Raw genomic sequence first — 144179 nt, forward strand, 5'->3', positions numbered from 1 at the left:
GTAAGGCATCATATGGAAGCTTAGCGTAGCTAAAGGACAAGTATGGCAGCTCAAGATTGGTTCAAAGAATGGATAAGTAGCTGAATGGAACTCAAACATTAAGGTCTTAGCTCAAGGCTAGCTAAAGGAGTTGAATGGAAGCTAAAGGGACTAGAGAATAGTTGACATGACTTGAGTAGTTGGAAGTGTCACTAACTATCTAGCTTGTGTTATCCTAACACACATTCACCTAGCTTCCTACTTGGCACTCACATAGGCACTAAAGCATCAAGTGTGCACCATGGCAGAATCTAACACATTTTTTAAGCGTGGAGGATCATATACATCAAGCTTAGCATGCATCCTATGTGTGGGAAGTCATGTTCTAGTATGGAGGTTGTCATGTTCATCATTCAAGCATGTACATATCATTTGAAAGAAAATAGGCGCCAACACTAAGGGGTGCACTTTATTCAGCCAAAGCAACATTTCCCCTCACCCAAAGCGCCAAAAATGAAGCATTTCCTCACTATTCGGCCAAGCACCATGCCTTCTCATTCAAACCGATCCAACACCTTCATTCAAATGCCTTTGTAATTAATTAATTATGTCTTTATGAAAGGAAATGAAGGCTTGACGAATCACTATGTTTCTATTTGATCAAACCTCTCCATTTTCTATAACTACCTTTGGCAATTCATTTTTAAAACATCATTTTTTGATCATTAATATACTTACGAGAGTCTTCTCTTTTTCCTTAGTCCTTTTGTGACTTTATCGACTTATCAAGTAGCAATACTTGTGGCATCAACCCCTCTACTTCTCCTTAGATACTTGTGGTTCCTATATTATTATATCTAGTGGGTTCAAGTCCTTGTTTACCACCCCTTAAGAAAGCAGATATAGGATGGGTCTATACTCTTTAGTATAGGTTCTTCTTTGAATCTTTCTTAAGATGTTATCATTGTTTCAAGACCACCTTCACCATCCTACATCAACCATCCAAGCCACTCTGATTTGAAGCCATTCACTTACTTGGAGTTTGTTTGCTTCCTTCCTATCCACAATCAAACATTGGTTCCCCTACATCGACAAGTATTTTGAATCATGGTATATGTTTATAACAAATACTTTAATTATTAAAGCTTTATGGCCATTTATTAGAAAATATTTTATGGTTATTTTGTGATTGCTTATATGGTATACTACTATTAATTTAAAGGAGTTATATTTCAAGCAAAAAAGAAAAGTTGTTTCAACTTTCAATTTCTTTAAAAAGGACAAGTTACTTTTAATATTACGGAATTGATTTTATTAAAGGAAAATATGTTTCTATTCCAAAAACACGTTGTATTTATGAGAGAAAGGAATTATACAACTTTATGCAAGTTGAAGTATAATCATGATAACGACTGTTTATTTTCATTAGTTGTGGTTCCGTACTGATTCTGAGTTTTAAAGATTTATCATGTTTAATATTCAAAGGTTATTCTACTACAATTATATAATGTCGGTTTGAATATTTAAACTGACAGATTTTAATATCTATCGGATAAAGATTTAACATGTTTTATAACATTGGTTTTGAATATTTACTGAAGTAATATAATATTTTCATCATGATTTAGAGCTCAAAATATAACTTCATGCTAAACCCGTGTTAATTTTCTTAATGGTCTAAATGAATGGAAATTGAAGAGATTAAAACTATTTTTAAGAGATTAATTTGGAGTTTATTTTCTTTGTTTTCTAAACATTTTAGAAAGGTTAATTTGAGAATTTTGATAGTTTGGGAAAATTTAAAACATGAAAGAAATTTTTTAAGGGACTTACGAGTAGTGTTTATAAATATCTCAGTTGTGGCCGCAAGTTTGATGATTTCATAGCCAATTTATAGTTTGAGATTAAAATGATTCTATTATTCCATGCGGAGGTTATGATTATTATTAATTATGATAAAGAATCATAATTATTAAGATTATATATTTTCTTAAATAATTGTTGGATTAAGATTTTTTTTAAAATATATAAAGACAACATGATATTTGCTATTTTGGAGAAGTAAAAGATGATGCTGACATAGAAAAACTCTCCAAATCAAATAGTTGTTGAATCCTAGTCTGATTCACGCAACCTATTCAAAATAAAGAAATGAATCCTAAAGATAGTATATTACTATCAATAAATTATTTTTAATTTTTATTATTGTTAGTAAACTATTTTTAGACTAGCCATATATAACCTCATTGAATTTAGAAGATTCAAAAGAGATGGTTCAGATGAAGTGGCTGTCACAATAGATTTTGGAGTCATTCTAGTTCAATATGATGTAAAGATTGAAGTTTAGGCATGGTGAGAATGAACCACTCTATTTGAGAATTATGATTCTACCTACGAGGTCAGATTATTTAGACTTGTTGTCTGTTAATTCGTGATTTTTAAATATGTGAATTAGTTTAATTGGGCATTTAAGTTGGTCTTTTAAACTTAGTGTGTATGTTATAGATTGCGATATACCACTAATGAAGACTAAGGTTGGAGTGAGCCAAAAAGTGCATGCTTGGTAAGATACTAATATGAGTAAAAGTATCAATCATAATTCTTTAAGAGCCTTTAAGAAAGAGAAAATTCATAAATGATTGATTGGAAATTAGTGTGATGAGTATGAAAGTGTGCCTAGTGCACCACCTCTCTTTCTTAGAAACCTACCTAGTGCATTGTTCATTGATATGCTCACTACTACAATTTATAATAATATTATGACTAGTTAAACTCTCTTTAAACTTTGTGTAGTAGTTAGAAGAGCATAGATTAATTTGGTTGGGTAGAATACTAAGTCATAGTAAATAAATATGTGATGGTCTCTTTAGGACTAATATGTTGAATAATATGAATGATAACATGATAGACATTAGTGCTACTAAAAGATTGCTTGTAGATATTAAATCTCTTCGAGTTCTTTTCCTAATCAAAGGGAAAAAAAATGTTCTATCTCAAGAGTTGTGTGGAATCTCTTGAAATAAATTTGAGATATTTTTCTTGCTGTTAGGAAAGTCAAAAACTCCTAATAAAGTTTTTCATAATATTCATAAATTCTTAAACACTTCTAATGAAGAATTATGAAAACAAAAATTCCTTTTAAATGAGAAAAATTCATGAATGACTAATAATGAGATAAAAGAAATTTTATAATCATTTGAGATTATGCATAATAATCGTAATGATTAGTAACTTCTTAAAAATTTGAGAATATAATAATGTGTAAATAAGATTTGATTTTGTTAAAATATAATTTTATGGTTAATACTCACAATAAACTTTAATCTAGTATGATTGCGTATGTGTAAGAGAATTTCTTTACGCTGTCCAAGAAACTTATGAATTTTTTCTATCCTAAAATTGTTAGAAATATGAGGTGTCTTAAACTAATTACTAAATACGAAAGGAACCTAGTTGATCCACTTACAAAAGGGTTACGTTTGGAATTGGTTTTTTTATTCGTCGAGGGGGTGAGTTTAAATCTTATTAGTTGAGGAACTCATAGTGGATACATAACTTAGTTATCTAAGTTTAATGTAGTAAAACGAAATCATGGAAAGACTCGGAGTACATTTCACCTACCTACCCTTATGACAATTAATGTACATGCATATGATAAGCTTTTTGTTCTTAATAAATTCATAAGCCATGTTTTGGGTGGTCTTAGTGAGAAAGACTTGATGAATTTATCGATTTTAAGTGAAAATCTACTATTACTTTCATAACCCAGTGTTGAGTGGATGGTCCTATCTTAAAAGACTAAACAAACATACCACTAGAGATGGTGAAATTTCTTAAACTCTTAATGAATTAAATCCCAAGAGTTTGGGTGATCCTATTTGAGAATGACATATTGAATTCACCAATTAAAGAAATTGAGTATTTATTCTTAATGAGTTCTTACCCCATAATTTGGGTGGTTCATTTAATATGAACATAGAGGAAATTCACCTTATTTATTGTAAGATTGAGTTGTTATAAAAGTTCTTAATTATTTCATAGCTCGAATTCAAGTGGTTTATGTTGAGCTAAATCTGATCAAATAACTTATTTAAGTGAGATATGAAAACCATTGGGTCGTTTTTCTAGTACACTTACTAGAATTCTAAGGAAAGATGATGTATATGTACATTAGAATATATACTTTGTAGATACATCATTGACTTGGTGTATGAAGGAATTAGTTGTGTGTTATGATTTCACCCTAATCTTAAAAATTTCAAGATTCGTTCACTTATCTAAGAGAGGAAGTACTCAACTTCACTATGTACTAGTTCAAGATATGTTCACTAGTGCTTAAGCAATTAATCTTGATATTTCTCTTCTCATGTTTTAACTTAATATTTTTTTTACAAAAAACTTTTATATTAGTGGGAGAATGTTGGTAATACAAATAATTTCACATATGGTAGGAACTACTTGACTTGATCTAATTCGGTTCGTGAGTGTTTCTTTTTAGATAAGATACTCCTAGTCAAATATTTATTATGGTTCATATTTTACCATTTATAGATGTTAAAAAATATTTAATATAGTTTATGATCATTAGAATAATTTTTATGATAATTAATTATTTTATAATTGCTATTGGATATTTTTCCATTTACCCATATGTTGAGCTTATAAATGGATGTTTACTTTTTTATTTCATAAGGCAATGCCAGAGAAATTTCTCTATTATCCCATAAGCAAATGAATTTTTTCTTGAAACACTCTTTGGTTTCTATAAACTTTTCTTTGAGTGTAATTTTCAATTAACAGAAGAGTAGTACAACCAAAATCCACTCCATCTTTTGGGTGTACGAAATTTGGAGAGTCGTGCTAACCTCGGGGGTCATTCATCAATTGTAAAAATTACACATATTGGGGAAAGTTCACTTCTAAGGTAGTCGTTACTACCACAACACACTTGTCATTTTATTTTGTTTGATATTTTTGGGTCAATGTTAATACCTCACATTACATCAATCTATTTTTCAGTACTCGTGTCTCAGTACCTAACACCATATGTTTTACTAAGTTTGAGTCTAGCCTTGTGACATACACACAACGACATTATTGAGAAATCGTGTTATTTTGATGCTACAAAATTTTTATAGCATTCAACGTAAGTGCACATGTCGTATATCAAGTAATGAAGTGGAAACAACAAGAGTTTCAATTGTCGAACCCACATAGACCAAGGAATTATTACTTAGAATTGTTGATTCTTTGCAAAAGATAATTTAATTTGGAATGAAATATGATAGGTTTATACCAAAAGTAAAAGTTTAGAATAAGAATATAGAAGAAATAGGAGAGCAATTAGACCATTGGACCAATGAAAGTTGTTGACATTTGATAGTTGACATAATGGTTAAGCTGTTATAATGAAATTATGAGTCTTGCAAAGATTAACACAATAATTTTCTCTCAATAATAAAACACATAATCAAATGGATTTAAGTCTCATCAAAGCCATCAATTAAAAAGTTAAAAAGTAAGCACAATCAGCATCATACGTCTCTATATGATTGAGTTTATTCTCATATACACCGATGCTAGAACTAGAGTAGCATGCAACCTTAATGATTTCCATCTCTAAAAATAACCAATATTAACATGCATAAGGATGAATCCATATCTAATTATATCCAATAAAAACTCAACCTATAAAAGTATTTGTTGGGATTTTACGAAAGTTCAAATCGATAATCAAAAGGGTTCGCCAAGAGGGGTCGGGTCAGTTTTTGTGTTTAGGGAGTAAAGAATTGAAAGATAGAAAATTACAAAACGATTTATAGTGGTTCGACTTCTCAGCCAAGTCTACATCCACTACCTTAGCTCCTCACCAAGGATTTTCCAACAAATTCACTAATTTGTTCTTCCTTTTACAGGACAAAGAGATAACCTTTGCAAACTCCCTAGTTTTTCTCGGGCTAAACTAGAACCTTTCCCTAGCCTTTCACGGGATCAGCTAGAACCTTTCCCCTTTACAATGAAAGGAAATGTAAACAAGAAAACCTCTCTAAGGTAGGTGTTTACAAAATTCAAGCTCACAAGAATACAATATTTACAAGAGAAAGATGAAATAAGAATGGAAAACTCTTCTCTTGTGTTTGATTACTTGGATAGGTGTTCTCTTACTTCTTCAAGTGTCCTCAGCTTGTATTTATAGCTTGAAATGTGTTTGAAGTCATATCTAGCTCTTAGGGATGTTTTGGAGCCGTTTGGGGATTATTTTCTGCAAAATAAGGCTGCCTATAACAGAGGGTATCGGTACCCCTTCATAAGGTATCGGTACACCTTCATTAAATTCAAATTAAACTAGTCGTTACAACTAGGGTGTATCGGTACACCATATGTGTATCGGAATACTAATTGCATTCGGTGTTTGAGCAATCATAGGTGTATGGATACACCTACAGGGGTATCGGTACACCAGTGTATGGATACACTGCAGGGTGTATGGATACCCTTTGATACCCTTTAGCATTTTTGCTCATATCCGAATGTAATGAAGTTTGAATTATTTTTGAAACCTTTTTAAAACTCTGAATAAATTCAATTCAAGTCCAAAAACATTTTGCCTTCAAATTTGTTATATCGAAACATAATTCAACAATCTCCCCCTTTTGATATAACAAAACATTTGAAAATTTATTTTTGGCAAAACTTCCCCTTAATAAAATGTTTAATGAAAAAGATACCAATTGTTTACAAAAGGATACCAATTGTTAAAAATATACCAATTGTTACTAATTGTTGGAAAATATATAAAAATGTTAAGCTCCCCCTTTTTCATTAACAAATTGAATTTTCAAACCATACTTCTCCCCCTTTTTGTTATATCAAACATAATTCAATCTTTAAAGTTCTAAAATAACAATGGAGAGTAAGTGATAAATTTTATATTAAAAAAGTATTTGAAAAATCAAAGCTCCCCCTCAATAAGTGCATTCCAAACAAAATTTAGCTTTAAAAACTTGACACTTAAAAAAACTGAATTTCAACAAATAATAACAAACATGTTAGTAGTACATGAAATTCAATGTATCCAAGTATAAAATACTTTATGCAATATCAATTGTTGAAATTAAATGCATATGCATAAAGCTTTAAAAAAAGTTATGCATTTGAAGAACTTGATATCAATTGTTAGAGATATATCTTTTGCATTTAAAAATATGCATAATCATTTAAATTTTGGTCAAAAATTTAAAATTTGAAAAATCAAAATATTTGAAAAGTTGATATCAATTGTTAGAGAGATATCATTTGCATTTAAAATCAATTTTGACCAAAATTCATTATGATGAACTAAAAATTATGAAAATCATTAAAATTTCAAAATGTTTATCATAACTTCCTTTTAACATACATGAGCTAGAAATTTAACACAAAATCATTTAATTTCAAAACTGATGCATGTATAAACCTAAATGAGCAACCAATTAATCAAAAACAAAAGCTTTAAGTTTAGAGGTTACCCATTCATTTTTCAAGTGTGGCTAGAGCATTTGAATATCTTCACTTTCATCACCATTGCTCCCACACACCTATAAGAGACATTTATTTCGATTTTGGTATCCGAATTGCTTTGGATCCTTGGACGTTAGTTTCAATGCCCCTTGTTCCCTTAGGAACCCATACTTGTCTAATTTTAAAACGTTTTCCTTTCTTTAAAGGACAAGTATGTTCATTATGACCATGATAATGGCAATGTGAGCATTTTGCCATTTTTAAACATAATAAGTTGTTTTTAGAAATTAATTCTTTTTCTTTTGTTAAGCTTTCAAGCTTAACTTTAAATCAAAATTTTCTTTTTCTAAATCATTTATTTTGATTTTTGAAAGCTCTAAATCATTTTTCAAAATTTCATTTTAATTTTCAAAATTAATTTTAGCTTTCAAAATCAATTTATTTTCAATTTTGAGTTTTGAAATTAATTTTGTATATTTGGAATTCATGGTATCAAATCCCAAATACAACTTATTATAAGCATCTTGTAACTCATCAAAAGAACAAGAATTTAATTCATTTGAGTTAGAAGATACCTCAGGCTCTTCACGAGCCATTAAAGATACCACATTTGTTGGTTCTTCTTTCTTGTTTCCATGGATTTCCTTGAGCTTAGTCAAAAGCTCCTTGGCACTTGAACACAAAGAAACTCCTTCATAGATTTCAGGACCAAATGCACAAAACACCATGTGCATGGCCTTGGCATTTTGTTGAGCTTTCTTCCGTTCTTGGTCACTCCACTTCTTCTTCTTCTTCTTCTTCTTTGGAGAAGAGTATCCGCTCTCGATCATCTCCCATGTATCAAGATCATTGGCTTGGATAAATAACTTCATTAATTTCTTCCAATGACGGTAGTTGGATCCATTGAAGTATGGAGGCTTGTCAGTTGGTAGGGAATCTTCCACGTTGAACGAGCTGGAGGTGGAAGCCATCTTCTCAGTTGTGTCGGGAATTGGTAGAGCGTCTTCTAGGATCGTCTCAAGGATGTTAAGCCTTCTAACGAGTTAAGATCTGATACCAATTGTTGGGATTTTACGGAAGCTTGAATTGACAACCGAAAGGGTTCGCCAAGAGGGGTCTGGTCGATTTCTGTGTTTAGGGAGTAAGGAGATTAAAAGATAGAAAATTGCATAGAGATTTATAGTGGTTCGACTTCTAAACCAAGTCTACATCCACTACCTTAGCTCCTCACCAAGGATTTTCCAACAAATTCACTTTGTTCTTCCTTTTTACATGACAAAGAGATAACCTTTACAAACTCCCTAGTTTTTCTCGGGCTAAACTAGAACCTTTCCTAGCTTTTCACGGGATCAGTTAGAACCTTTCCCCTTTACAATGAAAGGAAATGTAAACAAGAAAACCTCTCTAATGTAGGTGTTTACAAAATTTAAGCTCACAAGAACATAATATTTACAAGAGAAAGATGAAATAAGAATGGAAAACTTTTCTCTTGTGTTTGATTGCTTGGATAGGTGTTCTCTTACTTCTTCAAGTGTCGTCAGCTTGTATTTATAGCTTGGAATGTGCTTGAAGTCGTATCTAGCTGTTAGGGATGTTTTAGAGTCGTGGGGATTATTTTTCTGCAAAACAAGGCTGCCCATAATAGGGGGTATCGGTACCCCTTCATAGGGTATTGGTACATCTTTATTAAATTCAAATTAAACTGGTCATTAGTAGTCATTGCAACCAGGGTGTATCGGTACACTAATTGTATTCGGTGTTTGAGCATTCATAGGTGTATGGATACACCTACATGGGGTATCGATACACCAGTGTATGAATACATTGCAGGGTGTATGGATACCCTTTAGCATTTTTGCTCAAATCTAAATTTAATGGACTTTGAATTATTTTTGAAACCTTTTTAAAACTTTGAATAAATTCAATTCAAGTCCAAACACATTTTGCCTTAAATTTGTTATATCGAAACATAATTCAACAGTATTGTTAAAGCAAAAATCATAAGTCCAGCATTTCATCGAACACTTTATGATCAAATCCGAATATCAACAAAAAAATCATTCAAACTTAACAATGTTTCTTCGTTCTCTCAAGTAAAGGCAAAAGAGAAACCTTGAAACCCAAATGGTCACTATTGCTACGACAACATTATTACTCCAGCTACTGCTACACTTCTAGTAAATTCAAACCTCCATGGCCGCTGGAGGAAAAAAAATAAAATAGAAATGATGAAAGGTTGAAGAAAGAATGTGGAGACCTTATTTATAATCCCCAAAGGTCAAAGTATCCACCAACATGAAAAATATAATTTTTACAATATTTTCCAGCCATTTTACAGTTGTATTGGACAATTGTCCGATTCTAGAATTTTCTAAAACTGCCTACTGAGTCAGTCACCAGTAGCTATAGCATTGACATGGCAATCCATTATAGCATTAGTGAACAGTAATGTCTACAGCATCAATAATGTTACAGAATCAGCATACCAAGTTAGAAAAAATATCATAAAATAACCCAAAAGATATAAACTCACTCCCAATATACGAATGATGTAAAATATGATAAAATAAACCTAAATTGATTCTAATATGATTTTAATGATGCTAACGTTCAAGCTTAACCTAGGTAAAGTGATCTAAAAGATAACTCTTTTGGATATTTATCACATCCCCAAATCTAAGTGTTTGCTTATCCTTAAGTAAAAATATGCATGAAATGCAACAACTTCTAAACAATAATGTTGCAGAATAACGCAACCAAACCAAATCATATTTTTATTTTCCTTTTCTAAGCTCTCAATTGCTGCCACAAAAGTGATAGCATGGAATGATCTCAAATTAGGTAATACTATTCAACTTATCAAAATCAGAATCCATAGATTGCAGTAGTGTGAAGACTAGGTGTATCCAATCAATACTTAACTAAATTAGAAAAAAAATGTTCATACTCAGTTAATAATTTTCAATATTGTAGCAATCATCCTAAAGCTAATGTTGGAGAGTCCAGCTTATTCAATTTCTTAGAAATATTGTTGCAGTATTCGAACTTATTTCCTAAATGTTGGAGCTATTACCAACTTTTCGAACTTATTCAACATATTTTTTTGCATGATTTCTGTAGCATCTAATAAAGATATGATATTTAAATATAAAGAATTTCTAATATTTCTAAGTATTGAGAACATAAACCTATTGTGTAAAAGGGTTTATATGGATCATAATCCTAACAAGTGCCTAAAACATTTCCATAACATTTCACAGCCAATTGTTCATCATCGAGCATCATCAAAAATTCATAAAAAATCCATTAATCTAGAAATATTATACATGCAACATTATATATGCAATATCCTAAATGCTCAAAACAATATGAACAACAGTGCAAACAAAATGTAATATAATGCAACACCATACAAATACGACTAAACATAAAGCAACTAAATGACATAACAAAAATGGACAACACACCCCCAAACCTAAGGTGTGTATTATCCTCAATGCATGCAACAAGAAAATAATAAAAACGTGAATAAAAATAAATGAGAGAATGGAAGCAATATTCACCTAGCGAGTCTTTAATGTTGGGTGGGTCTTCTTTATTGATGCCTTCTCATTCAATTGTATTTTTTTCTTACTGGAAAATGATGTTGTAGCAATGATTATATGTAATTCTAGTTGATTTTATGAAGTAAAGGCATCATGTGTTGGTTGATGGTGTGATAATCAATGTGGAAATATGACCTAAAAAAAGAGAAAAAACTAATAAAATAACGAAATAAAAAAATAAAAAAAAATATAAACTAGTCGGGCTTGACTTCATAGAACCAAATTGAAGCAATGTGTTGTGGTATATTGCAACCATAGTGTTTAATCATGTGTCCATTACACAAGCTCCAACATTTATCCGAGTGTTCTTGTTTTTTTCCCTCTATAATGCTAACAACATGACATTCAACATTGTCAACGCATTGCAAAATAATGAATGTAATTTGCTGGTCATTTAGATGTATTATGAGTTCTCCCTTAGAGATGTTAACCAGTGTTCGTGTTGCAGTAAAGAAAGGTCTGCCAAGTATTATTGGCACATCCTTGTCATCTACACTGTTCAAGACAATGAAGTATGTTGGAAAGATGAATTTGTCCACTTTTACTAGTACATTGTCTATTTTTCCATCAGGATGAGCAATAGATAAGTCAGTAAATTGTAATGCAACAGTGGTGGGTGTTGCTTCAATCCCAAATTTCTTGAAAATAGAAAAATTCATTGGGTTAATGTTGGAACGTAAATCACACAATGCTTTAGCAATGACTTGATTGCTAATAGTGCAAGTAATAGTAAATCTAAATGGATCGTTCAACTTTAGTGGAAATCTTCTCCTGACCATGGTACTACACACTTCAGCAAGTACAACGATTTGTAACTCGACAATGCTACATTTCTTGGAAAGCACTTCTTTTATGAGTTTGGTATAGTTCGACATTTGTTCCAAGGTATCAATCAATGGAATGTTGATCTTCAATTGCATCAACACATTAAAGGACTTCTTTAATTGTTTGTCATCCTTAGTGTTTTGAAATCAATGAGGGAATAGAGGTGGTGGCCTTCCTTTAAGTTGTAGCGGCAATTATTATGGTATCACAAGTGGTAGTGTTGTTGGCATTGTTGATGGCAATGACTTAGAATTGTCGCACTATCCTGCATCCTTTGTTGTGACATCCACAGTAGGTATCTAAATTTTCACCTCCAACTTCTTTCCTTTAACTTGTTGTCCAAGACTCTCATCATCTTTCTTTATAGGCTCATCAACAGGCTTCCCAATGTAGAGACCAATTCTAGTTGTGATGGTCATGCAATACTCTTTGCATTGTGTTTTCCTTTATGGCTTTGGATTTTCAGTGTCACAAGGCAGTGTTCCTTGTTTCCTGCTACTCATAGCATTTGCTAGCTTCCCTACTTAATTCTCTAAGCTTTTAATGATGTTGATTGACTTGCCATATATTTCTTCATTAGAGATTCAAGAGATGTAGGCATGGTAGCTTGGTTAGGATGTTATCCTTGATAATTTTTGCGCTGTTGAGGCTATGTTTCTTGTTTTTGTGATTGAGGTTGAGGCATTGTCTGTTGATATGGCAACATTGGTTATTGATGCTCATATTATAGTTGCGACTGATGTTGTTTATGTGTATTCTCAAAATTTGAATGCAATACCTCATTAAAGTATGCTACATCCTGACTTCCCTATGATATATCAAAAGGATTCTTAAAGTTCAGATTATAGGTGTTCTCATAGGTGTATATTGTGATTCTAATTGTAGTTCCTCGTGAAATACATGGAATCAGGATTTTGAAGGAATTCCTCAAAATTACGATTGTCACTCCAAGACACAAGTAATAATGGATGTTGATTTCACGTCATGAATACCTTCAGGTTATTACATATTCATCACCATCTCAGTCAATGTTGTGATTCAAGAATCCATGGAATTGAAAGCATCAGTATCCATTGCTGCAACATTATGTCTGCTAAAAATGATCCTTGTGTTAGGATATTAGTAGTCACTGTTGGAGATCTTTTCAAGGATATCGTAAGCTTCGTTGGAAGGCTTGTCCAACAATGCTCCTTTGGTAGAGGCATCTATAACCAGCCTTTTTTTCATGTTAAGACCATTATAGAATATATCTATTTGTGTCCAATACTAGAAACCATGCATCAGGCATTTGCACAGTAAATCTTTAAATTGCTCCTAAACTTTATAAAAATTCTCATCCTCCAATTTCTTGAAAGATGTTAGTCATTTCGTAGCTTGGAATTCATATTAGGCATATTGAATCGCAACAAAAGTTTTTGAGCTAACTCGCTCTAGGATACTATAGTTCCAAGTGGTAGCAAGTTCAACCATGCTCCAGCTTTATTATAAAGAGAGTAGGGAAACAGTTTCAATACTTCCTCTGGTACCCCTTGCTAAACAAAAGAGCCACACACTTCCATGAATGCTCATAAGTGTGCTATGGGGTCCTCGATAATTGAACTAATATATTGCCCTATACACAACATTTTGGAATATTACTGGCTGTAATTGGATTAGCATGTTGTTTTCATCGATTTTGTAATAATTTTGTGGCATCAAGCTATTTCATAAAGGCAAAACATATTGAGCCATGTTTGGTTGTTGTTGATTTTGTTCCTTCCTCTCATAGATTGTTCACTCGATTTCGAGATCAAATGGTTCTAATTCTTCATTGTTGTTGTGTGTCATGCTTCAACAATGTTATGTTAAAAAGAAAGTAGTTGTAAACTAAAAATAAGCAAAGTTAGTGAAAACAAAGAAAACAATCACAATGTACAACCATTGCTTCTCGAAAACGGTGCCAAAAACTTAACGCTACGAAATTGTTACATCATTCAACGCAAGTTAACGTGTTGTATATCAAGTAATAAAGTGGAAACTACAAGAGTTTCAGATGTTGAACCCACAGAGACCTGGGAATTACTGCTTAGAATTGTTGATTCTTTGCAAAAGATAAGTTTGGAATGAAATAATGATAGGTTTATAGTAAAGGTAAAAATTCATAATATTAGATACAGGAAATGCATAAACAAATAGGAGAGCAAATAGACCATTGAACCAATGAATGTTGTTGACATCTGGCAGTTGACATAATTGTTATGTTGTGGCAATAAAATTATGATTTTTGCAATGATTAACACATTAGTTCTCTCTCAAGAATAAAACACTTAATCAAATGGATTTAACTCTCATAAAAGCCCTCAATGAAACAATTGACAAAACAAGCACAATCAGCATCATACATTTATAAGATTAAGTTTATTCTCATAAACACCGATGTTAAAACTAAAGTAGCATGCAACCTTAATGATTTTTATGTCTAAAAATAACCAAGATTAACATATATAATGTAATACCCTGAATATCAGGTCAGTAGTTTGGGCCAACCCGAGACCCGTAGGTCGAGCCCATTAGATCTCCTCAAGCAGTTTGGACTTTTTCAAAAGGATATTGGGCTTAAGTTTAGCCCAAGAGTTAAGGATAGTGGTGATGTTTAGTATGGGTTAAAGGTGAGGGACCAAAAGTGTAGTTTAACCCTTGCTTATTTTAGAGGATAAAAATCGCTTTATATTAAGTGTTTTCACGTGAACCAACCCACCAAAACACTCTTTTCAAGATCTGAAATAGGCAAGGGTTAAATTAAGGTTTATGGTAAGTCAAGTAGATTTTTATAGGATAAAAATCGCTATTTAACCCTTAACCCTCAAACTTTATTTCAAGCTCTAAATCTCAAGATTTTGTTAAGATTCAAAATGTGTTTTATAGGGTTTATGGGAATCAAAGATTTTAAGTTTTTTTTAGTAAATTTAAGTTGTATATAGTATTCCTAACTCAATTTCAAGCTCTGAAAAGTTAGTACATCCTAATTTTTCCTTTGATTAGCTAAGGAAGTGGGAGAAAGTTCTAAGGTAAGGAGAAAGAAAAGGTGCCTTGTAGTTGATTGAAAGAGTTTCTAGAAGGAAAGGAATCAGGTAACATACTCACAACTCCTTCATATCCTTAGTGGCTGATTAGAAATACAAGATAGCTTAAGAGTTGAGATTGAGCATGTTAAGTAGATTTTCATGGTAAGTTGCATGATTTAGAGTAATGGTATGTTTTAAAGCCTTATTTGTGACCTCGAATGCTCACATAAAACATTAATAAGACCTGGGAAACCTTTAGGTAGTAAAATTAGGGATGTTAAGATGTATTTTTCCCAAAATGACATAATTTGATACTTTAAGAAGTAGTATCGATACTATTTATATAAAAGGCATAATTTGAGAGTTTTTAAAGAACAGTATCAATCCCTAATGTAAGTGTATCGATACTGAGGGTTTGGAATTGATACTGAGGGGCTTGGTATTGAACATGGGAATCCAGGATATGAATTTGGTATCGGTACTATATGGAGTATCAATACGCAGGCTCCAAGTACTGATACTCCCACATGAGTATCGATACTTCCCCTTTTCTTCCAAGGTATTTCAACACTGGCGTATCGATACCTTAGGTAGGGGTATCGATATTGTAAGGCCAGTATCAATACCAAGGTTATGTTTTGGGTTTTAAACCAAGAACAATTATAGAGGCAAATTAGGTTTCCCAACAGTTTATAATTACTCCCAAATAAGACTACAAGTGAGAACAATCATAATGTTTAATCAAACGTATAAACGATATAAAGTAGGGTCACATAAAACTAGCCTTGTTTGAAAGCTCAGGAAATGACCAAGATACCCAATATCCTTCAGGAGTGTGCAAGGCACTTTAAGCTAACTAACTAGGGCCAAGGCCCGGCACTCGCAAGGGGTGGGTTAGTCGAGGGTGTTGACTGATGCAGAGATTCTGAGCAATCATCCTCGGTATACTAGAGAGGTTGTGAGATCCGAGATGGAGAACCCTTAGGCGCACCATGATGTTTAACACGGAGTAGAGAATGGTACAAATATACTCACCAAAGCAGTAGAATTGATAGCTTGAGTATTTTATTGGTACAATTTTAGTAGGATCTAGTTATTAGTGTGGCACTAAGCTATTTAGCTCAATGTTTGGAGTTTGTTTCCTTACACAGATTAGATGGAGTAGTTGAGGAGCCTTAGAGTGGTCGAGGTCCAAATCAGAGTATGTCTCAAGTTTTTGAAGAGCTTGTATACTTATAGACCATGTTGTAGAAATTGGTATGTATATATTTTGAATGTAAATACTTATTTGGGAGCTCCCCCAATGTAAAGTTTTAAATATATTTATGGTAAATTGTTTTATAGAAGTGTTTCATTTTATTATGAAAAGGTCTTTTTAAATTAAGAGAAATAAGAAAAATATTGGTCAGCCACTTCGGTGGTTCCATGTAGCACTCTAATCGGTTGATTGTGTGTCATACAAGTTTAGGATGTTACATTCAATGGTATCAGAGAAATATTTAGGCATTCCTATGACATGCGGGTCTGTGTAGTAAAGAGTTTATGAGTATACGTGCCTCTAAAGATTTAAGCGTACTTATGTATTTGAAATAGTAGTAGTAATTCCTTGTTTTCATCTTAATCTAAGATTCTAGATTTTGATGAGAGCCCAGGCCATAGTAGAGAGGGTAGACATGAGAGTATAGCTTCCTTGGCTGGTAATTTTGTTGATGAATTTGTCCTAGACTCAAAGTATGGAGAGCCTGGAGAGGCGGGGGTTGATGAAGCAACCTTCTTTAGAAATTTGACCTCTAACTTGAGACATATTATTAGACCTATTCCCAGGACATCTACTACCCCATCTGTCCAGCAGCTCCACCAGTTCCTCCAGTCGTATCACCTCAGAAATCCCCAATTGAGAGGCTCCGAAGGTACCGAACCACCGACTTCTTTAGGACAAGAGATGATGACCCCGTAGTGGTAAATCAATGGTTGAGAGAGACCCTTAGGACCCTTCAAAAACTGTGCCTCACCCCTGAGGGTATGTTAGAGTGTGTCATCCTCGGTTAGTCAAGGTTGTTGACCGATGAAGAGATTCTAAGCAATCATCCTCGATAGAATAGAAGGGTGTGTGAGCTCCGAGATAGAGAATCCTCAGCCACACCATGTTGTTTACCATATAGTAGAGAGTGAGTATACAAGTATACTCACTAAAGCAGTAGACTTGAAAGCTTGATTATTTTATTTGTACACTTTTAGTATGATCTAGTTTTTAGTGTAGCACTGAGCTAGTTAGCTCAGCGTTTGAATTTTTTTTCCTTACGCAGATTAGCTAGAGCAGTTGAGAAGCCTTTGAGTGATCGAGGTCTAGACCAAGAACAGGTCAGAGTACGTCTCCAATTTTTGAAGGGTATGTATAGTTATAAACCCTGATGTAACGTTGAGTCATAAATTCTATTAAAATTTGGTCAGTATAAGTTTTAAATGTAAATATTTATTTTGGAAATTTCCCCAATGTAAAGTTTTAAATGTATTTTATGGTTAATTTTATTATGAAAATGATCGTTTTAAATAATGAGAAATGAGAAAAATGTTGGTCAGCCACTTTGGTGGTTCCATGTAGCACATTAATAGGTCGATTTGGTGGTTCCATCTCTAAATACATCCAATGAAAACTCGGCCCATAAAAGTATTGTTAAAGTAAAAATTATAAGTCAATCATTTCATCGAAAACTTTATGACTGAATCCAAATAACAACATAAAAATAAATCATTCAAACCTAACAAAGTTTCTTCCCTCTCTCGACTGAACAGACAAAAGAAAGTTTGAACCCCAAATAGTCACCATTGCTACAACGACATTGCTACTCCAATTGTTGCTACACTCCCAATAAATTAAAACCTCTATGGCGGTGGAGGAAAGAAAACGAAATAGAAATGAAAAAGGTTGAAAAAAAGTGTTAAAAGTGAGAAGGGATGCCTTCTAAGAGGAAAAATATAATTTTCCTATAGTTTCCATCCATTTTACAGCTATATTGGACAACTATTCGATTCTAGAATTTTCTAAAATTGTCTGTTGAGTCACCAGTTATTGCAGCATTGGCACGACAATCCATTACAACATCAGTAACCATCAACGTCTACAACATCAATAATTTTACAACATCATCCTCCCAAGTTACAACAAAATATCATAAAATAACCCAAAAGATATAAACTCACTCCCAATGTGCAAATGGTGTAAAATATGATAAAATAAACCTAAATTGATCCTAATATGATTTTAATGATGCTAAAGTTAAAGCTTAATCTAGGTTAAAAGATCCTAAAAGATAACTCTTTTGGAGTGTGATCATATTTCATCATGAAAAAAAAAAGTAAAAGATACAAGATCAAAAACAATAGAGTATGTGTTTATTTTGTTAAAAATAACTTTTGAAAAATGATTTTATAAAAACTCATTAAATAAAAATATATATTTTATACATAATCACTCACATACCAAAAAGGTATTTAAATATTTAAAATGTAACCTATTTTCTAAAAGAAATTTTTGAATCGTTAAAATTGATAAAATTGAGAAATTTTAAAATTATTGCCCTTTGACAAGTATCAAGATCAAGAAGTTGGTTTTAGGTTGGCTTCTTATTTTTCTAAAGTTTTGATCATCGAGGTATCATCAATTTCTTTTTTCCTGCTAACATTGTGACATGCCCCTCTTTCTCGACTTAGCATGCTAATTGGATGCGGACAAAATCAAAAAATTAGCATATTCAATTGTCAGACCTTTTAGAGAACTTTTATTTTCGCTCTCTGAAATCTTTCATTTGTTCAAGCTTCATAGACTCCTTTAGTAGAAGCAGTTCATGTAGCACCCTAAATCTCGTGTTGTTGGTTTTAGTCTAACCCGAGAGGGTTTTGGATAATACCACTAGCCTTACAGGGAAGCTTGGTTCAAATAGAGTTGGATTGGTCTTGGGTTGAGCCCAATTAGAGTTTAAAAAGGGTATTTTATGTAGTGACTAAAATTGGGAGGACACATGGTGTAATTATACCATTTTAAGTTTAAAGAGTTGATTTCCTTTTAATGTTGGTGAGGTCACGACAAACCTCTTTTTCTTCCAATTTTTTTGTCATCTTCTTCTTTCTACAAGCTTTATCTCCTCTCCTTGGTGGCTTGGAAAAAGGTGGAAACCTTGTTAGCTTTCATTTCTAGTTTGGTTTTACGGTAAGAAATGAAATCGCTATAATTTGAGACCATAAAACCAATTTTTAGCCATGGTGGCCCTTAGAGGGGATTTAATGGGGCTTAGAAACCCAAGTGTAACCAGTTTATTTATTTAGATAATTATGCCTCGAGAAACTTTCTAAATCCTTTTCTAAGCTTTCAAACAATTTAGTAACTATTGTATTTGATTCCTTGCCTGGTGAGAGAGGTTGGAGAAAGCACCAAGAGCAAGGGAAATGAAAAGCTAACACTTTGTTGAGCCTTGGGTGTTTCTAGCAGCTTAGGATCCAAGGTAACACACTTGTAACTCATCTCTACCACCTATAGATCATTAGTATGTGTTGTTAGCTTGCATGAGATATGAAGCATAAAAGCATGTTCATAGTATATTTCAATATTTGATGTTTTTCAACATGTTTATTACTCTACCATAACCTGTCTTAACATACATAAAACTTAAATAACACTTGGGAACCTCATCGGGCTTTTAGGAGAAATGGAAAGTTATTTCCGTGCCCAAATAAGGTATTTTTAGGTTTGAGTATCGGTATTATTCATCAAATAACCTAAAATAAAGGATTTTTTGGCTAGGGGTATCGATATCTATTCATCAGGTATCGATACTTCTTGTTGGGTAGGGATACTAGCAAGAGGGGTATCAATACCTAATCCACTTTGTAGATTCTATTAGGCCATTTTGGTATCAATACTCGTAGGAGTATCGATATTGAGGGTAGAGTATCCATACTCTCAGTAGGGGTATCGATACTGAGTTAGTTTTTAAAACATCAAAGAAAATTTTGGTATCGATACTCTAGCTAAGCGTATCAATATTACCCATTCTTCCCAGATTCCAATAGCCAATTTCAGTATCGGTACCACGTGTGGGTATTGGTACTCAGTGGGGCAATACCAATACTGAAGAACACAATATTGGTACCACATACAATTTTGGATAAGAAACCTAAGTGATCAAGGGGTTGGAAAAAGGGTCCAATAACACCAAAATAAAACTATAAGTGAAAATAGAAATAAACACATTTATAGGTAGAAACAATAATTGTTGGGATAACATTAAAACTTACACTTGTATGATGCTCTGGAAAAAAACAAGAACACATGAGTTATTTTAATAGGTGACTATCATCTTATTTTGTTAGAAATATTTGGATATAAATAAGCTAGTAATAAGGTACTTCAGTTGCCAACTGGGCACAAATGTCCCAAGACTCGATAGAGTAAGTTGGTTGGGTGTACGTTTCCAATGTTGTTTTGGATCTTACCCCATACACCCAAGGGTATTTTAGGTAAGCTAGAGGGGTGTGTGTTCTTAGATACAGAACCCTCAACCACACCATGATGCCTACCTCAGTGTGCATGTTAGCATTTTTATATTTTCCTACCTAAGCCACTAGCATGCTCATGTAGTTAATGCACATAGTACAATACAGTTATTAGTATGGCATTGAGCTCGTAAGCTCAGTATTTGGAATGTGTTTACATGCGTAGGTTCTTAGGAGACCAATCCAGGAGTTTTATCATCACTAGTAATTTCATATCAGCCTATGCTTTATATTATGTCTTGAGTCATATTTAGAGGGATGTATTATTCATGTACCTTTCATATTCAGTCGTAACTCTGTTTGCTTTAAACGCTTTATTATTCCTGGGATGTATTTCAGGAGCTCTCCGTATTTGTAAACTTGAGTATTATTCTTTTGTTTTATAACTTTGATGGATGATTTCATATGATGTTTTATAAATTATTGTTTTTAAAGAAAAAAATTAGGTTAGCCAATTCGTTTGTTTTGTGTAATACTTAATCCCTCGATCTTCGGGTTAGACTGGGTTAAGGTGTTATAATGTGGAAACATCAATCTAAAAACAAATTCCTGAGTGCTTGTGTGAGGTTGACTATAATAGCTGTTTCTCAACTCCCGTAGTCCATCTTCACTAAAACTCCTTATTAATTCAAACCTGGAACTTTATTGATTCCTTGAATTTATTAAATTTAATTTCATTTACCTTTATTTGGCATAGCTAAAGGATTCATCTCGTCACATAGTCTTTGACTTGAGAACCACAATGGAGAAAACATTAAATTACCATGTATCCAATCAAAATCATGTTTTTGAATGTAACCTATTCATAAAGGAGGGCTTTTTAGTAACATCTATAACCAATTATTTTAGCGGAATAGCTCAACTTTATTACATTTACCTTATGATAATACCTTATTAATTTCCTGGGTATACGGATTTGATTTCTTAAGCTCATGGAGAAGAACTTATTATAGTCTGGGTGTCGTTGGAAGTCAAAAAATTTCATCTTTACATTTTAATTCCCAGGAAGTTGATATAAACTAAATTCATCTATTTCACCATACTATTTGTGAAGATTATAATCATCATTTAAAGTCTTCAACAGAAGTGTAATCTAATCAGTTTTGCAACTTCATACATAAAAGTTGCTTCACTTTGTCAGCTCCTATACATACCTCAATGTATTGTCTTTGTATTATTTGTCGTGTCAAGAGAATATTATCATCAATCCTGCAAGGAAAACGAGTGTGAGACTCAGGTGTAACCTCTAACACATGATGAAGGTTATTATTTTATAAGGGTTCAATCTTGTCACTTGTCAAAAGCTATAAGAATATTTTATTATATTTATTGAATTTCAAAAATAAATTTGTTTCATTGCTCATAACCTTATAAGGTAGCATATGTTCATTTAAACATATTTGAAACATAAAAGAAATCTGAGAAAGAAAAAAAACAAATTCAAACAAAATAAGATATTTCCATGTAAAGTGAAAATATGCTTGATGGTGGATGGAATGGCTTCTTCTTGATTTGAATCAAAATTCCCTATAGTCAATCATATTCTAGACCTTATGTCTCGGTACCCCACAATCCTTAGTAGTGTTCCTCGATAAATTTTAATGTTTTAGAGTTAATATTATTGTTTGACTATTAAGATTTAACATCTATTTATAATTTTTAAATATTTTTATATGTCGCACTCTTACCATCCTCGTATCCTATAACTTTAGAAATTGTTCTTTCTCGTCCCGTATCGTTGCAATATAGGAACTATTAATTTGTAACCCTAAACTTTAATATAAGGCTAAAAATATCAAAAAATACCCTCTAAGCTCCTCAAAACCCCGTCGACCCCTCAGCTTCTCGAGCCCAAACAACCCTAAAGACTACTCTGACGACCTTAAATGCTAACCCAAATAAAACTAGACTCACCCTCTCTCTCTCTCTCTCTTCAAATGAGTTGCTGGAAACTCCCAAAATGAAGCCTAAGCCCCTATGCAAAGATTTCGTCAATCATCTGTGGAAGATGCCTCGCCTGAGCGTCATGGAACTCCCATAGAAAGTCCGATTGTCTTAGATAAACCCACTCGACCCTTTTTTCTTTGATTCGAAAATTTTTTGCTAAAATGTATAGAAGTAGATTGAATACCTTTCCCTAAAATTTTTGTATTGCTCGATTCTTTCGAAAAGAAGGAGATCAACCCTTGTTGCCGAAATTCTCCGGCCTTTTAAAGGCGTTCTATAGTTTACAAAATGGGATATCCCATTAAAAAAAAATCAGATTTTGTACTATTTTTATAGATTTTTAAAACTCGCAATTCGTTTTTGCTTGTGTGGCCTGTGTCATGGTGATTTGGTTGCTGATCTGGTGACATTGGAGCTGCTAGAAAGTGGACCAGTACTGCGTGGTCATTCTCTTGGCCCGGGACCACTGCTCGTTACTTAGGTGGTGTTTGTTTTTACTGTGCAAACTCTTCAAACCACTTATGTCTGCGTCGCGCAGACCACGCGCTGACATTAAGCTTCGCAGACTGTTTGTTTTTTAGAAGACAGAAGCTCTTCAAACGTCTGCGCGAGCTCTTCTTGGTGCATACTTGGTTTTATGTCTTCAAACCTCTTCAAGAACAATTATAAAATATAGTTATTTATTAAAATAATTTTAAATAATTTAATAAGGTTATTTATTTTAAAATAATTTATTTTAAAATAATTTATTATAAAATAATTTACTTTAAAATAAATTATTATAAAATATGGATTGATTTATTTTAAAATAATTTATTTTAAATAATTTATTAGTATGAATTGATTTATTTTAAATAATTTATTAGTATGGATTGATTTATTTTAAAATATGGATTGATTTATTATTGTAGTTGTGTGGATTGATTTATTTTAAATAATTTATTAGTATAGATTGATTTATTTTAAAATATGGGTTGATTCATTTTAAATAATTTATTAGTATGGATTGATTTATTTTAAAATATGAATTGATTTATTTTAAAATATGGATTGATTTATTTTAAATAATTTATTAGTATGGATTGATTTATTTTAAAATATGGATTGATTTATTTTAAATAATTTATTTGTATGGATTGATTTATTTTAAAATATAGATTGATTTATTATTGTAGTTGTATGGATTGATTTATTTTAAAATATGGATTGATTTATTTTAAATAATTTATTAGTATGGATTGATTTATTTTAAAATATGAATTGATTTATTTTAAAATATGGATTGATTTATTTTAAATAATTTATTAGTATAGATTGATTTATTTTAAATAATTTATTTGTATGGATTGATTTATTTTAAAATATGGATTGATTTATTATTGTAGTTGTATGGATTGATTTATTTTAAATAATTTATTAGTATGGATTGATTTATTTTAAAATATAGATTGATTTATTATTGTAGTTATATGGATTGATTTATTTTAAATAATTTATTAGTATGGATTGATTTATTTTAAAATATGGATTGATTTATTTTAAATAATTTATTATTGTAGTTGTATGGATTATTTAAATTTCAGTATTGTAAAACTAAAATTATTTAAATCTCAGTATTGCAAAACTCTTTTAAGTTTAAAAAATCAGTTTATTTATATTTTAGTTTATTTATATTTTAGTTCATTTTAGCAGTCTGCAGACGTTAAAAAACAAACAATCTTCTTCTTGCAGACTGCAGACTTTTGGTCCACCTCTTCTGCTGCAGATGCCTGCAAATGTGGTCCGCATACTGCAGACCTTTTACTTCTGTAAAAACAAACACCACCTTAGTGATGAGGCGGAAGAGAAGACATGGAGGCTTGCTGGGAACAGGAGTCAACGCGTGGGAAACACGCATGGATGCTTCTGGAACACCTTGGCGACGGCTGAAATAGGAACACTAGCTAGGGTTTGGCTGTTTCCCAAATCAATTTGGAATGTGGTTTAGTTAACGGGTCTGATGGGTTACATTTAAATGGGCCTGTAATTATTTGTTTGGGTCATTTTTGAGTAATTGGTGATATGTTCAAACTGGGTTGTAATATCAACTCTTGGTATTTTGGACATTGAGACATTTGTAATTTTTTTAGACTTAATCACTGTTATTCGATCTATTGATCGATTAATCTAGTTCAAATACTGCGGAGACGAGGGTAACATTCCTAACCTAGTTTGTTCCATTTGCAAACGTCAAGATTCGAACTCCTGACCTTGTTTAAGAGACCTAGTAATGGAAATAAAATCATTAAGAAACAAAAGTATGGTCCATAATTGGAATTAAAATTTAAACTATCCAAACAATTAATGGCACCTGAGATTCGGATTGAAGCTTAATGACTCGAATAATTAAAGGCACCAATGGTCCACCTTCCAACGTGCAATTTTCTGCTCATTGGAAATTCACTTGTAATTATCCTGACAAAATTAGGGTATTACAAATATATTTTTCAAAATTTACTTTCAGTTAAACAATCAAATACCAACTACAATCGTATACTATCTGAAAAGAATCAAAATTATAAATTTATATTAAAAAAATATTGGGAGTTCGGCCTTTTGTACAGAAATTCTTACTTCCTAGTTAGTGGAAGCTTGTCTACCAGAGTGGTCAAAAATTTCTCCTACATAAAGGGCAAGATTTATGGCTTTTCACCCACTTTTGAAGACACGAAACGTGGAACATATGGTTACATTGCGGCAACCTATGAACAATTTCCCACTGTAAAAATTCCTGCTAAACTTGAAACCCCACCATCAAGGAAACCAATCATTGATGAATTGAAAAACAAAAGTGCGAAAAATGAAAACCTCAAGGCAAATCGAACATGGGATTCTGCTCCTCAATGAATCCCATATATTTTCTTCTGTGATTCTCAGTTTTGGAATATTTTCCATGGAATCCTTTGACAACCCTTCGTTCAAGGAGACTTGGATGAATGTAGTAGACTCATGTACGTTTATCTAAACCCAAGACCAACAAGTAAATACCCTCTTGAGACATAGATTTCCAACGCAAATAATTATAAGAAATTATTTTATTCGTACTCTTGAATATTAAAAATTATTAAATGATTCATTAATTATAATTTTTTTTTTGAATTTATAACTATTAAAAATTATAAAATTATTACTTTACAATCCTTATGTTCTAAAATAATTTTTTTTCGTTAAAAATTTTATGTTTGTCTAAGTGTAATATCAATCTATTTATTAATATATGATAAAATCATATTTTAATGATGTATAGTAATATGATTGTTACTTTAAGTATTAATTTGATGATATAATATTTCAAGTAATTACTAGATAATATAATATAAACAGAGAATCAATCTAAAAAATAAAATTCAAATGATTATATAGTCAGATTTTTATCAGATTAATATCTATTTTAGATAACTGTAAAATTTTTATCTTAACAAAATAATATTTTATAATTTGAAAATTTATATTGGACTTAATAAAAAACACTTTATAATCAATATCGTTTATGGACTTTATCCTTTAAAATAATGGCATTTGGGAATCTTACCGGCTGAAGGAGATGATACCTCGTTGCCAACGCCAAATCATTAGAGCTGCACATTATGAGTGAAATTTTCAACAACTTGATGGACAAAAAAGTACCCTTTATGGCTCCAATTGCGACTCCAGGCATAAAACCCATCTTTGTTTTTGCCCCGACAAAAGCTCCGGTGACGGCCCCCAGCGTTGCTCCAACTGTATATCAATTGCCAGGTTCGGATCAATTTTGGAACTGAAGCGAAAATGTAAAACGAAGGGGGGAAAGGGAACTGACCCACGGCAAAAATGAAGATGAAAATTGCATAAAATAGTTTAGAAATCACTGATGAGGCTGCTGAGCAGCAAAAATCCCTTGTCTCTTCAAGTGGAAAACATGGCATGATAAATGAAGAACAAGGGTGGATGATAAAGTTCATTTGGAGAGGAAGGTTTTTACTGTTTTAGCTGAATGAAAAAAGAAAGATAATGAGAAAATATGGCTACTGAGACTGGATTTAAACAACAGGTCAAGGAAGACCAAGTTTGTGGGAACGGCAATTAGCAGGAATTACGGGAAGGTGAGATTAAGTTCGGTGAATTAATAATTACTTCTCTGTCATTTTTGGCAATCAATAATTATTTAGGCCTGTCGGTGCTGAAACTCACATTGATAAGCTGAAGGGATAAAATAAAGAGAAAATAATCTCAGTGATCAAAAATTTTAGATAATATATGATTTTGATCAATTTTTTTTGGATTTGCGAAAATGATCAATAAAATCGTAATGCGATCTTTAATTCCCATTGCGATATCCACTATCGCAAATTCGCGTTGCATTTCGCGTTGCGAAAGTTGAAAATCGCGTTGCGATTTTTCATTTCGCGTTGCGATAGTCTACAATGTGGTTGCGATTTTCCAAATTCGTTACGATAGTCTACAGTTGTTGTTGCAAAAATCTACAGTTGTCGTTGCGATTTTCCAAATTCGTTGCGATAGTTAAAAAAAAGATTTTGTTTCTTAAGAATTTTCTCTAAAAAGATAGTATCCGCGCAGACGTGTCGAAGACACGTATTACCACGACCACGACCCGACCCGACCCGACCCGAGACAAACGGCGGCGGCTGCGGCGCGCGAGAGTCCCCCTTGTTCTCTATCACTCAACAAAGAAGTGGGAAAGTCAAGCCTTAAATATCATTCCCAGTAGTATTTCCAATACTATGTAGGATTTGAGCATTACCAACACTTGTTCCCAATACTATGTGGGATTGAGCCTTAAATAGTGATATTATTTTTGAATGTTTTGCTTAAAATTGCAATAATCGCGATTGATTATAGATTGACTTTTAATTATGACATATTTAATCGTATAATACTAATGCAATTGGTTGCTCATTCAGTTGTTTTAAGGTGCATGATTGTTAATTGTTTCCTGAATAATCACATTGTATTGGAAACAAGTGTTGGCAATACTCAATCCCACATAGTATTGGAAACACTATTGAGAATGGTATTTAAGGCTTGGCTTTCCCACTTCCTTGTTGAGTGATAGAGAACAAAGGGAACTCTCGCGCGCCGCCGCCGCCGTCCGTCTCGTCTCGTCTCGTCTCGTCTCGGGTCGTGGTCGTGGTCGTGGTCGTGGTAATACGTGTCTTCGATACGTTCGCGCGGATACTATCTTTTTAGAGAAAATTCTTAAGAAACAAAATCTTTTTTTTAACTATCACAACGAATTTTCGTAACGAATTTGGAAAATCGCAACGACAACTGTAGACTATCGCAACAACAACTGTAGACTATCGCAACGAATTTGGAAAAAATTTAATTCATAAAATTAGGTGACACATTTTTTATCAAAATTTCTTAAAAGTCCATAGTTTAGGACTCATCCACAGTCTGAGAGTTTAAAACCGAAAGCTTTGATACCACCAAATGTAACCCCCTAGACCCGACCTGAACGTTAGACCCAAACCTAAACAGTCACGTATCTCATTCAGAGATTATTTTTATATTAAAAATAAACTTATAAAACATTAAAGGTAATACGGAACAAAATATCCAAAACGATAGCCAAACTACATGTCACTAAATACAACTGAAAATATGTAGAGGTGTTCGTTTATACAAAAATAAAAGAAGTTGATCTTCTCTGATGCCAAATCTGCTAGATTACGGTCTGTTGTTATCTGAAAAAGGGTAAAATTTACAGAATGAGCTAAAAAGCCCAGTGTGCTCCATACAGTGTATAAAAACATACTAATAAAATATTCCAGTAAAATCAGTTTATCAAACAAGTTTTTTAAAAAAAAATATGAACACTACCCTCATCCGTCATAAACAAAATGTGTAGGTTCCCCAGAACCATACACCCTTTCACGTCCAGTAAGGCCTTGAGCACAAAGCCGAGGAGCCTGCAAGTATTATTCCTCCAGCAATATTTCCCCCCAATGACAGTAATGAACAAGTATGTATTCGAGTGAAAATGGTGATTAATCCATTAAAACATGAAAATGTTTCATGCTTCAAAATCATATACAGAAATACGGTAATCAGATGTTGGGTAACCAATATTTAGAAATCAGGTATCATGTCATAACAATATTATGAATTATCACCAATCTGAAACAATTCAAATAATATTTTTAAAATAGTAAAATAGCACTATCATGAAACACACCTGTAACAGTATGAGAAATCAGATAAGGAAGCCTACTACTGGTCTGTCGATCACGCTCTGCTGCAGCTCTAGATCCTATGAATTGGAAAATTCCATATTGGAATCCTAATATAAATAATCTTAATCTTTATTTAAATAATTTACGGAAACCTACGAGTAATTCTCGTAGTACGTAGTTTGGACTGATCTGACGAATGGACAACTCCGGACCTAACTAATCCTCGCTCAGGTGAAACACGAGTACCTATATCTTATTGAATTAATTCCCTAACCATATCTCAAATAAATAATAAAAAATGCTAAAATACTAAGCATTTTTGGGTTAACAAGCTTGATTCTGGGATTTCGGGTAAGAATTTTGCAAAACGGACTTCAGAATCAGATTTAGAACGTTGAAAAACATAAAATATGACTTTTTGAAAGTTTGACTTTTTCGTCAAAGTCAAAGTCAAAGTCAACGGGTTTAACTGACGATTTGGAGGCTTTTTGGGTTCGAATTAGGTGAAATGAACCTCAAAAACAGATTCGGGACATCAAAAAATGTCAGAATAGGTATACTCAGAAAAAGTCAATGGTCGTTTAATGGTCGGTCAATGCCGGTCAAAGTTCTGGTCAAAGGTAGTCAACGACAGTCAACGCCGGTCAACGGTAAACGCGATAAATGGTCAACGGGTCGCGTCAACGGGTCGGGTCAGCCGGTTCAGACCGGTCAAACTGGCTTAATGCCATTTCGAAGCTCCCCACGTGCAAGGGCGACGCGTGGGGGCGCGTGCGGCGTGCTCTAGTGTCCTAAAATCACGGAAAATTTTTCTAAAATTATTTTAAGCGATTTTGAGGCACTTACAAAGCTCGGTTCACAATTTTGAACGGTGGAGAGCTCGATTTCAACAAATCCAAAACTTTGACCGCTTTACCACTCTCACGCGCCGCCGCCGCCGCCGTCCGTCTCTTCTCGTCTCGTCTCGTCTCGGGTCAGGTCGGGTCGTGGTCGTGGTCGTGGTCGTGGTCGTGGTAATACGTGTCTTCGACATGTCCGCGCGGATACTATCTTTTTAGAGAAAATTCTTAAGAAACAAAATCTTTTTTTTTTTAACTATCACAACGAATTTGGAAAATCGCAACGACAACTGTAGACTATCGCAACAACAACTGTAGACTATCGCAACGACAACTGTAGACTATCGCAACGCGAACTGGAAAATCGCGAATTTACGATAGTGGAGATCGCAATGCGAATTAGAGATCGCATTGCGCTTTTGTTGGTCATTTTCGCAAATCCAAAAAAAAATTGGTCAAAATCGTATATTATCTGGGATTTTTGGTCACTGAGATTATTTTCTCTAAAATAAAATTATATCAAATGTAATCTGAATATACATCACTTACACAGTACAAAGTACAATAATTGTATTAAAGTAACTAATCTGAATTTAAAGTTATATAAAATCTATTAAAATATTATCATTTGGAATCCATACATTTTTTTCAATGTAATTGAATTATAGTAATGTAGAAGCATAATTGTAATTTAGTTTTTTTCTTAAAAATTAGGTTTTATTTTTAATTAAATTTAATTCATAACTTTTAAAAAATATCAAATTTTAACATTAATCTTTTCTAGAGTTATATTATTTTTATCTTATTATTAATATTATATCTTTTAATCAACTAATCTGAAACGATTCTGTAAAGACTTATTATGAGATATTTCTTAACTTAATTTATATCGTTTATAATATCAAAATTTTAGATGTATGACTTTACTTAAGAAATTGATTGAACAATTATTACTTAGATTAATAATTTTTCTACTAAAATTAAAACATTTTTTCTACTAAAATTAAAACATTAAACTTTTAAATTTACAAAGACGATCATTTATATGATATTGTACATTTACCATATTATTAGTAGTTTTTTTAATACTAGTATATTTTTAAAATTATATTTTACAAAATACATAATAAATAGTGTTAAAAGTAGTTATCTATAATATTAAAAATTATAAAATGATATTTTAATTATGATTAGACCTATGATTATTCTTTATAATAAAAAGGAATAAGTGATGTAAAGGCAAAGAGAGAAAGCGTGGCTCTTGGATAAAGAAATAAAAAGGTTACATATCATTGTCAAAATCGTCGGCTATGATATATTGCAACCCGATATTTTATTAATCACAAACAAAGCAAAAGACGGTTATTTCCTATTGGTGTTCCTTCCAATTCTCTAATTCATTTATCGGAAAGCAACATCTGAGAAAGGATAACATTTGTTAGGTTTATATTTTTTTGAATTAATTATTTGTATCTTATTTATAGATCGACTAATTTAGATTAGGAATTACAGATGCGATGGTGACCTCTCAACTCAGTTTGTTCCATTCGCAAACATCAGGATTCAAACTCTTGACTTTACTTAAGGGACCTAGTACCTCATCCCACTAGATCATCTGGTTGTTGATTGTTAGGTTTATATTTTAATATTTCAATTTCTTTTCTCTATTTTAAAATATATTTTTTTTAATAAATGCGAATAATACTATATGTTATCCCTCCATTAAAAAATGACATAATACTCTCCGTCCAATGACAATAAGATGCACAATTATGGATAGTCCAAGTTGGATTGAATTTTAGTCGATCAAAATTTGGTTCAAATATTTTATTTTGTTGAACATATTTTGATATATAAATATAATTAATATTTTAATAAATTTTAAAATAATATTCGACTCAATCATTTGAATATACAAAATTTTAAGGTTTAAAGCTCTTAATCATTAATCTAACTTAAAATTTTAGCATTTCGATATTAAAATTCAGCATTGAACACCTCAAATAACACATTTATACAATAATGTCCCACAATTATGAAAACTTATAAAATATCCCAATAATGTCCCATGATTCTGAAAACTTGTAAAATAGCCCCTTTTCTAATTCAAGCTTCCAAATTGATTCAAATTGATCTCCAAAACACATAGAACACTTCTAATATCAATTATAGACCATAGGAAATGTTTCGATATTTCCCCCAAATTTCTCCTTATGACCAAACCTACCTAGTACAATAGGACAAGGGTTTCATTCAATTTCAAGCATGAATTCAACCTCCTATGATCAAATTCATGCATTTTGAATCATCACAACATCAAATTGAATCAAAATCAACCAATCTCAACAAACCCTAGCCATGGTCGAATGCTATATAGGTATCTAGACTTAATTTTAACCATCACTTATGCTTGGAAATTAATCTCCAACATCAAAAACATAATAAACTTTCATCAATTCTTCAAAATCCATAAACCCTCCATAAAGCCTAATTTCCAATCTCATCATATAAGCATGTTCACCATGTAATATCTATACCAAATGATAGAGAATTTCATGTAGATTAATTCTCTATATAATAGCTTAATCCAAAAATCAAGTATGTAGCTTCAAAAATCAAAACAAAAATCCTTACCTTGTAGCAATGGAGCTCAGGGCCAAGAGAGGTTGAAGATGATAATTTCTTAATTATTCTAATAATTATCATCTATTACACTTGTATTAATACTAATTGAATTTAAAATTCAATTCATGAGAAATTCTAAAATTACCATTAATAAAACTTGATAAATACAATATGCCATTGCAATCTCTTCCATTAAAATATTCCATAGTCAAATATGAACAAATTTGGCTTTGACTTTCTACTTTATCCATGAAATTTTTAAAAATTGCATTTTAGTAACTAATTTTCCATTGTTCGGTCAAAATCTGATAAATTAACTTTAATTCTACTGATTCATGCTAAATTTCACTAATATAAAATATGTAAATAATATTTCCAACTCTTATCTAGTATCCTTCAATTTTTTGTAAAATTTCGGTTCGATCTGAATATTTGGTTTCTATACCGAACTTTATCGCTTTATAGCTTTTAATAGAAATCTCGTACAAAAAATTTGATTCCCGCAACAATTCTTGTTTTAGGCCAAACTGTTCATTTATATGCTAAAATATATAACTTTTTAAAATTACATTTTTGGTCCCTAAACCTTTACAAAGTTTATACTTTAACCACCAAATTTTCAAAACTTACATTTTAGTCACTAACCAAAAGTTGGGGTATCATACTGATACTCCTTTTGTTTTGTGAAAACAGTAAGTAAATTGGTATTGATACTCGTTCAGTATCAATATTACTTATAATAGTAGTATTGTTGAAACATTTTGATATTTCGATATAACAAATTAAGTTAAATGGATTTTAAGATTTTCCAAATGATTTTCTAAGTATATTCGATATAACTATTCGAATATCAAAACATTACTCCAAATATTTCAAAAATCATTTTTAATCCTTACTTAAGTGTAAAATTAAGTTTTAATCATAAAACAATTTCAAAATAATTTTACAAAGTATTTCGAACCAATTCAAAGCCAAAAATTACAGATTGCTCAGAGGGAACCGATTCCCCTCCATAGGAGGAACCGATTCCCCCCTGAATGGTTTGGCCCCGAGATTTCCAGAATGCTCGGAGGGAACCGATTCCCCCCATAGGAGGAACCGATTCCCCCCTAAACAGTTTTGCTCCGAGAATTCCAGTATGCTTGGAGGGAACCGATTCCCCCCAAGGGGGTACCGATTCCCCCTTGTACAACGGTCGAAATATTTGAAATTTTACACTTAGGAACCGATTCCCTTCAAGGGGGAACCGATTCCCCCCACGCTCCAAGCTGTTTTATTAAATGTTTTCACACTAAAACGGCTATAATATCTTCTCTAATCATCCCCAACGTTCAGAAGTGATCCAAGGTGTATTTAAGCAAGCTTAGAAGCCATTGATCAATAACAAGAAACATCAAGCAACTAGAATCAAGAGAGAATCAAAGAGAAAGCATCAAACCTCAAGTTTGAGCATTTCAAGCCTATTTTCATTCAATATTCATTTTGCTTTCAAGAACACTTTTTGTGCTCAATTGTATTCATCTTTGAGTGTTCTTTTCTTTGTTCTAGAATTGTGCAAACATCTTACCTTGTGAGGTTTTCTTGTAAGTTTGCAAATTTGTAATCTTCTCTTTGAGAAAAGAGTGTTCTCAAGAGTTGGGGTATACTCTTGAGGGAATTGTAAGGTTATCTCTTTGGCCTCAAAAGAAAGAACAAATTAGTGAATTTGTTGGAAAATCCTTAGTGTGGATAGCTAAGGTAGTGGACGTAGACTTTGTTTGAGAAAGTCGAACCACTGTAATCGCTATGCAATTACTTTCAATTTTCTGCAAAAGCTTCCACAAAATTTTTTATTGCCAATTCACCCCCCCTCTTGGCCAATTTCGTCATTCGATTAACTCAACAATTGGTATCAGAGCCTAACTCATTTGAAGGTTTAATCACCTCTTGAGTCGATTCGGGAAGAGTTATATCGATTATTAAAGTCATCAATGGCCTCCGCTTCGAACTTCGACTCCGGTCTCGATTCGATGCCCGTCAACAAGCCTCCTTTCTTCAATGGAGCTAACTATGCCTATTGGAAGAATAGAATGATGTACTTCATTCAAGCAAGTGACATGGGAGCATGGAATGCTGTAGAAGAAGGATACATCAAACCTCTCACTCATCCAAGGTTGTGGAGTGAAGGAGAGACAAGAATGTTCCAGCTCAACTCCAAAGCCATCCATATTATTTTTTGTGCTCTTGGACCAGATGAATACGGAAGAGTTTCATCGTGTACAACCGCCAAAGAAATATGGGACAAACTTCAAGTCACACATGAAGGTACAGATGAGGTAAAGAAATCAAAAATTAGTATTCTAACGCATAGCTATGAAAATTTCAGGATGAAACCAAATGAAGACATCAAAGCTATGACGGATAGATTTTCAACGATTGTCAATGGTCTCAAATCATATGGAGAGATCATCTCAAATGAAAAGCTTGTGAGGAAGTTAGTCTACTCCCTCCCAAAATCATGGCAATCAAAGAAGACGGCAATCATCGAGTCTAAGGACTTATCGTCCTTAACTCTTGAAGAACTTATCGGTTCACTCCTCACTCATGAGATGATGCTTGAAGATGAGGTGGACCTTGATAAAGTTGAAAAGACACCAAAGGAAAAGGAGAAGAAGAAAAATATTGGAGTTGCTCTCAAATCCACAAAATGAGAGTGATTCTAATGATGATGATGATGACGAGGAAATGGCATTGTTTGCCAAACGGTTCAGAAAAATGATGAGACCTTACCGAGGAAGAAAATTCAAACGAAACGAAGGCCTCAAAGATGAACCAAAAGAGAAGGACCCGATCATTTTCTATGAATGCAAAAAGCCAGGGCATGTCAAATATGATTGCCCACAATTGAAGAAGAAGGGTCAATCAAAGAATAAGCACAAGGCTCATGTGGCTACATGGAGCGATGAAGAAGGTTCCGATGAAGAAGAACAAGAAGTAGCAAACTTGTGCTTAATGGCATTTGGGGAAGATTCTAAGGTAACCTCTAACTCATCTGATTTTGATGATTTATCTTATGATGAGCTATTAGAGGAATATAATGGGTTGGCTTCGGATTATGAGAAATTATTTTTAAAATATAAAAATGATGTTTCAAAGTTGAAAAATGAAAATAAACTCATATCCAAAACCAACAATGATCTTGAAAGTAAAATCAAAGATTTGCAAATCAAACTAGAAGAGTTTGAAAAGAAAAATTTAGATTGCAAAATTTACTTTCAAAGGTCAATGATGATCATCAAAAGAAAATTGATGATCTTAAAACTTCTTTTGATAAAGTTGGAACAAAGCGTTTTGAAAAAGGGGAAAATTCAAAATCCAACTTTGTTAGAAAAAGTTTTAGAAACTACAATCATAGAGGTCCCCAAAGAACCTCTAATGGAAAAATCATTAGAAGTATGTGGGTTCCTAAAGAACTCATTACTACTAAAGATAAAAATATCCTACACAAATGGATACCTAAGGGGACTAGGATTTTGGAAACTAATGAATATGGACCCAAAAGAATTTGGGTACCAAAAATCAAAAATTAATCTATGTTTGTAGGGAAAGGAGCATTGCTACAAGGCACGGGAAACAAATTCAAATTCATGGTACCTTGATAGTGGATGCTCAAGACATATGACCGGAGACAAAAGCCGATTCATTGAGCTTAACGCCAAAAATGGAGGAGAAGTGACTTTTGGAGACAATTCAAAAGGTTACATTGAAGGTATTGGTACAATAGGTAATACCTCTTCCATATAAATTAAGAATGTTTTATATGTGAATGGATTAAAGCATAATCTATTGAGTATTAGTCAATTATGCGATAAAGGATTCAATGTCTTATTTGAAATTAATGGTTGTAAAGTCATTGACATTGCATCTAATCGGATTATGCTTGTTGGTCATAGAATAGGAAACATTTACATGGTGCATTTAGATTCTATTGATATGACTAATTTGTGCCTAGTTGCTAAGGATGAACATGATAGTTGGTTATGGCATAGGAGACTAGGACATGCTAGTATGAGTGTTTTGCAACGGTTAATTCAAGGAGACTTAGTAAGAGGGTTGCCTAAGCTTAAATTTGATAAAGATAAAATATGTGATGCTTGTGCTAAAGGAAAACAAAAACGAGTTTCTTTTAAATCTATTAATGATGTATCAACTAGTAGAGTATTACAATTGATCCATTTAGATCTTTTTGGGCCAACTAGAACTACTAGCTTGGGAGGAAAACAATATGCATTTGTCTTGATAGATGACTATTCTAGATACACTTGGGTTCTATTCTTAAGTACTAAAGATGAAGCATTAGAAAATTTCATCACATCTTCAAAAATAATCCAAAATGAAAAAGGTTACTCTATCACTAGTGTTAGAAGTGATCATGGAACTGAATTTGAAAATCTTGGATTTATTGAGTTTTGTAATTCTAATGGTATTAGCCACAATTTTTCAGCACCTAGAACCCCTCAACAAAATGGAGTTGTTGAGAGGAAAAATTGAACTTTAGAAGAAATGGCTAGAACCATGCTTTGTGAAAATAATTTGCCAAAATATTTTTGGGCGGAAGCCACAAATACCGCTTGTTATGTTGTAAATCGAGTAATGATTAGGCCAATTTTAAAGAAAACTCCATATGAAATTATCATAAATAAAAAGCCTAACATTAGATATTTTCATCCTTTTGGATGTAAATGTTTTGTTTTAAACAACGGTAAAGAAAATCTTGGTAAATTTGATGCTAAAAGTGATGAAGGAATTTTTCTGGGTTATTCCTTAAATTCTAAAGCTTATCGTGTATTTAATAAAAGAACTTTAGTTGTAGAAGAGTTTATACATGTTGTTTTCGATGATAATCCCCTTCCGAGGAAGGATTCTTCTGTTAATGATGATGTAGGTATTGTACAAGCAAATGACGTTAGACATGACGTTGGAGAATCATCATCAAAGGAAGAAACAAAAGATGAGGAAACTCATGATCCCCTCGAGAATCCAACCATTGAAGAAAGGGAAGTATCTTTTCCAAGAGAGTAAAACTATGTCAAAGATGGTGAAATTATAGGTGATCCATCAAAAGGGGTAACTACTCGATCTTCTCTTAGAAATATCTGTAATTATGTTGCATTTATTTCATGCATAGAGCCTAAGAACATCAAATAAGCATTAAAAGATGAACATTGGATTATGGCTATGCAAGAAGAATTAAATCAATTTGAGAGAAGTAAAGTATGGACATTAGTTGAAAGGCCTAGTAATAAATCTACTGTAGGTACTAGATGGGTTTTTAGAAATAAACTTGATGAAAGTGGTAATATAGTGAGAAACAAGGCTAGACTTGTTGCTCAAGGGTATACTCAAGAAGAGGGCATAGACTACGATGAAACATACGCTCCCGTAGCTAGGATGGAAGCAATTAGAATGTTATTAGCATTTGCATGTTTTCATGAATTTAAATTATATCAAATGGATGTTAAAAGTGCATTTTTAAATGGTTTTATAAAAGAAGAAGTGTATGTGGAACAACCTCCAGGTTTTGAAGATTCAATTTTTCCGAATTATGTTTTTAAATTGACAAAAGCTCTTTATGGTTTAAAACAAGCTCCTAGAGCTTGGTATGAAAGATTGTCAAATTTTTTAATTGGAAAAGGGTTTTCAAAAAGAAAGGTTGACACTACATTATTTTTAAAGCATAAAGGTAAAGATTTATTAGTAGTACAAATTTATGTTGATGATATAATATTTGGTTCTACTAATGATGTTCTTTGCGAAGAATTTTCTAAGCTAATGCAAAGTGAGTTCGAGATGAGCATGATGGGGGAGCTCTCATATTTCTTGGGGCTCCAAATCAAGCAAAGAAAAGATGGCATCTTCATCAGTCAAGCTAAGTACGTCAAAGATATACTCAAGAAATTTGGACTGGAAAATGGGAAACCTCATAACACTCCAATGAGCTCTTCAACAAAGCTTGACTTAGATGAAGGAGGTAAATGTGTAGATGTTAAATTATATAGGTCAATGATTGGCTCTTTGCTTTATCTAACTGCAAGTAGACCGGACATTATGTTTAGTGTTTGCTTATGTGCTAGATTTCAATCATGTCCTAAGGAATCACATTTACTAGCTGTTAAGAGAATCTTTATATACCTTAAGGACACTCCTAGTTTAGGACTTTGGTATCCTAGAGACTCTAGCTTTAGCTTGCATGCTTTTTCTGATGCGGATTATGGAGGATGCAAATTAGATAGGAAAAGCACCTCCGGTACTTGCCAATTCCTTGGAAATATGCTGATTTCTTGGTTTTCAAAGAAACAAAATTGTGTTGCATTATCTACCACTGAAGCCGAATACATTTCAGCTGGTAGTTGCTGTGCACAAGTTTTATGGATGAAACAACAACTTTTTGATTATGGAATTGAAGTAGGTACTATTCCTATCAAGTGTGACAATACTAGTGCTATTTGTCTCACTAAAAATCCCATCCAACACTCTAGAACTAAACACATTGAAATAAGACATCACTTCATTAGAGACCATGTCACTAAGGAAGATGTAGTTCTAGAATTTGTTGATACTTTGCACCAATTAGCGGATATCTTTACAAAACCCTTAGACAAGGAAAGATTTTGGACACTTAGGAGAGAATTAGGTTTGACCAACCTATCTTCACTTAGTGTTTAAAATAATTTTAGCACTTCTAATAAATACTGAAAAATGCTTACTATAATAATTTTTGATTGCATTCTTGCTATTAGTTAGGGGGAGTTTGTGATTCTTAGTGAAAATTAATTTTATGTTCAAAAATCGATTAAAGATTAATTTAATTGTTTGAACATAATTAATTTTTGATATATGAGTTGCCAATACCACTAGAAAAGATTAGTTTAGCATTATGTGCTTAAAAAATCGGATTTTAGCATTTTGGTGCAGAGGGAATCGATCCCCCCTTGAGGGAACCGATTCCCCCTTTGAAGGGGAACCGATTCCCCCCCACAGGGGAATCGATACCCCCTGGGGTTCTGTTAAAATCGGGCAGAACACCCCCAAAACCCCAAAACCCTTCTCTCCCTCTCTTCCGCCGTTCTTCATCTCCTACACCCTCAAATCTCCATTCTTGCCTCAAATCATCGATATTAATCGGAATTCAAATCAAATATCATCTTCTAAACCTGTTGAAATCATTAAAGTCGTGCAAACAACATCTAAATCTCCTCAATCTTCATCTTTCAAGGTAATTTTTCTAAACTATCTATTTCATTATTTTTGAACATAGGATTAGTTGTAATTAGTTCTAGGTTGAAATAGTGATCGGGCATTGATTGTTTAGTGAATAGAAACTAGATGTTACAACTAATTTCATCAAAAACACAAGAATTTTCAAAAACTTTTAAATTTTCGAAATTAATAAAAAAATGTTTTTCAAATTATTGTGTTTTGATTAAATTATGTTGTTATTATAAAAACTATACATATATTGTTTCTCAAAACCATATTTTTCAAAAGTTTCTCAAAAACTTTGCACATTAGGATTGATTTAGAGAACCTTGAAATATTGAGGACTCAATTGAGTTTTGGGATTAATTGAATTGCATACATTTGTTTTAAAATTGCAGGTTATTCTATCTATTCCGATTTCCTTCACCATGTCAAATCCTAAACGTCCTAGGTCTTCATCTAGTCGTTCTAGTCGTCAACCAAATCCTCCTCCAAATCCTCCTTCTATTCCAATTTCTAATCCCAATCCCACTGATCCTAACTTGACTATCCAAAATTCGTGTTTCAATCATCCTGGGTCTAGAAATCACCGATATTGGTATTATCAATATTTCGATTCTTACAAAATCCGGGAAGAACATATTCCTTCTCGTCAAGCTATGTTAGCTATCGATTTTAAATATCTTCCCATTTTACAAGAATGGAAATTTGATAAACTATTTGATCTTGAACCCATCGTTTACCATCAACTTGTTCGTATATTCTACTCTTATGCCGTTTGTGTTAAAAATCAAGATGAAACCGAAACCATAGGATTCGTTCCTACCTTCTAGGACAATTCTTATATATTGACCCGGCATATATAGCCAATACATTTGGATTAGATAATGATGGTATTTCGAATGAAAAACAAATTTTAGGTTCTCGTTATAAAAGAAGAGATAGTGCGAGTGTCTTAGACCTACATGAGCGTTTTCTTCATCTAATGATTTCTTGGTGGTTTCGACCATCCGGAGGTCGTTATTCTACTCTTAGAGCTTTGGATCTTTGGTGGTTACATTGTTTCGAAAACCATATTAAAATTAACCTACCTCAGATTATTTTTGCTGAAATTGTTGAAACCGTAAATCTTGTTCCTAACAAGAAACTCTGTTCATCTCTAGTTTACGGTTGCTTTTTGAGTAATCTGTTTTCCAAAGCTGGGCTTAGAGTCGGTCTAGATGCCGTTTTTCCTCTTAAGAAACAAATCAATCTTCTTTCCTTAACGAGAGCGGGATGGGTAAAGAACAAAGAAACCGGTGAATGGGTTCGATCTTCTACTCCGGGAGCTAGTTCTTCACAAGCTCCACCCGAAGCTGACGAAGATCCCGAGCTTGAGCAATTAATGCAAGATATCGATGAAGCCGAAGATGAGCCTGATCAGCCCGAAGAGCAGCCCGAGGAGCAAGCACAACAAACGCATCAAATGCCTCCAAATTTTCAATCCTTTATGGAGACATTCGATTTCCGATACGCTACCATGGACTTGCGCTTTTCCTCTATAGAGTCTCATTTATCCACAATGGGAGCTCAACAATTAGAGATTCTTCGGGAGATGCGTGCAAACAATGAATCAACCAACGCTCGTATCAATGAACTCACACACGAGATGGCCGCTATGCGAGCCCGTTTTCCTCCTACCGATCCGGATGCTTGATTATGTGCTTAGTTTTAAAAACTTTGAACAAAAAGAATATTGTTTCAACTTTTTGAATATTTTGGATTGTTTGATTTTGTGGATTGTTGGATTTTGGATTTATTAATGGTGTGAACTTATATGTTAGGTGTTTTATTCATTTTTGCATCATTTACATCATCATTAGCAAATATGACCAATTTTGCCATATCACATTATTTATGAATATTGATTTATGAAACTAATGGCTAACCTCTCTTTTAATTGTGATCTTAGCAGCTTAAGCTTATAATTAATAAATCAATTGGCTAAATGATTTCAAAACCTTGTTTTGCAATGTCTTTTTGATTTAACAAAAAGGGGGAGAAGAATAGGTTGTGTTAAATGTTTTACATAATAAATTGAAGAAGTGTTAAAGTAAGGGGGAATAATTTCAAAACTTGATTTCAAAATCTTAAAATTACTAAAATGTTTTGTTATATCAAAAAGGGGGAGATTGTTGAAACATTTTGATATTTCGATATAACAAATTAAGTTAAATGGATTTTAAGATTTTCCAAATGATTTTCTAAGTATATTCGATATAACTATTCGAATATCAAAACATTACTCCAAATATTTCAAAAATCATTTTTAATCCTTACTTAAGTGTAAAATTAAGTTTTAATCATAAAACAATTTCAAAATAATTTTACAAAAGTATTTCGAACCAATTCAAAGCCAAAAATTACAGATTGCTCAGAGGGAACCGATTCCCCTCCATAGGAGGAACCGATTCCCCCCCTGAATGGTTTGGCCCCGAGATTTCCAGAATGCTCGGAGGGAACTGATTCCCCCCATAGGAGGAACCGATTCCCCCCTAAACAGTTTTGCTCCGAGAATTCCAGTATGCTCGGAGGGAACCGATTCCCCCCAAGGGGGTACCGATTCCCCCCTTGTACAACGGTCGAAATATTTGAAATTTTACACTTAGGAACCGATTCCCTTCAAGGGGGAACCGATTCCCCCCACGCTCCAAGCTGTTTTATTAAATGTTTTCACACTAAAACGGCTATAATATCTTCTCTAATCATCCCCAACGTTCAGAAGTGATCCAAGGTGTATTTAAGCAAGCTTAGAAGCCATTGATCAATAACAAGAAACATCAAGCAACTAGAATCAAGAGAGAATCAAAGAGAAAGCATCAAACCTCAAGTTTGAGCATTTCAAGCCTATTTTCATTCAATATTTTTTGCTTTCAAGAACACTTTTGTGCTCAATTGTATTCATCTTGAGTGTTCTTTTCTTTGTTCTAGAATTGTGCAAACATCTTACCTTGTGAGGTTTTCTTGTAAGTTTGCAAATTGTAATCTCTCTTTGAGAAAAGAGTGTTCTCAAGAGTTGGGGTATACTCTTGAGGGAATTGTAAGGTTATCTCTTTGGCCTCAAAAGAAAGAACAAATTAGTGAATTTGTTGGAAAATCCTTAGTGTGGATAGCTAAGGTAGTGGACGTAGACTTTGTTTGAGAAAGTCGAACCATTGTAAATCGCTGTGCAATTACTTTCAATTTTCTGCAAAAGCTTCCACAAAATTTTTTATTGCCAATTCACCCCCCTCTTGGCCAATTTCGTCATTCGATTAACTCAACAAGTATAGATACCCCACTTGGTAGTACTGATACCACCCTTATGGTTTTGAAATATGACAAATTCTAATAAGCTATTTTGGTATTGATACTCATCCAATATTGATACTACGTATACCAATATTACTGATAATCCTTTAATCAACACTTATACTTGTCTTTCCCCAACGATTATATTTTTTAAATTAATGCATGTAGTATTGATACTCCAAGCCCGAGTATCGTTACTTCAATCGTCTGTATATCATTTATTTGTGGGAAAAATTCATCCCAATGACTCTATTAACTCTCACAACAATCCAACTACTGGAATTAAATGAGGGAGTATAAAAGCAAGAATTTAAGTCATATGTAAAGTAAAGAGATCACAAAGAAAATCAAAGCAATCAAATAAAGTCAATATTCTCAAACATTCATTTTTCTTTCAAAGAACACTATTGTACTTCTTTTTTATTTATTTCTCAAGTGTGTTCTTCTATTTTATTTATTTCTCAAGTGTTTTTATTTGCTCTAGAATTGTGCAAACATTTTCCATGTGATGTTTTTCTAAGTTTGCAATTTGTACTTTTCTCTTTGAGAGAGTGTCTCAAGAATTTAAGGTATAATTTTTGAGATAGTTGTAAGGTTACAACTTATCCTTAAAGGTTACTAGAAGTTAGTGAATTTGTGAAAATCCTTAGTGTGGATTCTTAAGAAAGTGAACGTAGAGTTTGGTTGAGAAAGTCAAACCACTCCAAATTCTTATGTTCAATCTTTTTATCTTTCTATTTGCTTCCACCAAATTTTTAATTTTTCCAATTCATTCCCTCTTGGCTATTGTATTCATTCGATTGACTCAAAAATTAGTATTAGAGCTTAACTCATTTATTATTTAATCACCTCTTAAGGAGATCTTAGAAGAGTTCAATCATCTTTCAAGTCGACCATGATATTTACTTTAGATTTTGACATTGTTAAAGATTCTCAACCTATCAACAAGCTTAGATTTCAATGGAGCTAACTATGTCTACTGGAAGAATATGATGAAACTATTTATTCAAGCAAGCAATTTGAGAGCATATAGCACAATAAAGATTGGTTATACTACTCCAACTAGAAATATAGAGGAGTAGAAAGAAGAATAGAGAAAAATGTTACAAATCAATGCTAAAGTCATGCACATTCTATTTTGTCCACTCGTCCCCGATGAATATGGGAGAGAGTCATCTTGTTGCAATACTAAGGAAGTTTGTGATAAGCTTGAAGATACACATGAACAAAAAAATGAGGTAAGAGAAAGTAAAATTAATCTTCTAAATCATAATTATGAAAACTTCAAGATGAGATCAGATGAAGACATCAAAACTATGATCGACAATTTTTTTATTATAGTCAATGGTCTCGAAGGATTTAGAGAGTTCATCCCAAATAAAAAGTTGGTTAGAAATATGATATATAGTCTTCCTAAATCATGGAAATCCAAGAAAATTGCCATAGTTGAAGTAAAGAATTTAAAGACTCTTACTCTAGCCAAGCTCATTGGATATTTACTTGCTCATGAGATGATGATGAAGGAAGAAAAATAGCAAGTAAAGAAAGATGAAGAAAAGAAATAAATGGAGAATAAGAAGAAGATTGACATTGCACTTAAACTTAACGAACATATCTTAAGTGTTCTAGGATTATGCAAACATTTTTCTTATGAGGTTTTTCTAAGTTTGCAATTTGTAATTTTCTCTTTGAGAGTGTCAGAAGAATTTGAGTCATAATTTTTTAGGGAGTTGTAAGGCTACAACTTATCCCCAAATGTTACTCCAAAGTAGAAAATTTGTGAAAATTCTTAGTGTGAATAGCTAAGGTAGTAGATGTAGACTTTGGTTGAGAAAGTCAAACCATTCTAAATTCTTGTGTTCAATATTTTTATCTTGTTATTTGCTTTCACCAAATTTTTTAATTACCGATTCATTCCATCTTGGCTACTTTATTGATTCGATTAACTCATCGTATTCTTTCATTTATTATTTGACTCGATCAGAGTTTAAAAAGGTTTCATCTAACTTGAATTTTAGGGTAAGAACGCACATTGATTTGCTACAAAATTTTTCATATATATTAAGTAAAATGGAAATATAACTGAAAAAAAATAAAGATAGAGATATTATTGTAATTGTCCTTAAATATATAAGTGAACTCATCTCTATGTACAACCAATACTACTTTTCATGAATAGTATGAGATGATTATAATGTAATATATGTTATAATTTTTCTTAACCATTGAGCACACAGTTATTCTAACTCAAGATCTCTAAAATAAATAACATTATCTTTAATCATTGATGTCAATTTATAAGTTCACAACAAGTGATAAATTAATTTAAATTTTTTTTTATTGTATTCCGACTTATGAATCTTAGTAAGACATACAATTAATTACAGTTTCAAACATTTATAACTTCTGTCTAGAAATAGTAATATGTATTTGCAATTTGCAATTACAACTTTATCTTATCTTAAAAAAATTAACTGGACAACGTAGGGTTTGACCTAAGTAAGGAGGACTAACAAATCGACCTAATTTAAAAAAGTGCGTCGTCGTCTCATAGCTCCCAAAGGTCAGCTGGCCTACCTAGGTACATCAAGACCAAAAATAAGGCCGCCCGCATTTCTATTTCTACTTCTACCGGACGCCCACTTAATTCCATTAAGTCGATAACTTGAGGAACTAGAAGTGCTCGTGCAACTACTATAAACAGTCTCTCAATATATCCAAGGCATATAATTAAATTTTAAAATTTAAAAGAATTTAAATATAATTTTATTATTAAATTAATTATAAAGGAAATATTTATTAAAGAAACAATTTTATCATTTTGGGACCAAAACTGGGTTCAAATCATGGAAATTACAAATAGAGCAAATTGGATTGAAATAGTCTCATAACTAATTTTTTATAAGTTGTTATTTATTTTCACAACACTCATAAACTTCTAAAAGGAATTATTTTCTTATTTTATTTCACCTTCCATAGTCTATCTCTACTGTAACGTAACTCTTTAAAAAAAGGACTTTAACGATGCTCCTAAAGCTATCCTATATCAAATGCTCAACTCCAATACTTATTCATATACAAGACTGACAACATTGATTGACTTATTAGTTAGTTGATTTTTCAAAGACAAATGTTGCTTTCAGTTACAACCATAAAAAATGAAAACCGACAGTGAAAATTACATAACATTTTATTGTTTATTTCCTCACCTGATTTCCACTAGAACTTCATGACTCTAAGACCCAATCATCTCTTGTTTAGCATTAACGTTTGTACATTTCTATCTTTTTTTCCTCTATAAACATTATTCATATCTAATTAAGTCCAAAACTTGCATTAACAATTATAGATCTCTATTAACATTATTCATCTTTAATTGAGTCTAAAAAACTTCTAAATTAGTTTAATGAAGCTGTTTTAAAGTATAATTTCTTTAAAATTAAACCATCAAAGTAAGAATCTTACATATCCATTATAAATTATTTCTTAGACTTTTAACCTCGAAATCGAAGTGTGACAAATATGATAAAAGGCAAGTGGTATCAACCATTAACTAGACGGTTGTTTACATAACTCTGGTCGGTGAATCATTTAGAATGCAATAAATGAGTTTGAGAGAAAGTTTAGGGTTGTGTAATAACTTGGAGCAATAATTAATTATTAACCAACGTATAGTGTAAGCTAATTAACTTCATGGTTAATAATCTGCTGAAGTAAAGAACAAAGGCAAGAAGCATCGGAAGGAAAAGCAGAAAGATATTTACGTAGGAACATGACATATATGAAAAGTAAAGAATTTGCGAGGGAAGTTGCCAATATTTCTATTTGTTTCTCCTGAAAATAAACCTTATTAAAATTTCTCTCATCATAGTCCACGTCTTCACGTATTTTCAAGACTATAGAGAAAACATAAAGTGATGCAAACAGTGATAAATATAAATAAATATTTTTTTTATAATGGATGCACATGTATTAGTAATATATTTCTAATAGAATCAACACAAATAAACTTTTAGGCTGAACGGAATCAGTAAAATAAATAATTATTTAAAAAAAATTCAGATTTCATGGTGGAAACTTGCCCGCTGGCATACAAGGGTGGATCCACCATGAGATAGAAAAGAAAAAATATATAATGACAAAAAATTATCCAATGTTTGATTAAATTGTCAGTTGAATTTTTTTAGAATATTTTGGCTCCCAACGTTTTATTTTGAGACAAAAAGGCTCCTCCTTGAATGAAAATCGTTAGTCAATAAACTGTAACACTTCAAAATAAGAGCTTTTTACCCTAAAATAAAATATTGAAGATCTAAAAACTCTAAAAAGATAATAAATAAAATGAATATTTAATTAAATTTTAAAAATATTTTTATCTTAAAATAAAAAAATGGCAAAATACATAACCCTAAAGAGCTTACCTTTTCCTTAGTCGCTCTCTCCTTTGTCTTCCTTTCCCCCTTTTTCTTATTTGAGCTTTTTACCCTAAAATAAAATAATGGCAAAATACATAACCCTAAAGAGCTTACATTTTCCTTAGTCGCTCTCTCCTTTGTCTTCCTTTCCCCCTTTTTCTTATTTGAGCTTTTTACCCTAAAATAAAATATTGAAGATCTAAAAACTCTAAAAAGATAATAAATAAAATGAATATTTAATTAAATTTTAAAAATATTTTTATCTTAAAATAAAAAAAATGTCAAAATACATAACCCTAAAGAGCTTACCTTTTCCTTAGTCGCTGTCTCCTTTGTCTTTCTTTCCCCCTTTTTCTTATTTGAGTTTGTATTGGTTTTCATAGATCATATCAACTTTTTCTTTTTTGATTTTCTTTAGCCGCGACGACACCAGCTTTGATGTTGGTTGCCGACCATCGTTTCTCTTTTCTTTTTGTTTTTTTAATAAGAATAATTATGCCCATGTTGCACGTTTATCTATGCTTGTGTTGCACGTTTATATATGTCTTTGTGACACGTTTATCTTTGCCTTTGTGGCACGTTTTTCAATTTTTTTTGGTCATTTTTCCATTATTTTATTTATGTTTTCTCAGGATTGGATTTGACGATGCCACGACTGATCAAGATGTCGCTTATTCGAAATCTTGTTGATCTTCCCTGGTATGGACCTTTATATTGAATTTGGATGTGTGATTTTAAGTTTGTGGATAGTTTCTCACGATGCTCGTCTCTGATATGTAGTTCTTGGTAGTCTTTCAATAGCTTAATTCCCTTTTGTAGTCCGTTTATCGATACAATCATATTTATTCGTATATATTTTTTTCAAGTCTCTTGGTTGAGTTTTTAAACTTTTCCATGTATGGTCCTTATATGATATAAAGTGGCTAGTTTCAATGTTATAGGAAAAATAAAAAATTATATATTTAGTTTACGATGATAATTGTAAACACTGTGAGAAAGGTGCCATCGGCGGTAAGATACGAAGAACGACCGATGGCTAGAGTATAAGAAGGAGGAGTTGAGGAAAGAAAATATACTGAGTGTATTAATGAAAAGGGTTCTTCAACCCATTACAAATGATACTTATATAACACCACTCAAACAAGCTTAACAACTTTGATCCAACAGACTAACCAACTTTTAACAAACCCAGTTAGTTTTGAGTAACTCAATACCAACTAATTACATTTTATTATATTATATTTCTAACATTCTTCCTGTTTTTTCTTCTTCATCATCTTGAAAAACAAACAAAACAAAACAAATAACATGGCATCCAAAAGAAAATATTGTCTTCTTATTCTTCTTCTTCTTTCTTCATTCATCATTCTGTCATCGAGAATCGAAAGTGTTATGCCTCTTTTCGTTCTACTAGAATCGAAAGTGATATGCCTCTTTTCGTTCTACTAGAATCGAAAGTGCTATACCTCTTTTCGTTCTACTCTAATCAAAAGTGTGATGCTTTCTTCTGTTATACATTAGACGAGAATCGAAAGTGTGATCCTTCCTTCCGTTCTACTTTAGATGAGAATTGAAAGTGCTATGCCTCCTTTCGTTCAACTTGAATCGAAAGTGCAATGCTTCATTTCGTTCTTCTTATTCACCTTCATTTCTTTCTTTTTCATTCTCTTATAGAAGGTTCCTTGACATGTTTTCTCATGGACACTTGGTTGTGAGGCTTTCAAGTCCCATGACACTTTAAGATAGAAGCAATCCAATGGCAGCAAGAAATTGAACTCCGGACAAACTCTAAATGTAAACAAACCATTAAAAAAAAACTCTATCAACACTAACAACTACTAATACAACTCCAAACATAGGACACGAATCACCAATGCAAATAAAAATCTGGATCCATTGTTAAAGCACAACTAAGGTTCTAGGAATGACTAGCAACATACAAAAACATGCATTAATAGTAAAGGGAACAAACAGTGGCGCATGTGAGACTTGCGATTGTGGAAACCAATCATCGATGAGTGAAGCAACTACAAGACCGCCAGAAATAAGCAGCAGCGTCAATTTCAATCAGATCAAAAAAGATTGACAGTAATAACGAATGAAAGTACCAACGACAGACGAGACTCTGATATGATTCAGTTTAACGATCGAGAGTATTGGTGATGATACTATATAGAGCAACGTTTGACGAACGGAACGGTAGTAACGTCAGGATCTTTAGGTCAAAAAACTAAAAGACGGGTGTGTAAAAGTAATAAATCACAATAGAGCGAAAGAAAAATAGTTTCAGGATCTTAGGCGAATGATACCATGTGAGAAATATGCCATCGGCGGTAAGATACGAAGAACGACCGGTGGCTAGAGTATAAGGATGAGGAGTTGAGGAAAGGAAATATACTGAGTGTATTAATGAAAAGGGTTCTTCAACCCATTACAAACGGTACTTATATAGCACCACTCAAATAAGCTTAACAACTTTGATCCAACATACTAACCAACTTTTAACAAACTCATTTAGTTTTGACTAACTCAATATCAACTAATTACATTTTATTATATTATATTTCTAACAAACTCTTATTGTAATATTGAATATTTTTACTTTTTAATAATACTAGGGGCTTCTATTAAAAAAATGTCAAAATACTAAGAAAAACAAAAATCAAAATAATTAGTTAATTAAACGTTTTAAGATTTTTTTTGCTAACGTTATATATAAATAAAACCCAAACGTAGCCCAACATAGCCCATAATCCAGTGGGTACACATCACCCACTTACCTTGTCTTTTATGACTTTGGTCTACCCCACAAGGACCCACTCAACTGAGCTCATTAAGCAAGGGATAAAGTGGAAAGAGGATGAGGTGCAAACTCGTTTTATATGGTGGAGAGTGGATCAACAAGCACTAGAGTCGACTGCTTTTCCTAATGGCAACTCCGGTGAAAGTGCACGGCCCCCCATTGTCCACCGCAGTATCTAGAGTCCTTGCTTGTCTCATCGAGAAAGATGTTCCATTCCAACATGTCCCCGTTAACATGGCCAAAGGCGAGCACAAAAGCCCCGATTTTCTCAAGATTCAGGTCCATCCCATTCATTTTCTGCTTCCTCTTATTTAACTAAACCCATTTACGTTCACTGAGTTCTCGGTTTTTTTTTTCTCAAACAGCCCTTTGGTCAAGTGCCGGCTTTCCAAGATGAAGCCATATCCCTTTTCGGTAACCATTCTCAACTTACATTTCTTGTTTTACTGTAATTCCACCCGGCTTTGGCCGCACTAGGTCAATCGAATCGAGTTTGAATATTGTCAAAGTTGAATTTGATTGGATTGAAAATCTCGTGAATTTAAAATTATCAAGATTGACTTGAAATTAGAATAAAAAATTAAAACTCAACCTGAGTTTAAAAAACCTTAAGCTCGTATCTCGTTTGAATCTCGAATTCAAACTAAAAAAATAAGGTATAAATGTTAATATTATTAATAATATAATTAAAAAAATTAATAAATATAATTTAATTTTAACTAAATCAAATTCGAGTAATTTGCGAATAGCTAAAATCTTTGGTTTTGGGATTGTAGAGTCGAGGGCAATTTGCAGGTACGTATGTGAAAAGTATGCAGAGAATGGGAACAAATGGCTGTACGGAACCAACCCATTGGCGAAAGCTTCTATAGATCAATGGGTGGAGGCCGAAGGGCAGAGCTTTAACCCGCCAAGCTCAGTTCTGGTGTTCCAACTAGCGTTTGCACCACGTATGAACCTTAAGCAAGACCAATCCCTGATCAGCCAAAATGAGGCTAAGCTGGAAAAAGTGCTGGAGGTTTACGAGAAGAGGCTGGGAGAAAGTCGGTTTTTGGCGGGCGATGACTTCTCTTTAGCCGATCTTTCGCACTTGCCCAACGCTCATTATCTGGCGAATGTTGCTGATAGGGGAGAGATGTTCACTTCCAAGAAGAATGTGGGGAGGTGGTGGGGTGAGATTTCGAGCCGTGATTCTTGGAAGAAGGTTGTTGAGATGCAGAAGCAGAGCACTTAGAGCCATGGGTTTTTCCTTACACTGTTGCCTTACTGAATTTCAATTAAGACTAGTAGAGGAACTTGCTATATTTGGATCTTTTAATTTTACTCTTGGATTTCCCTGGTGTTCTTGTCCAATCAAATCCTGTCAGTTGGTTTTGAGAATAAAAGATATGATTAATGATATCCTTTACCAGAGATTGTTTCTTCGGCGTTTTTACCCAAAAAATTCCTAAAGAATCAATAATTATCTGTCTAAGTACCAATTGGTCAAATTTTACTGATATTTTGTTGATATAGACGGAAGGTGTGGATCACTAAACGTGTCTTCTTTGAGTTTTTCGTTCGAGTTGACGTCATATGGGCAAAGCTCGAATCACCATCCGCACCTTCGTTGGAAAAATTGACACGCGACAGAAGGTGCATAATACTATTCGCGCTTCACATTGAATTATTGGGTACTCTATTATTACTCAAGCCTTAAAGTTTGGCGTCTCACTCATCTCCTCCTCTATAAATATCCCCGAATACAAACATCAAATCACACTAAAATTACTTTCACATTATTCCTTCTATTAAGCTATGTAGATTTTATTATAGTTATTAAAAATAAAATTATTTTTATTATATTATATTTATTTTATATTTAATTATTTGATCAAATATTTTTGTACTAACTATTTTTTATTATTTTTCGCGGTTGTAAAATAGAAGACGAGATCAAATCTCAAGACATTTTGGTGATACATTAACAATATTAAATTGTGCTATTTAATTTAATGTGAATTTTTTAAATTTTTTAGCATTAGTTTATAATTTAATTCGTATACTATTTATTTAATTAGATATATTTTAACTATTGTTTTTTCAGATATAAGACTCTAAATCTTTCAAACTTTGAAGGATACCTCCAAGATACTCCTCACGCAAGGAATGTCAATCACCGTCAGTCACATCAGAAATGACATTTCTATCTACCGAAAGCCCCAAATATAAATAAACATCCTCTAGCGCAATAGTGCACTCCCTACACAGTATATGAAATGTGTGTCTATGGTCTCCACCTCTCAACTAGTGCAGAAATAAAGTTGGATTCATGGTTACAATGCCCTTCATATATAGCTATGTAACCTAATCAAACCTCGGCTAAATACGGCCATCACGATTTAGTATCTCTAACTTAGCGTTACGAATAAATTGATCTAATATACGATTATTCCCCTAATTAAATAAATAGTATACAAATTAAAATAAAAACTAATACTAAAAAATAAAACATTCAAAATAATTAACATACATAATTTAAAATTATTACCATATCTACAAAATGAATCGAGATATTATTAATATTTAAGCGCAACAACCCACCGATAATTTTATAACTATAAAACATTAAAAAAATTAGCACATCAAAATATAATAAAATAATACACTATTTAATCATTATAATATAATAAAAAAATTACCTTCTAAAAACAATAACAGAACCCACTTGTTAGAATGAATGATAAAAGTAAGAATGAGTGTTTTTTTGGTGAATCGCTCCTTCCGTCGGGTGTCAATTTTCCTCATGAAGGCGTAGATGGTGATCTGTGTTTTTCCCACGTGGTGCTAGTTCAGATGAAAACCCAAAAAAGGCGCGTTTGATGATCTGCACCTTCCGTTCATGTCAGTAAATTAGTTTTAGATAAGTAAAATTTGATCCATAAGTGCCTGAGAGGTAATTATTATTTTTTGGGTGCTTTTTGGGTAAAAACGCTTGTTTCTTCCTTTTATCTCCTATCATTATTATTGTATTGAGCAAGAAGTGGAGCGCAGAATAATTAAGGGTGCAAGTTTCCTAAAATAAAAGCAGCAACTTTTATGAGATTGGATCACCAAATGCCAAATCCTAATTCATATGAAACCAATTGAATTTTTCACCTTTAAATGCTAAAGTAAGTGTACGACACCTAGAGAATTGGAGCGGGGGGAGGAAGAGAACGTGATGGGATCACAACGTGAAGAAAGCCAAGTTACTTTCGACCCTTGCACTCACTCCTTGACTATCCAATCCAATCCTCATCGATGTCCCTGAAAAACCGACTTTGTCCGATGTCCATAACTTCATCAGCCTTGCCATGCGCATCTCTATCCTCAAATTAGACGGGTCCTTCTTTGGTACTTGATATTACCATGATACCATCTGCATCTCTCTCAGCTAAGCATTTAGATAAACACATACTTCGCATCGCATTTGAAGGTTAGGAATTCAGCTTATATGGGTCGTTTAAGATGGATTATCGACACATTTCATGGTTTTAGGTTAAGTCAAAATCCATCGTTTGAGGTTCTTTCAGCCATTCCGCAAGACAATTCTGGATCTCCATGAGACATGGGAAATGGCAATCAAAACTTGGAACTATAATTGTTGACTTTACCTCCGAAGGGAACCCTTCCAGAAATTCTGGAAGGCCAAGGTCAAGCCAAGGCCTAAAAGGGGTTTTGGAAATAGTTTTCAACCAGAGCAATTGACGCTCCTCAGTTAGAACTTCATGAGCTGCGTCATTGCCCCAAGCACAAAGATGCTTTTATCTATTTCTCCCCTTTCCTTTTTTATATAAGCTATCAACCCCTACCGTATTGTTTGCTCCTAATGTGGGGTTGCTTAATATTCATCCATTTTCTTTCTTGCTCTCTCCTTTAACAACATACAGATTGTGCATCATGTGGTTGCTAACCTTATTAATCCTCGGGATTCAAACAAACACGTCTTTAAGCTTCGACGCTATGTAGAAGTTGAAAATTGGGAGATGAAAAAAGTAGGTTGGTTATTGTTCACACCAACTCATACATCAAAATCCAGGCCCTAGATTCATTCCCGTTTTATTTGAGTCACTTAGTCTTTAGAACTATGGTAAAGTACACATATGATAATTTGATTATAGGACACTGCTTTGTTGAGTCATCAGACTATTAAAAGTTATAAAATGATCGTCTGATTATTTATATGTTTTAAACTTGTCTTGTTCATTTAGAAAATGATGGTCATCTATGTTGGACATTAACATGCTGATTGATATGTGATGAAATTATATTTTAATGATGTCTGTTGGCATCGTCGTTGCTTTCATGCTTTGACTCAAAGATATAATGCTTCAAGCACTAGCTTGACGATATAATGCAAGCAGAGAGTCGACCCATAAAATACAGCTCAAACGGTTCTGAGATCATATTTTATCATATCCTAGTCAGGATAATATATAGCTCAGAAGATTTATTTTGTAACTTTTAATAGTAGGGATACTCAACAAAGTAGTGTCATATAATCGGTAACCATTTGTGTACTTTATCTAAAAAAAAATTAACTCTATTAATTTCAAATTAATTTAATTAAAAAATTTAAAAAAGAATTTGATTAATCAGTTGCCTAAAGGGATTAACTCTATCAAAGTTCAAATAAAGATGAGAGATTGGACGTCATATAATCCCTATAGTCAATTTTCAAAAAAAAAATATAATCCCTTTAGGCAACTAATCCTGTAAAATCCTACTTATCCTGGAAAATCTGTAAAAACGAAACGGAAGACCAATCATGCTCAGATAGAAGTTGATATTCCCTCAATTGCTCTGCTAAATTCGATCGCGTTATCATCCCTTGCCTTCTCCTTTCTCCGCCTCTTGACTTATGATTTTGTTTGGCTTTTGAATGTTGAAAGAAAACACAAAAAACTGGTTTAAAATAAAGTTTAATGACTAAGCGTGTAATTACCCACAAAAAGCTAATTCTTCAACCTTAAATTCGAAACAAGAACATCGAATGCAAATCATGGAATTGGGGTATACCTATAAGATGAGAGATTGGACGTCCAATCATGCTTAAAGGGATAAGTAGGATTAGTTGCCTAAAGGGATTATATAATCATGGAATTGTGTTCTTTATTTGAACTTTGATCGAGGCGTTACAGATTTTCCAGGATAAGTAGGATTTTACAGGATCAGTTCCTACAGGGATTATATATATATATATATATATATTTTGAAAATTGAGTAAAGGGATTAGTTCTAGCTTCTCGGGTGTAATCTTTTAAGAAAAAAAATAATTTTGTTTCTCTATTGATTTCATTTTGTCAATTTACAGATACAATTACTAGTAACGGGAAAAATGCTTGAAAGATTCTCGTTGTTTTTATATTATCTTTTGCAAAATACAATTGAAATTTCACGTGGTCACAGAAATCAAAACAGACTCTGGATTTTCATAAACTGCTACTTAGTAACTTATGATGCGTATTAGACCTCAAAATAAAAACAAAAGACTGTTTGAAATTGTTGATTCATCTTAATTTTCATCTGAAATTAGATCACTCAGCGGCTGAAAGCAGCCTGTCGGTGGGGACGGGGCATATTTAAAAATTTCCTTCTATGGACATTTGGTTAATGCTGTATGCCAACAATTTTAAGCTTAACTGTTAATACTTGCTATAGCAGAATGCTTGTCAAACTTCTGGGAATTGGAGATCTACAGAAGTTGAAAATAATAACCAGTTGGTGTTTTGAGATTTCGTATTACTTATTCATTGTTAAAAACTGAATATGAAGCAATGAATATAACTGTTTTATTATATTCTTTCTGCAACTACATCACTAGCTTATATAGGGATCTTATTTACTTCAAGCTCACTCAACCTCACAACTAACTATAACCTCTAACAGCATTCATAACAACCTTTTCATACACTCCTAACAACACTAACAATCCTAACAACTCACACACACATCAGCAAACCACACTCCATGCACACATTAGCATTCTACACACTCCAATATTCCCCCTACTCTTTTCCTTCTCTTTGAGCAAATGAGAAAACCTGCACTTTGGGTCGAAATTGCTCAAACGAAGATTTGGACAATGATTTAGTAAACCATCCGTTCTAGTTGAATCAAAAGTGCGGTGCCTCCTTTTGTTCGACTTGAATCGAAAGTGCGATGTTTCCTTCCGTTCGACTTGAATCGAAAGTGTGATGCTTCCTTCCGTTTGACTTGAATCAAAAGTGCCAATGCTTCCTTCCGTTCAACTTGAATCGAAAGTGCGATTCCCCCTTCCGTTTGACTTAAATCGATGAAAACTTTTGGTGTGAATGAACATTAAAAAAAATCTAAAAAAAACTATTCTATAACAACAATATGAAACAAACCAGACACCAGCAACATCATTGAAACATTTGGTCCGCATCACCATAGAGTAAGTTTTACACAGCTCCCTTGCGGCCAAAATGCCCTGCTCTACCAATTCTATGCAAGTAAATCTCACAACCAGGCTCCATACGGTTGTCATGTTTCATAGGAAGATCATAGTTGATGACCAAATTAACCTGTTGCTGATCAAAACCTCGGGCAAGAAGATCCGTTGAAATGAAAACTTGAGTCAAACCATCTTTAAACTCTTTGATTATCTTGTCTCGGTCAGCTTGATTGAGAGCACCTTGAATTGTGGTAACATCATAACCAAGCTCAACAAGTGATCTATGCAATGTACTAGCACTGTTCTTTGTGCGTATAAATATTATTGTCTGCCCTAGGCGTTCTCCAAATTCAGAAATCCTTTCTTCGATCACCATAACCTTGGAAAGTTCATCTGGAACATTCACCTTGTACTGCTTCACCGACTCCAATGATAGTTCTTCATTCTTGACAAAATGTTTATTATGATCTGTCTTGACGATCTTTGATACAAAATTCTTTACAGCCTCACTAAATATCGTAGAGAACAAGAGAACCTGGCAGTGAGAACTCATATGGCAGAGAACAAGAGAACCTGATGTGTACGATGTATATTATGATGTAACGACTTTGATAGTGGAGTCCTCGGGTTCATCGAGGAACTTGTTGATCTTTTTATTCTCTTCGATTGTTAGGTTTTCAACTCCCAACTCTGTCTCACTTTTTTTCTCCGATGTTGAGGAAGCGCTCGGTTCTTCTGGAGCATCATCTTCCAAATCGGCCCATCGAACAGGCGCCTTGACGGTCTTTTTGGTTTCTTGAGTCATTGGTTCCTCGACAGAGGTGGTGGTCGAAGTGGCGTAGTTAGCGAAGGTTTCAGCCATGAAGTTGTAGAAATTAATGGAACAAACGGAAAGTTGTAGAATCCATGGCAACTGAGTCAGCAGTTTGCTGACTACACCCATTGTGCACCATAAGTGAAAAACCAGAGAGAAAGAAAGTTTAGAAGCGTGAAACCAAAATTCCCAGAACTTAAGCGAAAGATACCATGTTGAAAACTGAATATGAAGCAGTAAATATAACTGTTTTATTATATTCTTTCTGCAACTACATCACTAGCTTATACAGGGATCTTATTTACTTCAAGCTCACTCAACCTCACAACTAACTGTAACCTCTAACAGCATTCATAACAACCTTTCCATACACTCTTAACAACACTAACAATCCTAACAACTCATACACACATCAGCAAATCACACTCCATGCACACATTAGCATTCTATACACTCCAATGTTCATGAATCGTGGTGCTTTGATATGTTGGTACTAGGTAATTAGGCCTAGTTTCAACAAGTTTGACATGTTTATAAGATTATGGTTTAGATTTATAAATTATTTGACATTGTGTGTAGACAATAGTTTTATGATCCATTTAATTATCATTTTCATTATTATTATTTTATTATTAATAATATTAGTATTATATTATCATTAATAAATTACAAATACATATTACAAGCCCATTACAAGACCGAAGTCCATTTATAAATCAATCCTGGAGGCCTAAACCCGGAGGCCCAAAACTGGATCAACCCAGGTCCAGATCCGATCCAGACTCTACCTGGTCCAAGACCAGACGACCCGAACCCTTCTAGGGTTTCCTCAAGCTTCCAACCGCTCCACGACACCTCCACTGCCAGGTGCCTCAGCCACCTTCTACCACCCTCTCCAGAAGCCTCCAAAAAGCTTGATGGCCGCCCACATCGATGCCTTATGGTGAGTCCCCACTATAGTTCGGTGACTCACCGAAAGGTACCATTTTTACCGAGACCGAAGGGAGCTTCGTGGTGGGCTATAAAAGCCTCGCCGAACTTGTAAAACAAAAAAAAAAAGCAACCGTACACACAACAAGCAAACAACCACCAACAGAAAGCAAGACCCCACAGCAGCCAAATACCAAATCAAAAGAAGAAAAAAAAGAAAGAAACTTACCAAAGAAACGATGCTTACGTTGGAGGTCTTCAAAGGTCACCGGAAACCAAAACGTCGAAGGTAAAATATCCTAGATCTAGGAAATTTTAGAAGTTTTTAGGAAAAAATAAGGCCGGATTCAGATTTAAGGCTTCGAGATATTCGATTTGGTGTGTTTTAGCATTTTTCGGCTGCCATGAATAGTGATCGGCGGTGGCTGACTCTCCCTCCGGTGAGGGAGTTTAGAGAGAGTTTAGCAATTTTGGGCTATTTAAGGCCTATTTATACCCTCATCAATACCCTCATCAAAACTAAGTCGTTTTGGGGAGGGACTTTTGCGTAATTTCATAAATGCACAAATCATTTCTGTGGTCCCTTATATTTGTAATCTTTTTAATTTAGTCACTGAAATCATATTTCTGTGCCTTTTAATTTAGTCTTCGAATTTTATTTAATTTATATTTTAGTCACTACAATATTTTTATATATATTTAGGGTAAATAATAGATTTAGCCCCTATAATTTTTATAATTTTTATTTTGATCCCGAATTAATTAATTATAATTAAATTACACTAATAATACTTATATTTAATAATAATTTGAATTAGGGCTATTAATTTATATATTTTACAATTTAATCCTATAGTTTTATTTTGATCACTATTAATTGCAATTATAATTTTTTTTACCATTTATGTTTCAATATTTTAAATATAGTATTTAATTATTATTTTATTTCATATGAATATATTTAATTAAATAATAGTATTTATTTTTTTTAATATTAAAGAAATGAACTATCTTAAAGTAATTAGATGTCCTTTTCTAATTTTTTAAATAAATAAAATACTATATTTAATTTATTTTTATTTAAATTATATTTTTTTAAGAAAAATTATCATATTCTTATTAATATTTATTTATTTTTTAATATTAAAGAAATGAGCTTTCTTAAAGTAACTAGATGTCATTTTATAATATTTTTAAATAAATAAATGCCCTATTTATAAAACCCTAAGTATATATATATATATATATACCTTAGTTTTATAAAAAATATTTTTAATATATTTTTCCTTAGAATTATACGATTGAACCTAAAATAATATGATCATAAATTAAATTCATATTCGAATTCTTAAATTTCTACTAATAAAGACAATTTATAATCAAAGGGTACCAATTTTTGGGCTTTGTGTGGGTGCTAATCCTTCCCCAAACGTAACCGACCACGAATCCTTTTTTATTACTAAAAGGAATGAATTTCTGGTTATAAGCAGACCAGTTTATCTTTTAACTGATGTTTTATTAAAAACTCTTTTAAAAGATGATTTTTAGGTATTCGATCTACCTAACCCAAAAGGTCGATGGTGACTCCAAAACATTTCCAATAAAAACCATTCATTTATTCACATACTTTTCCCGCCAAGAAAAATTCGTACCGGGCGAAAACCGGTTACGACAGCTTGGCGACTCTGCTGGGGATCTGGTCAAACCTAAGTCGATTATATATTGCTTCAATTTAGAAATTAAGAATTTAATTTTATTTAATTTATGATTCTTTTGATTTCTTTCAATTTATTTTATACTCTTGTATATTAATATTTGATTATTTTTAGATATTAGGATTCAATATTTGTGATGCAATTGAGAATTTCTCCTCACACACAACACTTGCATTGCATAACATAAGCTCTATACTTGAGCTTCTTTTCCTTTTAAGTGGGAGTGAAAGCGACGTCTTCGTGAGAATTTATTCTCCGTGTCAGACCTAGAAAGTAGCTTTCCGGTTCATATGCTCTATGTGTTCGTGAGAACTTATTATCCGTGTCAGGCATAGGGAAATGCGTCCCCTCGAATTGAACTCAATCCGCTTAAGTCAGTAATGGACTAGGATTGAGGGTTTGGCAGCCCAAAGGGGCACCAAATCTAAGACAAGGCTGAAACTCTGTCTGTAGGTGTACACAAAGGAGAAATAAGTTCTAGCTTTTAATTTATTTGATTTTTTTCTCAATAAATGCATGTGAACTAAAAATCATGCGGTTAGGTTAATTTTTTTCCAAACAAAACATGAAACTAGAAAGCATGAGGTTAGGATATATTAGATACCATGATAATATAATCTTTTATTTCCATTAATTGGTATTAACCATTTTATTTTATTTTCTTTTTTTTTATCTATTTTGAAGATACATTTTATTTTACTCTAACTTGTTTATATTGATTTCTTTTGTTTGCATTGCATGATCATGACATGATTAGAAGGTATTGATTCAATAGTGGACATCAAATTGAAAAGTTTTCATATATGGACAAAAAGTTTTATGATCAAGCAAACTATGACGCAACCAAAGAATGACATCCTGAGGGAACTCCAAGGATAAAGGAGAGCTATGCATACAAAGATCCTGTTAGATTGATACCAAAAGTATTCAACGGTAAGAGTATCAGTCGGGGCATTCAAAATGAAGGAGGTTTTTATGAAGCTCAAGCATGTTATTTGAAGGATTAAAACAATAAGTTAAGTACAAAGATGAAAACCATGTGTGAGAATTTCCAAAATATCAGTAAAGCCTTTCAAAATGTTGGCATAGGAAACAATCCAGAAGAGTGGATAACATGGGTCACCAAACTGGAAAAAAAACTGCAATATACATGAAGGTCGAGCTAAAAAGTTTTCTCATGGTTTACGAATTAGAAGAAAGACGCAATACAACTGTCATTGAATTAAGAAAATATCAAGCTGAAAATCAAATGTTAAGAAGGTTCATAGCCAACAAGGAAGCATCATATAAAATCCATCAGCATGAGATTGATACTGAATTAAAAGCCACTAGAGCCAAGAACAATATATTACTGAAATGTTTCGATGATTATGGAGATCTTGTATGAGAACTTCTTGAACACAAAGATACCCTCACAAGAAAAAAATGAACAACATTGTCTACATCTCCGAGAATTGACACTGAAGATGAAGGAAAAAAACAATGCCATTAAGGAAACTGCTACTCAAGCAAATAATGTGGCTCATAAACTGGTTGATTTAGCTGTTTTCACGAGAGAATTAAAGCAGATTGACAACTCAACACCTGAGCATGAGTGGAAGTTAATTTGGCTTTTAAAGGAAATAAAGAAGTTAGGAGTGAAAGTTATCCCCTATATGTAAAGTTTTGTTTGATGTATTGAAACTTTTGTGTTCAATGAAATCTTTTTTAAGATGATCACTCTTGATTAACTCCTTCGTTGCATTTTCATTTTCATTTTGCATTCTTACTTTTATGTTTGCATTTGCATTTTTATATTTTCATTTGCATTTTTATTTTATATTTTTCTTCATTACATTTTCATTTGCATTTGCATCTTTGCATAGTTAAATTTATAGTTTCAATCTTACATCATGCATTTGCATTTTTTTTGTTTCAAACTATGATACATGTATTAAATCAAGAAAATATGGGAATAATTCATGGAGGATTCCATGACAGAGTTTTCGAAATCAAATTGAAGCCAACTTGGTCTTCCTAAAGAAGGATAAGAGCCATGAATGAGATTGTAACAAGGGTTGGTAGAATCGAGGAACTCCAAGAGTAACTTATCGAGATTCAACAAGAAATGACTAATCAAGCAAAAATGTTCCAAGATGGTTCAAAAGAACAAATGACCAAATTAATGGACCTGGTGAATGTTGTGATCCATGGAGAGAAACCCTTAGAGGATCCCGCTATAAAGGCTATGAATGATATTCTGAATGATAATGATGAGGTCGAAGTGATATTGTCCGATGACCAAGAACCTATTAGGGAGCATGGTAATTCAAGACAACTTTAAGATTTGGATGTGGTCCCAGGGGGTATTGTTAAATTGATGGTGAATGAAGAATTAATGAAAGAAAAAAGTTTCCTTTTAAGAAATAAGCCTTACTCAAAGAAGAGGGGCATATAAAAGGGTCGAAGGCTGATCAAGAAGAAAAAGAATATGCAGGGTTTTCAATTTCCTCTTTTCTACTTTTCGGGTGAAAATTGCATTAAAAATGCTCTCAACTGGATTAACTGCTCCACTATATGTTCAATCACAATGGCCTCCAAATGAGAATTGGACCTATAAGGAGGTTCCTTGGATAAACCAGACTGGAACTCCAATTTTTTCAGCTAAGGTTCCTGGTAACCTTGAGGGAAATTTCCAAGATCCTTTAGAGGAAGTAATTAAAAAATGCAAGGTAAAAGAATGGGTTAAGGTTCAATACTCATAAATCGTTGCCTCAACAAAGACTAATGTGATCAAATCCTAAGAAGAATATCGGGCGCAAGAAAACGAGAAAGGAAATTGAAGAAAAAAATAGGGCTCCCATGGATGTAATCCGAGATTGGCCCATAGGTTTAAAAATAAATTGGGAAGATGCCACCATGAAAACGTCTCAAACACCCATATCAGACTTCCTGACGACAGATGGAACTTTGGGTAGTTTATAGAACTTGACAAATAGTACGCCTAACACAGCTGCAATATGTGTTCAGAATCAGGACAAAGTTATTGTCACCATTGAGAATGGTTTTGAGCTCAACTTCCAACTGATAAACGAGGAGTTGATATCTGACCAAAAAACTGCTACGAAAGAAGTAGAGATTAGTGTGTCTAAGGAATCATCCAAACGAGCCCAAATAAGAGAAATGATAAAAAACATGGGGGGCAAATGAGGACAAAGACTCTGGTCCAATTATACACCCAACATTATAGGAGTAATGAGGCATGATAGATAAACAAATGGAAGTTGTTATCTATCACTGTAGTACTTTCTATTTTCAACATTTTGTTTGAACATGTTTTTTTGTTTCTTTCTCTGTTTTTTTGTAATAAATAAATTTGTGTTACTTTTATGGTTATGAGCAAGGAATCAAGTTTTAATATTGAAATTTTTGAGTATCAAATAAATTAAATATTCTTTTAATTTTTTAAGAGTTATAGATCTTTGGAAAGTGGTAAAATTAGACCTTTCTTATCCCATATAATGCCAGAAATACAATTCCATGATCTATTTTTTGATCTTTACCAAAACCAAATCTTGACACTACATTTATCTAAGACTCCATAATAATACCTCTACCTGTTTTTGAGACATCAAATCCATATGATTACTTTTCAGGTAGAGTTGATTGGTTTATAACAATACACCATGTACACGACTTCAAAAGTCACACATTTGTCCTTCCAGATACAAAACCATCATACTGGTAAAATCAAAAGACCTAAAAAAAACCAAACTTTCAATTATCCATGAATCTTCTTGCAATAAGAGACAAGATGAGGCATCATGGACCAACTTATCAAAGAGAATTTCGAGTAATTAGGGCATGCTCGAAGTAAGAAGAAGAAGAAGAAGAAGAAGAAGAAGAAGAAGAAGAAGAAGAAAAAAGAAGAAGAAGAAGAAGAAGAAGAAGAAGAAGAAGAAGAAAAAGGAAAAAAGAGGGATTGATTTAGTTAAATATTTCATGCATTAATTACATTATTTTCATGTAAATAAAGTTAATCTTGAATATTCATCCCCTGGATACCTTGTTTTACAAAACCTTATGTGTATGAGATGATGAACGACTTTATTTCATTTATCCTTTCAAATATATACATATATATCATTTATTGTCCCCATTTGAGCCTGAATGATTTTTCTTCTGATTCAACCCTAACCAAGGATCACCCTCCATATTGGGGGGGGGCAAGGTGAAGGATATCTTCTCACATGAATAAAGATTGTCAACCCAATTTTATTACAATGAGAAATCTCCATGAAATAAAGAGAGTTTTGAACTACAAGGTAGGTCAAATACAAAGTGCTTGAAGATCAATCCAGTCAAGAATAACGAAAAAAATTCTGAAATGCAAGAGGAAAAGGAGGTTCTCAAAGCAATTGAAGTCCTATACTCATTTATCAGAAAAAAGAGAAAAGAAAAAAATTGAATCAAGATGGGTGACTCGTTGAGCCTTAAGCTACAAGGTTGATCAAGTACAATCAGTTTAAATATTCATATTCAACAAGAAGCGCAAGAAATGCTTAAGATATAAGAAAATGAAAATAAACCCAAAAATTGACAGTCTAGAGGAATCCAGAAAAAAGAAATGATGAAAGACAAGTAGCAAAACATATCCAAGTCAAGCAAGACAAGATTGTAGGCATCAAAATGAATTGATCCTTAGTTCAATTACCCTTAAACACTTGTTTGGGCCTTTTTATCCCTTTATTTCATAACCATGAGCCCTGGCCTACATTACGTACCTGAAAAGTCCATTCTAATCATACATGGATTTTCTAAGTAAAAGAGACTATCTTCAGATTTCATTCCGCTTCTCAGGATTGATTTTTATTTGCAAAAATTGGATTTTAAAAAAATCTTTAATGCATGATATGAAAAATCATAAAATAGGGGTTCAAGACGTAAAATTTTTAAATAACGTCTTGAAACCAAAGAAGGATTCGAGTTGAAAACCTGAAAAGGTGGCCTGAATATTGAATAGTGCAACAACAACATAAGAGACGATCTTAAGCTCTTGATGAATCACTGTACATCCCAAAGATGTTCATGAGATTCTGGAATCAAGAAGTATCTCTATGAGATGAATACAATAATCATTTCTTCAAGTTAGAGAAATCTCGAAGATACATATATGCTGGACCAACCTGAGAGATCTTACTTTAACAGAATCAACCTACACCTTAAATCAATCAGTAATTTTTACATTTGCCATAGGACTATGATTTTTTGATTTAAAGTGCAGTTGATTTATTTGATATTCATTAAACTCATGTTTTATGATTTAATTCAATTGTGAACCTATAAGGAGCAATACTTTACAAAATTCTTTCATAAAGAAAGAAGGAAAAACATTTTCAAATAGGACAGTCTCAAATAAAGAAGGTCCTAGAATCAAGTTGATGCCTATTCTACCTTTATTGGAGAAAAAGAATGAGCGAAGCCAGAATGATGAAACATTTCATATTCTTGAAAGCAAGTGGTCCAAGAAGCCAAAAAGTCTAGAGAATTGAACTTGTACCGATCTCCTGTGATATTATCAGCAATTCATCAAAAAGGATTACCTTGTTTTAAAAGGGCATGCTAAAAGTACATTTCAACTAGAAATGATCTATGTGGGGCATTTTGAAAGCTCACATCAACAAGAAGAAAATGACGGGGCATGCTGAAAGCCCATTTCAATCAGAAATAGTAATGTTGATGTATTTTAAACGTTTGTATCAGCAAATGTTGGGGCAGGCTGAAAGCCCATATTATCTTATGAAAAGATCATTGATTTGAGAAAATATTTCCAATTAGACATAAATGTATGAAGAATGAAAATGGTGAAATAGTGACAGTGGATTTGACTATATATAATTTCTTTGTTCATCATACAATTGCATTATTCTAGTGATTTGATGCTGGTAGTTAAAACATCCCCTTTGTATTCCCACTAATATTTGTTCTTAAGTGTCCTTATAACATCCTACAAAAGCTCTGAACATTATGCAAATAGTTCAATTATCGAGAATTCTGGGCAGAAGCCACAAGAAATGATGAATGTGTTGTAAAATGTTTTACGAACATCTGTGCAGAAACCACAAGAAATGATGAATATGTTGTCAAATGTTTTACAAACCAGTGATTATGGTGTTGAACCAATGTTGTGATCATATGGTATTTCCATTTATTGACCCAAGATGAAGTTTGTCTTCTTCAACCCCCAAGGTTCAAAATGATAAATGATGAAGATTTTTTTCCCATGGGAAGAGGAGCTGAAATTTTAACAACAAGAAACTAGTGGAGCTAGCTAAGGTTGAATGATAAGTTGTTGTTAAACATCTCGACATGATACGGTCTGAATGACTTGTTCGAGATCCGATTAGATATGGAAACATGAAAGGAATTAAGATAAATCCTCCTTTTGATGTATTTCAAGAGTCAAATTAGAACATACCTCTACATTATTCAAAGATGATAGATTCTCTTTTCGAAGATAAAAGATTTATTAGATTTCTACACAAGTTCAGGCGAAGAAAGCTGGTTTTATCAAATACAAAATGGGGGCATCAAGGTCATAATTCTGATTACGACAAGAGTTCCATAAATGAAACATTTCTTCTAAGACTTTAATGAAACAAAGAAGACACAAAGATACAAGTGGATCAGATGGTTCATCATAAATACCAGCTTGAAATGATATTTTGACTAAGTAAAGGAATACCGAGTTCACCACTTTGAGGTCAAATAAAAATTGCATCAACATTTTTGCATTCATAAGAACATCATTTGCATAATAGAAAATGCATTTCATTGATACATTTGATTGCATTCAAACATGAAGTTTTACAGGTTTTCATATGAAAAAAGAAGATTCATGATGAGAAGTAAACATCTGAAGAATAGATGGTCGCAATCCATAGAAGAAGTATTATTTCGAAGTGGGGCATGTTACCCAACTAACAAGTTATTTCAAAAAAAAAATGAGAAAACAATTTCCAAAGTTTCTCATTTAATCTTTTCTGAAAATTAAATTTTTGAATAGTAAGAAAATGATTTCCGAAGTTTCTTACTTAGTAAACTATTTCCCGAATTTGTAAGACCTCCGGGCCATCGATAAGACCTTCGGACATGATGTTTTTAAATGAGATTTTGGAAATTAAGCATTTCAGGGGTTTCTTAATTATCTCAAAGAGTTGTGAAATGAAGCTAAGCCTTTTAAGGGGTTCCTTGACAACCAAAAAACTAAGATTTCGAGGGTTTATTGATGTTTAAATCCTCCGGGTCATCTGTAAGTCCTCTGAGCAAGATGATAAGACCTCCGGGCCATCCATAAGACCTCTGGGCAGGATGTTTTCAAATGAGATTTTGGAAACTAAGCCTTTCATTGGTTTCTTAATTATCTCAAAGAGTTGTGAAATGAAGATAAGCCTTTTAAGGGGTTCCTTGACAACCAAGAAACTAAGTCTTCGAGGGTTTCTTGATTTGTAAGTCCTTCGGGCCATCTATAAGTCTTTCGAGCATGATGTTTAAATCCTTCGGGTCATCTATAAGACCTTCAGTGCTTGATGTTTTCAAATGAGATTTTAAAAACTAAGCATAATTTTTAGGGGTTTCTTAATTATCTCAAAAGAGTTCTTAAAGGAAACTAAGCCTTTTAAGGGGTTTCGTGACAGCTAAGAAACTATGTCTTTGGGGGTTTCTTGATTTGTAAGTCCTTCGGGCCATCTGTAAGTCTTTCGAGAATGATGTGTAAATCTTTCAGGTCATCTGTAGGTTTTTCAAGCATGATGCTTAAATCCTTCGGGTCATCTCTAGCCTTTTGAGCAAGATGATAAAGCCTTCGGGTCATCCATAAGACCTTTAGTGCTGGATGTTTTCAACATTTTTGTTGCTTGATTCACGACATTTCGAATCAATGACGTCTTAAAACAAATTTTATCTCACCTGAGATAGTTCCTCTTTAAATAAATTTCTTTGCATTCATTTCACATTTTTATCTAGATGTTGAATATTTGACAGAAATTCCAAAGATTAGCAAAGATTTCAGCAAAGATTCGAATCCATCAATTGATGGATCAATATTTCCAAAAGAAAAGGAGATAGAGCAGCATCAATGTTTCCAGAAGGAGTTCATAATAAGAAGAACTCATCTCAAGAGGAAGAAGAAGAAGTTCATAATCTGAAAAACTTGTTCAACCTTAGCTCGATTCATCGTAGAAGGAGATAGATTATCATCAACATTTCCATCTTAATTAAGAAAAGTCAAATGGACAAAAAACTTATTGTCTTTTTGTCTTTGCCCTATTCTTGTTAACACAAGAATGAGCAAAGAGGGGCAGTTGTAGACACTAGTTTTTTGATCCATTTGATTATCATTTTAATTATTATTATTTTATTATTAAAAATAATATTATTATATTATCATTAATAAATTACAAATACATATTACAGGCCCATTACAAGAAGCCTATTTACAAATCAATCCTGGAGGCCCAAACCCAAAGGCCCAGAACCGAATTAGCCCAGGTTCAGATCCGATCCAGGCTCGACCCGGTCCAAGCTCAGACGACCCGAACCCTTCTAGGGTTTCTTCAGGCTTCCAGCCGCTCCACGACTCCTCCCTACCAGGTGCTATAGCCATCTTCTGCCACCCTTGCCAGAAGCCTCCAGAAGGCGAGATGGCCACCCACGTTGATGCCCTATGGTGAGTCACCACTATAGTTCGATGACTCACAGAAAGGCACCATTTTTACCTGGACCGAAGGGAGCTCAGTGGTGGGCTATAAAAGCCTCGCCGAGCCTGCAAAAAAAAAAAAAAAACAGTAACCATACACACAACAAGCAAACAACCACAAACATAAAGCAAGAAACCGAGGCCCCACAGTAGCCAAATACCAAATCAAAAGAAGAAAAAAAGAAAGAAACTTACCAAATAAATGATGCTTACATCGGAGGTCTTCAAAGGTCACCGGAAACTGAAACGTCGAAGGTAAAATATCCTAGATCTAGGAAATTTTAGAGGGTTTTAGGAAACACTAAGGTCGGATTCGACTTTAAGGCTTCGAGATCTTCGATTTGGTGTCTTTTGGCATTTTTCGGTTGCCGTAAATAGTGATCGACGATGGCTGACGGTGGTCGAAATAGTGATCGGCGATGGTCGACCGGTGACTTACAGTGGCCGACTCTCCCTCTGATGAGGGAGTTTAGAGATAAGTGAGAGCTTCTCTCTCCTTAGAGAGAAGTGAGAGCTTCTCTCTCCATAGAGAGAGAAGCAAAATGAAGAAATGAGAGAGTTTAGCAATTTTGGGCTATTTAATGCCTATTTATACCCTCCTCAAAACTACATCGTTTTGGGGGAGGGATTTCTATGTAATTTCATAAATGCGCAAATCATTTTCGTGGTCCCTTATATTTTTAATCTTTTCAATTTAGTCACTGAAATCATATTTCTATGCCTTTTAATTTAGTCTTCGAATTTTATTTAATTTATATTTTAGTCACTGCACTATATTTATATGTATTTAGGGTAAATAATAGATTTAGCCCCTATAATGTTTTATAATTTTTATTTTGATTCCAAATTAATTAATTATAATTAAATTACACTAATAGTACTTATATTTAATAATAATTTGAATTAGGGCTATTAATTTAGATTTTTTTTACAATTTAATCATATAGTTTTATTTTGATTAATATTGATTGCAAATTTATTTTATTTTTTACTCTTTATGTTTCTATATTTTAAACATAGTATTTAATTATTATTTTATTTCATATGAATATATTTAATTAAATAATAGTATTTATTTATTTTTTAATATTAAAGAAATAGGATGTCTTAAAGTAACTAGATGTCATTTTCTAATATTTTAAATAAATAAATGCCCTATTTATAAAACCCTAAGTATATATATATATATATATATATATATATATATTTACTTTAGTTTTATAAAAATTATTTTTAATATATTTTTCCTTAGAATTATACGATTGAATCTGAAATAAAATGATCGTAAATTAAATTCATATTAGAATTCTTAGATTTCTACTAATAGAGACAATTTATAATCGAAGGGTACCAATTTTTGGGTGTTGTGGGGTACTAATCCTTCCCCAGACGTAACCGACCACGAATCCTTTTTTATTAATAAAAAGAATGATTTTTTGGTTATATGCATACCAGTTTATCTTTTAACTGATATTTTTTTAAAAACTCTTTTAAAAGATGATTTTTAGGTATTCGACCTACCTAACTCAAAAGGTCGATGGCTACTCCAAAACATTTACAATAAAAACCACTCATTTATTCACATACTTTTCCCGCCAAGAAAAATTCGTACCCGGGCGAAAACCGGTTACAACACTGTGAATTTGAATTTTTTGTTGGGAAAATAGAATGAAGAACTAGACGTCTAGTCGGTCTAGAGTACCTGCTTTATTCGGATACGCTCATTTCATCTTCATTCTGCAATTTGTTTCTCTGTCTCGGCAAATGACCAATTCTAATAGTTATGCTTTCTTTTATGTTTAGTGGATGCATGGTGGATGTTATGGTCTTTGCTATGTGGGAACTCGTCATTTTAGTTTTCCTGGTTTTTTCAGCTGTTTCTTTATATTTTAGGCATATGCAACCTGCCTTTATCCTAGTATGCATCACAATACATTAGTTTCTCTGCATGAAAATCGCAAAGCATGTGAGGTTGGCGAGGAAAAAGAAAAGAAGGATGCTTCTTCCACTATCTATTTAGAACTACGTGAAAGCTTGAATGAGGTTAAATGGGACCAACATCGTGGTGCAAATTTTAGATTAGTTGGTTGATGCGTTAGGGTGCCACATGCACTGGTCTATTGTAAATGTTCTTGTGCCTGAGGCTAGCTGATGAAGGAATGTGATTCCAGATGATCACGTCGAAAAATGGTGAACCAAGGTGAGCCTTCTGATTTGAAATTGAAAGTCTGGATGCTCTAATTTAACATATAGGTGAGTTTTAAAGTATGGTTTCTTTCTCAGTAACTTCGTATGCAAGGGACAATGGAATTCTAATCCAAGTGGGAAGATGGTGAACATTATTAGTTTCATTTTTTCATTTGATTGGTATCCACGTATAGAAACGGACACGGTAAGTGATCGAATCAATTTCTTTTTGTATTATGTACCCACACAGTTGATTTGCAACAGATCAAATACCATGCAGCAGGACTTAAAGTTTTCACAGTTGATAGCAAACAGATTATTGAAAACAGAAGCATCATATTTATACCACCGTTGTTGTTTCAGTAATGCAAATTGAGAAGAAATGCCTGACCTAAAAGCGATCAAAGTTTGGAGGTGGCCAGCTTTATTAGATCCTTCCTCAGAATCTTGCCTGATGAATTCTTGGGACAAAAATTAAAGAAAGAAAGAAAAAAAAGGAAAAAAAGGAAAATAAAAGAAAATAAAACAGGTTAGATATAAAAAGAAATAAAAAGAAACATTATGAAAATAAATGTTAACAAGAAGGAAAACAAACAATAAATAAGTAAGTAAATAAGTAAAAAATAAAACAAAATAAAAGGGAACAATAATAAAATGAAAAAAAAGTATTGATAATAAATAAATAAAAAGAGAAAAAAATAAATAATAAAAAATATAACGACAAGGGATCAAATTGTAATAAAAAACAAGATTATGATCGAATTTAAGAGAGAATCGAAACCTGAATTGAGATTGGGGTAAAAATAGGAGTTTCATAAAATAGGGGGACCAAAATGAGATTTTCCCATTTTTTTTTGAAAACACACGGATCCTTGCTTAATGGGTCAGGTTGCCCTCGGGTTACAGATGGGTATACGGGTCATATAAAAAAATGAAAAATAACGCTCAAACACATTCATTTTCACGTCTTCTCTCAATATGATATCTCTCTCAACACTCCCCCTCCCCGGTCACATGCAGGCCACCACCCGTGGCCGCCAACCGCCACACCGGCCGGAAAATCAAACCCAACCCAAAAAAATCTCCTCAACACACTCAACCTAAACCTGAGCTGCGATTGCGCAGAATTGTCCTTGAAAAACGTAGATCTAAGCCGAGATCGTTCGGTATCCTCACCTTTTCACCGGCGACGCTTCGGGTTTATTTGTATTTATTCTTTTTTTGCTTTGTTATCTTTGTGTTGTGTCTTTGCTTGTGAACTTGGCTGCTCGATGATGGTTGCTTTGTGTTGGATATACTCGTCTATTGGTTTCGTTTTTTTTGTGTTCGGTGTTTGGTTTACTGTTGATGTAGTTGGTTTTGGTATTGTTCTGTTTTGGGTATTTTTATGGCTCTCGATGACGGTGTTCCCCGTGGGTATTGTGTTTGATGTGTTTCCCAAACCCTAAGCCTTGATAGCTGGGTCAGGCCCAAACATGACTGGACTAGACTCTTTGGACCTCAACCGAAAAAAAGAATTTTTTTAATTAATATATAAATAGAAATAATAATAATAATAATAAATATGTCAAAAGAAGAAAAAATCTATATAATATACTTTAAAAAATATTAAAAAAACCATTTTTAAAAATTTTTTTAAAAACTATATAATATATATTTTAAAAACATTTAAAAACTATATATATATATAAGTTTTCAAAATTTCAAAAACTATATAATATATATATTTTCAAAATGTTTTAAAAACTATATAATATATAAAATTTTTTTTTAAAACTATATAATATATAATTTTTCAAAAATGTTTTTCAACCATATATTATATATATATATATATATATATATATATTAAAAATGTTTTCAAAAATTATATATATATATATATATATAATATAATATATATATAATATATATATATATATAAACAAAATAATTCCGGGCAAAAATGATTGTCTACAGCTGCTCCTATTTATCCTTTTTCGTGGAACAAAAAATAGGACAAAGACAAAAGGACACAAATTTTCGCTCGGTGGAGTTGAAAATTGATTTGAATTAGGAGTAACTCCCTCTCGAATTTAGTTGTAGATGGCTCCTCCGTCGTGAAGTTGAGCCCATCTTGAAATGATATGGAATTGAAACCGTAGTTCGGAATTTGAATCGGAATGTGGCTTCTCGTTGCCCTTCGGTCTTCTTATCGGTTTAAAGACCTTGGTTTACAAATTCGACTGGAAAGTAATGCTTTGATTCCACCCTGTGGTTGACAGGCCCTTGAGCTGAATGAAATCAAATTCAAAAGGTATTCGTTGACAGATAGATTTTCTTAACTTAAGTTATGCTGCCGGAAAACGATTTCTTGTTACTAAGGCACGACTAACTCAGGTCGTCTTCTCGACTTGAAAACCTCGACTGCAACCGGACAGTAGTGTGATTGATGTGTCATCGAGCTGAATAGAATTGAACTCGACAATTTCATTGACATATAGCCCTTCTTGCCTTGAGCTATGCTGTAAATTTGTTTTGCCTTTGAGCTGAGTGGAATCGAACTCGAAGGTTTGGTGTTTCAAGAGAAACATTTTCAAAGGTTTGTTTTGTGTGTTTTAAGAGAAATTGTCTCAAGAGAGACAAAACTTTATTTCAAGGGAAACTGTCTTAAGAGAGAAAAAATTTGTTTCAAGAGAAACTGTCTCAAGAGAGACAAAACTTAGTTCCAAAAGAAACTGTCTCAAGGGAGAATAAATTTGTTTCAAGGAAAACATATTCAAAGATTTTCTTTCAAGGGAAACTTTCTCAAGAGAGACAAAATTTGTTTCTAGGTAAACTGTCTCAAGAGAGAAAATTTGTTTCAAGAGAAACTGTCTCAAGAGAGACAAAACTTAGTTCCAAAAGAAATTGTCTCAAGGGAGATGAAATTTGTTTAATGTAAAACATATTCAAAGATTTTATTTCAAGGGAAACTGTCTCAAGAGAGACAAAATTTGTTTCAAGGGAAACTGTCTCAAGAGAGACAAAATTTGTTTAAAGAGAAACTGTCTCAAGAGAGATAACTTTGTTTTGAGTAAATTAGTCTCAAGCAAGATGACCCCTTGTTTCAAGAGAAACAATCTCAAAGGCGATATATAATCTGCTTGTTCCTGCATGTTAAAGAAATCCTTTTCAGAAGCTCTAATCGTTGACTTAAGGAAGTCAAATATGTGGATGACATGTTTGCTGTGACACTAAATCACTTCATCGGCCACAATATTCTTCTTCGTGAAGTTGAAATCGTGGATGGCTCATTCGTTGTGAAATTGAGCTTTTAATTGGACGTTCTTCGTTGTGAAGTTGATATCGTGGATGTGGGCACGATATCCTCCGTCGTGGAGTTGAAATCTGGCTTGAAAATGTTAACTGGAAACCTGCTACTCATTATTGAGTTAAGCTGATCTAGATTCATTCTGAATTAGCTCTCGGACCCATCTGAAATTGATTATGAGATATGTAGATATGTGAAGTCGGTTGAGGTGTAGCTTCTAACTGCTGAGTCAAGTAACCACCATCGATCTTTAAAGGGGCTTTCAAATCGAGTATCTTTCGTCTTGAAGTCGAAACTTGACTCTAAAACTGCAAAAAATATGTATGCAAACAAAATAACAAATGTGATGCTCTTAAGTATGCCTAAGATGCACGTAACATGAATCAGCTCTGTTTAATCTTCTGGATAAAGCCTTATTTTGTATGTCGGTCTTGTGCTCGGAATCAATCATGCCCCAGTTCCTTCTCTGGTTACAGCCTTTCACATTTGAGACTGCCCTGTTTGAAAATGTTTTTTTCTTTCTCTTATGTAGGATGGAAAAAAGGATATGAAAATAGAATAATTCTATAAAATATTGCCCCTTAATTCAGGCTCGCAATCAAATCGAATCAAATCATAAACATGAGTTCAAAGAATATCAAATGAATCAATAGCTAATATTTTCAGAGTTATAGCTCTTTGACAAATATTCAAGTGGATGAGTTGCCTTTAAGTTGACCTAAGGTTTCAGCCATAAAAAATGTCATTTTTTTTTCAGTCGTTGCAACATGGTTTTTCTTTGGATTGGAATTTTAATTGGATGCAGACAAAATGACACAACTAGCATTATCAATTACTAGACCCTCTATTTCGATTCTCTGAAATCTTCTATTTGTTCAAGTTTTGTAAGCTCCTCTAACAAAGGTAGTGCAAAAATATCGGTCTAAAAAAGAAATTCCTGAGTGCTCGTGTGTAGTTAACTATAACAGGTGTTCCTTAACTCCCTTAGTCCATCTTTAACAAAATTCCTTATTTAATTTTGCCATTGTATGGCTAGATGGATCCATAAAGCCGGGGCGTTTAACTAATTGCTCTAGAGGGACAACTTAATATCATTGTATAGATTATAACCACCTTTATCAGGCTAGCTGAATATTATCCATAAAGCCGGGGCGTTTAACCAATTTCTCTAGAGGGACAACTCAAGCTTTATTATAATCACCTTTATCAGGCTAACTGAATCTTATCCATAAAGTCAGAGTGTTAACCAATTGCTTTAGAGGGACAACTCAAGCTTTATTGTATATATATATTAATTTGGGTATACGGGTCTAATTTCTTAAGTTTGTCAAGAAGAACCTGTTATAGTCTTGGTGTTTTTGAAAGTCAAGGAATCTCATCTTTAGAGTTCAATTTCCAAACAACTGACCTAAACTAGATTTGCTTACTCGACTATTCCATATATGAAGATCATTATCATCACTGAACGTCTTAAACAAAAAATATAGAAATGTCATATGCAAAAGATGCCCCATGTTGTCCGCACCTATGCACATCTAACTACCAAGCATCTTTCATTCTTTTATGAGAGGAAAATACTATATCGGTTCTTGTAAAAGAATGATGTGGTGTTCGAACGTATTTTCTGGGTAAGGTCAAAGTCTTTTGTTTTATCGGCTTTTAATCAGGTTACTTTGTCAAAGATATGTAACTCTGAATCATTTACAGAGTTTTTAATTCAGCTGATATTCAAAGAATTTCAAGTTGTAAATTTGATTCAATGCTCAACGTAAATTCATTGAAATATCATCGTAAAAAGAAATATGTCAAAGTTCAAAAGCATGTTTCGAAAAGAAATATGAGAAAGTTAAAAAAAACAAGTTCAAACAGGATGGTGCAAAATGGAATAAATTCTCATTAGGATGCCCCATTATTTCTAAAATGTCGAAGATTAGGGCCTTCAACCGCACTTGCTTCCCATATCTCAATTGTTTCACTTGTCATGGCTTCTTATGAAATACACTCAGACGCACAAATTTCTACTTCGGGAATGTCCTTGTCTTCATCGTAAAATTCTCGCTCTTTTCTGTTTGAACGAGTGTTATATGGATGAGGTGTGTCCAATGCTTGAGGTGGAGTATCCAATGTTTGTTCCTTTCGAGAAGACATGCTTCTGTTAGTTAATGGGAATGTAAAGAAATGAACATAACAAAATGCAAAATATGTTTAAATGAATAATGCATACAATGTTTGAGGCATTGATCCAAAAAATGTGTCTATTATTATAAATAATCCTTACTGGGGACAAAAGTGTTACGTTGAAGAGACAAAAAAACTTTTTGATGGTATAGATCCCGAACAACATCTGACAAGTTGATTCATATTCCGTCCTTTCTATCACTTGTTGAATACACTGTCGAGCTGTTTCGGTTGCTCTGGCTAAGCTGTGCAAGTGACGAGCTGCTTGCCCAAAAAAAAGTTTCGAAGGACTGCATCTCCGGCTTTCACTCTTTGCTGAGCCTGTTCCTAACGAAAGTGCCATTGGAGTCCTCCATCGATAGGAACTATCCAAAGCTTGCTTCTTGAATTTGTCAATAGTGGCCTATTGTCTTTGAAGGAGCTCTCCATGTCAATGACCTTTTCTCGTCTTTCCCCTACAACCTTTGCTGGCTCAAAAAGTTGACTTTTGGCGTGCTCGGTGTAATCCCGGTCTGTTCTGAATCCCATCTGACCATAACGAGACTCATGATCTTTTCATTTCTTGTATTATAACCCCTTTGTCCATTAATACAGATTATTCATGTTTAACAAACACGTTTTTGGTGGATCAATACCTCTTTTGAAGGATGCAAATGATGAAAATAAAATAAAAGATAACAAAAATGAAAAAGAGTTAGTGAGGTAAAAATAATCAAAACAGTCATGAAAAAGTCCTACCCCGCATGATATCTACCCCACATGCTTATTATTCCTACCCGAACATGTCTCTATCCCGTAAGTTGATTTTGAGCAAGTCCTAACCACATAAATTTCTAGTTCACATGCTTTGAACAGAAAAATAAAGCAGAAAATAATTTAGGCATCCTAGGGTTTGAAATGAGGTTTTGGGGTGGGCTCTAATTCCCTGTACTCTCATGGTTTAGGTTCTAAAAGGGAACCCGAGTTCTCCTTGCTTGTGCCCTCTTAGGCTTGTCAGACCCTTAGTCTTAAGCCCATTATAAGCTTGTGTGGACTAAGTTAAACTCGAGAGGATACATTCCCTTATGCCTATGCTATGAATAAATTCACACGAAGACATAAGGTATATGAATCTCGAAGGTTACTTGCTAGGCTTGTGCGGAGAATAAATTCTCATGAAGGCATCGCTTTTACCCCCACTTAAAAAGGGTTCATAGCTCGGATATAGAGCCAGAGATAAAATCTTTTCAAAACTTTGAAATCATTGGAAAAAAATATCAGTACAAATATTTATTTGAAAAATAATCAAAGGTAAATAATTAGAATCAGATAAATAAATTTAAATTTAAAATTATTATTTTCGCTTAAAAAGATAACCGAAAATTAATTCTGGCTTGACTCACTTACCTGTCCCCAGCGGAATCGCCAAGCTGTCGAAATCGTCTTTCGGTTGGGCCTGAAATTGGGCTTCGACTTGGATTAAATGCTTAGGAGTCACCACCAGCCATTTTAAAACGAATTTAGGTTGGTCGGACACCATCTTACATGATCTGCGTTGTACCAGAAATGTGTCGAGTTCGGGAGTCGGTTACGGTTAATGAAGGATTAGAACCCTTGAACCGCCCTTTTGGTACCAATTAATTTGTCGGTTGTCGTAATTGCAAAAATTTAAAATTAAAATTTAAAAGCATTCAATTCGATTGCTCAGTTGGAATTTATCTCTAAAAAGAGAGTCAAAAATGTTAGAAGAAAAAGACAAATATTAAGTATTAAATAAATCCAAAAAAAAATAATAATAATAAAAGAAGTCAAAAAGGAAAATAAAGAATTGAACAAAAATTAAAGAAAGAAAAAAAAAATAAAACAGGTTAGATATAAAAAGAAATAAAAAGAAACATTATGAAAATAAATGTTAAAAAGAAGGAAAACAAACAAACAATAAATAAGCAAATAAGTAAATAAATAAGAATAAAAATAAAACAAAATAAAATAAAAAGGGAACAATAATAAAATGAAAAAAAGTATTGATAATAATAATAAATAAAAAAGAGAAAAAAATAAATAATAAAAAATATAATGATAGGGGATCAAATTGTAATAAAAACAAGATTGATGATCGAATTTAAGAGAGAATCGAAACCTGAATTGAGATTGGGGGTAAAAATAGGAGTTTTATAAAATAGGGGGGACTAAAATGAGATTTTCCCATTTTTTCTTAAATCACGCGGATCCTTACTTAATGGTTGGGTCGCCCGTGGGTTACAGATGGGTACACAGGTCGTATAAAAATGAAAATAATGCCCAAACACATTCATTTTCACCTCTTCTCTCAATATGATACCTCTTTTAACTCTCAAACTCTCTCAACACTCCTCCTCCCCGGTCACATGCAGGCCACCACCCGTGGCCGCCAAACGCTACACCGGCTGGCGCCCGGAAAATACACCCAACCCAAAAAACTCTCCTCAACACCTTTAGTCTAACCCCGAGCCTCGATTGCGCAGAACTAACCTTGAACGGCGTAGATCTAAGTCGAGATCGTTCGGTATCCTCACCTTTTCACCAGCAACGCTTCGGGTTTATTTGGCTTTGTTCTTTTTTTTTTTTTTGCTTTTCTATCTTTGTGTTGTGTCTTTGCTTGTGAACTTGGTTGTTCGATGATGGTTGTTTTGTGTTGGATAGACTCGTCTGTTGATTGCGTTTTTTGTGTGTTCGGTGTTGGGTGTTTGGTTTACTGTTGATGTAGTTGGTTATGGTATTGTGCTATTTTGGGTATTTTTATGGCTCTCGATAATGGTATTCCCTGTGGGTACTGTGTTTGATGGTTTCGTGTTCTGTTGGTATCATGGTTCCCCGTTGATGGTTCTCTTTTAGTTCGTTCCCCTGTGTTAATGGGTGGTGGGGTATTTATACCCACCACCATTGTTTGTCAGTTCCGATTAGCACGGTAACCGACCCGTCATTGGCCGGGGATATCAGGATGGGTCAGTCTCGATTCCCTCGGCCGAAAATCTCGGCCAGCGTGATTCTGGACGTTAGTGACTCTTCGTTGTTTGACCATGTGACGTTTGTGACTGATATCACCTTAGGGTTTCTCAAACCCTAAGCCTTGACGGGCTGAGTCAGGCCCAAACCTAACTGGACAAAACAAGACTCTTTGGACCTGAACCAAAAGAAAAAGAAAAAAAATAAATTAATATAATAAATAATGATAATAATAATAATAATAATAAATATTTCAAAAGAAGAAAAAATTTATATAATATATATTTTAAAAAATATTTAAAAAACCATTTTTAAAAATATTTTTTAAAAACAATATAATATATATATTTTAAAAACATTTAAAAACTATATATTATATATAAGTTTTCAAAAATTTCAAAAACTATATAATATATATCTATTTTCAAAATGTTTTTAAAAACTATAGAATATATAAATGTTTTCAAAAATATTTTAAAAACTATATAATAAATAAATGTTTTCAAAAATGTTTTCAAACCATATATTATATATATATTTTAAAAATATTTTCAAAAACTATATTACTACATACATACATACATACATACATACATACATACATACATACATACATACACACATACATACATACATATACATACATACATACATACATACATACATACATACATACATACATACACATACATACATACATACATACATACATACATACATACATACATACATACATACATACATACTACATACATACATACATACATACATACATACACATACATACATACATACATACATACATACATACATACATACATACATACATACATACATACATATACATACATACATACATACATACATACATACATACATACATACATACATACATACATACATACACACATACATACATACATACATACATACATACATACATACATACATACATACATACATACATACATACACATACATACATACCATACATACATACATACATACATACATACATACATACATACATACATACATACATACATACATACATACATACATACATACTACACATACATACATACATACATACATACATACATACATACATACATACATACATACATACATACATACATACATACATACATACATACATACATACATACATACATACATACATACATACATACATACATACATACATACATACATACATACATACATACATACATACATACATACATACATACATACATACATACATACATACATACATACATACATACATACATACATACATACATACTACATACATACATACATACATACATACATACATACATACATACATACATACATACATACATACATACATACATACATACGTACATACATACGTACGTACATACATACATACATACATACATACATACATACATACGTACGTACGTACGTACATACATACATACATAAACTCCGGGCGAAAATGAGTGTCTACAATATTATTTTATCTGTTTAATAGAAATGTAATACTGCACCAACCAAGCGATATTGGGGTAAAGAAATTATTGTTATTCCTTGAGTTATTCGGTGGTAAAATAATAATTTATTATATTTGATATTTATATGAAAAATTATCAACTAGAAATGATTTGCATAACATCATTCAAACACCGTAAAATATTTTTTGAAAATTGTTTATAATAATTCATTTTACATAAATCAATTTTCAGGTAATTCAATTTATGTAAATTATTTTTCATAAAATTAATTACAATGTATAGAGTAAGTGAAAATGATTTACACAATATCATCAAAACGTCTAAAATAGTTTCCAAAATTTGTTATTCAAAAAATATAATTTATTTTACGTAAAACAATTTTCAAATAATTGATTTTACGTACATTATTAAAAAAAACCAATTACAGTCTATTAAACGGGCCCAATAATAATTTTAGTCTTTTAAATTTCTATAGTTTATTAATTTAATTCTAAATTAAATTAATTTAATAAATTCAACCTTTTATATTTTAATCTTTGTCACTATTTTATAACAAAATATAGTGATCGATGGATTTAATAGTATAAAAATTTACAACTTTAAATAAAAAAGATTAAATTTATTAAATTGTTTTTCAATTAAACTAAAATGAGTATAATATATAAATTTTAGTAACTAAAAATTATTAAAATAATATACATTAAACTTTTATTTTAATTTTAACAATAAAATATTTTATTTTTAATAATATTTAAATTGTATAATATGTTTATAAAGTTTTATAAATAAACTTATAAGTAAGTGACCTTATGTGTAATTTATCCAATTTAACATGGTAAGAGCGTGAACTGTGAGCAAAATAAGCTCTAGTTTGACTGTTTTAAACATAACCGTAGTCGGAAGCCACCATACTTGGGAAAATAAGAGTCGTTTGAATTTGTTTCAGTCAAGCGAGAAATTATGTACATATTCATTTTCATGCATGGTTGTTAGTTGGCACTCCATCTTTTCTTACCTGTTTTTATATGTAATTTAATTTAAAATGATATTCAATTTGGTCACATTTTTGTGGATACAGTATCACCATTGCAAAATAGGTTTATAGTAGCATTTATAGTGACATTTTTACTCTAAATGCCACTAATTTTATAGATATCACGGCACGCAACAAAATGGTAATGTTAGAGGCGTTTAGTGTAAAAACACCGTGATAGACTCATCTTTTGTGATGCTTTTTTAGTCAAACGCCGTAATAGGACTCATATTTAGTGATGTTTTTTTATTTAAAACCCGTAATTTTAAGTAATTTAGCTGCGTTTGTAAAATTTAAGTATTTTAGCCCCAACCCCTTTTTCTTCATAACCTGTTATCCTCAAAGGGTTCTGCCGTTTACCCCTTTACCCACGAAGCTGGGTAGGCTTCCGACGTTGGACGCCATCGTGGGCTTCACCGCCATGCACATCAAGACCTCCTCACCGTTCCAATATAGCCCCGCCATCCTCGCCTCCAGCACCATCGCGGTAAACATCCCAACCGAACAGCGAAAGTTTACCCACAAACACAAAGTCATGCCCACGTGTTTTCCTTCGTAGCTTTTGTCTGTGTTTTTCTCAATTCCAGGCACGCAACTTTAGTTACCACTCTCTCTATCTTGGTTTGCAGTTGTCTTTTTAAATAGAAAGAGCAGTAGTGGAGACTCCTATTGACAACTTGTATAAACATAGAATTATAGAACTAGAATATCCTTTGCTAATTTTAGTCCTAGACCTATTTGGCCAATTTCTAAGCTAAACTGAACCTAAAGAGCAATGGAATTCAAAATAATATTTAGGTGCTCTGCTTAGACATTTCTTAAGGCATTACTGTCAGCTACTGTATCTAGGGTGGGACACGGGGGTCGGCACTTAAATTTTTAAACTTGAATTTTGGAGACACTTGAAAAACGTTTGAATTATTTCCTTCAGCTTTGACTGAAACAACTTATTTTTATTCTTTTCCTTGTTAGATCACGTTAGCTGCAGATAATATTTTTCATCTTATTCTGAATAAGACTTTTTCCCCTTATATGATATAAATAGGTGATAATTGATGTAAGTAGTCCGGAAGCTAGTGTAATTGAACAGGTAAATATTTATAGTTTATAAACTGGCCTGTTTTTGGAAAAGTTAATACTTGATAAGATCTTAAACTGATAAAATTCATGTCTTCTTCAATTTATTACAGACGAAGAGACCAGGACAAGTCGATTGAGCATATTTTTCAAATATCCCATGAGAAAACAAAAGTACGGGTATGAGCCTCATCCTTAAGATGCGAGTCTGATGAAAACCATTGAAAGCTTGAAAGAGAAAGGCTTCTTAAGCGTATGAATTCTCATTGTATTGTCCATCTTGTTGGTTTTGGAACATGATGATTCTAGTAACAATAGCTATGAAACACCCCAAAAACCTCTATATCATTATTCATCGAGAATAACTATATTATATCTCACTTTAGTGTTTATAAACTTTGATTTATTTTTGTTGTTAAGTAATTTCATTTAATTCATGTCGTAATTAAATTTCAAGTTTGTTGTTATTGGATAATGTTATATGATATTAAATTTGGTTAATAAAGAGCAGAAAATAATATATGACAAACCAGATAATCTTAGCAGCGTTTATAAAATATGCCACTAATGGCATACACATTTTCAACATTTGTCAAGCCACTATATACATATTCAATAGCGGCGTTTTGGTAAAACGTCACTACATATTACAACCTATAGTGCGTTTGGGCCAAAAAGCTACTATATATCATGAAAATTAGCGGTGTTTTTTAAAATCGCGGTGTTTGTTAAAAAAACCCGCTATATATCATAACAATTAGCTGCATGTTTTCCAAAAATGCCGCTATAGATATCAACATTTTACGGTATTTTTCTTCACAAAAGCCGCTAATAGTTACGGTGGCCATTTTAGCGGTGTTTCTTGCAACGCTCTTGCTATCCCCAGTAAGTTTTTTAGCAGCGCTAAAAACTCCTCTATAGGTCTAAAAAATGCTGCTAAAAACATGTTTGGTATATTTGTGATTATAGGTGGGTTGCTAACTATGGTATCTAATATTTTCTTAATATGAAATAATTATTTTAATTTAATACAGAGAAAATGTTACCTTTCTTAATTTGAATCAAATTCACAATATGGTAATTAATTATAACTTCACTCTAATCAAATTTATTTTTATCATTATATCATAAATTTAGTTCACAAATTCAAATCCTTCCATAATCATATATCTTCTATATACATAAATATGGACGTTGTTAAAAATTCTATTAGGAGCCATGGGTCAAATTTTAATTTACCAATGAGTTAATTTATAATTTCACAATTTCTTAATCTCAATTATACATGTTACGCATATATGATATTATTAATTTTAATATAGTATATAAATTTAAAAATTGTAATAGAAATTAAATTAAATAAAACAGGGTTATGCAACACTAATATAATTTTTTTAATTTCAATTTAAAATATAAATAAATTTGAAAGGTTTAAGGCACGTATCTTTAGAAAATAAATTTCTCTACTTCATTTGCATTCCTTCCAATCAAGTTTTGGCTGATTTCACGTTAGATGTTTCTTCAATATGTAAGAATGTCCTACTCGAAATTATTTGATTTAACTATATATTGCTTAATAAATAAATAAATAAAAATAAAATCATTGTATTTTTAAATATATATATATATATATTATTTTTATGCAGTATAAAATCTTTAGTAGATGTAAACAAGTACTTATAAATAGAGAAAAAAATCTTAAACTTAAACTATCAAATGAAGCCACATTGCTGAAAGTTTGGACAAATTTGTAGCCACTAAAAGTTGGTTATGATGTTATCCACAGGTCAGAGTGGTTTTCGAAATTTGCGGATCGGTCTGATCATTGTTTTCTCTCGCTGGATACAACAGGAACCAGCAAAATCACGATTCCTATGCTTCCTGTGCCTATTTTTGTTTCGAAAATAGGTGGGCTCACTAGTAGAAAAAACCCTTTAATGACGTACATTACGCGTCATCTATGGGTGAGGATGACACACATATGCCTGACGTTGAAGCCATCAACATGAATTTTTGATGACGCGCAATTGTGTGTCATAAATCTATGACACGCATTTATGACGTGCATTTATGACGCTCATTGCGCGTCTCATTGAAGCCCCCGTCATAAATGAAGATGACACACATTTGTGTGTCATAAATTTATGACACGCATGTATGACTTACATTGCGTGTCATTGAAGCACATGTCATTAAAAAGATGACACACATTCTTGCGTCGTGATTGTATTTCGTCAATTATATATATATATATATTGTATAATTGACGAAATAATCAAACTAAATCACATTTAATGCCTCATAATACTAAATATATATATCATATTATATATAAGCAATCCATTTGCATACAATATATTCGCATTAAGTTATCAAAAATATTGTAATCATATGTCGATACAAAATATCACGACATAATAAAGTTCTACTAATATGCCCTCGCCATCCGGGCGTGTACACAAGAAATCATCATGAAGTTCTACTAAAGGGGAGTCTTGTGAAAAATCAAAAGTAGCATGGTACTCCAACATATCATCAGTTTCACCATTTGCTCCATACTTGTACATCTTATGTGGTGTGAAGCCGACAACAGACAAATTCACACCTTGTCTACCTAGCAAAAAGAACACAACTTGGAAGATTCATTGCATACTATTAAGTCTGTTAACTAGTTAAGATTCTGCAGAACTTTGATAAGTTAGAGAACTACTAATTGCAATACAATTCTCCCAAGTTTCAATTCATACCTTCTACATATCTGATCCAATGGAGTGTGGTAATGATCAAACAGTAGCCAGATACCATATCCAAGCTTCCAGTGCTTCTGCAACTTGTATTTCAGAACCATATTGTGTCATTGAAGCACTAGCGCTTTCTGAACCATATTGTGTCATTGAAGCATCGTTATTCTCACCATCAACTTGATCATTCTCATCCTTGGGAGCAAGAACTCGTTCTCTGTAAAGACGATATTCAGGCAAATTGAAATATGACACATGAACTAGACAAACTAAGTTTGGGGGAGAAATTATAGAACTAACATGATTCCTAAAATTTTATGAAGCATACCTAGGAAAAGAAGCATGATGTCTTAGAAGTGGAGTACTTCTTTCACCTTTACCATAATGCTCCTCCAAATATGCAAATTATCGTTTGAATCGCTCAACGCCACTATTTTATTGAAAAAAGAAAAAGAATACCGTTATTTGCAATGCTAGAAGCAAATGTTATCAACTGGAATTTAGAATTTCCAGACCCCACCCCCTATATTTCGCTTAAGCACTACATAACTTGAAATGAGGATTCGATCTACAAAACCACTCAAAAGTATTACTTTACTAAGCTGTATCTAAACTGCATAAGGTCAATCTTGGACATCATATTAAGAAACAAGAGGATTTTTTTAAAGGATATTAAACAACAAAAGTTAAGAGCTTGAAAGGTACATGAAGTTGGTCTGATCCCCATCGCGGAGGTGCTCCTGCAATATCTAGGGATGATACTCTAATATCTGTTAGCCACAAATTGGTTAAGCTATATGATAAATAGAAACCAGATAATACCAAAGCAACAAATGTGGAGTACCTCTCTAAAAATCATCTCTCTAACATCATCTTTAGAATGATTGACGTGTATGGATCATGATCCAACCATGGATGAGTTGACAATAGTTCACGGAGGACAGGTTTGAAGTCATCCTGTCAAATTGGAAAGTACAGAAGAAATTACGTTTAAACATATACTATTAGACTATAGACAAATAATGATGTTGTTTAAGCTCTCCAAAATGCATAAATACATGAGTGAGGTATTTGAGATCTCAGTTGGCGTTTACTCTCCGGAGAGAAATAAACCACCTAAAATGATGCCCTAGGACTACATTTTGGTCAGGTCCCAACAATCTATAAACTAAGACCAATGAAAGTAGTAACATACCTTGTGTGATGATCTAAGTGATATCAAGGAACAAGAATCCAAAAATGGATCTCAGGTAGGTCAAGGAATTAGTTTGCCTTCTCCATATTTTCTGCAGCCTCTTCCATGAGGTCATTAATGTTTCTACCTTGAAACATGTCTGAATTTCAGGGCTGGGAAAAAGTCATGAGGAATGAAATGAAAAAATGCCCTGAGGAAAATGATGGATGAAGGATGATCCATGGCATTGCGGATTAGAGTGACTCTTCTTGAAAGAAAGAAGAGGAAGCTCGTCACATGCATGGAATAGAACTCTGAGGAGCTCCTCTATTAGATCCCAAGAAAATCCTATGCCAAAGAAAATGTTGAGTATGGGGGCTTATTTTTTTTAAATAGTTTTCCTTAAACATCCTAGACCCCCAGTAAAACTCAACAAAGGATGATTGATGCTGCTGAGTCGTGTACTATGAGGTCATACTGCTGTGCAACCATCATGATAGGGACCAACACCTTAATTCTCTGGAAGTAGGATACTTTTATTTCATTACAGAAGGAACTTTATCTCACCGCGAAATGTGCATACATATTGCTCTATATTCTAATTTTTACAAGCATTTACAATTAATGCGTGTTATCCTTCTGTTAAGCATTCAAATTAAGCTATTTTTTAATAGTGTACCAAGATTATACTTGCAAAATTCAAGTTCAACAAAAAAAAAATAGCTTGGTTTCATTTACACATTGAAACTAAAAACCATGTGAAATAGATTTAAACTGTGATATAATTAATAAGAAAACAACCTTTTAAGGTCAAAATACTTTCAAGTTCTGACACCTTTATAACCAACGCATCCAACTAAATAGCACCAATAGCATGAGAAAATTAGTTTAGAAAAAGGAGCTGGAAATGATGCTCACGATTCTCACATGGAACCAATTGCCGATAATGAGAAACAATAGTCACCAAACTTCATATCTACTCTTTCAACTCCCAAATTTTCTGAAGAGACGTTCCAAATCAGACTGGCGTGCATCATACTCAAAGTTTCCACAGAAAATGGGTCTCATGTTGCTTGAGCAAAAGAGATGACAATATCCCATCAGTATTTCACACACAAAACACATACATGTGTACAAGCACAAACAAACTTATGAAAGAACAAGTCAAAACTAAAGCGTTAACTATCAAGTAGTAATGCACTCCTAACATGAACAAAACAGAATGAGCAAGGCAACAGCGTCAACAAATATTTGAAAGCTATTTAGTAAACTAATAGAGAGCAAACACAAGATAACTGACAAGACAAGGGGATCTTCCCAGCTATTTGAAATATAGAATTGAGGTCATTCCATAAACACTCTCCAGAAGAAGAGACTTTCTCTAAATGAATTACATCACTCATTATTTATATTTTGATCCATCACACAATAAAAAGAAAATTATCAACCACAACCTAGTGCATGAAGTTTTCGAGGTCTTCGAAAAGAAGAGGAGCTAAAATCAAAATTACAGCTGCTGGATCTACATCAAGAAAAAATGAAACCAAACAACAACCAAATCACAATAAAAATATACAAATCATAGATATGTGCTAAAACCTCTTCTTAGATGCTAAGACAACAAATACGGTGAGATAAATGACTGGAACTGAACAAATTAAATTAAAGAAATCATAAATACTAATTTTCCCATCATTTTCATGGAAAATAAATCAGACGGCTCCAGAAATTAAAATTAAATAGAATTTGAACACAGAAACGATGGTTAGAGTACGAAATTACCTTTTACAGCAATGATTCCAGAAAGAAAGAAAAAATCAGGGAAAGTCAGGAACCCTAGTGAAGAACCTTGTGATATTTTTCACGAAATGAGCTCGTGAGTCAATAAGTATAAAAATATATATGGATGAAAAGTATAAAAATATGGATTGATTAAATCCACTGCTCGAAACTAGATAAGGAAAAGTACCAGCTTGTAAGCATCGGGAAGAGAAAACCACTACTCAAAAAGCTTTTGCGTGAATTCGGATTGGATTTGAGAACAAAAGGAGACATCTCGAGGAGCTGCAATAACTCTGGATCCAAACACGCTACGTCTCCAACAATAACTGACTCCATCTTCTTTTCTTCGCATAACCAAACGTAGCTTAAACAAAGCCTCCGCGCAGATCAAATGTAATGAGCTTTAAAAGAATACAACCAACATAAATGAGCTCAGAAACTTACTTATAGTAAGTAATTGAAAATGTGAACAAGGAAATTCGATTTTTAGCTGGGAAACAATTGGAAACCCTAGATCTCCATGGAAACAGGGAAACCGAGCTTAGCGATTTTTCTTTCTTTTTTCCCGTTAGCAAGCGAGTTATTTGGGGCGAAATAAAGTGGTTTACAATTGAATTGCGAAATAGAGAACGAGGAATACCTATGGAAACCCTTGAATTTTGACTCCCTCTTCTCTGTGTTGTGGTGAAGGCCAAACCAGTGGGAGGTTGCAAAGAGAAAAATGGAGAAGCATGCGGCGTGAACTATTGAGGGAGAGGAAGTGGGAAAGATGAAAAAATGGGGAAAAATTAAAATATGACTTTTACAGATGACACACAATTAAAACTGTACTCCGTGTTTTGTAAATTTTTTGGATTATGACTATTAAATATGACACACATTATTGTAAGTCATAAATCGTTCAGATTTTAAAAAACATGACATTTTTTATGACACATGTTTTGCAAGTCATAAATTAGCGTGTGTCATCGTTCGTGTGTCATTAAAGGTATATTTTCTTGTAGTGGCTTATGAAAATGCTTGTTTCTCAAAGGTACAAGATGCATGGGTGACAACGAATGGCAATGCTTTGTCCAAAATTGCTGCTGTAGGTGAGTCCTTAAAGGAGTGGCAAAGGGATCGTGTCAAGAACAATAAAGTTTGGATCAAAGTATTATGGAAACAAATTAATATATAGGCTTGAATGCGCATTCAAGTGATCATCAAATGGTTAAGCTACGTGCTGCTAAGACTAAGCTTAAGCACTTATTGGATAAAGAGTTCAATGGCTTGCCCAAGGTGATCGTAATACGAGATTTTTCCATGCGCGTTCTACTCAACGGGAGAAAAAGAATTGTATCAATGGCCTTTTCAATGATGCTGGTATATGGATGAGTAGCATACACGATATGAAGACTACCGTTGTTGAGCACTTCCAACAACTCTTCACTTCATTTAATCCTATATCAAATGATCATGTTCTGGATGCAATTGAGGAAGTTATAATACCGAGCATAAATGCTATTTTATGTAAATCGTTTACCATGGAAGAAGTTATAACTGCGTTTAAGGACATTAATCCTCGGAAGGCACCAGGACCTGACGGTCTTCCGACTAGCTTTTTTCGGTTGAATTGGAACTTTATTGGAGATGATGTGCTTGACTATGTCTACAACTTCTCCAAGGTGAGATGGATATGTCCTTGGTGAATCAATTGGTACTGGTGTTAATTCCAAAGGTCGAGGAACCCAAGCATATGAAACACATATGACCCATCAGCCTATGCAATGTCATTTATAAGATTGTATCCAAAGTACTAGTTAATCGCTTAAAAGAATCCATGCAATTATTCATAAGTGATAATCAAGCAATTTTTCTATCGAGGCGATAGATATCTGATAATATTCTAGTAGCCCAGGAGTTGTTACATTATATGAATTCTGGAACGAATGAGATAAACAAAGGAGTCGCGTTGAAACTTGATATTGAAAAGGCATATGATAGTATTGAATAGAGTTTTCTAAAAGTCGTAATGACTAAACTAGGGTTCATTTTTGGTTTCATTAATTTGATAATGAAGTGCATCACAATAGTCATATTCTCGGCTTAGGTCAATGGCTTTTTTCACCCATGAATTCACCCCTTCAAGTGGTTTAAGATAAGGGGACCCATTATCTCCTTTTCTCTTTTTATTTGTCACTCAAGGTCTATTTTCTCTATTTCATAAAGTGCAAGTGACTAGTTTGATCAAAGGGGTTAGAGCCTCTCTACGAGGTCCCCTGTTGTTGATAGTCTGGTCTTCCTAAAGAATTCTACAAGTGAGGCTAATCATATTAAAGAGATTGTAAATATATATGTGGCTGCCTCTAGTCAACGCGTGAATCTGGATAAATCCATCCTCTATTTTAGTCCATACACAATTCGAGAGCACCACAATCAAATAGTGAATATTCTAGGTATCAAGGTAGTCGACTGCTTGGGTCATTATCTAGGACTTTTGCTTCACATAGCTAAAAATAAAACTCGTACATTTGGATATCTGAGGGATAAGGTTTATGCACGAGTTACTGGATAGACAAAGCCATTGTTATCTTATGGGGGTAGAGAAGTTTTTTTTTAAAATATGTTGCTCAGGCTTTACCGCAACATGCGATGTCTTGCTATGTTTTCCTTGAGCACTTACTCAATCAGGCCTCTGGCATCATGCGACGCTTTTGGTGGATCGGGAAGTTTTTTGAGCGTGGTTAGCCGTTAGTGGCATGGCCTATAATCTGTACACCGAAAATCTAAGGGGGGCTTAGTTTTCATAATATACGGTTATTTAACTTGGCAATTCTTGGTAAACAAGTATGGCAGTTAATTCAACACCCAAATTGCTTGTTAGCACATGTATGGAAAGAAAATCACTATCCAAATGGTGATATAATTTGTGCTTCTGTTGGTCACAATAGATCCTATGCGTGGAAAAGTATTCACAAAACTATTCAGTCTTTTTCAGGTGCATTGTATTGGATAGTTGGATAGGATAACTGGATAGAATAGCTACATCCATATGACCAAAGATAAATGGGTGGGTTGAAGTTAGTTTCCCTTACTGGAGATTAGTCATCTATTTGTGCGTAGAAGTTACATGCATGGCATTTTAAGCACAATGGAACTTCTAGCTGGAACTAGTCAAAGGCACATCACATTTTTAGCGCCGTTGACTCTAACTTGATTTTGTAGATGTCGAAATGGTTTTTATTCGAAGGGAAAAAAGGGGGCCTCATTTCGAAATAATTTTGTGACATGTTAATGATAAAAGGTGGTTCGAGGAGTCACCACCAATATTTGATTAGAGTGTGATTGAGCACCCAAAAAGCGTATTTTCCATTTTAATAAAATATTAATTTTAATTAAAATAGAAAACTTGCGGTTTGCGTTACCAAAATTTGAGTCCGGGAGTCGGTTACGTATGGGAAAGGATTAACACCCACACAACACTCTAAATCGGTACCTAGTCGATTTATTAATTGTCTTTGCAATGAAATTTACGAGTTTGAGTCTAATTTAATTTAAGATCCCCTAAAAACAATATTCTTTGAACTTTTGGACGGACATGATAATATTTAATTATTTCCTATTGCGAAGAATCGGTCTCTTATACCTTAAATCAATGGATTTTTACTCTGAACGAAATAAAGAAATATTAAAATTTCATTATAAAGTTCATTATTAATTCAAAATAACAACACCCAAAATAATTTCAAGAGAGAAAACAATGATATCTAATTATTTCTAATCGAGAATAAATGACCTCTCATGCCTTAAAACATTCATTTATTACTCCAACCAAAATGAAAAATATTATTATTCTAAATATCAATTCGAATGTTATTATTTTGAAAACACATTGGAAAACACATGAAAAAAATAATGCAAATTAAAAGCATATCAAGCAAATAATTAATTATTTATTTTACCAATATTTAATGAGAACAATGATGTTCAATTATTTAAATACCTTGAGATGAGACCTTAGATTTGATCTAATAGTATTTTCTTAATGAAATTAATTAAAAGAACATGTTCATTTTCCCAATTCCCTAATTTTAAAATGATTTCAATTTAGTTTATGTCACTAAATGGGATTTACTTTCGCTTTAAAATTATCGAAAGTAACCTTCTTTTACGTCAAGTCAGTCACTTTACGACAATATTAAAATAAACGAATATCACACTTAGTCAATTTATTTCGATTCGAGTCAAGTGATGCTTATGAGGGTAACATGAAAAATTAATTAGGACTAAAATCAACTAATCATGCAAGCAACATGCAAAAATTAAAATAAAATAAAAATAGGACTAAAACATAAACAATCAGACCATCATGCCAAAATTAAAATAAAATAAAGTATACAAGTGACTAAAATGAGCATTTTCCATATTAAGTGCTAAAATAACAAAGAATAAAAATAAATAAAACATGAGAACTAAATCAAAATAAATTTAAATTGCATGGACAAATAAAAATAAATAAAAAACAAATTCGGATTCGAAATAAAAACATGAATAAACTACATGGACTATTTCCTAAATATTCTATTTTTCCTAGCCTAAAATATACATTTGAAATAAAAAAGGAGAAATTACTAAATTAGTCCCTAAGCATTAAAAAATTAAAAATGTCACTATACATGACCAAAATGAAAAAACACGCTAAAAGTCAGGGGACTAAATATAAATTAAACAAAAAAATATATAACATGTATAAAAGTGGATAAATTACAAAAGAATCTCTACAGGTGACTAATATGAAAAAACACGCTAAAAGTCGGGGACTGAATAGAAATTAAACAAAAAATTACAAGGTACAAACATAAATGGGTAAATTATGAAAATGGTCCCCACACAGGACCATTCTGCAAAAACACGCCTAAAGTCAGGGACCTAAATGTGATTTCCCCCGAAACTTTCCTATATATACAAACATATGTTTCTTTTTCATTTGCAACCGATTTATAAAAAAACCCTTTTCCCGTTTTTTGTTTCTCTCAAATTCCCTCGGTCGGTCACCGTTTGGGTCACCGCACACGGTGGTTGGAGTTTCCAAGTCAACCCAAAATGCCCTAAAAGCCTAGATCTACAACCCTAGACACAAAATTTAGCCTAGAAATTGCCCTAAACACCCCGAACACAAGCCCTGACCCTTTGACTTTTGGGCCTCCTCACAAGATCCAAAATGACGAATTGGCCCCCTCCGATTCGAACTCCCCCCTCAGGTAAACTATTCTACCCTTTTTTTCACATGCAAGTAGTTGTTCTTTTATTTTGCTTCGAATAATGGAAAACAAAACAAAGAAAAAATACCTTTTGACTGTTTCAATTTTTTTTTGTTTTATTGCTTTTTTCCCAACCGAAAGTGGAGACTTTACAAGATTTGTTCAAGGTTCTTATATATCCCGAATTTACAGATTTTTGTCTATTTTTTGATATGCAATCATTACAAAAAAATGATTTTTGCATGGCGTGTGAGTATGGATTTGTTGTTTGAGTGATGATTTGTGTTCCTGACAAAGCAGGGGGCTCAGTTGGTGGCAACAACTGTGGAAGTTGGACTAGGATTGGAGGAGATGAGAGGCATATTTGATTGACTCTAGTGGCAGCGTCTGCTAGGGTTTAGAGACCCTAACAGATTAGGGTTAGATTTGGGCCTTGACTTGTTGGGCTTCAGTACTGAGCCGACTTGCTTATGGGTCGGGTTTACTCTGTTGGCTCGGGTCAGATTGGTGGCCCGATTGAGTTTATTGTATTTTGGTATGTAAAAATAAAATAAAAATTAATAATAATAATAGAAATAATAATAATAATAGATAACCAGACGAAAACTATTGTTGACAGTTGCCCCCTTTTTGCCCATTCTTATGTTAACAAGAAAAGGGCAAAGACGAAGAGACAATGATTTTTGGTCCAGTCGACTCCATGTTGTTCTTTAGGGAAGATTGAATCAAGGCAGACTTGTTCCACTGTTACTCAGGGAATATCAAATCTTGAAAGAGAGGGTTATGTTATGCTTCTTCTTGAGGGAAAATATATATGAGGATGTTGATTTATTCCACTGTCCTTTAGGGAAGATTGAATCGAGGCAGACTCATTCCACTGTTACTTAGAGAATATCAAATCTTGAAAGAGAGGGATCTGTTCCACTTTTTCTTGACGGAAAATCATATTTGGGGACGTTGGTTTATTTCATTATCACTAAGGGAAGATTGAATCGAGGCAAACTTGTTCCACTGTTACTCAAGGAATATCAAATATTGAAAGAGAGAGATATGTTCAGCTTCTTTTTTAGGGAAAATCATATCTAGGGATGTTGCTTCATTCCACTATCACTCAGAGAAGGTTGAATCGAGGCATATATGTTCTACTGTTACTCATGAAATATCAAATCTTGAAAGAGAGGGACCTGTTTCACTTTTTCATGAGGGCAAATCAGATTTGGGGGCGTTGATTCATTCCACTATCCTTTAGGGATGGTTGAATCAAGGAAGAATTGTTCCACAGTTACTCAGGGAATATTAAATCTTGAAAGAGAGGGATTTGTTTCACTTATTTTTGAGAGAAAATCAATATGGGGATGTTAATTCACTTCACTGTCACTTAGGGAAGATTGAATCGAGTTCGATTAGCTTCTCTTGTCTTTGAGAATATCAAATTTAGAAATTAAACATTACCACTTGTTAGTATATTTGAAAATTTTAAAAATCATACTTGAAGATTTGGATTTCAAGGTATTCTTTGAATATCGATTTTTCTTGTGGAAACTTGTCTCACAGCCATCGAATATGGGAGTCTGCCTCCCTAAACATGATTCTCTGCATTTGAGGTTTGAATTCTAGCTTCTAGTTGTTGGGATTTTGATATCATGAATCTTCTATTTTCATGGGAAGATCTGTAAAAACATATGTTTATATGTGAAATGTGAATGCAAGGTTATGCATTTTCTTCTATGCAAATGATGTTCTCATGCACATACAAATGTTGATTCAGTTTTCCTTTGACTCAAAAGTGGAAAACCAGGTATTCTTTCCTTGATCTTTTTTTTCTAGGGTTTACTCAGATATTAGTATACCAACTTATGATTTCAAGCTTGCATTCTTTTAAAGATCAGCCTGATCATCTTGTGGTCTTTGTTTTTTGACTTCAATTCGGAGGAAATGCTTTCTCTCTTGAATTCTTGCTACGATCAGAAATATGACCGTGATGACCCTTTCTTTCCTTGACTCAATTGCGCTGTCAGAGTTGTTTTTCTGTGATTCTATCGTTAGTTGATACTTGATCCATTTTCTTTACAAGGTAAGATATGCTCATATTCAGGGTCTGATCCTGACACTTCAAGTTATGAGACTCATTCTCAATGTCTTCTTGGTCTGAACCTTGTTACCTTAACATGATTTGGGTTTATGGTCATGCCCTAAAGTGGGTACTTTCATGACTCATCCCTATTTGGGTGTCAAAATTCATCCTAGATTGGTCGCACTCTTACATTGTTTTATCAAAAACCCCAAGCCTTTCTATTGAGGTGACTGCCTGCTTCATGATCTATTACTGATGTTGATGATGTCACAATAAAGTTTGAGAAGTTCTTCTCTTGAGTTTTTTAATCTGTCAGGATTTTGTTCCAAGGGTTAGAGATTATCTCCCTTACTCCTATACTACTCTTATTTGAGGTAGAATAAGCCTCAATAGCTTCTAAGATGTAGAATAAGCCTTATCGGCTTCTAAGATGTAGAATAAGCCTCAACAGCTTCTAAGATCTTCATTCTTCTCAAAAAATCAACTTGTTATTTTCCATGATCCAAACATCTCCGAGAGACGTCTTTGATAAGGATCAAATAGCTATCCCCACGTAGTTATGTACATGAATTCAACTCACATATCATTCCTTGACATACACTCTTTAATAAATGAACACAATTATCAAGGTTTTGGGCTACTTCGGGTCCCATGCACTTTAAAAGATCAATTTAAAGTAATACCAAAAACAAATTTTGTTTTCTTTTGAACTATGTTAACCTACTTATAAGATGCTTGTAAATGAACAAAATTGGGGCTTGAAATGAGGAAATTAGAATTCTTACAAAGTCATGGCAATCATGGAAAGGATAAAAATCAAGAAATAAATTCAAATGCCTCAAGCATACCAACATGAATGTTCCCGAACCTTTTGTTGAAAATATTTTGATTTTTGATATAAAAAATTAAGATAAATGAATTTTAAGATTTTATAAATATATTCGATACAATTATTCGAATATTAAAATATTACTCCAAGTCTTTCAAAGTTCAAATTCAATCCTTACTAAAGTGTAAAATTGTGTTTTATACTTAAAATATTTTTGAAACAATTTTTCACAAAGTATTTCGAACCAAAATCAAGCCAAAAAACAATTTTATAAAGGGATGTACTGATGCACTTATTTGAAGCATCGATGCACACCCATTTCGAATACAATTTATGCACCGATGCACAGCCATGAATCGATGCACTCTGGATTTTATTAAAACATCGAATTGATTTTGTGCACCGATGCACAAGTCATGCATCGATGCACCCCAGCTATTTTTGAAACATCGAAGCAAATTTATGCATCGATGCACACCCTAGTGTACCGATGCACTAATTCTTCCAACGGTCGAAATATTTGAATTTTACACATAGTTTACCGATGCACAAAGCCTATGCATCGATGCACCATATGCTCCCAACTATTTTATTAATTGTTTTTACACAATAACAGCTCTATTGACTCCACTAATGATCATATCTTAAGGAGACAAACATATATTCCAATGGTCTTTATTTCATTCTCACGTTTCAACTATATAAGGAAATATCGATGTAGTTGATTTGTGGTTCATAACCCATAGGGATGGTACATCATGTAACTTCATCCAAGTTCCCAGACTTATCCAAATCACTTACTTAATCATCGAATATCCACTTCTTAGTACCGAATGTGATCTAGAGTTGAGTTGTAATGAGTACTTCCAGAATTATCATCGATCCAAACTTGAGAAGAAGAATACGTATTCAAGTGATATCTATGTTATTCAGGTACTGACATATCGTTAGGGTTGATCAACTCACTTAATCTGTGTTTCATAACTTTTAAAGGTAGCACAACACCATGTTTGTTTGAATTCCTTAATTAATCCAAGACATTTACTTAGTCTAGGTTATAAGGGTATTTTGGTCATTTTTATACTCAATGTTATTGCAGTCATTTTAGAGCTTGAGGATATCCAATCATTCCTGGGCTTGGTGATATTCTTGGGTCATTTCCATTCAGGGGTATTTTGATCATTTTACAGATACAGTGTTTTCAATCCTTTCGTTCTATCCGATTTTATTATTAATTCAAACTTATCATCTATTTGATTCATTTCTAACAGTTATGAAAAAAGAGCACCAATAAATTATTCTTCAGGTATTTTCGGGTCAAGTACCTTCTCAGATAAGAAATTTTCTGTACAAAGACAGGATCTTAACAATTAAATCTGTAATTTATCGGGCTAGGTACTAATTCTTAGAGTACTTTCTCATTTAAAGTCAACTTGGACTATTTTTACCTCTCAAGGGCATTTTCGTAATTCCTTAACCAAGTAACTTCGGTATTAAAACTTTTAACAATGATAAATAGAATTTAGAGATCCTAGAATTAAGTGTTTTTCCAAATAATCTCTGAACTTGAAATTATTCCTTATCAAACTTGTAATTTCTTCTACAAGCCATCAAAATTTTATTCAGTTATCGACTTTTTATCACGTTCGTATCGAGTGTAGGAATTACCTACCTACACATATGAGATCAAACAATTTCTTATTCATGCATTTACCAATACTGACATGTTCCATAAGCATGAAAAGGTAGTAATGTATTACCTCGATTTATATGCCATATTAATCGACCATTTAAATTCCATTCAAATGCCTTCGATCTTTAATTCAACTTTCAATAATTCCTCAAATACATAACAACAAAAATTTCATAAAAAATGGAGCTTAATTGTGAAAATTGGATTGAATCATGTGATTAATTAGTGAAAAACAACTTATCGGGTTTGAATTTGGTAAAACAGACCTAAAAAATGGACTCAGGACGTCAAAAAATCAGATAGGTGTACTAAAAAAAAGTGAACGGTCGGTCAACGACAGTCAATGGTCTGGTTAACGACGATCAACTCGTAGGCAGCTCAACGACTCGGCTCTGCTAAGCTCGGACAGGATCGGTCTAGCCGGTTAACTGCTGGTAGACGACGACCACGCGAAGAGGGCGACGCGAGCAGCGGCTCTGGTCATTGTTTCGGCATGAAATTTTCCAGATTTATAGATCAACATGTCGGGAGTCTCGTGCAAGTGTTATTGTCATCAAAACATAACAGATTGTAGAATTTTAAAACGTACCAACTTATCCGACGGTGATGGACTAGTAAGGACAATGGAACCACAACGGTGTGATGATTTTGGTCAAGTTTTGAGCGCACATTGATGGTGAGTTCGATGGTGTAGGAGGTATAATAAACGGGTAGCCAGATCGACCGAAATCGATGAAAAACCAACGACAATGAAGTTAAAATCGAAGCTTTCGATTGAGTTTTACGACTAACAATGCCGATTCACGACAAGATAAAGGTCGGGTTTTGTTTTCCATTCAATGGTGAGTCTATTGGTGGTTTTGGATCTACGAACAGCGGTTGGTTGTGGAGATCAAAGCTTCAAAGGAGGGTTAACAGGAAAGGAAATTAGGGAAAACATTATGGGAAAATAGATTGCACGGGGGAGGGGAATTTATTTTCAACATATAAGAAAAATGGGTAAATTCAGGACTGGGTCCCTGAATTTCATGCACATTCTAAAACTGACTATAAGCTTCAGAAACATATAATTTGACCCCTAAATTGGGGTGTGACAATTCTCCCATTCTTAAAAGAATTTTGTCCTCGAAATTCATTCATGTCACAGAATTACAGAAATGAGGCTTCTATCAGTTCTTCTATATCTTCTAGTAGCTTTTACAGAAGTACAGGTCATATACTAATCTTTAACTAGCTGAGTATACATTTTCATCAAAACTCTCCCTCATTCCAATAAAAGAATCAGAACAAATTTATCCTTGTGGAATCAATTCAGTCTGGGTTACGAGAATAGGTTCTTAAAGCGGTAACATATCCTAATTCCATTTTAGAGTCGGGTCAAAAGTTTTCGGATAAGTAACTCTCACATTACTCGTGAGATATTTTACAAAATTTAGACATACATTATTGATAGTCATTTATGCAGAGGTAGAGCCCTAACAGATAGAAAACTTAAGTTAGCTCATTACAGAGAAGAACTCGACCTTGGAGTTCCGACTCAAAGAGGTACTATTGTAGTCTAGGGGCATGTACTGATCAAACATATTTTGACATTCGACCATCCGGTCAATCTTGAAATGTTTAACTCAACCTAAGCTTTGATACCACTAAATGTAAACCCCCTTAGACCGATGCGGGTGACCCGATCCGGGGTGTCACATTAGGGCCACCAGAGCGACCCACCGTAAAAATCTTAGAAAATATTAATTTTTTTATTAAAACATGTAAACTCATAAAATGATTTATGAATACAAAATAAAATTATCAGTATTCAGAAATAAAATAGATTTTCAGAATCGGATATAAAAACAAAATACAAACTACAATACCCCTAATCACATGTACCATACTCTGCAAGCAACACCGGAAGAATTCCCTTACTGATGTCGATAGATGCACTGATAGGATTCTTGCAACCTGAAAAGGTGAACGACAGAGTGAGCTTTGGGAAGCTCAGTAATACAATGCTACCAGATGATGCTGAAGAACGTGCATATACTGATAGACATATATTTTCTTATTGGTTCAGACATCTACAATTTTTAGACTAAATGAGGTCCCAATGATATCTCAGATAGTAACAGACAGTAAGCTTTCAGTTCAGAGGGAAATATTTTGAATGAATGGGTTTAGGAGATCAGAATATGTTATCTTGTGTTTTTAGATATGATGAAGTAATTCTATTATTCAGGAAAATCAGAAGCATTTTGGGTATTAGATTTTTTTTGGAGAATTCATAGTGATTTGAGCTGATAAGGAAGAAATGAAGATTCATAACTTTTACAATATATGTCGATTGATCGTATTATTAAACAACTTGAGTTGAACAACTTCCAGAACTGATGCTTGTCGACTGGTCAATTCATTGCCCTTCAAGGGTATTCACTCTTTAATACTAAAAATTCTTGTCCATAGATCAACTTCAAAATCATAGCTGAATATATCTTAAGGAGAAAAACAAATATTCCAATGGTCTTTATTTCATTCTCACGTTTCAACTATATCAAGAAATGTCGACGTACTTGATTTGTGGTTCATAACCCATAGGGATGATACATCATGTAAGTTCATCCGAGTTCCCAGACTTATCCAAATCACTTACTTAATCCTCGAATATCCACTTCTTAGTACTGAATGCGATCTAGAGTTGAGTTGAGTAATTACAGAATTATCATCCATCCAAACTTGAGAAGACGAACACACTTTCAAGTTATATATATGCCATTCTGGTACTGACATATTATTAAGGTTGATCAACTCACGTAAGTTATGTTCCATAACTTTTAAAGGTAATACAACACCCATGTTTTTTTGGATTCCTTAATTAATCCAAGACATTTACTTAGTCTAGACCATAAGGGTATTTTGGTTATTTTAGTGCTCAACGTTATTCCAGTTATTTAAGAGCTTGAGGATATCCAATCATTCCTAGGCTTAGTGATATTCTTGGATCATTTCCATTCTAGGGGTATTTGGATCATTTCCTTTCTAGGGGTATTTTGATCATTTTACAGATCCAGGTTTTTCAATCATTTCCTTCCGTCCGATCTTATTATTAATTCAAACATAACATCTATTTGAGTCCTTTCAAACAGTCCTGACAAAAGAGCACATTCGAAAAATTATTCTTCAGATATTTACTCATAACTCATAGATTTTTGGGTCAAGTTCCTTCTCAGATGTTACAAATAGGTTATCAGGAATTTTCTATACAAAGAAAGAATCTTAATAACTAAATATGTAATTTATTAGGCTAGGTACAAATTCTTAGGGTAATTTCTCATTCAGTGTCAACTCGGACTATTTTTACCTCTCAAGGGCATTTTCGTAATTCCTTAACTAGGTAACTTCAGTATTAAAACTCTTAACAATGATAAATCGAATTTAGAGACCCTACAGTTAAGTGCTTTTCCGAATAATCTTTGAACTTGAAATTATTCCTTATCAAACTTCTAATTTCTTGTACAGCCATCATAATTTTATTCAATTATCTACTTTTTACTGACTGCATTCGTATCGTGTGTAGGAATTACCTAACTACACATATGAGATCAAACAGTTTCTTATTCATGCATTTACCAATACCAACATGTTCCATAAGCATGAAAAGGTAGTAATGTATTACCTCAATTTCTGTGTCATACATATCGGCCATTTAAATTCTATTTGAACACCCTCGATCTTTAATTCAACTTCCAATAATTCCTAAAATACATAACAACATAAATTTCATTAAAAACAGAGCTTAATTGTAAAAAAAATCGGATCGAATCGAGTGATTAATCAGTGAAAAATACCCTACCGGGTTCGAATTTGGCAAAACGGACCTAAAAATGGACTAAGGACGTCGAAAAACATCAGGATAATTATACTCAAAAAAGTCAACGGCCGGTCAATGGTCAATGGCGGTCAACTACTAGGCGACTCAACGACTCGACTTGGACCGGACCGGTCCAGCCGGTTCAGTCGGTTAACTACTGGTAGATGACGCCATGCGCAAGGGGCGACGCGTGTGGTCGCTCTATTCGTCGGTTTGACATGAAATTTTCCATATTTGTAGATCGACACCTCGGGAGTCTCGTGCAAGTGTTATTTTCATCAAATCATAACAAATTGTAGAATTTTAAAACGTACCAACTTATCCGACGATGATCGGTTAGTGAGGACGATAGAGCAACTACGACGCGATGATTTTGGTCTGGTTTTGAGCGCACGGTTACAGTGAGTTCGATGGTTTAGGAGGTTGATAAACGAGTGGCTGGATTGACCAAAATCGACGAAAGACTAAGACGATCGAGTTAAAACCGACGAAGCTTCTGGTTGAGTTTTACAGTGAATGACGCTGATTCACGACAGGATTGAGGTCGGGTTTTGTTCTTCATTCAATGGTGAGTCTATTGGTGGTTTCAAATCGACAAACGGTGGCTGGATTGTGGAGAATCAGAACTTTAAAGGAGGGATAACGGGGAAGCAAATTGAGGAAAAAAATTATGGGAAAACAGATTGCACGGGGGAGGGGAATTTATTTTTCAACAGATAAGAAAAATGGGTAAATTCAGGGCTGGTCCCTAATTTCTTACACATTCTAAAACTAACTATAAGTTTCGAAAACTTATAATTTGACCCCTAAATTGGGGTGTGACAACTCAAACACGATGAGTGTGACATGCTCTCTCGTGTTTTGGAATATTCAAGGCCATTCGAAGGAATATAGCACAACACATACGCTATCAATCTATATGACAGAATATGCGATTGTGGAATGTTCCAAACATTCGAATACACGTGTCCACACGTCATTACAACTTGTTCTTCTATACATATTGACTACATGCAATTCGTTGATCGCGTGTACTTACTAGAAACCATATTCAATGTGCAGCAGTATGAGTTCCTCCTATTAGAAACAAAAGGGATCCAGAAGCGGTTGATGATGAACCTACAATACGGTCTAGATTTTGCACTACAACACCCAACAAAAAGGTCATCCACACTCATGGAGGATTTATTGTGACAAGGATTTGGTCGAACATTGAGAAAGAATGAGACAACTGAAGCTATGTAGTATTTGTAGGAATCTCGAACACTCGAAGAACAAATGTTCTAATCGATCACGCCCTCGAATTGATTAGTTTATTCTAAACGAACACATTTTTATGTTTTAAATATATAATCCAATAGAATATAATGTTAACATTTGTTTAAGTTATTAATTAAGCTTTATTATATAATTTTTTTAAGTTATCCTTCAACAATATGATTTTCACCCTGCCCCGAACATGTCTATCAAGCCATGTTAGCATCTTCTTCATGTAAAAATCCAAGCTTTAGAACCATTTTGAATGCGATTTTTACCCTGATACAATGTCTCGCATGTGCCGATATTACTCTCAATTAATAGATAAGTTACAATACTACACTTCTACTCTTATAAATTATGGAATTTTTCATATTAACTACCAAACCCCCTCGAATATACCTACCAAACCATTTAAGCATTTTCTTCATGCACAAAACAAGCTTTGGAACCATTTTCAACGCAATTTTTTAACCCGCTTACGGTATCTCGTATGCATCGATATTGGCCTCAACTAAAAGATAAATTCGAATATACCTATAAGCACGCATGATATGGGATGGAAAACATCATACCTCGTTCCTTGAAAAATGTGAGGTATGTTGAATACCATTCACATTAAATTTCTCGGGACAATTTAATATCTCGAGAACCTCACGTTGCGCAGAACACGAGGTATTAAATACCAATATTAAACTGTGTCTCTGAAAAGTGTGTCCACGTAGGAATATAATCGCGCCTTGTAGAAAGCGAGGCCTTAACGCGTGTTTAGTAGGACTCGAGTTAGTCTGACGTGTGCACTTTGGGGGATATTTTTCTAACAAATAGGCTAATAGGTGTATTTTTTAATAAAATAAATTATTGGGTTTTTTTATATAATAACACCTAAAATTTTACTCGATTTAAAAAATTAATTTTATTAATTTAATTTATAATTTTATAAATTTGAATTTATTTAAAAAAATTAATTTAAAAAGTTATAAATATTTTGAATAATTTAAAATTTTTAAAATATAGGTCGAGTTTTAAAGAAAATAAGAATTATATCAACAATGTTGATTCAAATAGTAATCAATTGGATATTATTTAAGCAGACCTTGTTTAAGTCATTATATATGCAAAAAATCTCCACTTAAAGACTCAATGGTTAAAACTAATCGTAAGATACGGGTCAATATAAATTAATCAGGACTAGATCTTGAAAATAAAAGGGCAGAAAAAATGAACTGAATAAAATCATTAAAAAAAATAGAAAGAAAGAAACCACAAGCATACTTGCTTCGTTGTTAGGCGAATAGTTGCAGAGTTGCAGTGATAGTAACTTACTTGTACGGGCTCTTAGAATCAATTTTAAAAATTTTAACAAGAGTCAATTATAAATATAGTAACTGAATTTACTCTATATCTTATTTCACTCAATTTACTTTAAAAATTTTCAATTTAATAACTAAACTTTATAACAACATTAACTATTTAACATTAATTTTGTTAACTCAAGTTAACTTTTTAGTCACTTCACCGTTAACTTTTTAACAACGTCATGAAGCGGCTAAATCAAACAATTTTTTAATCTTGAGAATGAGCAGCTTTCATTTGGAGAGCAAGTGGTGGCTTCTTCTTTCTGTTGCCATGGAAATCATGGGATTTGTTTTGAGATTTTAACTCAAGTTATATTGCCTTGAAAAAAAATATGTAGCTTGCGAACGAACTTATTGATAAAAAAACATTATCAAAATGGGGATCCTGACTATTTCCCCCTTGTTTCTGTTAGAAAAGTTGCATTAATAATGTAAAAAATAATAATAATAAAATAATATCATTATAAAATCAAAGGGATAAAGCGATAGAACGAGTTTACTTTGTGAACAATCAAAATAACAATCTGAGACGAAATCAATACTGAAAAAACAAATAAAAGAAGTTAAACTTCTTAAAACCAAATAAAAAATAAATAAAAAATACTCCTTTTTATTTTGATCTTGTGATCGAAAACAATTGAGATATGTCGTTACACAAATTCTTTAAGATAGATTTTCGACCACTCCTTTAGTGCTCGAGTTCATTGGTCATTTGTCTCCCATGATACAACAATTAGATAATCAGCTACAATAGCACAATAGTAGATATCACAAACTATCCTTGCCCTTGACTATCACAAAAAAATTAGCGGAAGAGAAACAATTTTCAAGTTAAGAGAAATTCTTGAAATTTATGATGAAAACTTATTTAGAATTCAACTTGTGAAACTTTTTTTTTTTGACTTGTTAAAAATTTTGTTTAACCTAGCAACTCGCTATTTATAGGGGATTTTCAAGATAGATTTATTCCAATCAGATATCTTTTAATATTTAACTTTAAACAAATACTAATATAATTTAATTTGAATTATTCAAAAGGTAAATTCTTTTTACCATTCAAACTTAAATATATATTATTTTAATTTGAAATATACAAAAAGTATATAATTATCTTTAATATTCAAAGTTAAAAAGATAATAAATGCATGTTTAAATTGACATATTTCAAGAGTAATTATCTTATTAATATTCAAATTAAAAAAATCTTTTAAATTGCAATAGTTTTTCATATAAAGCATTGCTGTGAGAGTTCTGTTTTGTGATGTTACCTTGGTTACAATAACTCGGCGAAGTCAATGATTGGAGTTATCATCAAATAACTCGCTCCCATTGTGAAAATTTACGATAGGATAAGTCTAGAGACATTGGTATTGAGCAGTCAGGCTTTTATGAACCATGCGGATGAGCTTTTCGATCTTCATGTGGATGTTGTTGGATTAAAATCCATAATTATGGGCAGATATTTTTAATGTATATTGTTATTATAAAATATGACATAAATTAAATAACAAATTATGTTATAAAGTCATAAGGTATTAGAAGTGTCATGGAAATATAAGTATAAATATTATTAAAGTTGTATTTATAATTCGATGAGAGGCAGAGTTATAAGTACAAATAATAACCGATTCTTAAATCATCTATATAATGGAGTTATGGTCCCTAAGAAATTGACAATCTCGTATTTACTTTTATCTCTGTCAGAGAGTTTAGACTTAAGGAAACTATATCTTCTTGGAAGATTACTAAAGAAAGATTCAAGGATTTCAACCTATCAATTAATTTAGGTACACTTCCGCATTCTAGAATTTTATTCTTGATGATTTGGCGTGATTAGATTCTGGTTGTTGTTCATATTTATTATGATTTCGGTTCTAACAAGTGGGACCAGAGTCAGATCAGGTTGAATCATTGAGAATCTTTAAATTATTAATCGAAAATTGCTTTTTAAACCTGCCTTACGCATAATAATTTGGCTACCCTATTATTTACTTCATTTACGAATTACATGTACCCTAATATATTAGGCGATTAAGTTATCTTCTTTTATAATTTGGATTTTATGTTTCTGTATATTCATTGAATACATTCAATCATTCGTTTTAGTTCACTGTTTGTGGATTTATAAACCCTAATGAATTATTTAGTATTTGTGTGATTTGATATTGCCCTATGCAAACATTATGATATTGTTATAAATTATAATTGTTTTTAGGGCATGTTTGTAGTTCCATTTTTTAAATCCCTCGTTGAATTGTTTCTTATATTCATACTATCGTGAGATACTGATAACTCCGTAAAAACACTATATTTAGGTCTTTTTACTTAAATTATTGTTCGTCCAAAAGCCGTTGTCATAGCATTTTAGTTGCATATAGTTGCATTTAGGACATTTCATTGCATGTGGTGGAAAAGTATTTCCGCGACAAAGTTTGTTTGATAAAATTGATGTTGCTGATGAGAATGGTTGTGTGTTGTCTGTGATGATGCAAGTGATATGAAATGATCGAGGAGGAAAATATTTTCTAAGGCAAATTTTTATACGAGGGCCAAAGGAACTGAAGACGATGACCGTGAGGAATTTTTCGTCACGACAAGTTTTATCTTGTAAGTGTGATGCAGTAAAAGACAAAATTACTAACTCGCGTGGCCAACTGTCCATTGCACATCACGTGAACCTCTTCCCCTACCAAGGATTTGGGACAAATGCCAATTTCCATATTATTCATGAAATTTGCATGAATTCAAAGGTAGTTGGGGAAATTTCAAGGGCACTAAACCCTAGAAATTCCCCACTATAAATAGCACATTAAGCCCACCATTTTAAAAAATCTCCACTCTCACCTACCCTAAAAGCTTTAAAAAGGCGTCTGCAACAACTTCTCTACTGTCCCCTCTCGTCTTTCCTTGGTGTCCTCCATAGCCGGGCTTCGCTGGAGTAGCGGTTAGGCCCTCGAGAGATCCTAGCATGCTGGAGTAGTAGTCATGGTGATGGTATGATGTCATGGCAACAACTCAGTTTTTGGGAGTTTCCTTCTCCTTGTTCTTCATTTCTTATCTTTTAAGGGCTTGTACTTAATGACTACTTTGGGATGATTTTAGCTACAGCATGAACTATTTTATTTGGTGTTAGAAATGTTTGGATGATACTTTATTTTATGTTTAATGGATGATAAGTATATTTATGTTATTGTTGTTTTGTTCACTGTTTTAATCTTATTCTTTAGCACTGTAAGAGCTTTCGAGAGATTGTCTGGTGCCTTGACATAATATTCCTAGTTGTAAGAGCTTTCGAGAGATAACCATTTTTCTAGGAGTTGATACCTAATATCGAGAGAGTTAGGTTAGATCTACGTGAACAAGGGAACTAATCCGGGATGGTGAGGTTCTAATCCGCCTTAGAGATAAGGAGAGGGTTTCAAGTGACTAAAAGGGATAGTATTTAATCGATAGGTTAGGGTCACTATTTACGCTGAGAGGAATTGTCGTGACAATAGTTGTATCAGGTTCCTTACTAGAGATAACTTAGGAACACTTTAATAAATCATGTTCGGCAGCATAGGCACAACATACTTAGCTCATCATAGGCATAGAATAATTTATTGCTGTAGCAAATCCAACCTAAGTGCTCAGTTAGAAGTCTGATTGTGTGAGGTTGTTAGTCTGATTGTGCTCAGTTACTGCATCGATTGTGTATGCTTGCATAGATTTCATTTCATATCACACATATTTACACACGATCATATACAAATCATTTTATATAACTTTAAATATTATGTTGGATAGGTTTTACTAATCCTATGAAATATTTATCGTTGTTCTATAGGGGTAGCATTTGGTTATTCGTATATTTAGTTTTACTAATATTATGAAGATTTGATTTATTGTTATTTGTATGGTTATACATAATTATCGTATATTATGTTTCAATCATAATTGACAGATTACTTAAGATTTGGTCAACTGTCAAATAACAATTGAAAAGATCAAAGTTTGACTTGTGCTTTAATCAAGATTTTAACGTGACATATTATAATTCTCGTATCAGTTAGTTTAAGAAATTTGGGGATTGATATTTGTTAATTTGGTTAATGTGGCTGCTCATGTCTAGTTGTATTGTGTTTTTGGTTTAAATGTGGTGAGTTTGTGAATAATAAACTCTTGAGAAATAGTCCAAGATTTAGGTTTTCGGTTTCTAATAACATCGTTTAGAAATCTTATTATGGGTTACTTCAGAAATCATGACGTGATCAGAAAATTCAGTTTTGATTGTTTGATTATTATGGATAATAAAATATTTAATTAATTAGTATTCACGGTTGACATTTGATTGAATATTTGATTGTTTTGAATTTAGTTTATCTTTTGGTGATTTATGAAGCCATAAATTAAATGATTGTTTACGGAATTCTTCAGAAACAACCAAAGACTTTATTTTTTTTTATTTCTGATAGCACTTTTTAGGTAACCTTATTCTAGGTTATTTCGAATATTATAGTTCAATCTTAAATTTTAGTTTTTGACTTTTGATTGTTATAGAAATATTTTGAATACTAATATTTATTTTGAGATGGCTTAATTAAAACAATAAGTCGTTAAAGTGACCTCTGTTATGTAAAAAAATTTAAATATAAAGGTTATGTACATGTAACTTAGGATATGCTAGTATTGACATAATCATGTACAACATTGGTAATATGCATGTGATAATTATCAGTTTGATGTGTAAGTAATAAATCGGCCCAAAGGAAGATTTTTACTTGACATGTTCTTATTATCAGTGTTTAGTTACCACGTCAGATATCACTTACGGTGAATATTTTGTCTAAAGATGAAATACTAATGGATATCTTGAGATAAGGTGTAAGTGTATTCAAATTTATTATTATTTTGGGTTTCTTTTAATTTAATTATAGATAAATTAAGAGAAATTGATTGATTGACAATATTTATATGGTTTTATTAACAATATATATATATATTCAATTCGATTTTTCATTTTTGATTTAGATTAATAGAATATATATATATTTTTAAAAATTTATTCATATTATGGCTATGTCTAATATTTTGATAGATTAGATGAAATATAATGTCGCCAAAGTGAGCTTTTTTGTGTAGACTGAGTTATTTAGAATATCAAGATGATTATGTGTTTCTTGTGATTCATGTATTTATTAATTGGCCCAAAGGAAAGTTAACATTTGGCTGAATTTCAAGCGACACTTGTGGTAATAACATGTGACAATTATAAGGAATTTTTTATGTGGGCATTACATTAGTCCAAAGATTAATCTTTTGTTCGACATAGCTTATGCATGTTTGATTACTACAACAAGAGTATTGTTTACTGTTAATATTACCATCCAAAGACTTGATATTAATGTAGTGTTTGGTATCTTGTGGTAGGAATTAGCCATTATTTTGAATTTATTGTTTTCTTATGTGAGCTTGTTTATTTTGTTCATCTAGTTCTTTTGTTGTCAGAATTTCTTCTAGTATCAATTTTATTATCATGCTTATGGGACAAATTTTAAGGAACGAAAAAATACACTTAAATAAGGTTTTGGTTCTATGAACATAGACTTTGCACTAAGAAAAGAACAATTTTCACCTCTTATGGGGGATAACATCCTTAATTAGATTTTAAGAGGTGAAATTTGTTCAAATTGCATAAGTCTAGTGGTCATGGAGCACAATATTTGGAAGCCTTTAGGGACACATAATATGAAAAAGATTACTAAAGCTAATGGTTTTCTTGGAGAAATTGAGAGATGTTTTCCCAAAAAATAATAGGTTTAAATGAGATCACTTTTGACTTATTTGATGTCTATAAAGTAAAAAGTCAAGGACATAAGAGGGAGTACATTATAGATATGTTTTATATTGCTTCATGTTGAGTTAATCGATCGACGAATTGGCCAAGAGGGGGTGAATTGGTAAAAACTTTTGGTGGAAGCTTTTGCAGAAAATTGAAAATAATTGCACAGAGATTTAGAGTGGTTCGACTTTCTCAACCAAAGCCTATGTCCAGTACCTTAGCTATCCACACTAAGGATTTTACAACAAATTCACTAATTTGTTCTTTCTTTTGAGGACAAAGAGCAACCTTACAAATCCCTCAAGAATTATACCCTAAATTCTTTAGAACACTCTCTCCTAAAGATAAATACACAAATTTGCAAACTTACAAGAAAGCCTCACAAGGTAAGTTATTTGCACAATTATAGAACAAAGAAAGAACACTAAAAAATACAATAGAGCACAAATGGTGTTCTTGAAAGCAAAATATTGAATGAAAAATAGGCTTGAAATGCTCAAACATGAGGTTTGATGCTTTCTCTTTGATTCTCTAGCTTCTTTTCTTAAATTTTTGTTGATCGATGGCTCCTAAGCTTGTTTGAATACTCATTGGATTACTTCTGAACGTTGGGGATCATTAGTGGAGTCAATAGAGCCGTTATGATGTGAAAACAATTAGTAAAACGATTGGGAGCGTATGGTGAATCGATGCATAGCCAAGGTGCATCGTACACTATGTGTAAAATTCAAATATTTCGACCGTTATAAGACTTAGTGCATCGGTACACTAGGGGTGCATCGGTGCACTAATTACATTCAATGTTTGAAAAGAGCCTGGAGTGCATCGATGCATGGTCTGTGCATCGGTACACAAAATGCATTCAATGTTCAAAATATTCAAGAGTGCATCGATGCATGGCATGTGCATCGGTACACAAAATCCATTTGAAATGGGTGTGCATCAATGTAGTGCATCGGTACATCACTTTGTAAATTTGATTTTTGGATCGATTTTGGTTCGAAATACTTGTAAAAATTGTTTCAAAAATATTTTAAGTATGAATCATAATTTTTCACTTTAGTAAGGATTGAAATTGAACTTTGAAAAACTTGAATTAATATTTTGATATTCGAATAATTGAATCGAATATACTTTGAAAATGATGTAAATCTTAAAATTCATTTATACTTAATTTGTTATATCAAAACATCAAAATGTTTTCAACAATCTCCCCCTTTTTTATATAACAAAACACTTGAGTAATTTTAAGATTTTATTTGAAAAATAATTTTTGAAATCAATTTTGTAAAATTACTCCCCTTACTATAACACAACTTTATCCCCTTTTTTATTAATCCAAAAAGACTCTATGAAGAGTTTAGTTAAAAACAAGACTCTAAAAATTTAGCCAATTGATTTTAAATAAATATAACTTAAGCTGCTAAGATCACAATCAAGAGAAAGGTTAGCCATTAATTTCATAAATCAATATTCATAATCAAATGTGTAATGGTAATTGGTCATAATGCAACTAATATGTAAATGATGGAAAACTAATAAACATTAAGCTCAAAATGAAAATTCACACTAAACCAAATATATATATATATATATATATATATATATATTAAGTTCAATCATCCACAACATTCAAGTTTAAACAACCATCATCCATAACAATCCAAAACATCAAAATGTTCAATCCAAGCAAAAACAAAACAGGGCAAGGCAAGGTCTAATCCATAGGAGGATCGGGAGGAGGAGGAGGATAACATGTTCACATCTTGAGTGTGAGCACATCTAAATGTTCGTTCATCTTCCGTTATTGAGCCCCCATAGCAGTCAAATGGGACTCAATGGACGCAAACCTTAGATCAAATATCTCCAAGAAAGATCGAAAGTATGGAGGCACTTGATCCTCTTGCGGTGCAGGCACGTCCTTAGGTGCTTCATCATCAATATCATCAATATCTTGCATGAGTTGTTGAAGCTCTGGATCATTGTCTTCTACCGGTTTCTTTAATGAAGTGAGATTGAGTTGGTTCTGGAGAGGGATGGGAATATCAAGACTAAGCCTAAGACCAAGTTTGATAAACAAATTACTCAGAAGACAACCATAAACTAAAGTTTATATATTCTTAGAAGGAACATTGTTTACGATATCTACTAATTCACTAAAAATGATATGTGGCAAATTTATTTTCTTATTATGTTGGATTCAATGTATCCACCATATATCTATGATCCTAAGAGAGGAATACCTACCTCAGGATGGTCTAAACCACCAAGAGATCATCAAATGTAGAAATCGATCGTGATGAGAGCTTAAGGTACTAACATTATCCTTAGACTTATAGGGTGATGCCACAGTCTCTTTTTCATTATATAAACCTAAGTTATCTAGTCCAAAATGGGTAACAATCGTGTCAGAGTCAATAAAAAATTGACCTAAAAGATAGGATCAAATTCCTATGGTTTTGTTTTGACGCTCGTTTTGGAAACATATCGCATTTGAATAGAAGATGTGGACTAATTGATGATAAAAAAATAGGTTTGAAGTTTAAAGAGTTTATCAAACTTTCAGGATTTAAGAGTGGAATATATTGAAAATTCATATCTTCCATTGCTTGGATCGAAGGGATACACTTTTTCCGAATTTAGTATGACTCAAAGAAAGTACGGTACCTATGATAAAGATCTTGTCTACGACCAGGTACATTGAAACAAGAGTTAAGAATAGTCATATTTGGGTCATTTGGATTTGGATTTGGATTAGGTGGAGGAATAGGAGGTCGTTTTGACTTGAACGACTAGACGATGTCCTAGGTCGTTTAAGATTTGACATGGTTTAAGAAATCGGAATAGGATGGATACTTGCAATTTTAAAACACATGTATGCAATTTCAATCAATCCCAAAACTCAATTGAGTCCTCATTATTTCAAGGTTCTCTAAATCGAATCCTAATGGGCAAAGTTTTGAAAACTATTTGGAAACTAATGTTTTAAAATCATAATATGTATTGTTTTCATGAAAACAACATAATCGAACCAAAAACATCAATTAAAACAACAATTTTCGAAAAATAGGAAAATTGTTATATTTCGAAATTTTGAAAATCTTTGAAAAATCTTGTGTTTTTTATGAAATTAGTTGCATAAAATAAATTCCAATCACTAAACAATCAATGTCCAATATTTGGTTCAACCAGAACTAATCAAAACTAGTCCTAAGTTTATAAATCAATAAAACAGAGGTTTTTGAAATATTACCTTGAAAATTCAGATTTTGTGAGAATCAGATGTTGTTTGCACTTGATTAATGATAGTAGCAGGATTTGGAGATAAAATTCAAGAGAAATCCGATTTAAAATCATTGATTTGAAGCAATAGAGAGATTTGGGTGAGAGAGAGGGGCATATGTGAGTGTGTTTAGGTTTGGGGTTTTTGAAATAAGGAAGAAATCAAACTTTTAAACCCAAAAACCCGATGAGTGTATCGATGCACAGCAGAGTGCATCGATGTACATTCAAGAAATGTATCGGTGTACCTTCATGGTGTATCGATGCACATTCAAGGGATGCATTGATGCACTGTCTAGTGTATCGATGCATTATGCACTAAAATGTCGAAAATCCATTTTAAAACACTCAAAATGCTAAATTAATTAACTCTAGTGGTATTGGCAACTCATATATTGAAAATAAACTATGTCCAATCAATCAAATCAAATCATTAAACATTATTTGAACATATAATTATTTTTCACTAAGAATCATAAATTCCCCCTAATTATTAGCAAATAATGCAATCAAAAATATTGTTTTTATAAACATTTTTCAAAACTAATTAAAAGTGCTAAAATTATTTTAAACACTAAGTGAAGATAGGTCAGTCAAACCTAATTATCTCCTAAGTGTCTAAAATCTTTCTTTATCTAAAGGTTTTGTAAAAATATCCGCTAATTGATGCAAAGTGTCAACATATTCTTGAACTATATCTTCTTTAGCGACATGATCTCTAATGAAGTGATGTCTAATTTCAATGTGCTTAGTTCTAGAGTATTGGATGATATATTTAGTGAGACAAATAGGACTAGTATTGTCACACCTGATAGGTATGGTACTAACTTCAATTCCATAATCTAAAAGTTGTTGTTTCTTCCATAAAACTTGTGTACAACAACTACCAGTTGAAATGTATTCCGCTTCAATGGTAGATAATGCAACATAATTTTGTTTCTTTGAAAACCATGAAATCAATATATTTCCTAGGAATTGGCAAGTACCGAAGGTGTTTTCCTATCTATTTTGCATCCTCCATAATTCGCATCAGAGAAGGCTTTCAAGCTAAATCTAGAGTCTCTAGGATACCAAAGTCCTAAACTAGGAGTGTTCTTAAGGTATCTAAAGATTCTCTTAACAGCTAGTAAATGTGATTCCTTAGGGCATGATTGAAATCTAGCACATAAGCACACACTAAACATAATGTCTGGTCTACTTGTGGTTAGATAAAGCAAAGAGCCAATCATTGACTATACAATTTAATATCCACACATTTACCTCCTTCATCTTTGTCAAGTTTTGTAGAAGAGCTCATTGGAGTGGCATGAGGTTTCCCATTTTCCATCCAAACTTCTTGAGCATATCCTTGACATACTTAGCTGATTGATGAAGATGTCATCTTTTCTTTGCTTGATTTGGAGTCCCAAGAAAAATGAGAGCTCCCCTATCATGCTCATCTCGAATTCACTCTGCATTAGCTTAGAATATTCTTGGCAAAGAACATCATTAGTAGATCCAAATATTATATTATCAACATAAATTTGTACTACTAATAAATCTTTACCTTTATGCTTTAAAAATAATGTAGTGTCAACCTTCTCTTTTGAAAAACCTTTTTCTATCAAAAAGTTTGACAATCTTTCATATCAAACTCTAAGAGCTTGTTTTAAACCATAAAGTGCTTTTGTCAATTTAAAAACATGATCTGGAAATTTTGAATCTTCAAAACTAGAAGGTTGTTCTACATACACTTCTTCTTTTATAAAACCATTTAAAAATGCACTTTTAGCATCCATTTGATATAATTTAAATTCATTGAAGCATGAAAATGCTAATAACATTCTAATTGCTATCATTCTAGCTACGGGGCGTATGTTTCATCATAGTCTATGCACTCTTCTTGAGTATAGCCTTGAGGAACAAGTCTAGCCTTTTTTCTCACTATATTACCACTTTCATCAAGCTTATTCCTAAATACCCATCTAGTACCTACAGTAGATTTATTACTAGGCCTTTCAACTAATGTACATACTTTACTTCTCTCAAATTGATTTAACTCTTCTTGCATAGCTATAATCCAATGTTCATCATTTAATGCTTCTTTAATATTCTTAGGCTCTATGCATGATATAAATGCAACATAATTACAAATATTTCTAAGAGAAGATCGAGTTGTTACACCTTTGGATGGATCACCTATTATCTCACCATCCTTGACATAGTTGTATTCTCTTGGGTAAGAGCTTCCCTTTCTTCAATGGTTGGATTCTCGAGAACATCATGAGTTTCCTCATCTTTTGTTTCTTCCTTTGATGATGGTTCTCCAACGTTATGTCTAACGTCATTTGTGTTTATAATACCTACATCACCATTCACACAAGAATCCTTCCTCAGAAAGGGGATTATCATCGAAAATAACATGTATAGACTCTTCTACAACTAAAGTTCTTTTATTAAATTCCCGATAAGCTTTAAAATTTAAGGAATGACCCAGAAAAATTCCTTCATCACTTTTAGCATCAAATTTGCCAAGATTTTCTTTACCGTTGTTTAAAACAAAACATTTACATCTAAAATGATGAAAATAGATAATGTTAGGCTTTTTATTTTTGAAAAGTTAATATGGAGTTTTCTTCAAAATTGGCCTAATCATTACTCGATTAATAACATAACAAGTGGTATTTGTGGCTTCCGCCCAAAAATATTTCTGCAAATTGTTTTCACAAATCATGGTTCTAACCATTTCTTCTAAAATTCGATTTTTCCTCTCAACAACTTCATTTTGTTGAGGGGTTCTAGGTGCTGAAAATTATGGTTAATACCATTAGAATTACAAAACTCAGTAAATCCAAGATTTTCAAATTTAGTACCATGATCACTCCTACCACTAGTTATAGGGTAACCTTTTCATTTTGGATTAGTTTTGAAAACGTGATGAATTTTTCTAATGCTTCATCTTTAGTACTTTAGAATAGAACCCAAGTATATCTAGAATAGTCATATACCAATACTCCACCCAAGCTAATAGTTCTAATTGGCCCAAAAAGATCTATATGGGTCAATTGTAATTCTCTACTAGATGATACATCATTAATGGACTTAAAGGAGGCTCTTCTATGTTTTCCTTTAGCACAAGCATCACAGATTTTATCATTATCAAATTTTAGCTTTGGCGACCCTCTTACTAAATCTCCTTGAATTAGTCGTTGTAGAACACTCATGCTAGTATGTCCTAGTCTCCTATGTCATAACCAACTATCATATTCATCCTTAGAAACTAGGCATAAATTAGTCATATTTAATGAATCTAAATGCACCATATATATGTTTCTATTCTATAACCAATAAGTATAATCTGATTAGATGCAATGTCAATGACTTTACAACCATTTGTTTCAAATAAAACATTGTATCCTTTATCACAAAATTGACTAATACTCAATAGATTATGCTTTAACCCATTCACATATGAAACGTTTTGAATTTGTATGGAAGAGGTATTATTTATTGTATCTATACCTTCAATATGACCTTTTGAATTATCACCAAAAGTCACATCTCCTTCATTTTTGTCGTTAAGTTCTATGAATCGGCTCTTGTCTCTGGTCATGTGTCTTGAGCATCCACTATCAAGGTACCATGAGTTTGAACTTGTTTCTCGTGCCTTGTATAAATGCTCATTTCCTTACAAACATAGATTAATTTTTGATTTTTGGTACCCAATTTCCTTTGGGTCCATTCATTAGTTTCCAAAATCCTAGTCCCCTTGGGTATCCATCTATGTAGGATATCCTTATCTTTAGTAGTAATGAGTTCTTTTGGAACCCATTACTCTAACGATTTTTTTTTGAGGTTCTTGGGGACCTCTATGATTGTAGTTTTTAAAACTTTTTCTAACAAAGCTGAATTTTGAATTTTCTCCTTTTTCAAAATGTTTTGTTTCAACTTTATTAAAAGAAGCTTTAAGATCATTAATTTTCTTTTGATGATCATCATTTACACTTGAAAGTAATTATGCAAATCAATATTTTTGTTTTCAAATTCATCTAATTTGACTTGCAATTCTTTGATCTTACTTTCAAGATCGTTGTTGGTTTTGGATATAAGACTATTTTCATTTCTCAATCTTGAAATATAATTTTTGTATTTTGAAAATAAAGTCTTATAATCCAAAGCCAGCCCATTATAATCCTCTAATAACTCGTCATAAGATAAATCATTTGAATCAAATGAGTTAGAGGTTACCTTAGAATTTTCCCCGATGACCATCAAGAACAAGTTTGCCACTTATTGTTCCTCTACATCGGAACCTTCTTCATCGCTCCATGTAGTCACATGAGCATTGTGCTTTTTCTTGGATTGACCCTTTTTTCTTTAATTATGGGCAATCGTATTTGAGATGACCCAGTTTTTTATACTCGTAGCAAATAATGGGGTCTTTATCCTTTGGTTCATTTTTGAAGCCTTCATTTCATTTGAATTTTCTTCCTCGGTTGGGCCTCATTAGTTTTCTAAACCGTTTGGAAAATAATGTCATTTCCTCGTCATCGTCATCTTCATCCGAATCACTCTCATCTCTTGTATATTTGAGAGCAACTCCAATGTTCTTCTTATTTTCCGTCTCCTTCTTTGGTTTGTCAATCTTCTCGAGGTATACCTCATCTTGAAGCATCATTTCATGAGTGAGGAGTGAACCAATTAACTCCTCGAGAGTTAAAGACTTTAAGTTCTTAGCCTCGATGATTGTCGTCTTCTTTGATTGCCAAGATTTTGGAAGAGAGTAAACTAACTTCCTCACAAGCTTTTCATTTGGAATGATCTCTCCATATGATTTGAGACCATTGATAATCGTGGAAAATCTATCCATCATAGTTTTGATATCTTCATCCGGTTTTATCCTGAAATTTTCATAGCTATGAGTTAGAAGACTAATTTTAGATTCTTTTACCTCATCTGTGCCTTCATGAGTGACTTAAAGTTTATCTCATATCTCCTTGGTGGTTGTACAAGATGAAATTCTCCCGTATTCATCTGGCCCAAGAGCGCAAAAATAATGTGGAGATCCTTTGAGTAGAGCTGGAACATTCTTGTCTATGCTTCACTCCACAAACTTGAATGAGTGGAAGGAATGAAATATCCATCTTCTATGATATTATATGCTCCCATTTCACTTTCTTGAATGAATTACCTCATTATATTCTTCCAATAAGCATAATTAGCTCCATTGAAGAAAGGAGGCTTGTTGATGGGCATAGAATCAGGACCAAAGTCGGAGTTTGTAGTGGAGGCCATTGATGACTTGAATATCGATATAACTCTTCCCGAATTGAATCAAGAGGCGATTAAACCTTCAAATAAGTGAGGCTCTGATATCAATTATTGAGTTAATCGATCGATGAATTGGCCAAGAGGGGATGTGAATTGGCAATAAAATGGAAGTTTTTGGAAAAATGAAAATAATTGCACAGCGATTTATAGTGGTTCGACTTTCTCAACCGAAGTCTACGTCCACTACCTTAGCTATCCATACTAAGGATTTTCCAGAAAATTCACTAATTTGTTCTTTCTTTTGAGGACAAAGAGTAACCTTACAACTCCCTCAAGAATTATACCCCAAATTCTTGAGAGAACTCTCTCCCAAAGAGAAATACACAAATTTACAAACTTACAAGAAAGCCTCACAAGGTAAGATGTTTACACAATTCTAGAATAAAGAAAGAATAGTAAAAAATAAATACAATAGAGCACAAATGGTGTTCTTGAAAGAAAAATGAATATTGAATGAAAAATAGGCTTGAAATGCTCAAACTTGAGGTTTGATGCTTTCTCTTTGATTATTTAGATTCTTTTCTTAAATTTTTGTTGATCAATGGCTCCTAAGCTTGTTTAAATACTCCTTGGAGCACTTCTGAATGTTGGGGATCATTAGTGGAGTCAATAGAGTCGTTATTGTGTGAAAACAATTAATAAAACAATTGGGAGCGTATGGTGCATCGATGCATATCTAAGGTGGATCGGTACACTATTGTAAAATTCAAATATTTCGATCATTATAAGACGTAGTGCATCGGTACACTAGGGGTGCATCGATGCACTAATTAAATTCAATGTTTCAAAAGAGCCTGGAGTGTATCGATGTGTGGTCTGTGCATCGGTACACAAAATGAATTCGATGTTCAAAATATTCAAGAGTGCATCGATGCATGGCAAGTACATCGGTACACAAAATACATTTGAAATGGGTGTGCATCGATTCATCAATGTAGTGCATCGGTACATTACTTTGTAAATTTGATTTTGGCTCGATTTTGGTTTGAAATACTTTGTAAAAATTGTTTCAAAAATATTTTAAGTATGAATCACAATTTTTCACTTTAGTAAGGATTGAAATTGAACTTTGAAAAACTTGGAGTAATATTTTGATATTCGAATAATTGAATCGAATATACTTTGAAAATGATGTAAAATCTTAAAATTCATTTATACTTAATTTGTTATATCAAAACATCAAAATGTTTTCAACACTTCAAGACTTAATACACTTAAGATCAAGTTTTTCTGAATAATTACTTGTTCTTGTGATTTCAGTATCGCTTTCTATAATTTTTATCAACTCAAAGGAATAAATGAACTCTAAATGATCTCATTTTTCATTGTGGGCAAGAGCAAGAAAGGTTGAAGCATAATAAGTTTGGAAGTACTACTTGAAAAGAGCATATAAAGATAAGGGAAAAAATAAAACCACAATGTAGTTGGTAAGGGTCCAACTTAAAAGAGATAATAATATGTTACAAAGGGTTGTTATCTTTTGAGATAAGTTAGGTCAAATGAGGAGAAACTGAATTTTAAATTATTAAGCAACTAATTCGATTATTCTACGTGATTTAGGGGTTATAAGTTTTATGATCTCATAATTATGAATATTTTTAAGATGGATCTATAATATTAATTTTGAGAATGTTAAGTTTGGAGGGAGAAATAAGGTTTGAGGAATTGATTTTAAGGAAGAATTGAATTATAACTCAATTCTTATTATCACTTTTGATTATATCCATGTGTTTATACATTTCGTTAATCAAAAATTGAATCTAGAGTCTCAATAAGGTTATTTTGAACAACTCTTCATTTAAGATGATAAGTCATTTCGGAAGAACAAACTCAACAACCTCATAGAACAAGTGTTATTAAAAAGATCCACTATATGAGAGAGAAAATATTTAGATTATTATTTCTCCACGAAATAAGGATGGCAGTGGAATGATGGAGGATGATATAATCAACTTTCGTCATGTCATAAAAGTTCTGACTCTTATAAGTCGATTAATGTCATGGAAGAAAAGTATAAGTTCTATACAAGATAATTAAGTTTAAGAACTTATCTCATTACCTGAAGGTGCAAAATCAATTGGTTGCAAATGGATATTAAAACCAAAATAGATTCAAAAGGTGACATTGATAGGTCTAAGGCATGTCTTGTATCTAAAGGATATACTCATGAAGAAGGCATTAATTTTATAGAGACTTTCTCTTTGGTTCCATTGAAAGACTCTTTTAGGAAAATTATGATACTTGTTTCTCATATTTGATCTTAAGTTACATAAGTTGGATTTCAAAATTAAGTTGCAAATGGTAAAATTGATAAGATGGTTTATACAGTGCAGTTAGAAAATTGTATCCAATGATACAAAATTAATGATATGCAAATTAAGGAAATCAATTTGAGTTTAAGTATGACTCTCGTTAATTATATAACAAATTTCACTAAGTGATTATTTTGTTTGGTTTTGAGATAAATTTGGTTGATAATTATATATACTATAAGTTCAGTGAGAGTAAAATAAATAATACCCCTTATTACTAAAGGAAACAAGTTTAATCTTGATCAGTGTCCTAAGGATGATTTTGAAACTAAAGAAATTCAAAAAGGTTCCTTGTGCTTCAAAATAAATAAAGAATTTAATATATACTCATGTTTCTATGTATTTAGACCTAGCGTATGATTTTATGATATTAAGAAGATATTTAAGCAATTTAGGTATGGATCATTGGATAGGAGCCAAATTGATTCATATGATACATTTAAGAACAAAAATGTTACAAGCTCACATATCAGAGGTCCAATAATTAAGAGATCATTAGGTTTACGGACTCTGAATTTATTGGATATGGATGCAGAATTTTGTCACATGAAATGCTAATTATGGATTGATAAGAAAGAGCACTTGAGTTATTCTGTGACTACTAAGTTGTAGTTCTTTATTCCATATATAAAGAAACACCTTAAGTCTAAGCACATAGACATTATATTTCTGGTTGTTAAAGAAAATTCAAAGTGATTGTGTGTTTATAGAACATATTGGTACAAACTCAGAATTGCGGGCTTACTAAGGAACTGTCACCCAAGGTCTTTCATGAACACACTACTCATGTGGGTGTAATATCATTTAAGGATATTCGGTTTTAGTGGGATTTTGTATTTAATGATCGTTTATTATAAACATAATTTCAGTTACTTCAATTTAATGATATTTATTTTAAAGTCATTTTCTGCATAAATAAAGTTTATTTTGGTTTATCCACACGCTGGTTTTGGTAAAATTTGATTTCACTAAAAAGGATCAATTGGAAATAGACATGTGCGGTTCACATTGCATGTAATTTTCATATTACACTCCACGATTGATCTATGTCATTTGACTGTATTTGTAGACATGACTATTGATAGGTCTAGTCATGATTGATATGGCAAAGGTCACTTTGATCTTATATGGATTCAGTTGATGAACGAAATTGTTATAGAATACCTATTGTATGATAACAAATTTTGAGCTCATAAGGTTATACATTTATCAGGAAACATATGTTGCCCAAGTGAGAGATTGTTGGATCAAAATCTATAATGATGGGCCCATATTTTTAATGTATATCGTTATCATAAAAATAACATAAATTTAAGTGACCAATTATGTTATAAAGTCATAAGATATTAGAAGTGTCATGGAAATAAAACTTTAGATATTATTAAAGTTGTATTTATAATTTGATGAGGGGCAGAGTCATAAGTACATACTATAATTGATTCTTAAATCAGCTATATAAAGGGGTTATGGTCCCCAAGAAATAAACAATCTTGTATTTACTCTTATCCCTATCAGAGAGTTTATACTTAAGGGATCTATATCTTCTTAGAAGATCACAACTAAAGAAAGATTCAAGGACTTCAACCTATCAATTAATTTAGGCACGCTTCCGCATTCTAGTATTTTATTCTTGATTATTTGGCATGATTAGATTCTGGTTGTTGTTCATATTTATTATGATTTTGAGTTCTAATATATGTTCCTACAACTTTACAAAAATTTGGCATCCGTGACTTGTCAGAGCCGACACTTGACCTTTGTTTGACTGTGCAAAGGAAACTGTTCAACAAAAAACCATCTTGATTCTTGAATGCTTCTCTTCCTCTTGCCTTAGTTAAAGCCTGGTTGGAGACTCCAAAAGACATATCTCTCTAGATTATTTGTTAACAAAAACTTGCGATGGTGTTGAAACTTTGAGAAGCTATAGTGAACTTGCAGGCAAAAACTACCACACTGATCGTTTTTATGGACTGCTGGAAAGATATATAAATCACAATGAAACATTGAGTAGAATATGGGACTTGGGTTGGAAGAAAGGATTCTGAGTGGATGATACAATACAACCATTGGAAGACATAGAAAAGAAACTATTAAGAGGAGTAATTGCATAGATTTGTTCATAAACCTTCAAAATCATTGTTTCATTGCATCATCAAAAGAAATTACATATGCAAGCAGGGATGGAGCCAAGATTAAATATTGGCAATGACTAAAATATTAAACTTTTTAAGAAAAATATTAAACTTTTTAAGAAAAATACAATGACTTATTAGGTATTTAAACTTAAAATACAGAAGACAATGTCTAATTTATCTAATATTTAAACTTGCAATAATGTAAATTGTTATAAGACCAAAAAATTGAGAACATTAGATTATCATTCTTGAATTCGACCCTTACCTGATTAAATATTTAGTCAATTCTTGTAATTTTTAAATTTGAATACATACTTTTAAATGAACTAAAATACTAATCTATTGAACATAAAAAAATTTATAGGAGCGGGGGCCCTTTGAGCCCCAACGGAGCTCGGCCCTTGCCTGCAAACAACCTGCCCCTGATTTTTTTTTAACCAACAAGAGAAAGAGAGAGAGAGTTGACTTTTCAACCTAACCATAAAAGTCTTAAAAAGTAGAGTAAATTATTTTAATATTAAAATAAGGCAGCTAATCAAACTGTAACAAATAAAACGGTTTAGTGACTAAAAAATCAAATGTATAAAATTCAGTTAATAAATTAGAAAATTTATACAATAAATGAAATATGTGAGAGAGTAAAGTTTAATTACTAAATTTGTAATTTACCCTTTAATGTTCATTTGTGTAAATATTTTTGATTAATTTTATCATTATGTCATTTAATAATTGATTAAAGTAACATAATCAACCAGATCAAAGAGATTAATTAGAAATTTAAAATCACATTAGTTTCATCGATTTTATTAATTAAAAAGTAAATAATTTATATTTTATAAATATATTTAAATCTCAATAAGAGTGTAAATGAATAGAGTGTTAGATGAATTGTTTGTGAACTGTTTATATAACATTTGTTTAAATATCATGTTAGATGAAAAATGTTAATTAAATGTTCATTTGTGTAAATATTTGTGACTAATTTTATCGTTATGTCATTTAATAATTGATTAAAGCAACACAATCAACCATATCAAATTGATTAACTAGAAATTTATAATCACATTAGTTTCATCGACTTTAATAATAAAAAAATAAATATTTTATATTTTATATATATATTTAAAGCTTAGTAAGAGTGTAAATGAATAGAGTGTTCGATGAATTGTTTGTGAACCGTTTACATAACATTTGTTTATGTTCATTTATTAAATTAAATAAATGAGTACAAACAATATTTTTATGTTCATTTAATAAACAAACGAATACAAACATATGTGTTTGGTACGTTTATGTTCATGCACAAGCCCATTTATCGACCCATTTATCAACTCCTTTATAAGTTCGTTTACTCAAATCTCATTTTCCTTTTTAAATTTTTTTATATATTAGTGAAGATAGGGGTTAAATTGAACATAAGGTAAATTTTGGGTTTCAAACTATACACTCTAACCATTTAGGTGGCATAATTTTACCTTTTTTGACTTGATATTAAAATGAAAAGAGAGAGGGTTGATTCACTAAACATCAAACGTTAAACGAATATGCTTATGAACGCTAAATGAATATATTCACAAATGTTAAATGAATAAGTTTGAGAACAATACACGAACGAACAAAAACACCTTCAAAAATAAATAAACGAACACGATACTAAAAATTTAAACGAACTTGAATCGAATATAAACACCTTTAAAAATAAATAAATTAACACAAACATAGCTTTATTCTTTTAAACTCAATTAATTTACACCCTAAAACTTAAATTAATTTATATTTATTTCAAGCAAATTATCTGTAAAGATTTTTTAATGATAAATTTGTAAATGTTTTAAAGGTCTGGTGACTATTTGAATAGTTAACATTATTTTTTAAAATATTACAATAATTGTTAAATTTTATTTATGTGATGTAATTGTTATTGAAATATTTTTTTAGTAATTTTGTAAATATCAATATCAAGCTTATTTAAAGAATGATAAATAAAAATTTGAAAAATAAACTATCTAAGAAAATATTTAAGGAACTATGGTAAATAAACAAAATTAGAATGCTTATCCAAATTATATTTTCTAACAAAATTTTTAAACACAAAAGCACCATTTTTTCTTCTGCTTGGTTTGAGTTAATAATCACTTTTTAAACGTAAATTTTTGGTTAAAAATGTGTTTGACATTGTTTTTGCATTTCAAATGGATTTTTGAGTCAAAACCACTTCAATATGTATTCTCAAACAGCACCGAAGTTATATAAGTCAGCGATTTTAACTGAAATCATTCATTTTTATAAAATTTTACTTTTAATGTTCATCAGTAATTAGAATTGTAACTGAGATAAGATAAATTAAAAGCAAATCGAGTTTAACTCAAGTAAAGTTCGATCTATACTTGAATTGAATGAACTCGACCAAAATTTCAACTTGACTCGAGTTTTTAACGAGTCAAAGCGAGCTATTAGATACTCAACTCAAAAAAATTGTGAGCGACTCGAAAAATAATATATTAATTTTTTAATTTTTAAAATCAAACTATTAATAATATTAATATTTATATGTTAATTTTTAAAATACAATTTAAGACTTTCATGTACCTAAGGTTCAAGTTCGATCTTGAATCGAGCTTGAGTTTGAGCTTCAATCAAGTTAAGTTCAAGAATGTTTTGAGATCATTTTTTTCAAGCTCGATATGAGCTTTAAATATTTTTTTTGAGTCAAGTTTAAAAATTTTAAACTCACAAAGTGTTCAATTCAAATCAAACTTCAACTTTTGACTTCGAGTTGTGCTTAATAATTTTAATATTGTAAATGTCGAAACGATTTCTTTGAAAAAAGTAAATTTAGTTTTTAATTATGTGTGATTTTAAAATATCGTCTCGATTAATTTGGAATTTCCTTTTAAAATCAGAATAAAACATGGTTCGAGGAGTCGCCACCAACCTTTGATTACGGTGTGATTAGGCACCCAAAATGTTTTTTCATTTTAGTAAAATTCAATTTCAAAATTATTAAAACAACATTTTAAGGTTTACATACTAAAAATTGAGGTCGGGAGTCGATTATGCGTGGGGAATGATTAACACCCCCACAGCGCCCTAAATTGGTACCTAATTGATTAATTAGTTGCCTTTGCAATGAATCTTACAATTTTGAATTTAATTTAATTTAAGATCCCTTTAGATAATATTCTTTGAATTTTACAATAAAAAACGACAATATTTAATTATTTTCTATCGAGAAGAAAAATACCTCTTATGCCTTAAAGCAGTCAATTCTCACTCCAATCGAAATAAAGAAATATTACTATTTCGTTCTAAAATTCATTATTAATTTAAATTACATGAATAATGATGAAATAAAGTAATTAAATACGAATTATCAATCTTTTTTAGAAAGAAGAAGGATGTTCGATTATTTAAAGACATCGAGATTGTACATTTTATAAGTTCTAATGATCTTTAATCGATAAATTTAAATAGACGAACATTTTTCTCTTATTCCCAAATTTTATTTCTAATCAAATTTTAGGGCCTCACTTGATGGGATACACATTTATTTTAAAATTATCGGAAGTAACTTTCTTATACGTTAAGACAACCACTTCACAATAACCCTAAAATGAAATGGCATTCCCTTAATCCAATTATTTGAATTGGGTCTAGTTATGCTCATGAGTATATCATACATATTAAGCAGCAATGACATATTCATTAAATAGAATCCTTTATCATATCGAAGGTCATATTCAATTATCAGGGTTTTCTAGGCAAAATAAGCCTTTAACATGTGATACGGTAATTTTATCAAAACAAGTGTAGCTTTTAGGGTTATTTTCAATTCCAGGGACAATCCTTGTTATTTTACATTGCAAAGGTAATTTTGTAATTTTTTATCTAAGTATTTCTGACATTTAACCTTTAACGAAAATAATCATAACTAAAGGATCCCGAGGTTAATTGAATTACCGAATAATTATTTATCTCAAAATTATTTATCATCGACATTCTAGTTTCCTTAAACGAGTTATCTGAGTCTTATTCAATTTACTTCCTTTTATCATATTCAAGTCGAGTCGGACTGTAATTATTCATACATTATATTAACCAATGATATTCAAATATGCAATGACCGTTATCAACGTGTTCCATAAAGCATACAAAAAGTAGCAATGTATGACCTTGATTTTTTAGTCACATTGATCAGTCATTTTAATTTCATTCAATTTCCCTTGAATATGTATTCCACATATTATAATGTTTCAGTTACAAAGTAAAACGAGTTACGTCAGAAACGAAAGTTTATTGGGAAAACTATTCGAATCGAAAGATATAATGCTAAAAAAAACTTATCAGGTTTGAATTTAGTGAAACATACTCTACATTCAAACTCATGACGTCGAAAAACATAAAATATGACTTTTCAAAAAAAAATTGACTTTTTAGTCAAAGTCAACTTTGGTAAGGCCTATGGTTAGTTAAAGTCAATGGTCTGAGTTGACTCAGTTAGGAAAACATACCAATTTGGTCTAAGGCAGTTCGGTTTAGACCAGTTTCAGAAAATTCCTTGCTTATCAAAAAGCCCCACGTGCAACGGTGGCGCGTAGCGGGTTGTGCGACGACGGTATGGTCAATTTCGGGTGGCTGATCACTCCTAAGACATTAACTCACTAAAATCAATCCAAAATATTCCAAATATCCAATCAAAACAATTTAAAATGATAAAAAAAAAGAGAACCGATCTTACCTTTAACGGTGATCGACTAAATTAGTGACAGTGGGGACCCAAATGGTCAGGTTATGGTCGGGACAGCCTTGGAAACTCGATGGGGAAAAAAGTGAGATGAATGAATGATTATGATGGCCTAAAATCACAAAAAATAGTGATAACCAATTGGGTTTTAGGACAAATCTTCTAGTTGTTCTCCACGATGTATGGTGGGGGTTCACGGGGAGTGGTCGATAGGGTTTTGGTTAGGCTGAGACGACGAATCAACTAGAATTGACGGTGATTCCTTCTAATGAGAGGTGTCCAAGTTCAATGTTAATGGGGTTCGAACGATTCCTCATTGGTCATGTGGTGATGCTAGAGTGACTGGGGTGACGGTGTAAGCCACTGCCAACTAAATACAATTGAATAGCGGTGACATAGATGAGGGGATGGTGGTTTACTTTGAGGGAATTTTAGGTTTTATTCCAATTGAAATGGGGAGATTTTAGGGATTTAAAATCCCATTTCAATCACTAAAATATTAATTGGTTCAAAAAATACCAAATAGTGCCCTAGCCTAGTGGCTAGGATATGGTTATCCATGCCTAAGGTTAGGGGTTCAATTCACCTTAGCCACTTGTTTTAAAATATCTCACCTATTTCATATATTTTTTCTTACTGGCCAACGAATATCAAATCCGGGGTGAGTCCTTGAATGTTGACAACATACATTTCTTACCCATGTCAAATCATTAAGAACAAAATACTTAGGTTAGCTTATTACGGAGAAGGAACTCGACCTTGTAGTTTTGGCTTAGAGAAGTATGGTTATAATCTATGGGCATGTACCGACCAGACACCCTATGACTGTCAATCAGCCGATCTACCTAGAAGACTCGACTCAACCTAAGCTTTGATACAACTAAATGTAACCCCCTCAAACTGATACGGGTGACCCAACCTAATTTGATATAAGGTGTCACATTAGGGCTAACGGAGCTACCCACTCTAAAAATCTAGTAAAATAATTTTTTAAATAGTTTCAAACTGTAAAACAATATACAAATAAAAATAAAATTTTAAAAAATCATTCATACATTAAAACAAAGTCCAACAATGTCAAATGTTAAAATAAGATACATACTCAATATAAAAATACTTGTGACCTACATCCCCCTAATTACACTTATATTGTACTCTGCAAGCAACGCCCAAGGTAATCCCACTACTGATGTCGATACTGCACAAGATCAATCTTTAACCTAAAATGGTGAAAATAGAATGAGCTTTGGGAAAGCTCAGTAGTACAGAACTATCAAATGAATGCTAAAGGAGAAGCACATCATGAAGATTTTCTTAGCTATTCAGGTGTATATATATATCATAAAGATGAGATGAGATTGTCCCTAATTAAGTATTCAAATAACATACATGAAACTTATAGTTCAGAAGAAATGTTCAGAGATACAAATTCTGGATATTGAAAAAGAATGTTTAGTGTAATGTTTAGTGTGTTCTCATAAAAATATAATAATGTACATATAATTAAAAATAATTAGTAATTTATTTCAAGATAACAGATTCTTAAAAATAATTGTAATACCCTCCACCCAAACATCGATATACAGTTCCCTAGAACTGCATCCGTAAGAACTTACCATAGGCCGATTGGGCGTAGGAGCCAACCTAAGGGAGTACCTTAGGGCCTGAGAGCCTACCCAAGGGAACATCTCAGGGCCTCAGAGCCTACCCAAGGGTTACCTTAGGTCCGTAAGGAATTACTAGCTTGATCAGAGCTGAACCTCTATACTCCAGCCTACCAAGATAGTATCCCAGTAAAATAGCTCATACAGTAAACAATGATTACATGATCCATCAAACATGCATATTACATTTTCCAGTAAATCAGGTAACCATATAACATAGGTTAGAGAGCTATAGTTTATAAAATTGGTATATGGATCAATAAAACAATGATAAATCAACCATATATAAAAACATAGTTTTCAATACAAATAAAATGGTCATGTAGCACAAAGGGGACACACTAGAGGATCCATATATTTTTCAGAGGGACCTGATAGTTATTAGGAAGGAAAAACATGAAACTTCGATAGATTGACCGAATTACAGATATGTTATCCCTATAAAAGGGTTAATAATTAGAACTAAAGGATCTAGAGGTTAATTGAATTACCGAATAATCACTGATCTCAAAATTATTTATTATCAACCTTTCAGTTTCCTTAAACGAGTTATCTAAGTCTTATTCAGTTTACTGCCTTTTATCGTATTCAAGTCGAGTTCGACTGTAATTATCCATACATTATTAACCAATGATATTCAAATATGCAATTACCATTATCAGCATGTTCCGTAAAGCATACAAAAAGTAGTAATATATTACCTTGGTGAGTCGTTTTAAATTCATTCGATCGCTCTTGATGTTTTCCCCCAGACCTGGTCTGAACGTTAGACCCAAACCTAAGCAGTCATATATCCTATTAAGAGATTATTTTATTATATTAAAAACAACTTAAAAAACATTAAAGGTAATACAGAACAAAATATCCAAAACGATAGTCAAAATACATGTCACCAAATACAACTGAAAATATGTAGAGGTATTCATTCATACAAAAATAAAAGTAGTTGATCTCATCTGATGCCAAATCTGCTAGATTACGGTCTTTTGTTATCTGAAAAAGGGTAAAATTTACATAATGAGCTAAAAAAAACCAGTGTGCTCCATACAGTGTATAAAAACATACTAATAAATATTCTAGTAAAATCAGTTTATCAAACATGTTTTGTTTTAAAAAAAATATGAACATTACCCCCATCCGTCACGAACAAAATGTGTAGGTTCCCCAGAACCATACACCCCATCACGTCCAGTAAGGCCCTGAGCACAAAGCCGAGGAGCCTGCAAGTATTCTTTCTCCAACAATATTTTCCCTCCCAATGATAGTAATGAACAAGTATGTATTCGATTGAAAATGGTGATTAATCCATTAAAACATGAAAATGTTTCATGCTTGAAAATCATATACATAAATACGGTAATCAGATGTCGGGTAACCAATATTCAGAAATCAAGTATCATGTATCATGTCATAACAATATTATGAATTATCACCAATCTGAAATAATTCAATTAATATTTTTAAAATTGTAAAATAACACTATCATGAAATACACCTGTAACAGTCTAAGAAATCAGATAGGGAAGCTTACTACTGGGTCTGTTGATCACGCTCTACTCCAACGCTAGATCCTATGAATTTTAAAAATCCATATTGGAATCTTAATATAAATAATCTTAATCTTTATTTAAATAATTTATGGAAACCTACGGGTAATTCTCGTAGTACGTGGTTTGGACTCATCTGATGAATGGACAACTCCGGACCTAACTGATCCTCGCTAAGGTAAAACACGAGTACCTTCATAAAATATCTTATTGAATTAATTCACTAACCATATCTCAAATAAATAATTCAAAATGCTAAAATACTAAGCATTTTTGGGTTAACAAGCTCGATTCGGGGATTTCGGGTCAGAATTTGGCAAAACGGACTTCGAAATAAGATTCAGGACGTCGAAAAACATAAAATATGACTTTTCAAAAGTTTGACTTTTTGGTCAAAGACAAAGTCAACAATTTGACTGACGATTTGAGGGCTTACGAGTTCAAATTTGGCAAAACGGACTCTAAAACGAATTCAAGACGTTAAAAAATGTTAGAATAGGTATACACAAAAAAAGTCAATGGTCGTTTAATGGTCGGTCAACGTCGGTCAAAGTTCTGATCAAAGGCGGTCAACGATAGTCAATACTGGTCAACAGTCAACGAGTCAATGGGTTGGGTCAACGGGTCGGGTCAGACCGATTCAGACCGGTCAAACTACCCTAATGTCATTTCGAAGCTCCCCCACGCGCAGGGGCAGCACGTGCAGCCTGCTCCAGTGTCCTAAAAATCATGGCAATTTTCCTACAATCATTTTAAGCGATTTTAAGGCACTAACAAAGCTCGGTTCACAATTTTGAACAGTGGAAAGCTCGATTTCAACAAATCCGAAACTTTAACCGCTTCACCTCCCTCACGTGCTGCCGCTGACATGGACAAGGATGACACCGACAAACTCTAAATGACACAAGGAACACGATAGTGCTGGAGGTTTCGAAAACGGAGCAACGATCGGCAATGAATTGAAGATTTTCTCGGCAGTGGAGCTAAAAAAAGGTCAAAACTTTGAATCAAAATTCATAGTGTTTCACTTCAAATTGATTTAAGGGGTTTGTTCATCGCTCGATGACGAACATGATGGTGGTTTCAAATTGACAATCGGTGGTCGAACGACGTCGGGATCGCGTTTGGAAGTTATGCATTGGAGGAGGAAATTTGGGAGCAATTCATTTCTTATTGAAATCAAAAATGAATTCCATGCATATAATACGTTTTCTGCCGACACTATTTGGGTAAATTCAAGGCTTGGTCCATGAATTTCCTTGAACTCTAAAATAGGCTACAAGTTTTGAAAACTTGAAATTAAATCCTCATATTTTGCCAAATTACTTAATTAAATTTCCCCCCCAATTTTTTGGGTTGTTACAATTCTCCCCCTCTATAAGAAATTCCGTCCTCAAAATTTACCTTATGAAAATAGATGAGGAAACTGAGTCTCCATTGATTCCAATGTCTCACAAGTAGCTTCTGAGGGGCCACAGATACTCCACTGAACTTTGACCATTGGAATACGCCTATTCTAAAGAACTCGCTCATCCCTTTCTAAAATCTGAACGGGCTCCTCCTCGTATGATAAATCAGGTCTCAGCTCTACCTCATTAACCTAAATGATATGATCTGGATCTGGACGATATCGCCTCAAGATAGATACATGAAAAACATTATGAATATGACTGAGCTAGGGAGTTAACTCAAGCTGATAAGCAACAGGTCCGACTTTCTTTAAAATATGATACCTTGAGAAAAACTTGATCCCCAACCTCAAATTCGAAATCCTTATTTCCCTTTATCTGCGTATGATTTCTACCTATCAAATGCATCTTTTAAGCGATCACGGATCAGTTTGACAGTATCTTCAGCCTCTCGAACCAAGTTTGGACCCAAAGTTTTTCTATCATGCAACTCTTTCCAACATATAGGAGTATGACATCTACGTCCATACAGAGCCTCGTACGGTGCCATACGAATACTTGCCTAGTAACTATTATTGTAAGCAAACTCGACTAATGGCAAGAAATTCTCAACTACCACGGAAATCATTCACACAACCCCGTAACATATTCTCCAATACCTGAATAACTCGCTCATACTGTCCATCAGTCTGTGGATGAAAAGTTATACTGAAATTCAAACGAGTACCCAGAGCCTCATACAAAGCATTCAAGAACCTGGAAGTGAACCTCGGATCTCGATCAGATATGATAGACAACGAAACAACATGAAGTCTAGTAATCTCATAAATATACAATCTAGCCAATTTTTCCAGAGAATAATTAACCCGAATAGGGATAAAGTGCACTGACTTGGTGAGTCGATCAACAATCTCCCAAATAGAATCCTTTTTGGAAGGAGTCAGAGGAAGACCAATAACGAAGTCCATCGTAATGCACTCTCATTTCCACTCAGGAATCTTAATTGGCTGTAGCAATCCAGATGGATGCTGGTGCTCTGCCTTAACCTGCTGATAAGTCAAACACCTCGCCATAAAATCTGAAATATTCTTTTTCATACCAGTCCAAAAGTAACGCTCTTTGAGATTATTGTACATTTTCCCCCGCCAGAATGCATAACATAAGGACTACTATGAGCCTCCTGAAGAATAACCCGTCTCAACTCATCATCTTTAGGGACGTAGTAATAACCAAGAAAACACAAATACCATCCTGATTCATAGTATACTCTGAACTTGATCCCTGCTTAACTTGTTCAATAATGGGAAGCAATGAGCTATCAAGGAGCTATTTGGCCTTAATCTCCTCGGCTAAAGTGGGTTTAACTTGTAACTCTGTTGATAGACTATTGTCATCAAATAAACTCAAGTTGGTGAATATGGCCCTCAGATCTGATATCGCCTTACGACTCAAAAGCGTCGGCCACCACATTAGCCTTTCCTAGATGATATTCTATTTCAAAATCATAATCCTTTAGAAGTTCCAACCAGCGACGCTGTCTTAAATTCAATTCTTTCTGAGTAAGCAGATACTTTAGACTCTTATTATCAGTATAGATATAACATTTTCCCCATAGAGGTAGTGTCTCTAGATCTTTAAAGCAAAAACCATGACAGCTAACTCCAGATCGTGAGTAGGATAGCTACGCTCATGTAGTTTTAACTAACGTGACGAATAAGCGACAACCTTCCCATCTTGATCAAGACACATCCTAATCCAGATTGAGAAGCATCACTGTAGACAGAAAAATCTTTCCAGACTCAGGCTGAATCAACACTGGGGCTTGAGTTAGAACAATTTTTAGTTTCTCAAAGCTAGCTTGTTGGTTCTCAGACCAGACAAATGGAACAGCCTTCCTCAATAGTTTCGTCAGAGGAGCTGCAATAAGGGAGAAACCCTCAATGAAATGACGGTAGTAACCAGCTAAGCACAAGAAACTATGGATCTCAGAGACGTTCCTAGGTTGCTTCCAGTTCATAATAGCCTCCACTTTGTTCGGATCCACCCAAATACCATCAGCAGAAACAATATGACCAAGAAAAGTCACTTGACTGAGACATAACTCACACTTGCTCAAATTAGCATATAACTTATTTTCCCTTTGAGTCTGTAGAACAATCCTTAAATGTTCCTCATATTCTGCTTCAGTTCGAGAATACACCAGTATGTCATCGATGAATACAACTACAAACTGGTCCAAATAAGGTCGAAACACCCGATGCATCAGATCTATAAAAGTAGCAGGGGCATTAGTTAACCCGAATTACATCACTAAAAACTCGTAATATCCATACCAAGTACGAAAATCAGTATTTGGGATATCATAATCTTTTACTTTAAGCTGGTAATAACTACACCTCAAGTTTATTTTTGAAAAGATAGAAGCACCTCGAAATTGTTCAAATAGATCATCGATCCCGGGCAAAGGATATTTGTTTTTAATAGTGAGCTTGTTCAGTTTCCTATAATCAATACAGAGTCTCAGTGTCACATCTTTCTTCTTGACAAAGAGAACTGGGGCTCCCCAGGGTGATACACTAGGTCGAATAAATCCCCTATCCAACCAACTCCTGAAGTTGAACTTTCAATTCCTTAAGCTCATTTGGGGCCATACGATAAGGAACCATTAAAACTGGGGTGGAACCAGAATAGACTTTAATCTCAAACTCAACTTCTTCTATCCGGCGGTAATCCAGGCAACTCCTCAGAAAAAACATCGGGAAATTCCTTGACAATCTTAATCTCAAACTCAACTTCTTCTATCCAGCGGTAATCCAGGCAACTCCTCAGAAAAAACATCGGGAAATTCCTTGACAATCTGAATGCCTTTTATATCAGATTGAGAAATTCTAGTGTCTAAAATATAATCAAGAAACGCCTCAGAACCCTTCCTGCTCAATTTCTTAGCTACTAAGGCAAACACAACATTCGTTAGAAAACCACGACTTTCCCCGATCATTACAATCTTTCGATTATCTGGGGTCTTCAAAACAACTTTCTTGGTCTCACAATCGAGATTATCCCAATGTTTGTCTAACCAATCTATGTCGAGAAACAAATCAAACTCTTACAAAGGTAACTCCATCAGGTCGGCGAGAAAAATCTCCACATTGATCTCTATAAGACACTCTCTAAATATACGATCCAACACTATGGACTTGCCTAAGGGACTTTGAATAATCATCAAATTCTCAGTATTCTCAACATGAATATTCAGACCCTCAGAAATGGAATGTGATACTTACGAATTGGTAGAACCACTACCAAACAATGCAAAGTAGGGAACTGAATGAATAGTAACAGTACCTGCAATCACAATAGTCCCATCGCGATCCTGTCGAAGTCTAGCAGTGTAAACCAAAGCAGGCTGTCTGGCCTCAGATCTAACTGGACCTCTACTCTAAGATGCTCAGCCTCTACTAACCGATCCTGATGCTCTGCCATGACTATAATTCCCTGCTGGAGTCTGAACAATACTCTGAGTACGAGCTGGTGTCTGAATAGAATGAGGTATCTTTGGACAATCCTTCAAGTGATGGTCACTAGACCCACATTTATAACAAGTGCCCAATCTCATCTTGTATTCCCTAAAATGATATATCCCATAATAATCGCATGTTGGCAAGGGCTGCGACCCAAAAGAACCATAATGTCTAGAAGGTTGAACAGCTGAAGAACCAGAAGGCCTCATGAATTAGTTTTGAGCTCGATCACTATCTCTCTTGCGCTCCATACCCAATTGCTCTATTTCCTCAGCAGTCTTGGTTATCTCAACCAAGGCATCAAAATTCCTCTCCATGTGGGTAGCAACTCGACTCTTGATCTCATAATTAAGTATATTCTCGAACCTCAAACATTTATCTATCTCAGTATCAACAAGTCCAGGAGCATAATAACTTAATCGGATTAAATCAACCTCATAATCCGTAACAGACATGCTACCATACTCCAGATTCTGAAACTCCTAGTGTCGCTCTTGCAGATATCTCTCTCTGATGTAGCGACTCTGGAAACGTGCCTTAAAAATATCCCATGTTAACTGGTTCCTCAGAATACTACCAGAAATATATTGCCACCATCTGAAGCTCTCTTTCTTTAACATAGTTAGGGCCCCCTTTAACTTCTGTTCAGGCCTCAGATCCATCTCATCCATAATCCTCTCTGTGTCCTCCAGCCAATACTCAACGTCTGTCCGAGGTTCCCCCAGTAATTCCCTCAAAAGGAACATCCAGAAGCTACCAAAGAATTCAAAATCTCGACCCCAGTCATATTACTAGGGGCTCTAACAGCTCTTTGAAACATACGAAAGATAGCAATATGAATGGCGTCTTCGTTCATGTCAGTATCCTCATCTTTAGTGATGGGAGGGTCTCTCATAGGAGTAAACTGATCATCATGAGAAATGGTCGGATCTATATGCGGAACATGGGGATCACGTGGTGACATCGGATCGTCTATCGTAACAGAAGGTTGAGTGACTCGCCCTCGACCACGGTAGTAGTCATCGTTGGATTTATAAGGCTCTACAGAAAGAATTTGAAACATATGTCAAATTAACATAAAGGATCTCGAGAAAAAATTTAATTCATAAAATAAGGTGACACATTTTTTATCAAAATTTCTTAAAAGTCCATAGTTTAGGACTCATCCACAGTCTGAGAGTTTAAAACCGAAAGCTTTGATACCACCAAATGTAACCCCCTAGACCCGACCTGAACGTTAGACCCAAACCTAAGCATTCACATATCTCATTCAGAGATTATTTTTATATTAAAAATAACTTATAAAACATTAAAGGTAATATGGAACAAAATATCCAAAACGATAGCCAAACTACAGGTCACTAAATACAACTGAAAATATGTAGAGGTGTTCGTTTATACAAAAATTAAAGTAGTTGATCTTCTCTGATGCCAAATCTGCTAGATTACGGTATGTTGTTATCTGAAAAAGGGTAAAATTTACATAATGAGCTAAAAAGCCCAGTGTGCTCCATACAGTGTATAAAAATATACTAATAAAATATTCCAGTAAAATCAGTTTATCAAACAAGTTTTTTAAAAAAAATATGAACACTACCCTCATCCGTCATAAACAAAATGTGTAGGTTCCCCAGAACCATACACCCTGTCACGTCCAGTAAGGCCTTGAGCACAAAGCCGAGGAGCCTTCAAGTATTATTCCTCCAGCAATATTTCCCCCCAATGAAAGTAATGAACAAGTATGTATTCGAGTGAAAATGGTGATTAATCCATTAAAACATGAAAATGTTTCATGCTTGAAAATCATATACAAAAATACGGTAATCAGATGTTGGGTAACCAGTATTTAGAAATCAGGTATCATGTCATAACAATATTATGAATTATCACCAATATGAAACAATTCAAATAATATTTTTAAAATAGTAAAATAGCACTATCATGAAACACACCTGTAACAGTATGAGAAATCAGATAGGGAAGCCTACTACTGGTCTGTCGATCACGCTCTACTGCAGCTCTAGATCCTACGAATTGGAAAATTCCATATTGGAATCCTAATATAAATAATCTTAATCTTTATTTAAATAATTTACGGAAACCTACGGGCAATTCTCGTAGTACGTAGTTTGGACTGATCTGACAAATGGACAACTCCGGACCTAACTGATCCTCGCTCAGGTGAAACACGAGTACCTATATCTTATTGAATTAATTCCCTAACCATATCTCAAATAAATAATAAAAAATGCTAAAATACTAAGCATTTTTGGGTTAACAAGCTCGATTCTGGGATTTTGGGTAGGAATTTTGCAAAACGGACTTCAGAATCAGATTCAAACGTCGAAAAACATAAAATATGACTTTTTGAAAGTTTGACTTTTTGGTCAAAGTCAAAGTCAACAGGTTTAACTGATGATTTGGAGGCTTTTTGGGTTCGAATTAGGTGAAATGAACCCCAAAAATAGATTCGGGACATCAAAAAATGTCAGAATAGGTATACTCAGAAAAAGTTAATGGTCGTTTAATGATCGGTCAACGCCGGTCAAAGTTCTGGTCAAAGGTAGTCAACGACAGTCAATGCCGGTCAACGGTAAACGCGATCAATGGTTAACGGGTCACGTCAATGGGTCGGGTCAGCCGGTGGAGACCGGTCAAACTGGCCTAATGCCATTTCGAAGCTCCCCCACGTGCAAGGACGACGCGTGGGGGCGCGTGCGGCGTGCTCTAGTGTCCTAAAATCACGGAAAATTTTCCTAAAATTATTTTAAGCGATTTTGAGGCACTTACAAAGCTCGGTTCACAATTTTGAACGGTGGAGAGCTCGATTTCAACAAATCCAAAACTTTGACCGCTTTACCTCCCTCACGCGCCGCCGTCGTCGGGGACAAGGATGACACTGGCGAACTCTAAATGACACAAAGAACACGATGATGCGGGAGGTGTCGAAAATGGAGCAACGATCGGCGATGAATTGAAGATTTTCTCGACGGTGGAGCTAAAAAAAGTTGAAACTTTGAATCGAAATTCACGACGTTTGACAGTATTTCATTTCAAATTGATTTAAGGGGTTTGTTCATCACTTGATGACGAACACGATGGTGGTTTCAAATCGACAATTGGTGGTCGGACGGCGTCGGGTTCGTGTTTGGAAGTTGGGCGTTGGAGGAGGAAATTTGGGAATAATTCATTTCTAATTAAAATCATAAATGAATTGCACGCATATACTTTGTTTTCTGTCGACACTATTTGGGTAAATTTAGGGCTTGCTCCCTGAATTTCATTCAACTCTAAAACAGGCTACAAGTTTTGAAAACTTGAAATTAAATCCTCAAATTTCGCCAAATTACTTAATTAAATTCCCCCCCCCAATTTTCCGTGTTGTTACACTTGAACTTGTATTCCACGTCCCATAATATATTAGATACAAAGCACAACGAATTACGTCAGAAATAAAACTTAATTGGGAAAACTATTCGAATCAGAAGATAAAACGCTGAAAAATAGACTTCGGATTCAGACTCAAGATGTTAAAAAAACATAAATATGCATTTTCATAAAAAAAAAATTGACTTTTTCGTCAAAGTCAACTCTAGTCAGAGTTAAATTCAATGGTCAATCAAAGTCAAAATTATAAGTCAAAGTTAACGGTTTAAGTTAACTCAGCGCGAGTTGACTCAGTTGGGAAAACAAATCTGTTTGGTCTAAGGAGGTTCGATTCTGATCAGTCCGATCCAACGGAACCAGTTTCAAAAAATTCCTTACTTATCGAGAAACCCTACATGTGACGGTGACATGTGATGGAATGTGCTACAGCGGTAGGGTCAATTTTTGGTGGCCGATCACTCCTGCGACATTAACTTTCTAAAATAAACCCAAAATTTTCTAGAAATCCAATTAAAACAATTTAAAATTATAAAAAATAAGAACCGAGCTTACCCTCAATGGAGAGCAACTAAATCAGCATTGGTGAGGAACCAAATGGTCGAGTTAAGGTCGGAACCTTGGAAACTTGATGGGGAGGGCATTTAGACGAACATACGATTGTGATGGCTTAAAATCATGAAAAACTGTGATGAACAATTGGGTTTTCTGATGAAGCTTCTAGTTGTTCTCCACGACGAACGACGAGGGTTCATGGGGTGTGGTTGATAGGGTTTTGGTCGAGTTGAGACAATCCATCGATTGGAACTTGCGATGACTCTTTCCTATAAGCAATGGCCAAGTTCAATGTTAATGGGGTTCGAACGATTCATCATAATTTAATGATGAATGATGATCGAAACAAGTTCTTAATGATCGAGGTTAGGGTCGAAAAGTGACACCAGAGTGATTGGGGATGGTAATGTAAGCCACCACCGACTAGAGACGAGTGAACAGCGGTGGCATAGACAAGTTGCTAGGGCTTTTCAGGTTCTAATTCCAATTGAAATGGGGGAGACTGATCTGAAATGACTTGAACAGAATCTTTCTATCCTAAAACGTAGATCCGAACACCCTCGTTTCGAATCCAATCCCCTTTTTGTTAAAAACCCTCGGATCGTCCTAGATCTAAAAACTCGAAGTCTTTACCTTCGATTTCACGATGATTCTTTGACGGTTGGGTAAGCTTCTCACTCTTTTCTCCTTTCTTTTCGTTGTTTGTGTTGTTTGGTTGCCTCTGTCTCCCTTGCTTGCTATTTTTTGTTTGTTTGCAGGAATGCCTTATATAGGCCTTGAAGATCCTCTGTAATGATGAGGAAATTCGGTGAGTCACCGAACCTACAGTGGTGACTCACCATAGCTTGATATGTTGTGTGGTCCTCATTCATCTTCTGGAATATTCAGGATAGCTCTGGAGAGGCGGCAATGGCGTGGCATGCGCTGGTTGGAGCAATGGAAAGGCGGTGGCCGGAATAGACCCTAGGGTAACAATGATACCTAGGGTTTCTATTGGTTGCACTGGTGACCATTGGATTTGCCCCTAAATCTGATGGCTGGTATCGATTGGCAGCGCTAGAATTGAAATAAAACCCCTAGCTACACGGGCTTCTCTTGTTGGGCCTGCTAGATACGAGACTGAACTGGTTATTAGGCCTGGATCTAACTCGGGCTTGGCTTAGTTGTAATCGAGCCTATGCGCCTTGTAATCTTGGGCCTTCAAATTGGGCTTTGTAATATTATATAATAATATTAATATATTATTATTATTATTATTATTATTATTATATATAATAAACGTATATAATAATCATCACTCGGACCAAAACGATCGTCGACAGCTGCCCCTCCTTGCTTTATTTTTGTGTAAACAAGAATAGAGCATAGATAAAAAGACAAGTTTTAGTCGAGTGAACGTCTTTCTTTGCTGGGAATTCATTCCACTATTTTTTCGTGGAGATCGAATTTTGATCTGATCATGCTCCTGCTTCACTACTCTTCCGTGAAGGCTGAGGATGACTTGCAAATTATTTGCTTCACTACTCTTCCGTGAAGGTTGAATTTGCGTGACTTCATTACTCTTTCATGAAGGTTTCATGCTTTGCTGAAAAATCTGTTCCACTACTCTTCCATGGAGACTGATCTGAAATGACTTGAACATAATCTGTTTCACTACTATTCCGTGAAGTTCAGACTTAAACTTGGGTTTCATTACTACTCTTTCGTGAAGTTCTCATACTTTGTTGAAAAATCCTTTCTACTACTCTTTCGTGGAGTTCAGATTTGCTTTTACTTCACTACTCTTTCGTGAAGATCTCATACTTTGCTGAAAAATCTATTCTACTACTCTTCCGTGGTGTTCAGATTTGCTCTAGCTTCTATTTTTGCTTCACTACTCTTCCGTGAAGTTTGCAAATGATTGACTTGACAAGAATCTAATTTCACTACTCTTCCATGAATATCATATTCAGAGTTTAATTTGCTTCTATATTCTTCGGTGGAAGTTGTCCGTGGAGACTGATCTAAAATGACTTGAACATAATTTGTTTCACTACTCTTCCGTGAAGTTCATACTCAAAGTTTAATTTGCTTCCACTACTCTTCCATGGAGTTGTATACTTTACTGAAAAATTCTTTCCACTACTCTTCCGTGGAGACTGATCTGAAATGACTTGAACAGAATCTGTTTCACTATTCTTCCATGAAGTTCAGACTCAAAGTTTAATTTGCTTCCACTATTCTTTCGTGGAGTTGTATAATTTGCTGAAAAATCTGTTCCACTACTCTTCCGTGGAGTTTAGATTTGCTCTTACTTCATTACTCTTCCGTAAAGATCTCATAATTTGCTGAAAAATTCGTTCCACTACTCTTCCGTGGAGACTGATTTAATCTGGTTTTACTTTTCTTCACTACTCTTCTGTAAAGTTTGATATGGAATGACTTGACAAGAATCTAATTTCACTACTCTTCCGTGAATATCAGATTCAAAGTTTAATTTTCTTCCACTACTCTTCCGTGGAGTTTGATTATTGAAAGAACCATCTTGCTTGAGATATTTTCAAAATTTTCATTTTCTTGAAATTGAATGAGAAACTTTGAAATTCATTTCCTCATTCTTCGAACAACTTGTTAGTTGGGCATGCCCCAATACTTCTTCTATATGGATTACGTTCATCTTCTTTAGATGTTTGCCTCTCCAAACATGTTTCATATATTGGGATTTTACCTTAAACTCGTAAGGTATTTTGTCCCTGCATCTTAATGTGAAAAATGTGTTTATGCAAATGTAATCAAATGTATTAATGAAATGCATGATTTTTATACAAATGATGTTCTTATGAATGCATCAATCTTCGTTTAACTCCCGAAGTTTGATCTTTTTCCATTTGATCATCCCTTTTGATTTATGAATAACCATCTGGTTAACTTGTATCTTTATGCCTTCTTTACATTAAAGTCTCAGAAGAACTTGTTTCATTTATGAGACTTTTACCATAATCAGAATTGCGACCTGGTTGCCCCACTTCTCCTTGATAACACCAGCTGTCTCTTTCTGAACTTGAGTAGAAATCTGGTAAAGCTTTGGTCTTTAAAATGGGAATTTATCATCTTTGAAAGGAGAATCTATCATTCTTGTAAAATATAGACATAAATATGACAAACTCATCAAATATTTAATCAAGATATCAGCCACGTCTGTTCTGATTTGACTCTTGAAACACATCACAAGAAGGATTTATCCTAATTCCTTTCATCTCTCTACATCTAATCAGATCTCTTAAAATAATTCATAAAAGGATTTATCTTGATTCTTTTCATGTCTCCACATCTAATCAAATCTCGAACAAGGTTTTTCAGACCATAACCCATCGTTCAATCTTAGTTGGCTCCACTAGTTTCTTGTTGTTAAAGTTCCAATGTTCTTTCGTGGAAAGAAATCTTCATCATTCCTCATCTCAGACCTTGGAATTGAAAACAAACTTCATGTTTGGTCAACCACATGATCGTAACATTGGTTCAACACCAAAATTACTGGTTCGTAAAACATTTGACAACACATTCATCATTTCTTGTGGTTTCTACCTAGATTTCTCAACCAGGGAACTCTTCTCATAATGATGTCACAATGATATTCCAGTAAAAACATAAATGGGATGATTTAACTTGTTAGCATCATATCTGGGAACATTTGACAACACATTCATCCTTTCTTGTGGCTT

At 33.1% G+C, this 144179-nt stretch overlaps 2 protein-coding genes, 1 long non-coding RNA gene, 1 other non-coding gene and 1 pseudogene across 5 annotated transcripts; 2 read left to right on the forward strand and 3 right to left on the reverse strand.

Annotated features, from left to right (window-relative positions):
* Window positions 1-25034: 25034 nt before the first annotated feature.
* On the reverse strand, window positions 25035-26481 carry LOC120126041 (NEP1-interacting protein-like 1). Of its 2 annotated transcripts, none has more exons than XM_039144339.1 (4): window positions 26289-26481; window positions 26022-26209; window positions 25298-25450; window positions 25035-25220 (listed from the first exon to the last, which is right to left on the reverse strand). In XM_039144339.1, the coding sequence occupies exons 1-4, from the start codon at window positions 26428-26430 to the stop codon at window positions 25098-25100; spliced, it is 606 nt and encodes a 201-aa protein (XP_039000270.1). In that variant the 5' UTR covers window positions 26431-26481; the 3' UTR covers window positions 25035-25097. The 2 variants fall into 2 exon arrangements, with proteins under 2 accessions (XP_039000270.1, XP_039000271.1); XM_039144340.1 differs by having other exon boundaries at window positions 25298-25390; window positions 26289-26478.
* A 23493-nt stretch (window positions 26482-49974) lies between these two features.
* LOC120126056 (glutathione S-transferase PARB-like) lies at window positions 49975-51329 on the forward strand. Its single transcript, XM_039144357.1, has 3 exons — window positions 49975-50195; window positions 50282-50330; window positions 50693-51329. Exons 1-3 carry the CDS (start codon window positions 50043-50045, stop codon window positions 51148-51150), a joined length of 660 nt encoding a protein of 219 aa, XP_039000288.1. The 5' UTR covers window positions 49975-50042; the 3' UTR covers window positions 51151-51329.
* A 2214-nt stretch (window positions 51330-53543) lies between these two features.
* Window positions 53544-53697, reverse strand: LOC120126233. Its single transcript, XR_005516437.1, has one exon. It is a non-coding gene; the product is annotated as a U4 spliceosomal RNA (small nuclear RNA).
* A 2626-nt stretch (window positions 53698-56323) lies between these two features.
* On the reverse strand, window positions 56324-57298 carry LOC120126175 (annotated as a pseudogene).
* Window positions 57299-72528: 15230 nt separating this feature from the next.
* On the forward strand, window positions 72529-87231 carry LOC120126076. The gene is made up of 3 exons (XR_005516426.1): window positions 72529-72541; window positions 75671-75676; window positions 87099-87231. It is a non-coding gene; the product is annotated as an uncharacterized LOC120126076 (long non-coding RNA).
* The last annotated feature ends 56948 nt before the right edge of the window (window positions 87232-144179 follow it).

This window comes from Hibiscus syriacus, unplaced genomic scaffold (genome assembly GCF_006381635.1).
Source record: "Hibiscus syriacus cultivar Baekdansim isolate YM2019G1 unplaced genomic scaffold, ASM638163v2 tig00110450_pilon, whole genome shotgun sequence".
NCBI classification, from domain to species: Eukaryota; Viridiplantae; Streptophyta; class Magnoliopsida; order Malvales; family Malvaceae; genus Hibiscus; species Hibiscus syriacus.

What these genes read in the sequence shown, in the direction of transcription:
- LOC120126041 (XM_039144339.1), bottom strand. Translation starts at nt 26,430, where the DNA reads ATGAACTTTATCATCCACCCTTGTTCTTCATTTATCATGCCATGTTTT. An exon ending in CATCTTCATTTTTGCCGTGG is followed by an intron (nt 26,210 to 26,288) that starts GTCAGTTCCCTT and finishes ATTGATATACAG; the next exon opens with TTGGAGCAACGCTGGGGGCC. An exon ending in GGTATCATCTCCTTCAGCCG is followed by an intron (nt 25,451 to 26,021) that starts GTAAGATTCCCA and finishes TCTTGGGTTTAG; the next exon opens with ATAAACGTACATGAGTCTAC.
- LOC120126056 (XM_039144357.1), top strand. Translation starts at nt 50,043, where the DNA reads ATGGCAACTCCGGTGAAAGTGCACGGCCCCCCATTGTCCACCGCAGTA. An exon ending in CCGATTTTCTCAAGATTCAG is followed by an intron (nt 50,196 to 50,281) that starts GTCCATCCCATT and finishes TTTCTCAAACAG; the next exon opens with CCCTTTGGTCAAGTGCCGGC. An exon ending in TGAAGCCATATCCCTTTTCG is followed by an intron (nt 50,331 to 50,692) that starts GTAACCATTCTC and finishes TTGGGATTGTAG; the next exon opens with AGTCGAGGGCAATTTGCAGG.